The 135987-nt window shown below is 44.6% G+C and overlaps 1 protein-coding gene and 1 long non-coding RNA gene across 3 annotated transcripts; one reads left to right on the top strand and one right to left on the bottom strand.

Annotated features, from left to right (window-relative positions):
- Positions 1-74762: 74762 nt before the first annotated feature.
- On the bottom strand, positions 74763-133393 carry TECRL (trans-2,3-enoyl-CoA reductase like). Of its 2 annotated transcripts, none has more exons than XM_085310327.1 (12): positions 132995-133393; positions 118681-118732; positions 100311-100355; positions 98925-99013; positions 87410-87525; positions 84669-84774; positions 82840-82912; positions 80800-80843; positions 79153-79210; positions 78196-78281; positions 77925-77970; positions 74763-76771 (listed from the first exon to the last, which is right to left on the bottom strand). In XM_085310327.1, the coding sequence occupies exons 1-12, from the start codon at positions 133214-133216 to the stop codon at positions 76644-76646; spliced, it is 1065 nt and encodes a 354-aa protein (XP_085166453.1). In that variant the 5' UTR covers positions 133217-133393; the 3' UTR covers positions 74763-76643. The 2 variants fall into 2 exon arrangements, with proteins under 2 accessions (XP_085166453.1, XP_085166443.1); XM_085310317.1 differs by having other exon boundaries at positions 98910-99013; positions 132995-133390.
- On the top strand, positions 91175-117010 carry LOC146601243 (uncharacterized). The gene is made up of 3 exons (XR_014896520.1): positions 91175-91540; positions 111117-111168; positions 116889-117010. It is a non-coding gene; the product is annotated as an uncharacterized LOC146601243 (long non-coding RNA).
- Positions 133394-135987: the final 2594 nt, after the last annotated feature.

The following is a 135987-nucleotide window of genomic DNA, read 5'->3' as shown; positions in this document are numbered from 1 at the left end:
TTTTTTTTTTTTTTTTTTTTTTTTTTTGGCTAGCCTACGGCTGCTTCGAATGTTAAAATGTGAAGGATGTGCTCACATTTCATCCCAGATAAAAAGTGTACTGGGGTGGAATTCAAACAGTTAAAACTTATTTTCTTTCTGCTTCATCTTAAAGCCAGAGATTTGGCAAGTCTGTGCTGTAAGGCCCAAAACAGGATTGAACTGAGACTGAAGGATCTCATGGCATCAGCAAAATATCACCTGCATATTTAATGTTCCTCTGGTTCAGCTTTACTGCCATTTCAAACTGCTGTTTCAGATAGCTTCTCCCGAAGGCTCAGTGCAGGCACGGATCGTAATGAGAGAGGAGGCTCTGCTGGCTTCTCTTCATCCCAGGATGAGGGGGTCAAGCACACATCAGCCATTTCTCAGAAGACAGGCTATTAGATTTTCGTACATCTGCTGTTTCGTGGTTGGTCCCAAGCCAATCTTTTCAACTGTAAAAGAAGTGACACCCTCGTGTTATGTCTATAAATAGTGGATGTGCTCTGCGTGTGCCCTACGGCCGTGGTCCCCGGGTGACCGGACCTGCCTGCGCTGCAGTTTGACGCTGCGCAGAGTCCCCAGGTCTCATCACTTCTGCTGACTGAAGCTGGCTGCATCCAGTGTCKTCTTGCATCTGCAGGTGTTCACTGCACAGCCCCTAGTTATTTCTTCTGCTCTGTATATAACCGCCTGTGCCTCAGCAGCGTTTGCTACTTGCTTCCGACCTCAGGTGATGGATGAGGAAAACATTTTCTCCTTCATCAAGATCTGTGGCTACAGTCTGGACCCTGCGACCCCGGTGGCAGCACTGCTGCTGCTGAAGGTGGGATGGGAGTTCATCCTAATGCTTTTATGGCATGAGTCTCGCAACCTCTGCCTTATGAAAATGCCCTTCTTGGCGCTAGCTGGCCACGCACGGAAAAGAGTTCCTAATACAACTGGAGCACTGCAGTATTACAGTGCAGGTGTTTAGTTTGGGGTGTTTTTTCTTCTGTTTTTTTAGTTTATTTTTATGTGGTTTTGGTGGTTTTCTTGGATGGGGTTTGGTGCAGGGCCTGAATAAGTGATTAAAGTAGAGTCTGTCGGTTTAGTGCATGCTGGAATGTAGGAATGAGTTTCCACAACTCCATAATCCAGTAAACGTGAAGAAGTGGGCGTTGGAGGCAAGGGGAGTCAGCCACGTGGTGCGCGTGGGCTAGTGTAGATGTGTCCTGATCGCGTGAATCTGGGCACAGGAGAAGAGGCCATAGAGACTGCCTTTTTCAGCTGAGCTCTCTGCTCTGGAGTGCAAAGCTGCCTTGCCTCGCAGTGGGCTCTCTCCCATACTCAACCTAGCCAAACTGTTGCAGATAGGAGGGGCAGGAAGGTGCCCCTGCACAAAGTGGGAAACTGGAGTGTTTCTATATCTGTTCTGCTTTGTTTCAGACCTGGAAATTCAGACCTCAAAGATTTCACTTAATTTTTTTTTTCTTGTAGTCTTCATGGTCCCCTGTGATCAAGACTTCTACTTTGTTATTGCTGAACATATGGTATCTTCTCTTCAGTACTGTGGCATGGTATGTCATTGCATCTTGTGTTACTAGCGGATGAAAAGCAGAAAGATACTTTACACACCTAATCTTATTTGATTTCATGTGTTATTTTCTGGTCAAATACTCTATTTCCATGAACTACACCCAGAAGTTCCAGTTGTCTTGACTCACAGATGAACTAGTCTGAGGGTGGTCAACTTCCCTAAACTTTTAAGCCATGCACCGATACCTTCCTGTGCCGCGACCCTTCTGGCTTATTTTCGGTGCGCAGCAGGGAAAGGGAGTTAGTGGATGGCACGAGCTTCCTGGAGGTTGTGCTGCCCTCCTGTAGACCTGTGCTGGCCTGATAGTGGGCCCGGGAGCAGTCTTGGATGCTGGCTTCACTGGCCTCTCCTGACTCAGGCCTTCGCTTGGTAGCAGTTCCTCGAGAGCCACCGCAGCCCCTGGCCACGTCAAGCTCTCAGGCTGAGCTAAACAGACTCTGCTTGTACAGTGTTAGAAAGCGTAAGGCAGTTTGCAGATGCCAACAAGATGAGCAAAGATCTGTAAGTATGAATTGAGGGCAAGTGGCACGGAGAGAAGTGAGGGGCTTGATCATCACCATTTTGGTGGTAAATAGCTGCTAAATGGCTACGTCTGTGCCATTGCAGAGTTAACCCATGGATTGTTTCATAAGTTGTCTTGTAAGGAACTGTATCCTTTGGTTACAAATGCTCCTAGCAGCCTTCTGGAGTCGGTTGTTGTCTTCTAACTCAACTAAAATCACAGCATGCACTCAAGCAGGTCTCTTTTGGAGTTTCTGGCTGTTTTTTGAACATGATACCGGGAGTAGAAGCCATACATGGAAACCCAGAGTGCTTAGAAAGCCTTACCAGAACCACAACTCCCTGGAAGTCTGTAGGGTAAGAGAAGAACACCTGAGCCGCACTTTACCCTCTAACTGCAGAGAGCAAATGCAAACGAAGAGAAGGACAGCCGGCAGATGTAACGCCGGGACCCGAGCACTTATGACTTGCTTTACCAGAGTTCAGAGGGGAGGGGGAACACAGCAAGTGGATCCTGGCAAACTGCAAAAGCCAAGGCACTAAAACGTGGCAAAACCTAGCGCTGGTGGGGTTGGGAAGGCACAACCCCCACGCAGATGTCCTTGCTCTGGGCGAGTTTGTGAGCCTCAGCGGAATGCGAAGCGCACGGGAGAAGATGACAGCACTGCTCGCTCCGAGGGGTTATTCGGAGGATGGCATGTTGTGCCCGGGAGAAGACGAATGGGCTGGCAGCTTGAAAGTGAAAGGATGCTTATTAGCTTGACGTTGGACACAAGTTCATAAGGCAACACGGAGCCAGAAACAGTCGTGTTAGCACTGCAAAAGAAACCACGGATGGTTGAGAAAAGTGGTTAAAATTCCAGACTGACAGCTGGGATCTGGCCGCTGTTTTGGAAATACGAGAGCTAAATGTATAGCTGGCAAGGTGAACAGATACGCTCTGTAATAGCACCTGGGAATGGATCATCCCTGGGTTAATAACAAATCAAGGCCTTGGTTGCATACAGAAAACACTGCTTTTAGCCGAGCGTRTGTATATACACGTGTCCCCTTGAAGATGTGCTGAACACTTCCTCAAGCGTCCRTACTCTGCCAGAGCTTGAGCGTATCTGCCTGGGGATCAGGGTGCTTTTGAGTTGTGAGCCTTTGGCTCAGAGGTTTACCGAATCCCTTGCCTCAACATGCAGAAGGTGAATCATTACTTTTGTCATTAGTCAGTGCCACCACCATGCAGTATTTCCAGATCCTGCCTCAGAGGCAGTTAATTGCTTGTGCATGTACAGCTGAGTTTTTCACACTTCCCCATTTTATCATGGGAGTTCAAGGAGTAAAGCTGTGCAAAGATAGCAGAGTCGCTGTACGAAGTCCAGTCTATTCACCTAAGGTTTGTATGACTCAATTAGCACATAATTAACCTTGCCTTTTATTGGTGTGCTCTTTGGTTGTTTTAAGTTTTCCAAGTAAATATATGGAGCGGTTAAGTAGCCACTAGGGGGGAGAGAGAAAAAATCGGAGTGGACTGATGTAAAAATGAGTGGTTTTTCAGTTTATTAAGCTTTACTTTGGGTGCTGCAGTCACACTCTTGCAAAATCTACAGGGTTCAAACTGTTTCTTGGCATTTGGTGAAAACAGCATTTAATTGAAGACCCAACCAGTAGTTACAGGTGAATACTATTCCTCATTTTGCTTCTGGACACTTTAATCAAGCTGCCTGCATGTTGGGATCAATCAGTTTCAGCAGTTGTGTTCATTCATCTTCGTCCTGCCATTCATCTCGTGGCAGCAAGGAGAACACTGTGTAATTGAATTTAGTTGAAATCTAATACAAGGACAAACTGTGACAAGCCAGCTATAATCAGCTTGRTTCTGAATTTTCGGCGCAAGTGTTAGCTTTGTATTTCCACGAGGAGGGAACCAGGCTCCTGCATAGCTTCAGTGAGAAAGCTGGCAATGAACGTGCAGAACTGGTGCTGTGGAGGCTGTTTTTTTGCTGTTTGAGTCAGCTAAGAAAGAAATGATGGTATGTTGGTTGCTGTCATTGAGCTTCTACTGTGTGTGCTTGATTTAGGGGGAAATCCACAGCATAGTCCCCTATGTAAAATACATAATATAGCAAATAGTATGGTTTTTGTTTGTTCAAGTAATGCAACAGACTGTATAGACAGGATCTCAAAATATTTTCATTGACGTGGACGTAGGGCTAGATTTTAGGTTTTGAAAGAGTTCAGCATGAGCCACGCTTCCGCAGGGGCTCCCCCGGAAAGGACTGCAGTAGTCTTGTGCTAATGGAGATACTGYTTTTTTTTGAAAACAGGATATTAAGCCCTCAGGGGGAGGGAGGCCAAACATGCTGTAAGTTGTGTGTACTGTCTTCACGGCTTCAGCCAGTCTGGCTCGACYGAGTATTCCCATGGAGAGGTGGCTTTTGCAAGTCTTTAACTTTGCAGACCTTTCTGACAGCACCCGAGGACGTTGCTATAAACACAGACTAGCCTGGGAGTCCTCCTAGGGTGTCCYGCTCTGCACTAAAAGAATTTACAGAAAATGTTAATTATGGATCATAAAATGTACTCATAATCTGAAAGGAGCTAAAATGTGAGGAGAGGTTTGTGTATATAGTGGAGAAACTGCGTAATAGTCCGTCACTTACCAGCGCTCAGAATGTTTTCCTCAAGGAAGATTTTTAATAAGATCTTTCCATCTTCCTTGTTCTGTTACTACACTACGTGGCCATGCCCTTAACAGCAGGCTGATACTCTTGAGAGTGCATGTGGGACCATGTTTTCAAGCCAGAAATGGTGAGAAGACTGTGCATCAGAAAGCAATTCTGCTTCTTCCAGCTGGGCCTTCCAAACCTCCCTCTCCTTTAAATGCACAGATGCAGCGTAATGCTTCGGGCCGGGGTGGTTAATGTATCTGTCATGTTGCCTGCTTTTAAAGAAGCCTTCAAATGTATTGTTGGGGGGAGGGAAGTGAGTGTATTCTTGACATACTGTTGCAAGAAACCTAGGGACAGCTCTGCTTCTGCTGGGTTTGACTGCAGGAGCTGTGTCACTAAATAACAAATGCGCGTTTGCAGAACGCGAGAATGATTCAGGTTTTTTGGTGGCGATATGACAGCAACAAGTGCTTTTCTCTAATGTTCTGCAATGAAGAAAAATGTCTGCATAACTCCCATTTTGTGTAGCATTTAACCCTGTAAATATGCACAATTTTTCACGTGAAACTTGTGTATTTCTGCATGTTGGACTGGCAAGAGGCTGTTCTCCAAATATTTCAGTGAGAATGAGCCTGGGAAAATGTCACAGACAATCACGTCAAAATGTAAAACAGCAACAACAGCAACAAAAGGGGTATTTTAACAGTCGATGCGGTGACCCGGCCTCTTGTGCCCGACCGCAGGGAAGAGGCGGAAGCTCTGTTTACAGCCATTTTTTGCGAGGGAATGAGGGGGGCACGTCGATGTGGACACGCGCCRGCAGACTGCCGGGCACGCTGCCCGTTTTCCAGATTGGCTGGACGCAAACCAGTTGTGAGCGGAGGCTGAGCTCAAGCTAATAAGCCTTGTTCAACCTCTCTCATTTAATTACCCGAATTTCCCAGGTCACCCGACCCCTGCAAGCCCTCGGTCTMTGAGAAATCTTTCACGTTAGTCGCTGCGGGTAATGGCAAAGAGCACAGTAAGTTACAGGCAAATCTCTGTATCCTGGAATTAGATTCTCTTTGTTCTAAGTCATCGGTGTGTTTGGAAACAAATAAACAAAAAAACTCCCCTCCTAAGCCCCCAATACTCCAGGCAAGGTAATTGCATTATTTTTGTCATTATAACCCAAACTAAAATTAATCCCAGATGATTGGTAGTGTACTACTTATTTCTTTCATTTGGGGATAAGCTCTAGAGTAACTAGCACAGGCAAAAAGAGATCCCTGTCTCGAAGCGTGCAACTTTGGTGAAAGATGGGAGAGTACAGCAGAGCGGGTGGTGGTCGAGTTACGAGCGCTAATGGGATCAGTGTGGTTAGTGCAATAAACCCTGGCGAAATCATAGCAGTTGTTGCCAAGAAGGCTGATGCATTTTTTTTTCCTATCACGTGAAAAACTGTAGCAAGTTCCTAAGCAGAAAGATGACTTTCTTGTGATTTTTTATCGGAAATTCCTTGCTCCTCCTCACCCTCTGTAAATTATCTTGCATTACAGTGCAGTTGCGTGTGCTTTGCTTGCCGCTTTCTATTAGTGCGCTTTTGAAATCAGTGGGATGCTAGGAAATAAATAGAGCGGACCACGCAAGATGTTCTCCTAGGCATAACTGATGCGAGGGGACGAGGCTGTTAAACCATCTTTACGCACAGAATTGGAAACGCGTGTAGGTTATACTGGGACGCAATGCCTCCCGTCACGTACCAAATGGCCAGGAGYGTAAAGCGCTTCCCGCCTGCGGAAGATCTCGCGGGAGCGGGCTCTGGCCCGCAGGAGATGCTGTTCGTGGAAGTGATTGCTTCCTCTGGTTCCTGAGAGATTCRGAAGAGGTCCCTGACCTGTGCTGTCTGCGGCGTTATAGGCCCCCCCCCTTGCTTTCCTGATAACTCATTATGACAAATCTGAAATTTCTGTCTCTATTTGGGTGACGAAGCTTGTCTCCTGACAGCTACAGGTGTAACTGTTCCCTGCTGAGAGCGAGCCAGTCCAAAACAGAGTGTTGTGATTAAAGCAGAAGGCTTTTCTTATGTGGTCAGGTTGAGCATGCTGCGAGAGAGAAGGGAGAAAGGAAAAAGGAGAAAGTATATTAATTTTTTTTTTTTTTTTTTTTTTGGAATTACCTGAGTTTAACAGCCTGCTTCTGCCAAGTCAAAAAGGAAAAAATGTAATGTAAAAAAGGAAAAAAAAAAAAAATATTCCCCTACAGCAGGCTTTTCAGTCGTGTAAAATTCTCTGTGGAAAGGTAGGCTGGGGGAGCAGGCTGCTCTCCTTCCTCGAGCCCTCTGCCTTTTGAACCTGGTGCTCGTTTCAGCTGGATTTGACAGCGATGTGGAGGTATCAGAAGAGGTCAGAGTTTAAGTGGATCTGAACCCCTCTTCCCCGCCTGAAGGTGGGCCTTTAACCCCTGTTCTCCCGGCCTTGCCCCAGACGAGGCTCGCTTAAATCCGCGCAGCGGCAGGGACGAGAGCGTGGGATTTCTCCCCGTCTCAGAGGGTGTGTTTCATAGCGGCAGGCCTGCGTAGCTGCTCTTTGAGGAGGAAACCTGGGTGCAAAAACTTGGTGGGAGTTTTACTACCTGCCCCCAAATGGCCAAGGTGGCGTCTTGTCTCTTAGGGCTTAATTTACTGTGCAGAGCGAAAGCTTTCCTCCCCGTTTTTATGTAGAAAGGTCTCTATCATTATAAGTCAATGCAAACAGAGGAAAACTTTATATGCTGCCTGTCAACAGAGAATGTCAATGGAAGAGCATTAGTAATAAATGTCATGGTGTGCTCTAATTACCGCCTGCAGCTCTGCTCCTCCAGGCTGGATGTTCTATCCGTTGGGGTCCTGCTGCGGTACATATTAATTAAATCTCCTCAGCGTTATCTGCTCGCTCTGGAAGGCAGCAGACGTCATGTGCAAAGTGGTGGTTTATCTGTAAAGAAAAGAATACATCCCAGAGCAGGGAAATATCTTTATCTTTTGAAATAGATATCATCTATTATTAAAGCAAAAAAAAAAGGGGGGGGGGAAGTGTCTGTTGGATTTTCTACTCTTGTTAATAGCCTGTTTTAGAATGAAATAATGGCTAGAAAGGGAAGAGAAATAAACTCGGACAGGAAAGCACAAGTATTGTTTAGTAAATACGTGTTTCTGTTAAAATTATAGCTTCAACAAGCTGTGGTAGGAATTGCAGCTAAGAGCAGGTCTCTGCCCTTTGCAAGGAGAAATTGTATACTGTCTGATGGAGAAAGGAGAAGTTTCAGTTTAAGGCCCAGTAAATTTGGGGGAAACCACAAGATTTTCCCTTGATGTGTGTGGTGTTTGGCTCACGTTTCAAATGGCTTTTCTCATGTATACTGATACTTACACAGTAATTTCTGACAGAGGCATCTTTACTTTTACATCTTTATTTCAGCTGCAAAATAAGTACCTGCACAGGCAAAAAACCCTATTTTCAGTCAGGAAATAAGATCAGTACTTGATGACGCAATAGAAAGCAGAAATTTTTCCTCAAGTGCCTGAGAAAAATGAGAAAGCACTTGGTGTTTGAGGTCAACGGGACTTGTACTCTCATAGCTCTTGGACGCTACCAAAAATGCTTTATTAAGTTCCTGAGGACCTTAGAGGTCACTAAAGAGCAGCTTATTTCAAGGGGAGAAGAGTTGATTCCAAGTAGATGAGAAACGTGCTGCCCTTAATGAATTTGGTATATTCTAAAAAAAATAAGTCCGAAGCGCTGCAATCCCGTTTCTAAGCTGTTGTGCCTTGCTGAATTGGAATGAGTGTCTGTGGCAAGAAAAAATTGAAATTGTCATTACGGTTATTCAGTTATAATGCCAATACAAATCGTTAAACACAGAGGTATCTTTTAGTAAAGTATTTTTGCTTGAGTTTTTTTGGTTGTGTTTGTAACACCACTACTGGCGGCTGATATTTAGAAGAGCTCAATCTGTTTAAGAACACAGCTCCCCGGAGAGGCCAGTAGCAAGCAGTTTGTGTTGTTCCTAGCTGTGCCGAGCTGTTTAGAAACCTGTCCGTAACTTTTTTCAGAGCGACTAATCATTTAATGTTTTAATTATCTGACCCACAGCAATATTTTGCAGGCTGCATCCAGTTAGTTTCAGGAGCCCATCTCTGATAGCCTTAATAGAAGCTCAAGAGCCTGAGTCAAGCCTGYGCTCTGTTAAGCCCCCAAAATGCAACTCGACTATTTCTCCAAGTGTAGCTTGCCACTCCACAGTGACATGACATGCAGAGCAGCTGGCATGGTGATCACCTCCTTGTGCTTCGCGCCGCCCTTGCCGGGCACAGATCTTCCCCCAGACGGATGTGTCACGCGAGCACAAGCAGTGCAGGCGTACGTATACCCGACGTGACCCTGGCGAGCCCAGGGCTGGCTAGTGCACGCTTGAGCTGGAAGAGGAATGCTGAGACTGTTGCCCCTGCAGCTTGGCAAACCTAGATATCAGCACCTAGCGACTGCTCGAGGAAGAGAAAGCAATGCTTGAGGTGGTCTCTGCAGGGCTGCTGAGATGATGCTAAGCTGCTTGAACCATCTCACGTGCCTGGAGTGGGTTTACGTATTGAATGGCAAAAGCTAACGTATTAGCATAAATTCTGACTTTAATGGAGCTACTTTAGTCTACTGCCAAGCAATTACRATAAGTAGTATTTAACCAGGTGTTACATGAAGGAGTTTCTTCTCTATTGTGTAATTCAAGAGTTATCAGGTAAAGTTCAAAAGACGAAGTGGAGAAAGAACGCAGTGGARATGGATCCCATTACTGCCTTGTCTTTCAGCACACTTCCTGTTCTGTTTTCAAAGCCCAAGGACATAATCCCTGGACTAATTCCTGATTTCCGATCCAGGTTTGTGCACTGACTGAACTTTTCTTTGCCTTAGGTCAAATCCAAAATTTTGAATTTTGGAGAAATGTGAACCTGGATCTATGGATTAATTTCTGACTGCTGTTGAACTGTGAGTTTAGTCCGGGTGTGGTATTCTGATGCAAAGTTTTAATTCAGGCCTGTTTCTAACTTGAAATGTTTTCCAGTTTGACTTTTTCTTTCTAAGACGAGCAGCAGGAGAGCCCTGGAGAAGGAGGGTGTTTTTACCGTTTTTGATTTCTTTACATTCTTTGTCTTCTTGACTTGTGAATATTTAGTTTTGAATATGCTTGATGGCTTGTCTTCATCCTGCACTTTGACAGAAGGCTCCTGCAGATAAACACAACCATTTGTACGGCTGAGCCTGTCTACCCTGGATGTCCCTTGGTGCAGAGATGTTCTCTCAAGGGCCTGAGAGTGCTATGTGTGGGCTCTCTCTGCCCACGTCCCAGGCTCCCAAGCCTTGGGTCACCAGCAGGTGGTCAGAAGTCGTGGGCACCTTCGCTTCCCATAATTAGTTGCCCAGGCAGATTAGAGAATAAGCTATTCTCGTAGTATTAACAGTGAAGACATGGAGATCTTGTTATGGGAAGAGCAGGGATCTACTGGATGTTTCCACTAGCTCTCAACTGTAGCTTATCGCTCATCTCTTTTAACCAGGGGCTGGAGACTGGCATTGCCCTTTTACAGCAAAAAATGAGGTGAAATATTCAGATCTGAGGAGCTGAACAGAAAAGTTAGTATGTTTTTCAAGTATGAATACACAAATTCTCTCTCCTTGGCATAGATATGTAGCAAAGCATTGGAGCTGTGCATCTGTTACTTGATGTACGATCTCCTCAAATTGTGGGGTGTTTTTTTTCCYGATTTCATGTGCTCCTAAACAAATTCTTTTAATTACCTAAAACAAATAGATCTTTTATATCTGCACTCAAATCTAGCTGTAGCGTTAGATCCCTTGTCTGTTATCCTGAGCTAGGAGCAATATGCAAGAGCATCCCACAAAAGAAATTTGTCACTAATGATGTTGCAGCTGTCCAAAGACATCTGTTCTTTTTATTACTGTACATCTTTTAGTGATGTGACAAATGATACATTGAAGATCATGGCACAGGAAGAAAACGTGCATTTCATCTTCCAGAAAGTTGAGAGTTGCTTTCTGCTGACAGTTGGTCAGAAGGTCAGTGAGCTTAAGCACTTGAGCGCAAATTTTCAAATGATGCTATTTGACATCAAGCCGTGTCTTTGACATCACGAAAGCCACTGCAAAATTGGAGGGTGGTATCTTGACCTTTCGTGATTATTTTTACTATGACATGACACCATTTCGAGTGAGCAGCATCAAACTTCACAGGAACTTTATGGTCGTACCGCTAGGCTGTTTATTCTCCTCTCTTCCCTCCTTTCTCCCTGCACTTTAATCATCCATTTAACAGGAGATCTTACAACTTGCACAGCTACAGACACTTCTTGAGAGCTCCGTCATGTTTTCCCTGCCTCTTCTCATCATTCGTTAAATAACGTGCTCCTGCTCTGTGTTTCTGTGCTTTCTTACGCTGCTCCTCCCTTACTCTGCTGACCGGTTTCCACATCTGTCATTCCTTTCTCAGAAACACAACTGCAATGGCTTGCAGTCCCACTTGTTGCTTGGGGCTTCCTGTTATGGAAGTACGTAGGACTTCCACATAGTCTCGTTGTGGAGCATACGTAGTCCATAGTCCTGTTGTGGAAGTACTGGGAAGTACATAGAGCAAAGCGCTGCCAAAGTGAGCTGAGGTTTTAACTCCAACATTGATCTGACCTTGGAGAGGATCTCGGGGAAGTCATTCTGCCTCTTTGTTGTATGTTGGTCTGGAGCTACACTTTACTTACCAGGACTCAAGGTGACTTTAGTSTTGGGAAGTTCTTTTCAGTCTAGCAAGCACAGAAGTATTTAAGTGATTTCAATCACTTTAAAAAGTGGACAGAAATATAATGTTGATGTGACATAAAAGTAAGTCGAGGCATGGCAARTGCCTAGGAGATGGCTTGGCCATGAGGCAGGGGCTCTGATTGCTGTGGTTCTCTTCCTGGGTGTCGTATGACTTCAGCACTCACCTGCCAGGCAACCAAAACGCTGGCAGCCCTCACCGTGGGACGGATAGCGTTTAGCAACAGGACAGTGAGGGGCTGGACCCTCAGCGAAGAAAGGCTGCAGTGGGTTTGCTGTTACCAGCACAGCGCTCTGCTCGGTCCCCGTTGTCTAGCCTTACACCAGTTACCCTGTGTCGTTTGGGCTTGGTTCTTCTTTTTACACCCTCTGTTTTTCCCCATGCAGAGGTTACCTCTTGCTACGCATTTGTAGGCTGTCCGAGAGCAGTGGGAGATGCCATGCCTCTGGTGCTGGAGTAATACTCATCGCTTARCAGACAAAGATCAAACAAGTTCATGCTTGCAAGGCTTTATCTAGGGTTTTTCAGGTATATGCACTTTTGAATGCTGGTTAGAGATTACCATYGAAAGGGCAATGTTTATAATAAATAACTACTACATCATATTACTTGAGATAACACAGCTATTCTGCATTTGTACAACTTAACTCAGTGTGCGTAGGAAATTATATTTTTCTAGGGTCAACTGCTGTAGATAAGGTAGGGCTTGAGCTTTTCACATTTGCAGCACTGAATCAATCTTTCAGAATGAGTCTCCACACTTAAGTTACTAAATTAATCTCTAGGCAACTAACTGGCCTGAATTTTCAAAAATCCTGAGTTCCCCAAAGCTCCTGCTAATGTCAAGAGTGTGACTTCGAGAGGCATYGTAGGAAATGGAAAGCAAAAGTTCCTTTGAAAATCAGGCTGACGTTAGGTATTATATTTTGAAAACATTTGCCAGAACTTTTCTCTACCAAAACATTCTTTGAGTTTATCAGTTTTATTACAGCCATTGTGTTCGTACCGGGAAACCCTGGACAGTCTGCCTGCCTTTCCATTTTACRAAGTATTGATGATTGATTTGTTTAKGTGGGGGAAGCGAAGAAGGAGGAAGAGTAGCATTTGAAAAAAAAATGGAGCTATATTCAGCACTATTTTTTAAAAAAATCTCATTTGCAAAAATTGCAACCGGTGATGGTGTTTGTGTTTCCTATCATGATTTAGCAGAGCRCTAACAATGGTGTAAGAGAAAGAAAAGAGATTCTTTAAAGACTTTATTTTCCTTCTTAGGCAGAGAGCAAACTAGCTCGTATAAAAAGGGAGATTGTTTGTATTCGGTGCTGTGGTTCTGACAGATTAGTAATAAAACTGCAGAATTTTTGCTTTGAAATCCTGCGGTTCCAAAAGATTGATGGCAGGACAGAGAACTCCATCGGCTTCTGCTCAGACATTTGGGCTGGAAGAGTTTAAGATAAAGTACAAAATTATTTTGAAGAGAGAGCACAAAGTAGTCGAGAGGATAATTTTCAGGGGGCTATGGCTTAAATAAGTATTCTTTGGAGAGCCAGAAGTTCTGCAGCGAACGTTGGGCTTTTCACAGGTGCTGTAACGCAGTTCTCCTCGGATGGCTTAAAGCCAAATACTCGCCACTGCTTTCACGTAAATGATTTACAGTATGGTTGTGCCTTTCAATAAGGCTGCTCAGCTTCTCTCTGGGATGTCTCCCGTCAAAACCAGGCATTGCAAGTCTTAAAAGAACCCACAGGTGTATTTCTTCAAACAGCTACATTTTGGATTAGACTCTAGCTTTTGTTATCTCCCTGTCAACCCTTGAGGTACACTGTTGCTTAAAAAAATAATAATAAAAAAAAAGAACAAAAAGAGAGACCTTTAAATATGGCTTCTTGAGGAACAATGGTACAGATAAACATATATTTAAATCATCCTTTAAAGTCAGCATCTCCTCCCAAACCATTTTCTTTAATGCCATTTATTGAAAATACCTGAGAATACCATTTACATATGCATATTTGGAAATGTTGCAGCATATTCAGAAGATGACAAAATTCAGTTTGCCACCATGGAAGAACCACTGCAGCAAGGATGAAGGCGCAAGAGCAGTCACGTAGTTGTGGAGCTGGTGTCCTTGGGACAGGAAGCATCGCGGTCAGGTCGCCTGGCCTCATGCTCTTTAGGAGTGCTGCTCAGGTTGGGTGAATTCAACTCCCCTCTCAGTTTTGGTAGCCTAAATATTCTTGTACCAGTGGAACCATGTTTTAGAAGCATTCTTCTGCCCAAATTGAGTGCTGACAAGTCTTTATACTCTAGATTTTCCTCCTCTTTAAGCACTTCTGTCCAAGTTTGTTCAGTCTGCCTACTTTACATCTGTTTCTMCAGGAGCTAATTTGTGTGTCCTCCAGGGCTTTGTTCTTGGAGCCAGTTTTACTTTATTTGTCTCTCTTTCCCTTTAGTGCTCTAATTTGGCATCACAGAGTGATTTTCCACTTGTGTCCTGACATTATGCAAATTTATTTTCAGGTGAATGCCAGGAAACYGTATGATTTATCTTCCTTGTTATGCTTGTGGTGGATGTCAACTTCTAGATGTCATGCAGTAGGTTACCTCATCTTGTGAGAAGACTAAATTGCTTTCGAAACTGTTTTGGCATCACCTTTCTTTCCCCTCCACCCCCTCCCTCCACCCCCATGCACTTCTTTTTCCCTGCCTCAGGCCGTAACATTTAGGCACTCTGCTGCATGAAGTCACTTGGTGCTGTAAATGTCTTAGTCGTGCAGTAGTGTTTCTAAGRATGGTTTATTATCACCTCGGTGGTGAGTCTCCGGATGCACAGAGAAAGGACTTGTCTRTAGGTGGGAACCTCCRCRTRCTCACACAATCCCAATTCCTCTTCWGTTCTCCAGAGGTRCCACTTCAAACAACCATAAAATTTGAAAACTAAATATTTCCAGGTCAAGGCAGATGTGTCTGCGGTTCCAGAATCTGTCCTCGAGTACGTATGTGCTGCCACTGGAGTGCAGGGCCTTCCTGCCCGGGAATGCAGAGAAGGCTTTGGCATGACRCGGTGGCTTGAGAATGACGAGTTGGATTTGGTACTTCTATACCTATGAGAAATAGGTGTGGAAAAGTAAGTGCTGTGAGGCTGAACTGTGGCCTCGCTTTTCCTAGGACTGAGTTGTTTTTTTTTTATTTATTTTTATTTTTAATGCCTATACTTAGGTTTTGAAATAAGTGGCCTGAACTCTAAAAGTGCAGTTCTTCTTGTATTTGGTTGTTTTGCAAACTGCAAATTTTCAAATTGAAAGAATGGATAGGAGATGAATTTTGACAGTCGCAATCCAAGATTTAAATAAATWAATGTTCAGTGTGAAGACTGGAAGTCCTCGCTGCTGATCTAATGTGACCCCGCATGGAGGCAGACTGCTTTGGAAAGTCTTGCCCTTCTCCTCGTTCCTGCTGCAACCATCGCTGAATGGGCCCRGGTTAAATTAAAACAGAGCAGCTTCCTGATGGAGATGCACCTCTTGCTTCCTCTTTAAAGTATTAAGTGGTGTTGGTGTGGGCAGCATTTCTCCAGAGCGAGAGTGCTGCTAGCTGAGTGTTACGACTGTTTGAACAGCACGTTCCTATAATGGCAGGCTTTTAAAATAGTTTATAGGGTGTTTGTATGGGATGGAGTAAGACTAAATGGAATTGCATAGCGCATTTTCCAGAAAATTTGCTATAAACCTCTAACAGGGCAAAGCTTGTTGCAGGCTAATTAAAGTGATCCTGCTGAAATGAAGTTTGTCTTTATTGCTCTCGCCTTAATAGTTAGTAATATAGCGGTATAAGCAGACTATAAGATTTTTATTCTTAAAATATAGTACAAGCACTTCGTAATATTTTTCGTTAACTAAAAAGATGGCAGGGTAYGAGTGTGTAATTCATTAGCAGTCAGTTTTTCAAGCAGCCTGATGCACTTCCAGGCCCTCCATTCCCTTTACATCAGGTCGGTGCAGCGGGCACGTTCTCCGCGGGGGCCAGCACCGGGCGGCTCTGCCGAGCGCCCAGCGGCTCCCCGGCAGCTGGGYGCCCCTTGCCTGGTGCTCCTCAGCGGGAGCCTGCGTGTGTGCGATGGGCCTTGCTCCGTCAGGCCAGCGGGTGCTGCCCTTCGGCGCTAAGAGGTAAGCGATGGTGCTTGGCCCTCGATCGGTAGGCCAGGCGCAGAGAGATGAGTGCCCTCTTGCCCTGACTAAGTGGGAAACGAGGCCGAGAAGGAGCCGCCGACTTTCCCACCGGTAACATCAGGAGGTTTTGGAGGAAGCAAGATGGGCTGAGTTCGAAGGTTACGTTCTGCAGGGCACCACGTGCTGAGCAGCAGCAACCTGGATCACCGACTGCCGTTGCTGAGCATCGCCCTGGCGTGCCGGGCTCTGCGCAGGCTTAACGCCACGGCCGTGGGCTCGCGTGCGGTGAGTCAGCCCCTGGACTTGGGCGAAGGAGACCAGCAGCCTCGTTCCAGGAGCCTGAGGGTTTGGAGGGGATGCTGTTTCCTCCTGCGTTTTAGGAGTGGGACGCGATGCACTACTTTTCCTCTCTCTCTCCCTCTTTGCCCAGTGCCCATGCTCTGTCAAGAGAAAAGATGACAGATGCCATAACCTCCACCTGTAGGCTAGAGAACATCATCTTTTGTAATTATTATTTCAGCTTGCCTCCCTAAATTTGGAAGACCCAAATGATCGATTTGTTAGAACAGAAGCAGATCTTTTTTTTTAACGGGTGGCAATTGCAGCATCTGCTTTGGTGCATGTATTTTGTTATAGGCTGATGGTTGGTTTAGTCATTAAGAACTTCACTGAGAATGCAGACTTCAGCTGAAAGAAACGGAAAAGTCTGAAAACTCTTTTTATGCTCAATTCTGATGTAAAAAAAAATTACAAACAATTCCTTATCCTTGATATATAATGTCAATTTTCATGCTGAAGTGCTCTATCTGTGAAATTTCATCCGAGAGTGSATTTTAATAGCTGAGTTCTTAACCTTTCCAAATAAAAGCATATAATGGAAATAATGATAGAGTGAAATTCCACCCTTAATTTGAGCTGTGTTGGAAAGRCTGGGTATAACATTATTCTATTACTTTTTCCTTTTTCGAAAATGGGTTTGTACTGCTGTCACTTGGCTTTACACATATTCATACACCGTTTAGCACCCTTTACTCAGACTGATGAGCTATTACCTAGGCAATCTAGCTCATTTGTCTTCTGCAGTGCAACCTGTGCATGGGGTTATTCACCAGCAGGACCTGTAAGACTGGAGAGATGGTTTTCAGCAGTAATACGTATGGGCTTTTTTCCAGTTGTGCTGAATGCTGAAAGCKATATACTTGGATGCAAGTGTATTTTCAGATGCAAAGCAGAGCTCGGTTCAGTGCTATCTGGAGAACTGTAACATTCTGTCTTTGTGCAGCGCTTTACAGACTGAATTGCCTCGCTTTTATGCTAGTATGGCCGATGTCGGACACCGATACGCGCCGTTCCTCCAAAACTCTTCAGCGCTACGTTTGTGCGGGCAACCTAAGCTTCCGTGACAAAGCCAGCGTGTTACAAGGTCTGTTAATGTTGTTCCAGCTAAGCTGATGCGAAGTCCCGGTGGGCCTTCTCGGGCTCGCGGGCTTTCTCAATGACAGCCATCTGTCCCCAAATGTGCCGGGCCAGAGCGGGTGACAGACAGCTGTGATGGGACAGCTCTGAGGCAKTGAAGAGTCCCTAAACAGTGTGTGCTTTGCAGTGAAAAATGTGCRGTCTCGTCAGTAGGTCAAGTGGTAGATGGGGGAAAAAACAAGCGAAAGCAGTGCAAACACTGGGGACTTGTTCAGCTCACCGGGGACCAATGTAAAAGCATGAAAAGATGGTTTAAATCTAGCTACTCTGAGCTTCTTTTGCAGGTTCTTGCTTTGAACCACCCAACAATATATGGCAATGGGAGGGGGAAGCAGGCTTCAAATCTTCCTCCTCCGTAAATACGTCAAAGTTAGACAAGAAATTCCCACTTCTGTTTCTGTGATGGCTCCCCAAAGTTTTATATCAAGAGACCACTGCAGTCTTTCAGACTACCAAGAAATGGTGTTACTCTCTAGGATAAAGTTAAGACTTTCTAAAATGGTTTAGACCTTGCAATTTGGGAGTGCTTGATCTAGATAGGATATCCCCTGCCTCTCCCTTACAGAAAGAGGATGTTAGAAACAAGCTGCGTCCCTGCATAAGGAAAATATTCTTTTGATGTAAATGTCCCATCACCATTAGGTGTGTCACCCATGTTTAATTAAAAATGGATGCTTTCCTCTCTCGGCCGCCAGGCTGTGGTGAATCATCGCAAGAGCCTTGTGTGTGTTTGCTGCGAGGCTGACCCCGCGGGAGCCCAGCTGCCACACGCGGTGGCTTCGTTGGCAGATAATGCTTTGTTTGGGGCTCTACCATGAAAAATGGTTTCATTCCATAAGTATCAYCTTCAGAAATAATTTAGTGCCTTTTCTCTTTAAATTGGGAATCTTCTGCAGCAGGGAGAATGCTTGATAGATGCTGTGTGTAGGAACAGGAAACCTTCTCATATATCAGTAGCGTTAACTTGGCAAGTGACCTCTGCTGGGGTCTGCGTGCACGGCCCAGTGCTGCAGAGTACCCAYGCTGGCGCAGAAGGAGCTGCAGTAGTGCAAGAGCGGGCCTCGCTTCCCCTTCTCTTCCGAACGCATACGTGCCCTAGCATACGTACCCAGGGAGATACAGCACAGAACTGGTGCAAGAAGCCGGGCGAYGCTTCTGGGGCTGGGCTGCGGGGTCACAGCTTAGCACTGAGTTGAATCACTTGGTAGTGGTGGTGGGGAARCAAAAAATAAAACCCTCAAACTAATTTTCTAGGAGTCTTGGAAAATGTTAGCTTAATAAAAGCAGGAGGAATATAAAGTGAAGGGGGGAGAACTGGTCCTGTTGATCTGTTGTGGTCCCTGTATAGGTTGTAGTATGTGTGTGATTCAGGCCAGCAGCTTTGCAGCYGTGTTACCTGAGTCACCCAAAGCCTCCGCTGGTGGCCTCGGCCTGTGGGCCTCACCGGGAGCTGAACACGAAGATCCCACAGGCGTTTTAACCTGGGGTCGCAGAGCAGCCCTGCGAGGCTCCCAGTTGCGAGCTGGGAGGCAGCGACCGCGTGGGTGCTGCAGCTCCCGAGGCCCCGGTGCCCAGATGTCCTCCTCGCCGAGAGCCCRTGCTCTCGCAGCTAGGGAAGCTAGGGATCTTCTATTTATTTATTTTAAGCAGCACGTGTTTAACCTGCACTTCACAGCACATCTAGTTCCTACAAACTCTACATGGATATTGGATATATGCTAATGATAACAGTGACAAATASAGGTAAGCCTTGAATACTTTCAGGTAGTTATTGCAATATTCCCTGCRGTGTGGCAGCTCAATGCATTTTCTATCAGAGAGTGTTTTCTGTATCTGTCRAGCATGAATTTTCCTTAGAAGAGAAAGAAGCAAGTTTGTTTGCTAGAATTAARAAGTTAGGTAATACTAATTACAGTAAAACTTGGTATTTAACTTCTCCCTTTTCTTTCTTACAGTACAGAGCGCTCTTGTGTCCAAATGATTGTAGCTTGATTCTGTTGGGTGTGARTAGTGCTAAGTGCTGTTAAAATAAAACCGTGTTATTTGGCAGTTATATACAGCTGTGCATATTYGAAGCATTTAAAGATGGAAAAGGTGGGATTTCAGCCCTGCATCAGCCACAAGTCRCCGGTCAGCAAAGAAACACAACCAGCACCCTCCCCGYGTGGGAAAAGTATCATCAAGGGGGRAAATWATCACCAAATGGCTTTTATTGAGCTCTCAAGCTCTGCGCCCTTGGAATATCGCAGGGCTGACTCTTACAGCGTGGATTGAGCCTGTTCACASTGAAATGTGAAGTGCAGTTCTTATTTTAGATAAATTTAAAGTAAAATTGAAGCAGAAATTGCTCAAACTCTTCCCGTTGAAAGTTGATTGGAATGTGTTTGCCTGACTGTAAGCTCTGAACTCCGTGCGGAGTTTCTGGGTAACTTTGCATCTGCTAAGGTTGGGTGACTTCCCATCACAAAAACACCTCTGTCCCAAGCAGCTGCTCTGTGCTGACATATTTAAAGCAGTAGTCTTAAAAAAAAAAAAAAAAAAAAAAAGCGGACAAGCTCCTAATAGTGGCATATATGCAGAGAAAACAGTGAAGACTGCTAATGCCAAATTCATGAATTACATGATCAGTGCCTTCTGTGCGGAGAGAGCCTGGGATCACCACACGAGGTAAAGAATGAATTCTCCCCTCTGGCACTGAAAAAAGTAATATAATGGTCTGAAYTCTAGCTCTGATATTGAACATTTCTCTCTACTGTTTTCCTTTTCAAAGCTTTCCTATAAGCAATAAAACGCATAGGTTTGTTGTATCTTATTCAGTGAGAAAGCAACTTAAAAACTAATATGCTGCACTGGCACCAGGTGAAGGGAATTGATTTAACAGCTGACAGCGGAGGGGCTGTGCTGAAATGTGGATGRCCAGGCAGCACCCCGCTCCCTTGAAAGCACGTCCGTGGATTCCCAGGGGAAGGTGCTGCGGAGGCGCCCTGCCGGGCAGGAAGGGCTCCCCGAGGAAGCGCTGTCAGGTTAAAGAGCGCCGTTGCGGTTTCAGGCAGGTAGGCGCTACCGAGAGAAATGAGGATTACGTCCATACAGAAGGGCCATGAGATTAGGCTCTCTGGGTTTTTTTTTTGAAATGTGCCTGTAGAGAAATATRTCTTCCTCTTCCCAGGGAATGAGACTGCACACACACACTAATACAAAGAAGGAATAATAATGGAAAATGGAAATAGAGCAGATCGGCACGAAGGAAGGTTGCCATTCTTCTCTCTTCCTCCCCCAAATCACAGAGCCTGAATACGGAGGAAAACACGAGAAGTGGTTGCTGTTRYTTTTCGCTGGCAGCCGGAGTTTAGWGAGTTGCTRACRTGSCRCTTGCATGTCTTTGGCCATTGCTTAGGGAAGATGATGATCATTCTTCACATGGAGGAAATTCTGCRTATCAGTTTGCTGCTSCTGAACTCGCTGCTGCTTTGGAGTTCATTATTTGGTGGATTATTTCACTGTTTAATGTAATGCTTTGGCTGTGGATTTATTTAGTTAGTTCACCTACTGCAGAATACTCTTGAAAGTATTTCCTGGATCTTCAAAATAAACTGCTCAACTGAGGCGCTGGCATGCCATTTGGATGCACAGTTCGCTGCCTTCTCCATCCTTGTTTGTAGAGAGACAACCCTTTGCTGTTGAAGCTAATCAAATTACAACTTTTCCTCCTTTCCTGTCTCCTCCTTTTAGTATATAAGCTCCAAGAGACGGGCTGGGATTATTAGAAGACTGGAAGCTACGTTTTGGTAGCCTGCCGGTGGCGCAGGGCTGGAGGCTGAGGAGAAATGGGTGTAAGCTACGGGAGGGACGCACAGGTTCCTCTGCGCCTGCCCCTGGAGCATCCAGTTTCTAAACCGGCCAGACTTGTCCGACGCTGTAAGGGCTGTTGGCGCCGTTTCAGCGCGATCTCCGCACGCTTAGCAAGCAGTCGGCTACAACGGCCGCTTTCTCCTCTGGCCTCGGAGCGTGGCAGCGCACGGGCAGCTCGTGCGAGTCACAACATAAAGCTTCAGCAGGAACCACGTGGACGCCGCTGCTGCGACGGGCTCGGAGGACGAGCGCGCTGAGAGCGTAAGCGAGGCCGCAGCAGCGTGGCCAACGGTGCGTTCGCCTCCGCCCGCCTAATTCTGCAAGTGCATTGGCCTGTTCAGGGCAGAGGCATCTCTGAGTCGTAACTGTGCAGCCACCCTGGTTCCAGCATCCATTTTTCGGAAGATGTTGCCACGTCCTCTGAAGCAGAAGACCATTCTGAAGAGGACCAGACGTGAGCGCGTTTCAAGCTGGTTGGAGACGCTGCGTTAGTTTGTTCAGTTACGGGAAGAAGAACGAAGCTCTGTGTAGGGCCTGCTGAAAAAGGGGGACGAGCTGGTGTGGAAGAAAAACGAGCGCTATGAGAAGAAGTTTTGTATATTCTACCATACTTTCCCCATATTTCTTTGAGGGAGTGGATTGGAAATGGTTGTGTTAAAATTAAATGGAAGTGGAATCTTTTCATTTAGATGCTCCTTGAAGGAGACTGAAATGTTTTGTTTTTTTCCCTCAAGATTGTTGTTCCTTGTGCCTCTCGCTATTTATCTCTTATCTCAGTTCACTTTTTTTAATGATAAAAGGAGAGGATGGGAAAAACAAACAGAAAGGCAAGCAAAAACTGAAACCCCCCTCTGATTGTATCAGATTTATATCAGCATGGAGTTTGTTTTACTTTGAAACATTTGCTAGAATTACACAAATTCTTGTGCTAAAAGACAATTCTGTTGAATGAAAATGCTGCCATCGAAAATCTTGCTTGGGTTTCTGAAAAGGTTTTACCTTTAGATCCCTTCAGCCAACTCTAACTATTGAGTGAAGGGAACAAGGCAGAACTGTGTTTTCTGGATGTAGCTGTAACACAAAGTAACGCTGCTTACAGTGGCGTGGATTTTATAACGAAACACCCTGATCCTTCCTGAGCAAGCACCAGAATGGGCTCTTGAGCGCTTTGGATAGTTGTTAGCGGTTTCCAGGCCGGTAATCGCTGGGACGTGACAGCAAAGAGCCCGTCCGCCCCGCAGGGCGGCCGGGCCTAGGGACTTGGGGGGGGCTTTTGGCAGCGCCTCATTCCCCGAGTTGTCCGGGTTGCGCAGGGTCTGCCCTCCAAGGCAGACTTTGTTGTGTTGATTTCTGCRTTTCYGCTCAGCAGTTCTGCTTGCACCTTGTACTATTACAGCTACTAAAAAAAAAAAAAAAAGTATTATATATTTTGGAAATACAGTTCATGGTTTGCCAAGCTGCCGTGGCTTATCCTTGCTGGATGGCAGCTTTACCCTGACCAGGCTGTGCTGAGACCAGTGGGTTAAGTGCTTGAGCTTAAAGGCTGAGCTGAAAGGTAGCTAAAACTGCACGTGCAGCCTGGCCTGAACGCCCAGGAATCGCTCGCAGTTCCGTTATCCCTCGTCGGCTATTTTTGCGCGATGCAGTAATGTATTATTCATAGATGATTTCTTTGGTGCCGTTATCGCAGGTTCCCAGTGTAACAAGAATGTGCAATAAAGCCATGAAATCCCTARGAAGGGAAAGACGGGTGACCTTCCATAAAAATAAGAAGGTACTTGCCTACGCGCACGCACAGAGCAGTACGGGTCTGCAAGGAATCGGGCAAATACCTTTGCATCTGGCAGCGAGCCTGATTCTGCAAGCGTGTCCGCTCTGGCTCCTTATAATCTGCTGATCGCTCGTATTTTAATAGAGAGAAACTTGCAATACTGGCCTGAGACGGTGCGCCCTGCCTGGAGCTGAACCTTCCCAGTGCCCTCGGTAGCACTGCGCCGGCTCCCGCTGGGTCGCTCTGCAGGCTGCCGCGTAGCAGCGCAGAGCCCCGCGGGGCAGGGACGCTGCAGCGCTGCCGCCCTTTTCTCCTGGTGGCAAGGAGAAAGCTTGGTGGCAAGGAGGAAGCTGGGAGCTCGAGCAAGATTACGAAGGAGAAATCTTGGTAGTGGCGTGGCTGAGTGCTCCACTTGCTGTAAACTCTGAGGGGTCTCAGGCAGCGTGAGCAGTCTTCAGTCACAGTAAAATGCAATTACCAGTGCAGTAAAAGCTTTGAAGGTTCAGGAGCCAGACTGGACTGTAGGATCAGGATGAACAGGGAAAATTTTGATTCAAACTGCTTTTTTATGTTGGTGTCATCATAATCCAAATACTTGAAAATGAATTGATTTCCATACTGTTATTTTGGAAGGAATAGGGAAGGAAAAGCCTGAACAATGTCAAAACATCCCATTTTGATTCTGGAACATCTCTTTTGTTCTTTTAAGGGCATTACCTTTAAATTGAAATTAATGTAAAAAAGCAGTCGGAGTGATTTTGCAGCACACAGTTTAGATCAGTCCAAAGCAAWTCTGTTCCCTGAGAACATGAGGCTCAATTTTGCTTCTTGATGAATTCAGATGTGAAAATCTCCAAGTTCTTGATGAAACCAAACATTCATCTTTTTCTGGCTCCTTCTGCTTTTGGCTCCAGTTGAGTGGGCCCGTTGCTGTGGCGTTTTGCTCTTGCCCCGAGTTTGCTCTGGTTAGACCTGCCTTTTCCTACGTCGGTTGTGTAGCAGAAAGCAGCTCTGACTGTCACCAGCTTTTCTACTCTAGCTCTAGTTCAGGCCACGTATCTCGTAGCAGGCATTAGCAACAACTGTATATGTGATAAGTTTGGCATATTTGAGCTCTAACAACCTTAAACTCCAGGGATTTGGGCCAACTTCATTAAAACAGTGGGAGAAAAACATTAGCAAGTCAGCTGAAATGGAGCTGGCTTTTGACTGAATCACTTCCTGTTAACCCAGTAATTTAGTCTGTCTTTTAGCACATCATATGAATAAGGGGAGGAAGTGGTCTGGTTTTCTTTGCAGTGTACTCTTACCTGCTCACTATATATATATAAGGGGGGAAAAGCATGTGTTTTCACGTATGCAGAGCACAGAGAATCACAAGCCCGATTTTTGGTGCCTGAGCATCGTAGGTATTTTTCATCTTACTTGCAAAGGTAGGTAGTGGGTTTTACATAATTATGCTGTCTGTATGTGTATGTAGATCTGTTTCACGTGATAGTTTTTGAAACTACTGACGGGTTTCAATTTCATTTGGAAGAGAAATAGAAGTGTTAATGGGACTGCGCTTCTACAAGTTGTTGAGTATTAGGGACTCTTAGAAGAGCCATCGTCCAGAAAAGCTAACCCTTGATTAGATGCCAGGAGAGCATGCAGGAGATGTATGGGGCTGTGTTTTACTAGTTCCTATGGATCATTTAAACTATTTGTTTAAATCTCAAACATATCYAGTGTCTATAGAGTACAGTTTTATGCCTACGCGTATTTGTTTGTGTATTATACACGTGCATGTTGTTCAGTGAAATCCTTCCAGAAATTCATTGTGTTCCCCCTTGTATAAARTATAACCCCAGCTCCATCTGGTGGCTCTGTGGATTTTCAAGACAGACTGCTGAAGTGTCTCTTATCTGTGATTTTTCCCTTTGTCTGGTGAAAAAGCAGGTATATTGCCAGCCGTTCAGACGTGTCAGCTCCCTTAAGGTCATTAAGATGCCTTAAAGGAGAGATTCCTTTCGGTTCCTGTTACACGGGTTATGTATTTGCTGGGTGGTGTGTCTTTAGAGACAGCTTTTTATTTTTTTTATCTGCAGTTAAGAGAGCTAAAAAAAGCTACTTTAATTATATATATTTTAGAGAACGCCGAGACCTTTTTTTTTTCCACCCTGTTATTTCTCGAGAGCAGGAGGTGGAGTTTTATGAGAAAGGCCAGGCGCTGCGTTTGAGTCGCACCGTCTTCCTYGATCCTAACTCCGTCTGACCTCTGGAGCAAAGCTATAAGTCAGCTGTAAAAGCAGGAATATGCATTGACTGTCCCATGCAGCCACTTCTTCATTAATACTGTTTTTTTTTTTTTTGCTAAAAGTCCAGTATTAGAAATGRGTATAGTCCAGCTTCAGTGCTTTTTACCTCCTTGTGTTAGGGAGGTTACGCTCTTTTCTGTGACGAGAGTCGTCCTCTTTAGCAGTTTACCGTGTTGGTGTGCRTGCGGCTGGCTTACGCAGCACTTGCCCGTGGTTAGGCATTTGGGAGCGGAGCAGTTGTGTATTCTCTCCTTTTTATACTTTGCACGTTCCTATTTCTATTACAGTGAAGAGTTTTATATAGCCACAAAGAGTTTTATATGTCTTAGTGACATTTAGCCTACGTACTCTCCTCTACTTCTGTTTCCTAATGAACAAGCTGTAGGCTGCATATTTGCATACGTTAATGCTTTGTCGCCTCCAAATCAATTCCAGACAGAAACACCCATCTTGCTCCTGTCAAAAGACTTAACATAGGAATATATATATATATATATATATATATATATGTAAAAAAAAGTACTTTGAGACATGGGAACTTTTAACCAACTTTTTGCACATGGTATTTCCAGCCTAAACTGTTTATAATATTGTTCAAGATCTCAGATGAGAGCAGTTTCTCAGCATATGAGGCAGTGAGTATATTAATAAATTAGTGACAAGTATATTAATAATTAGTCTCCTGCTTATAGTCATGATAGAGGACAAGAAACAACCATCCCCCTCTTACGAACTGATGCAAAAATCACAAGTCTTGCCCAAGGTCCTGTGGTGTGGTTGCRTCAGAAGTGAGACTCAGTTTCTCCTCCCCAAAATAAACCAAAAACACCCACAATTAAATAAATTACTTAAGGTTGATCTGATGTACTCTAAAACACCCTGGGCCCAGTCCCACAGTTTATTTATGCACCTTGCGAAGAGCAAATCATAAATTTAGCTCTGAAGTTGCGACTGAACTGTTTCATCGTGTGTCGCTTACTTGTATCCTACAAGCAGGGATTTTTTTTCTATTTGTTTTCTCYGCGTCATCCTAAATCGGATAGATTTCTCCCGTAACCACAGATGAATTATTTCATTCCCAGCTGGAGACCGTGAGATTGCTTGCTCTCTCCTCCTATGGCAAACGTTGCTCTYGGGGGAAAAATGGGTCAGGGTGCTGGCCTGGATCAGGATGCTCCTTTCCTTTTTAGGCAGGCCTGACAGGGGAGGTTTTGTTCCKCTCCGTTCACATAACCGTCATGGACGTGGTTCAAAGGTTGCTCAGCTAAAAAGCCGAACATGAATCCTGGCTTCTTCAGGAARACGCGACCTCCTGAGATTAACACTGCAAACACGAACTGCGCTGAAGTTTTCTGCGGTTGCCTGTGCTTGTCTTGGTTGGTTGGAGACGCGCGTGGTGATGTGGGACGCTTTGGTCGAATCGGCTCGGTTTTGGCGTCCCCTCCGTGTTCCCCGTCTGTTGTGGAGGCTGCAGAGCTTTGTGGCACCTCCTCGCAGCACCTGGGGGRACGGTTGGCTGCAGGTCACGGGGGTTATGTGACGGCAGCAGCACTTTCTTGTGCAGAAGTTAGCTAAAAAATGACCATTTTATTATATTTTAAAGAAAAAGGGTAAAAAGCAATTATAATTAGGAAATATCTTCCCAAATCAAAGTGTCTTTTAATTGGAAGCTTTTCCTGGGATAATAGCATTTGACACATTTGACGTGACTTTGACATGACAAGGACCTGATTAAAATATTACAGCATCTGTGTATCTGTGCTTCATAGGAGGCTCCACCCAGGGACTTCACAGGGTATAGGAAAGGAATTTATAAGGAGTTCAGAAATATTAATTTTGGCACTGGTAGAAGGTAGTCTGGTTTTCACAAGTGTGCTTTGCCTTGCCTTTATTTAATTAAAATATCAGATGTGCTGTGTTTCTGATTTGACCGCTGCTTCTGAGCATTTTTGAGGGGACCCTAAGGAAAGCTTTAGCCAGAGGGGTAAATCCAGACAGTCGGGTTCATCTCAGCTGAGCTGGTGAATAGCTTGCACCCGTGCAAGCTTTCACCCTCCTCCCCTAGAGCAGGTAGTTAATCTTGGTGTCGTTATTTGCAATACCGTTGAGGATTACTTTTACCCTTTGGCTGCGTGCGGTGGCCCCCCTCTTTCTCTCGGGGACCAGCGCATGGGCAGCTCTATTTGGAGACCCCCGAGGGGGCTTGATGCCAGGCTGCAACTCCAGAGATGCCACCACGAGCGGCTCTCGTCGGACTTCACAAGGAAAGGTGCTGCTTAGTTTTAGGAAGGGTGTCCTGTGCAGGGGTGATATATCCGGTCAGGTTAATTGAAATCAGGTAGCGTGTCAAAAAGAGAGAATCGCAGCAGACAAAAGTTAAGCGTTATGTGAGATGTTTGGCTGAGGATGAACTATTGATTGTGGAGCGTAAGTCAGAAATAAAGGTTTATTGTGTGCCCTACAGTGATTTGTGTTCAAAATGAAATCTGAAAAGCAGGCGCTTGTTTATCTCTGTATGTTACTGCAGCATGTGCGACAATAAAATAAAGAAGTCATGAAATATCATTAGTGTTTTCTTTTTGTTGATTACTAAGTTTCTTTAGCTGCAGGAAATATTGGGGAAAATTTATGATTCCAACCTTTAGTTTAGAATTAATTTAATTGTTAAGCTTTGGGATTAGGAACGGCTGTCTGTTTGACAAACAGTAACAAGCAGACAACCTTTACAAAAACCACTTAATAAGTCTGCCTGCATCAGGGAACTTTTGCACAGAAAGAAGAGTTGAGCAGTAAGAGTAATAATCTACTTGAAAAGGGGGGTGTAGTTGACACTAAACAAGAACAACTGTTGAAGTGTGCAGTACAAGGCCCGTAATGAAGCTGTTCCAGGCGAATTTGCAGTCGATTTTTTTTTTCTTCTCCYGTTTTGTAACGGAATTATAGGATGTGTTTGCAAGTTGTTGTTCTCACTTGTTGGGACTCTTTTATCCCTGCCTTCAGCAGAGTAATTCCGCCAGCTCTGGTGGTTCTTGCTCGATTCAGACGCTAACGCAAAAAGATAGTTAAGCCTGATGAGAGCTGGATTCCTGTTCTGCAAATAACTTATACCTGCTCCATCCTCCAGGCCCTCCCTGGCCTGAGAACGTTTCCTATTGCRTTCCTTCCTCTCCTTTTGGAACTGATAAACAGCGGGAGCTGTGGCTTTACATATAAGTTGGTTTATATCAGCTTTTGGGGTTCATATCTTTAAAGATAGAATTACCATGCTTTCCTCTCTTCATTGGAGTGGTGCCTCACTTTGCCCCATCCACAGTGTCCTGTCTTTCCAGGAGCTCTGTCTGTAGAAAGTCAGAAGAAACGGTGTCACTCAAATCTGTGGAATGCTTTAAATAAAAAAGAGTACATTTTTAAAGGGTTGTTTCTGTTCCCACAGCATCTTTCATCTGATGATTAGCATCAAAGTGTTTTATAAACTTTGATTACTTGGGTCTCTCAGTGGTCTCAGGGTATTTTGAGAAAAAGATTTTGCATAGCTCGTCGTTGAAATGCAGCTTTGAGGTGAGACACAGCAGATAGCAGCGCAGAGCAAGGTGGTGTAACAGCTCGGGGCRGCACTGAAAGGACTGGTGGTGGTTAGCTAAAGCTATGGGAGGAAGCTGATGGCGCAAACAGGCGTGAGAGTAGGAGCTGAGCACCTTGCGGGCACTGGAGACCTAACCCTCCTCTTTCACCTCCATCTTATTTTGACTACCAGGCTTTAGAGGAAATTTAAGAAAGGGCACCGAGCGGAGCTTTTCGACAACCTTATTAGGCTAGAAAATGGACAGGTGGTTGGAGGACATCAGTGTTGGTTTTGGGGTCTTGACTGGCTTATGGGAAGCCAAGGGCCTTGAGACTCTGGTTTTCTGATGTTCTAGGAGATAAACTGCCTAAGCAGTTCATCCTTTAGCTGGTAGCTGAGAACTGGGGAACCTGATAGCTTGTGACAGGGCTGCTGAGGACCTGGGAAGGTAGGCCAGCGCGGCAAGGAGAAAGCAAGTGAGCACCCTTCAGCAGAGATGTGTTCCTCTGAAACCTTTCCATTTTGGCCATTCACTGTTTCCAGTGGAAACAATTCTGCTGGAAAACAGCCAGCCAACTTTAGCCATAARCCCTGAGATGTTTGCATATGCTTTACTTCACACCTTAGTCAAAAGAACGTCACTGAAATTATTCGTGGTAGGAAAATTGAACGTGTGTCCTGTCTTTGCAAGGYTGGGGGAGCAGATATGCCAATGGGATTAGCAAATGCCCATCCAATGAATCACCTGGTAGCCTAACTKTCAAACATCTTCAGCACCCACATCAGCAATGGTTGTTTAAAGAGCTTTTCTCTCAAAATAGAGAGACCAGATTTCTGAATGCTTTTGCACCCTTTGGGATTACCTATTCCCTTAGTGTTGCGAAGAGACGTGYGTGGGGCGAGCTGCCAGTGTGTGCAGTGACCCGGTGCAACATAGGCATGTTCTCAAATAGCTCCACATCCTTAAAGGATGCTGCTGAAATGGAAAACGATATGCAGCCTGGCAAAATAATGACAAAATTTGTTTAACATCCTTTACAACAGTGGTTATGTCACATAATTTTAGGTGAACCTTGTTCATTAGAGGCTGAGCCTCTGCATTCAACACTGGAGAAATCTGAAGGCATCGCAAAGAATTTGTCTAATTGGCGTCATGCAGGAAGGCTGCTGAGGCAAAGGCTGGATCTTCCGCACCAGTAATGATCTTATTGCTGTAGTTGCATCAGTCCGATTCTCCTTCCCCTTGCAAGCTGACAAATTGCCTTAAGAATATTTTCATAAAGCCCCACTGAAAGTCTCACCCGGATTCAAGTAGCAGAACAGCTGCATTGAAAGCTACCTCTGCCTACTGTTATGCCTTATGCTGCTTCATTTGTAGGTGAAGCCTTCGYCATCCCTGGTCCTACCCTGCTGGGGACACTCTGAGGAATTGCTCCGTGGAGGYCTGGGGCATGCCGAGCCCTACTGCGGGCTGCAGGGCAAAACAGCAGTTTCTTAMGTTCTTCCGTTCCTAGGCAAGTGGCAGGTAGGATGCTCGGGCGCTTGTGYGGATCAGGAGCTTCGGTCTCCCCAAAACGACTGGCTGCGCAGAGGCTCCTTTGAGAGCAGGGTGGCTGTAGGTGTGACGCRTCTTGGCAAGGCTGAAATGCCTCTTCTTCCCGCTGCCACACGAGAGCTGTGATTTTAGCTGCCTCTGAAATGCAGGCGAATGGAGCCATCTTTCACTCCGTGTCAGGCGGCCGTGCTCTACCTGAACCACGCGTGTGTATAATAGCACGGGCTGCGAGGAAGAACCAAGCAAGGATATTCATCGCTTAGGACACCTGCCTTTGACTGAAGAGCCTTGGCTCTTGCTCTGTGAAGCAGAGAAACAGTGACTCTGTAAATGAAAAAAAAAAAAAAAAAAAAAAAAAAAGAACTAAAGGGAATGTGGTTGCTAACCCACTACCACACTTATACTGTAAGTCTTATTTTTCTCCTTCTAATTTGAACCCTTTTTCTCTGTATCTTGATATTAGCAGGCAATTACAGCTTCTTTTTCAGCTAGTGCAGAACTGGCCTCTCTTGTCCCAGCTCAGGTTGCACACACGGGGGTTCAACAGGCATTACAAGTCCTTTCACAAGTTTCTGGCCTCAGTGTCGTGGCCTGCCCCGGCCCTGGAGTCCGAGGTGGCAAAGCTGGCCACATGCCTTGAGAGCACCGAGCTACCTCAGCCTGCAACTGCTTTCCTTTCCCACGTCAGGAAAGCTGGGTTAGAGAGGACATCTGAGAGCAAGAGAGGACCGAGCCTGCAAGCGCGTGAGTGGCAGAGGCGTTCAGGTAGAGGAGGATCGAGAATTTACAGTTTTTAAAAAATGTTTGCTTACATCTTTTACAGAAATARCTCTCGTTACCCAGGAGCGTGGCAGGGATGAACTCTGTATCTGCCTGACCTGCTCCCTGCTAACTGCATTAACCTCTGCTGCTTGACSTGGGGCTTAAGGCCTGAACTGCCACCGGTAACAGATTTCCTTCTGACCCTTAATGATGTCCGAGAGCACGTGTGTGCGGAGAAGGGGAAGCGGGGAGCAAGTGCTCCCTTTTAGCAGGCYGCACCGCTGCGTTATTCGGGGCCGCGTGAGTGTTTTGCCCTTAGGCTTAAACCCCAGGTTCCTTGGCTTGCGGAGTGAGTCGATCCACGTTACATCACGCGGAAATTGTGGGATACTTTGTTTCACTTGCTCTGTTAGCCCAGGGAGCTAACAGAAATCGGTCCCCGCAGATGCACGAGGGCCGCGCGTAACCCGTTTGGTGCGCGCCGGTTCCCCTTCCGGGGCCACGCGCCGCGCCGGCAGCGCGCGAGCGTCTCTGCGGCCGCGCTTGCTTCGCAGCCGCGGTGAATCCGTCGTGCACATTCCTGAAGGCTCTGACTCGCATTGATTGCGTTTCATTTATCTTTTTGCTGCTTCTGTTGTTTATTACCAAGAGCTTATCAATTAGCTCAGTCAAGATCCCAATGAAAACTACTGTTTCATTCGCTAAAAATCAATAAGGAAACTCAATAAGTCCTTCCAAAACCCAATAAAGAAGAAGCAAATTAAAGTGTTCACAGCAGATATGTGCACAGCGCTCTGGCTGAATAGTTTATCTGATGCAAAATGCTGGGTTTTGCTATACTGTAACTATCCACTGAATTTGGCCTGAATTTGCAAATAGTTTGTACTTACTTTGCCGTTTTGCTTTTGCTTAAAAATGCGGACAYGTAGGTGGCGTTTTCAAAAGGAAAATATTTTGATTGCTCAGAAGTCGTGTCTCAAGGCGAAGCGTATGGGAGCGTGAATGGGTGCTGCTTCTGGGGGTTAAACCRGTGCTCAAACCAAAAGGAGACGCTGCATGGAGGGAGGGGAAGGAAGAACTGCAGGGCAAAAAGGTGAGGTCACGCTTCTCAGCTCAGCCCGAAAGAACCACGCTCTCCCTCCGYTTCCTGCGTGACTTCGTAGCTGGCATCCAGACCTCTGCGGACGTCCGCTCCCCGCGCATAAAGCGGGCTTCCCTCTCCGTCGGCAGCGCGCGTTTGCTGGGGCATGGACTGCAGCCCATTAGTGCTGTGTTTGTGCTGAGCCTAATGTAGCAGCTCTCGTTGTAGATGGCAGAAGGAAATTACTGTGTTTTTATACTGTATCATAGCTTGGGGTGAAAAATTCAGAGGGAATATTTCTGATGATGAGCTAATTAATTCTAATGCGGAAGCATCAGGATTTTGGTTTCATGCAAAATTACAGCCGGCTGAGTTTTCAAATGCCATTYAGGTATGGCCAGTAGCTCTTACTATTTTCATACGACTGTTGCAGCTGGAGGCCAACGGCTAAGCCAGGATCTGGTACGTTGTGTGATGCTGTATGGTTTGCGCCCAAGGTGCAAGCACTGCCTTCCCAGAAGATCTGATTAGCAAGTAAGACAAACATCATGAGGGGGGRAAAAAAAGTATTTTTGATTATTGCTAGGTTGGGCGACGGAGGCAGGGAGAGGTTCAGAGATACTCTGCAATCACCCATGGAGTTGCTAGCACAGCCCCGAGCCACACACTGGTATCTTGGGGTCTAGTAGGATGCTATAATCTTGCCAATACCCTCCGTGTGCAAGGGATTCAGAACACAGTGTTTTTTCCCATTYTGAAATGGTCTAAAGCAAGAAGGCTTTTCTCTCCTTCCGTAACTATTCAGGGCTTGTTAACAATTAATAATATGTGTAGAAGGGAAAACATRTATTTTTAAAAGCTGCTCCACTCTGATCAAATTAGGAAATACTGTCAAGGCAATTAGAGGAAAATAAAGAAAGAYGACACTGCTCTCAGAGTAATGGAAAAATAATTATTAGTGTGCTAGCTGATTGCATGTTGTCCCTGCTGGATGCCAGAGGAAAAGTATCTATTTTCAAAATGCTGTCTGGGCCTCATCCTGTTGAGCTCCCATGCAGCACAGAGGGAAACTGGAGGTACCGAGCACCTCGGGGGCTGCCCTGAGCATCCTCCAGCCTCTGACACCCTCTCGATGACAAGAGCAGCTCACACGCTGGCAAGGAGAACCACAGAAAGGAGCTGAAAAGGCAACAAAGGAATATAAAATATGCTGAAAAAATGTAGTAACTTAGTGAGGTGGTCGTTAATCACACTTTAGGAACATGGTTGCTGCCACGTTTCCACTGCTTGTTTGGTGTTGTTTGGAAGAGTGTCTCCTTGGATGTGCTTTGCGCGTTTGCATCTGTGAGTTGTCAGAGCTCTGCACCAAGCAGCCCAGCAGCCGGGAGAYCGCCGGTACCCTGGGAAGTACCCCCGTCTCCTGGGCAAAGTCCTCCCGGCTGTTGCGCTGCCGTACGCAGCACGAGTACTCACTTAACGGCCCTGACCTCAATTTTAGTGACATCTTTAGATTTGGCCCCMAAAGGCGATGGCTGCCGGAGCGCTTGTGCCTCATGGACTGGCTGGAACCGTTCTGAGCCCCTTACGCTTCACACACTGACAACCGTGGGGAGGACTTTATCAACCTCATCGGTGATCTGACCGGAAAGGTTTTTAGCAAGCTCTGTTATTTTCTTCATTTTGGGCCTGAGCTGGTGAGCTGGGTAATTAATTATAGTTTATCCATTTGTCAGAGTGATTAAGGCAGCTCTCCGGTATAGCTTGACCTTCAGGTACCCGGAGTACTCCTTTCACTTAATGCTAGCTGCTATCGCATGAGATTTATACACACTTTTTGCACATAATAGTAATTCTCACTCTCTTTCTTGACCAAAGCTAAAGGGTTTTCTCGTTTGGGGGATTTTTTTTKTGTGTGTGTGTGTAGGGGGTATCYTGCWCCCAGAGGTTTCACTGAGATCTCGCTCACAGGGGATTGTGAGAGAACCACTTTAAAAGCCTAGCAGCACGGTGGAGGGTGGGGAGGTTTATGTGACCATAGATCCAGAGTGATGCTGTCAAGGGCAGTCGTGCAGGTCATCCCCTGCCTTGTGCCGAAACGTGATGGGAAGAGGGTGCAAAGGCCRGTTGCACTGGGCTCCTCGCTAACTTCCCAGCGCCTTCCCGTGGGTCGCAGCYGGGTGGATCTCGACTTCTTAAGTCCTTCCAGAACAGGAGGAAAGCATCCACTGATTAATGGGGAATAACCCAGTGACAAATAACACAAGAAGAAATAATACGTGTTGTGGTGGGCCAGGGTAGGTGCCACTCGTCGGACGTTCTCTGTGGCTCCTTGCCAAGCCTGATTCGAAGCAGCCTCGTTCCTCGTCCTCAGAGTTAGAAGAAACGGCTACAGGAAAGGTCATCAGCGTTACTGGCAAGCCGCCGCGGGGCTGCGGACAGTGCTGCTCCGCTGCGGGCCCCAGCTCTGCCGTCAGCGGGACCTGCCGGTGTCCACCTCCCGGGCCCGCTGGGCATTGGGCAGCCCAAAGGCTTTCCGGCGGAGCAGAAAATAACGGAGAGAGCGCAAAAGCCTGTTAGAGGAAATAGCTCCCCAAAACGATGAAACAAACTAAYTATGTGTAAAGACTTGCTTTAGGGCATTGCCATTCCTTGATTAGAAAAGGCATGGTCTCCATAGGGTCTTTCTCCTTCCAAAGGATCTCTTTCCACCTAACTAGACAGCTCTAACAGATGCTCCTGTCTCAGTCTTGGAAGGACTTTTGATGTATGATCCTAAACTGTAGCAAAACAGAAGTGGCAACGTGAGGGAGACGGTCTGCTTGAAGCTTGGCCACCTTCCTTCTGGCATGCTCTTGAGAAGCCCCTGCTTTTTATTCCTTAGTGGCTTTTCCTGCAATACTGTTSCCTGTTAGCTAACTGCATTTCAAAGGAAAGCGTTGTAGTTTAAAATACGGTCGCCCCGGGTGTTGATACTGTAATTGCATATTTATAGTCATAGATTATTACAGATCAGTTCCCCCACTTGCCAAAGTAGGGGAGTTGTGAGCAAAGACGGCACGAGTCCTGAGATTGCCTGAAAAGCCTGAGACTGCAGTGCGTCTGCACGTGTTTTTCTCCTGGGTATTTCTTCAGGGTTTACAGTTTCAAGCTTTCCTCAGCCACCTGAATGGCAAGTCAGTGAGGAGTAAACAAAAAAAGCTGAAAATGTCCTTCGTGTTACGAAGGGCTTGAGGAGCCAGAGCCGGAGCGTGAGATAGCACTAGATTTGTGATAAAACCTTAGGAACTGGCGAAAGACTGCTAACCACTGTCCTTCAGTTGCTCCTTAAAAAGGAAACCTGTTAAAATGGGGCTCGTGTTCATGAGAAAATTAATAGGATCCTTTTATACGCGCTTCCTGTTCTGCAGGCTCGCGTGTAATTATTCTATATTAACTGTATGGTTGGCGTCAGAGCAGAGATGTTTAATAATGATAAATAGTGGAATATTTAAGGTATCTGTATGTTTGTTATAAGTCCTGTTGACTTGTTTGTGCTTTCCCCGCCCTTTTTTTTTAAACTGCTGATGCAAACTTGCAATAAAACTGTAGTAAATATTGTGGGGCAGCTTTTACATTATTCTTTAGAAAAGATCTTTCTCCRTGTTCCTAATTTTTGTAATTCAAAGCCAAATATATGCATTGTCCATACATTTCAGAAGGCAGATGGATTAAAACATTTCAAAGAAGGTTTTAATGAATGATTGTGTTTTCTCACTGAATCCGTGCAGGGAGTAAATTTTTAATGACTCATTAAGAAAGCTAATAGTTTTGGAAATCATTACGGTGTGATTCCATTATTTTGTTTCTTTTTGCAGTGCAACCGATGCCCTATGCATCACAGTAATGTTTTTCTTTTGGCACTTCCAGCAGAAGTTTTCTTGACTTGGAGCTTCCTGCAGGAAATCCATTAGGAAAATGGCAATTTCAAAATGCTCTTGAGATTTTTCAGGAGTGCTTAATGGATTTAGGAGCACTGCAGCTCTGCTAGAGGGCCAGGCGTCACAGCATGTTTAGGTGCCCTGAGAAGAAGATATGTACCTAATGTCACCTTGTAAAAGTATTTTAATAGCCTCATACCTCATCTTGATTTCAACATGAATTAGAGCCCTAATCCCTGTAGGTGCTTTATGCAGCCCTTTAAGATACTTGGTTTAGTTTTAYTTCCCCTTGCTAAAATGTTTAATTGTTAAAATATTAAGTTAAATGTTTTGCATGCTCCTAGGTCCATGTTCACACTACTGCTGACCCACAGCCTTTTACGTGGCATACCCCGCAGAGCGGTATCGTCCCACCTAATGTTCATACCATGCCAGGTATTCCCTTCTGTCAACAGACGGCACTTTGTAGTAACTATTTTTTTATGCACAGACATATCTTTTATAGGGGCCTTTTTGCTACAGCTGTTGCTGTGAAAATCACTATGTTAAATTCAATTCAGATTGACTGCTTCTAGTGGATAAAAATATCTAGAATTATTTGCTGCAATTTATCTCTTAGTCAAATGTCTCTATAGTCCATTGCCCACTGAGTAAAGAGCATTTGTAATAAATGGTAGATAACAAGCTTCTTCCTTGCTAACTAGAGCATTAAATTCATTGACAAATGTTGTCATGAGTTGGTTTGTGAGCAAATAAATGGAGTTCAGGGGTAAGGGAAGAAATGCTGGGTCGCAGAAAGGGGCCTTGAGAAATTTGGAAGCTTTGAGCCTTAGCGAAGACTTTTCCCCCAGCCAAAACATGCAGGACGAGGCTGTATAAAGCAATAAACAGTAGAAGAGGTAGATCATTTTCCCCTGATGCTTACCAAAAGATATCGTAAGTGTTCGGAGACACTGAAAGAGGGTAAGTTTAAGAAAAAGATGGTTCCCCTCCGTTTGAGGGCAACATATGCTGCTGAATTAGATCGATACAGCTGAGCGGATTCTTCATGAGGATCGCCTCCCGTGAAGGGTCGTGCCCAGACTGCGCGTGGAGTCTGTTGTTATCAAGAGCAAGCATTCACTGTTTTGCAGACAGCATTAGTATTTAAGCACGCATTCAGCACACCCTGCAGCTTGGGACTGAGCGTAAAATCGCCCAGAACGACTGGCTTCCCCTCTGTTGCCTGCATACCCTCCTGCCAAGCCTTGCTCAACTTCATCCATTTAAATTATAAGAGCTTTGGGGCTGAGGAGCCTCCCCCCGAATGCCCGTACCATGCTGATCTCTGCCGAGGCCTTGAGGTGCTGCTGCGGTGCTGTTACGTTTCTGAAGGACCCTAAATTACCTTTCCGTTGCAAAGCATCTTATCTCTGTGCTGTACCTGTTTCCTGCTGTTCTGAACAGTCCTAGGGCAGCGTTTTTCCGTGACCTGCGTCAGCTTCTTCGTATGCGCCTGGACCACGATGGGCACTGGCATCCTGGAGATCTTTATGGATGAGCTTTCCTKTACCTGCTGGAGAAAGACCCTGCAATTTTCTCGGGCTTGTTGTTTTGCGGGYACTAAAGCCTGGTGTCAATAGCAGTGAATTGGGTTACTAACAGAAATGCATTTGGAGTGCTTTTCTGGACAGGACTACAGGGAATCAAGGTTTTATGAAATGTGTAAATAGGAATTTGTAAGAAACGTTATATCCGCTTGCTTTTACCCTCAGATAACAGAAATGTGTTTCTCTGGYTGCCGGCAAATTATCTTGCCTGTCAGTTATACGCTGTACTCTCCTAACCGCTRTATTTAGGGCCGCCGTCCCGAAGGAGCCTCGCAGCTGAAGGCCGAGCGGGGCTCGGGAGGCCTGGGTCTGCGCTGCGGCCTCGGCCGGACGCGGGGCGTGATTCGGGCTGCCCCATCCTGCTGCCCTGCTGCCTCTCGGCCCCACTGCCGTGGGCAGCTGCGCAGGCAGCGCTGCGCCGTGGCGTTGCCTTTGGTGGCGCCACGTTAAACCCTTCTTTTGGGTGCAAAGCTCGGAGGATTGCTTCTTTTTGTACGAGAACGCGGAGTCGCCCTTTAGAAGGCAGCTTTCAGCGTGTCAGGGTAGGAGTGAAGAGGTTTGGTCTGGATCGCGTGGAGAGCCCGTGGTCCCCCGAGGACCTTCCTGAGCGGGGCCAGGCGGGGCGCGCCGCGGTCCCTGCCTGGCCAGGGAGCGCTTGGGGTCTCTCGGTTTCCATCATAACCGGGGAGGTGCCTTTGTGCTGTGGCTCTGCCCTCCCTCCTGCTCCCGCTGCTCCACAGCTTTGGCAGCTGTTGACCGCGGCGKCGCCGCGTTCAGCAGCGCGTTGGTGGCCATACGCACAGCTCGGAGCCGGCCCCGCGCGTGCCGGGAGCCGTGCAGGCTTTGCGCTTCTCAAAGCGCCTTCGGGCGGTCCCGTTTGAAAGGAGCCAAGCTATTCCTGCGCTGGCCCTGTGCCCTGTGGTTAGGGGCTCTGATGAGATCCGTGGGAACGGTTTTACCCTCTCCAGGGGTAGGCGTTGCTGGAAGAYGTGGCCGCAGAAGAAGGGGCAGCCTTATTTTGGGGGCTCCAGCCTGCAAGCCCCAGGCCTGGCTACTTCTGCGCGTGCTTCTGCTTCYGAGGCAGCTTACGCTCCCCCCATGCAACAGCCCCCATGCAGTGTGCCCATCACGCGTACGCGTGTGCGTAGGTCCGTCGCGGGCGAGAGCGAGCAGGGCAGGCTGCTTCGCGTGTGCTGCCTCTGAGCGCGCCTCTCGCTCGCGGGGAGCCAGAGCTTGGAAAGTAAAATACACAGCTATTATTGGCACATTTAACGCTGCAGGGTTTTTTAGGAGTCGTTACTGGTAACTACAGATTCTAACTGGTAATTCCCACTTTTAATTGTCTTGCATTTAGTTACAGCAAACGGTCCCCTTGTTCTTTAAATGTGAATAAATCAGTGTGAGCATGTGTTTAATGGCCTCTTTTGTACTTTCCTTTTCACCAGTGCTGGAGATTATTCTGCTCTAGCTAAGCACCTCCGTATTTTGTGGCTGTTTACTTATCTATCGGTCTGAAGGTAACACAGGCAAGATAGATGGTTGGCACCATTTTGGTTTTTGGGTGATTACTGTGAAAGCTATTTCTAGACCATTAGTTCCCTGTACAAGACATTTTATCTTTGTTTAGGAAAAAAAGATGCATGACGTGCAGATGCTAACAACAGATTAAACAAACTTGATTTATTTTGAAATGCAATAAACCTTGGAGAGGGAAGTGCCTCCAAAGGAAATGCCCTCGCTCACGCAGTGCGCAACATGTCAAATGTTTCTATCTTAAATATACTTTTACTTAYTAGTTAGTGAGGTGTTTGCCTGTCTTAGTAACTTCAGAAATACTGATTTGTGTTTTGGGGGTTTGGGKTTTTTTTTGTTGTTGTTGTTTTTAAAACGCCACTCTCACCGCTCAGAACGCATCCTTCTGAGGTGCGCAAKGTTACTCCTGCGCATTCGCAGCAGCTGAGGGCACCGAATTACTTGATATTCAAATTCCTGCTTACGATCTGTATGCTTTACTTCTGAGAGCAGGCATTTCATCCCCAGCACTCTTTGTTGCTACCTTTTCTCTAATAAAAGCTGAAAGCTGTGGTTTAACATATCCTCACTCATCTAAGTTACGTACGTGATTTTATGTGTGCATATAGCCCGGGTAGAGTGGGCCCTTCAGTTTRCTAGCTGCAATTCCCCTTGAAACCAGCCAAATTTCCAGCTGGTTAGTGGGGAGCAAACTTTGCTCCTGAGCATATAATGATCAGCAGATACCCTGATTTCCAGCTAAGAGCATCATATGTTGGGAAGCTTTGCAGGGAGGAAGGTTTCTCAGCAGTAGACACTATAAATACAGTCACTGTTTGCAATATGTTTTCTGAACATGCAGAGTAATAAAGCAGGGAGAGGGTGCTATGAATTACCGTGAGCAGGGAAGGATGGTCAATAGTGTGATATTAATGAGATTCGTGGTATAGATTTTTGTTTGAGGCAATAGTGCTACTGGTAGACAAGAAGTACCAACCGTGGTATCATTAGTGAAGGGTTCTCTCTCATGTGCTGTCTATCTAAATCTTGTATGTATGCCCAAAATTTGTGCTTGGTAGCTACAAAGTTCTACAAGAGTCCAAAGAGATAGAGCTAATGCTAAACTTTGATGGGAAATTGAACTTACAGWGCTAATGGGCTCGAGTGATGTTTGTGGCAAGCCCATGCCGTGGTTTGGAAGAGATCAATGTGTTTTGGCTTCCACCTGAAACGTGACTTTTTCCTTCYATTTTGTACCTGTAAAATACGTTAAAACTACACTCTTTGGGAATCTAAGCAAGTGGCCTCATCTTCCAAAGTGTTTATCTGCTAGCAGCAGCCAGAGGAGCGTGCCACGTAGCTGCAGACACATCGTGAGCGCTGTCAAGAGCAGTTCCCCCAGGACAGGCCTCTTTCCATGGCTGACTTTCCTGGAAACCTGGTCGAGTTTGTCCTGTGTGTCCCCAACATCTTTACAAAGCCGGCCACAGGTTGTCAGCAAGGTTTACGGGTGCAAATCTGAAATGCTGGTAGTCCTGTATATGCACAAGTTCCTGCAGATTTTACGTGTGCAGATCTGCAAACCTTGGTGGCCATTTGTTGACTGCAGTAGTACTTCGCTGTGTCCTACAGTCCATCTGCCACGTAGCATCCCGTGTATTAGTAACCAGTGAGATGACTCCCCAATCAACTAGAAAATAATTTTGCAAAATGAGAGCTAGTGAGAAAGAAGAAAACCTAATAGCTGAGGGAGATAGGAAGGGCTGTGAGAGAATGACTGGATTAATCTATTGATCAGTTACTCTTTGAAGTATATGTCAGGTTTTTTCTTTTGATTTGTATCCTGTGGATCAGCATTATTTCCAGGAATGAAGTCGTCTTTTTGTTCCCTTTGCTTGCTTTCCTTTCCTGCCTAGGGCATATAATCGATATCTATAAATTTCTTCATTTTTATTGTTCCGAGGTGAAACGTGTTTTAAAGATACCTTTAGCTAAGACTTAAAAGGCAATTTTTTTTTTCTTTTTGCAATGACTACCGAAGGCATTTTGTTCTTCATTTGTACTCAGCCCTTGCAATGAAAACTTTATCTGATGAGAGAAGAAATGGGGACAGCAACTAAGGCATCGCTGTGTCTTAACATCTTGGCTCAGGAGGGACCTGGACCTCTTGATTCCTCAACGGGAAGAGACTACTTATGTTCCAGGCATGTGGCCAGGCGGATACAATTTCCTGAATGTGCCACGGTGGTTCAGATTTTGGCTCCTCAGTGATAGTCAGTGACTCCTCCTGGGTGAGCACAGGGCAGCCTTTCCCTCTCCTTGTGCCTCGAATGCCTTTCTGGAGAGAAATGCTCCCCATCTCCCAGACTTTCTTTCTTTTCCTGAAAAATGATAAGCTCTACTTGGCTGGGACCACTTTTCGATCTCTTTTGATGTGACGTTAGCTAATACTCAACGATTTGCAAGCGCTTTCCATTAAATGGAAAAATTGTCAGTATATTTGGCTCTGTACTGCAGGAACAGCAAGACCGACCCTCCTATAATCCCCTGGTCCTTCCAGGGTGCCAATGAAGGAAGACCGGGCACGAGTCTAGCACATGCAAAGAAAACAGCAGAGATTAACCCAGAATGGACATGGTGACCTGGGACTATTAGCTATTCCCAAAATCAAGGGTTCAAAACCAAACAAGATCACTCCAGACTGACATTCAGCATTACTCATAGATCAGAGCGGTAAATCCTGCAGGGACCCTGTAGTTTCTGGCAGAGACGCTGCCTCCCTTAAAAGGAGACACCGGATCCCGATTTGAAGTGACAAGTGACCCACCCGGTCCCTTGTTAAGCTGTGAGGGTTAGCTATCCTCCCTGCTGATAACAGGGTGCAGTGCTGTTCCGTATGCAGCCAGCTCACCTTCCTGCCCAGGGGTCCCGCGGTGCTGTTGCTGGCTGCGCGGAGAAAACCCCAGCAATCGGCAATTTTCTCCATTGGCCTGTGATCAGGGACGGGGGAGGAGGTGGGACCTTTCAGTGCTGCAAAGCGTGGACTTAGCAGCTGGACAGAAGACCCTGTGCGGTGGTGAGAAGGGCAGACACTGAAAAAGAGGGAACCAGTGGACTGGAGATCATTTGATGTTATCAAACCTTGTGGTAAAATAGATCTTGCAATGCTRTAGCAGATTTTGTGTTCTAGTAGAGTGTTTTAAGAAGTGTCCATTTAAATAAGTCTTTTCAATCTGACCTTACTAGAGAAACTTTTTATGGGTGCAAGGTTAAAAAGTTAAAAAATTTTTTATAGCTGCGGCAATCTAGAAGATTAGCGCTGTTTGTTTTATTCAATGGCATGGATATTACTGGATCTTACAGGTTATAGATTAGTTATTTAGGTGGAGAGTTATTCATGAATAACTTCCTAGGGAAAACAGACAAAAAAACTAAAATAGAGTGGGGGAGCTGCAGCAAAGGTTGGTAGTTGTGAGGTTTTCTTGGCTGTAGGCAGCCCTGTATTCGTTGTTATAAGGTATATTCCATGGAAAGGATGCACAAAGGGTGCTGCATAAAGTCTAGTAAATCGTTGGAGAGTGCTTTCCTTCTGGACCTTTCTTCCACCAACTTTAGTACAGACTTCAAGGGTTATATACTCAGGCACCTGCTTCTGATCTCATTCTAGTACCTACTGGCAGTCATCACCTGTTTACTGCTGTCTTACGTCCRTATTCACAGATCCAAGGGTGACTGAGCAAAAACCTTATTTCTGAAGGATGTTTTCTCATTTAGTGAACTAATTTATTTTTTCTTTCTAGAAGCAGATTGAAAAGCTCTGTTGTCTTGAGTGGAAAGAGGAAAAGAGATGGCAAACTCACGGAATCACTGCYGTCTCATGATGAGGAAGAGCATGCTTCACCAACTGGCAATAGTGCAGAGGACTGAAAGGCCTGGTAAGTCCATAGCTACATAACAGGCAGATGGGCAGTGGATTTAAGCCATAGCCTGTGTCTGCCTTCAGACAAACAGAACCAACTAGATGTGTAAGTTATGTAAGGAGTTTTTTTTTTGTTTGTTTGTTTGTTTTTTTTTTGAATAAATAACACGGGTTGGGTGAGAGCATGTTACTAAATAGTCACAAATATTGAAGTCTCTATCTTAAGACCTTGGAAATGTTTGCAGATCTTGAAAGCACAGACAATTTTAGCATCAATTACCTGCATCTTCTGATGGGAAGAGCTGAGGATCAATGCTTGTAGTGAAAACYTTTCTCAACATTGTTTAGAGACAAGCAAATCAACAGAGGGGTATCAGGCTTGCTAACCAGGAGAGAAAATAYTTGTATTGATTAATATTTGTAATAAAGTTCCAGTAGTTGTAATGATAGGTAACACTGGATAAGAACAGGCACTTTCAGCATCCCTGCCTCCTTTTTCTATCTTTTTRTATGGCTCTTTATTGAAGTATGTGYGTGTCTAGAATTTCCAAGTTGCTTACCCTCCTACCACTTCTGAAGGACAGAAAATTTGTTACCTGCTGTCTGGGAAATGGGGGAGAGGATACAGTAATGAAGCCACATGTGRCAAGGGAGAATCTTCCTGGCTGCATACCATTTACGTGTTTTGGGCACAGTGGCCCTAAATAGTGTTCTGTTTTTAGGAGTGCAAAGGTGAGTATTGGCATTGACGGTTAATTATCACGTGCCACATGGCCCCCTTTACATCTGACTTTGATTCTAATAGCGTCTTTTTATTATAGCCTGCAATGGCTGAAACAGGCTGGGCTAGTCTGAGTCTGTTTGCTTTCATAATGCATGATTTGAATGCCTTCAGCTGAGCCATGTTCTCCATGGTAGCTCAAGTGTTATTTTTTAACAGCACAATTTCTCTAATAGCATATCGCACATCTACTGCAGCTATATTTTACGTTGTCTTTGAGAGAGAGTGATTTTTTCCTCCCTGAGAGGATGGCATACTAATTACAGACAAAAGATGATTACAGTAGATGTCTTCTCTTAGACATGCTTCTTTTCTGAGATTATTTTGAAAGCTGTGATCATACTGGTAAAGAATTACTCCCACAAGCAAACCCATTGACTTCAAGGCTTGAATTCTTCTTGCTAAGAGTGATGCTCATTACCTTTGGACCGGTATCGTTTCAACATATTTTTACGAGACGTGGTTAAGAAATTTAGTTCTCAAAATAATTTCCATTTTCACTGATTTGTTTTTCTATTAAATGCTAGGGTTTTCRTTGACAAACTGATAAACAAAACACATTAGTCTCCTTGTATAGGTTTGCCTTGCCTCATCACATTTAATGAAAATCAGAACAAAACCATATTGGCACTTCCGGTTAGTTGAGTGTCATTTCTTTCAAACCCTTTCTGATGAATTTTTTTCTGAGCAGCTATAATTGCCATGCAACACTATTGTAAAGTGGTTGCCTGGACTGTTAGCCTGAGTCGGTTGCTGCTGCAGGACCATGGTGGATGTGAGCTGGAGCACGGAAGATGATCTGACCCAGGAAACAAAACTGGAACCCAGGGCTTGTCTCGCCTTGGCTGGCAGGTACCCGTACACTTGTCTCACTTGTTGTGTGCCTTGGTTTCAAGAGCTCRATATTAACTCATCTCAGACGTTTACATGAGTAAAGTGGTGTGAGGTAGTCTACATCCCTGGCGAGCGACTGCTTGGCTGGCAACCTACCACTTTACAGACACCTACTCCAGGAAAAGGCAGTGAGACTGACTCCTGAAGAAGACATTGGTGACACACATGCTGTATCTGAGCCACACTGGGGCGGTGGATTTACACCTGGACTCGAGCACTTTCCCAAATACGGATGTTGTCGTGAAACAGAGCTTTAAAGCAGAGACTTGGCTGTTAACTGAGAGGAGCTGCGTGGGTAGTTACATGTAGCAAAACAGCGCAGATGGCACGGGGCACTGTTGGTGTAGGATCCTGTTGTGGAAAGTGAGTGGAAGAGCATGCATTTATTCCACAGTGGAATTAAAAAGGGAAAAACAACAAATAAGARAGAGAGAATGTGTTTGTGAATTTTAGACCGAGTTGCTTATTCCCTCATCCCTCTGGTTGCAGCTGTTGCACTTTGAATGCGTCATTAAATATTCCCTGGGCCAGCGAAGGCCTGCCACTGTCTCTGGCACATCAGGTAGTTCGTAATTTATGCCAAGAAGAACAGTTGGAGCAAGTTTGCCCGAGAAGGGACTGTGAGCACGTGTGAATTCTCTAGCCGCTTTGCTGTACCACTCTTTTGTTTACTGCCTCATGTCGTCTCAATATTTGAAGCTCCGATTGGGCTCAGTTTCTGCCTGGGATTTTTCTCCGTGCAAATAGTATAAATGAAGCAGAAGTTGCTGCAAGATTTTACTATTCCTGGTTGCGACGTGCTTCTTGCAGGGTTGGCTGCACAGATATGAACTACCTGGGACAAACTAGATCATGATGTGTGCCTGAGGGTCAGTTCCCAGACTGGATCGAAGGAGTGAGTGCACATACGCTTTCTGGTGTGCAAAATAGAGCAGGCCTGCAGCATACGCTTGTGATTCTGTGCGCTGCATGCAGCAGGCTTGCCTGGATGAGGAAAGGGCTGAGATTTTGTATAGGGAACTGTAGTATGCACTGATAACCAGGTCTGGAGACGTACCATGACCTCAATAAATTCCCTACGCCGTTTTATTCTGCGTTGGAGCCAGGGTACCACTGGGGCTGTAAGTGCAAAGATAAAGGAGAAGGGGAGGTGGAGCAGCTTGTATTCTAGCAAACTTCAAAATAAGTATTTATATCCGGTTCTGGGCCAAGAAAAATGAGGAACTGAAGCRGTCTTCATTTCAGATTTGAGCTGCCTTTTTGTTGGGTGTTGGATAGAGAAGCCGTAGTTTGTATTATTTATTGGGAGGGGGAAAGGGGGGCTGGTCCTGGGCCAYAGGTGGCAATCAAGAGATGCGAGACATCCCTTCCCATCCCTCGTGGAGCCCCGTTTTGGGATGCAACAAACGGCGTGACCGCCAGCCCCTGGGAGCGCAGGTGGGTCGCTGCAGCAGCCCTCGGGGAACCGAGCTGTCGCTCTGAGCCTCCGTCCTGAGGCCTCAGCCCAGAGAGAGAAGGCRGCCGCGCCGGGGAAAGGCTGCCAGCCCGGGCCGCTGACTTCGGGAGGGCTCCGGACACCGCGTGGCCTCTTTGCTGAGGACAGCGYGGCTCGGCGCTACACCTGCCGCTGTGCCCGTTTCAAGGGGTAGCGTAATTCGTTGTGACAACCTCGGAGGCCAGCCGCTGTAAAATCTCGTCCGCAGGGATTACTGAAATTGGGATGTGATGTATTTGCCTTGGATTCTGAGGACAACGTTTTAGGGCCGTATTTTAAGAAATCTGGTTTGGAACTGGTGTAAGTTGGCTGTGGTTCCAGTGTTTTGCCAGAACACGGATGCTCATACTCACACTTGTGCGAAACGGAAACATAAAAACGTATAACGTTTTTAGAAATGCATGGTTTTGATCAAGAAAAATACGAAATATCTATTTAACAGTATTTTGTGTCTCAGAAGTAATTAGAAGGAGTGATACCAAGATAAAGTATGTAAAGCAATTGCCAGCTGGGTGCAAGAACTGGGTTATGGAGTTTGCAGTGTCTAGTTTGGGTCACTTTTGCGTCTGTCAGAATGAACCTGTTTAACAGATCAGAAGCTCCTAACCAGAACCCAAACCTCAGGTATTGTTAATGACTTTTTAAAAAAACACAGCTTTTCTGGGTCGAACTTCARTGCAAAAAGATCTGAAAACAACGACTGGTGTTGGAAATGCTGCCGCTGTGTTGGCTGCCACGCGCTCTGCTGGAGTGGGTGCCCGGGAGCGCCGGGAGCTGCCCTCTGTGCGTGCTYCTGCCCGCGGCGGGTGCCCTCTGGGGCAGACGTGGGGCAGCGAGGCCCTCCGTGCCTCGGYTTTCCTCTTGGTAAAGCGGGAGTCATGCTAAGCAACGTCGCCCTTGCGTAGGGTACATACACAAGTGATGCACCAAACTGGTGCCAAATGCTTGCAGTGGCAGAGCACGCTTAGCTATAAATATTTTTAGTAGACAAAAAACATTATCTAGTCTTCTAGTCTTATTTTTTCTTTTTTCTTTTTATTTATTTATTTATTTACTTTTGAAATCTAGCCAGAATACTTGACTCGGTGACTTAGCATGGGCGTTAACTCAACAGGTTCCCAGACGATAGCGTTAAAACGTACACCGTTACAACAGCTTGACCGTTAATCACACGCCACTCTGCAGATTAAATGATAATCTTTTGCTAGGCAGAAGAGACCTGGGAAGATGGAGATTTTAAATTCCAAGTGGCGTCTTTGGCAGCAGCTTGGCTTTCCCTGCAGCTTACCAAATCTTCGCCTGTAGCAAGTAGTCCCAGCTGGCACAGACAATGTCCTTTTGCCTGGTGAGAGGACACTGCGCATGTCAAAGTGGCCAGAAGCTCTGCAGGAWAAAGCAGCTCGAGAACAGCAGTGAGGTGCTTGGATTTGTTTGTTTGGATTTATCAGTTTCTAGCTGTAAAAAGCCTCACCTGTCAAGCTGGATATGGAAGYAGAAAGTTTTAAAGAAGCCTTATGGTAAGCAGTGTTGTGCTTCACGATGCTATAATTTGAATCAGGGAATGTCACAGTCTGGTGTGGACAGTTAGTGATCTCTGCTAGCATTGCTACCGTTAAATCCCTGTTGATACGTCCAGGATGTAGCTGTTCCCGCCAGCCGTGCTCTCACTCTCAAAACTCACTTGAACAAAGACATTTCCTAGGCGTGATCTTGGCATATGTTTATTTATCCTCTGAACTAAAGGGGCTCATTTTCAAAGACCTTGGCCTCTGCTYGCCTCCACTGTTCAGCTGAGAGTTGTGCAAAGCAGTGCTCTTAATAAYGTATCTGATTTGCTTACCCGTGAACAGAGGAGTGCGGCCTTTTTCACGGCAGGTTCCCTATCCTAAGTGTAGAAATAAGAGCTAAGAAAAATGTGACAGACCCAGAATTTCTGCTGGAATAGTGCAATTTAAGCAAAACTTAACTTTCATGGGTACGTTTGCATTTTGGTGCCATTTTCAATGGAAAGGTGTGGAAGCAAACAGCTTGCTTGTGTTATTTAAATAATGCTGAATTGCTTTGTTTCAATGAGTTAAAATATTCAATGTTCATTTAATTCYATTGAGACTTTTGTATTGTAACATTCATTTTATGCAAAAGTGGTGTTTTGTATTTCCATTTATACCACTTCAATGTTGATCTAAAATATCCTCTGCTCTCTTTAAACAAAATGATTCAACATTATCAAAACATAGCTGTTTGGCATTTCCCAATTTTTCAGTTTCATGAAAAATTTCAACTTTTAAGCAATACAAAATCATTGCAAAATGTCAGAAGATGCCCCTGAGTGGAAGAGTTTTCTAGCTAGTTCTAGCGGAAAATTTGCATTTTGGACTGTTACAAGCCCCGCCAGGATATATGGTTACTAGTGCCGGGTGGTGTTTCTTTGTATGTCCTCGGTCTRAATTTTGTCTTGGAGTGCATTTAAGTAGTTGTAATGTTGGGTTTGTATCACAGRCTTATTTTTCAAGTGTAAAGAGAGGTATTCATTACTCAATGCTTCAGTGATCGCGAGCTCACGACCAAGGGAGATTGTCCGTGCCTTTCCAAAAAAGACTCTTTTTGCAACTCCTGTCTGGTTTTTCTTACTGTGGCCCTCCTTGCTGCTTTTCCTGGATGTCAGATTATTATTTCTCATCAAAGAACAAACTGGTGTTCCCATTAATCAGCCCGTCGGGCTTTTTGTTTGTTTTTTACTGCTGAGTGTGGTTTCTTTACAGTGAACCTGATTGCATATACCCCAAATGTCATAGTCATTATAAGGTCAGGATGGACTACTGTGTGATTGTATTATTTCTGGTCTGTAATTTATCCTGGACTGTATTGTTTGGCATGACATATGGCCTTCATTTGCAGGTGGTATATGTCCTGTCCCTGAGGATATGACTCTTAATCCTAGTTTGCAGCTATTGCAAATCTTTCGCGTTTTGAAATGATGCCTTTGACATAATCTTCTCCTGGATAAACCAAACCAAACGTCTTTATTTTCTCGCTGGAAGGCAGGTCATCTACATCTTGGCCCATACCAGTAGCTTGTTTCTACACCCTCTCAAATCAAAGATAATCAGGAAGACAGTGAGGTAGACTGGAGATATGCTGCTTGCCGYGATGCCTCCATGTGGAGGCAGCTGCAGGAGGCAGACGCGCACCGAGTGTCGGAGCTGGCATGCTGCAAGGACTGACGTAATTGAGGCTAGAGCTGTACAAAATTCACCAGGGCTACTTATAGAGGCTGCTTGGAGGGCGGGTACTGTCTTAACAGCTTCAGAACAGCTTGATGCTTTATACAGTATTGCATTTTGCAGTTTAGTCTTCATACAGTATTCCTCACTAAAGATTTCTGTAGTGATTTGAGTCTGTGCTAAATAAGAATATGGCCGTTTTTGCCCCCCTTACGGTTGGCAGGGGGCAAACCTACCTGTGAGGTCTACTTTTGCGTCTTTGTAATCCATAAGCATTTTGGCTTTGGGTGGGACACATCTTGACGGTGCTAGAATTATRCAGAAAGGATGGATCTACCCTCCTGTATTATTCCCAGAGGAGCGAGAAGAGGTCCTAGAAAAGGCACAGGTTTGTTTTCTYCAAAACTTACTCAATAAGTAACACGACTATCCCAGCTTTTAGTGAAATGTCTAGCTAGATGTCTAAGCTCCTTAAGATGGCCTTTTCCCTGAATTCCCGTGGCAGGGCATGCAAGAGGGAAGAAGAGTGGCTGGGCACGTAGCTGCTATCAAATCAGGGAAATTGCTGCCCCTCTCTGCTGTCAAAGCCCAGGTCCCTGGCAGGGAAGCCTCATGGTTGCGGGGAAACTTTTCCAATTTATTTCAAGTCCTAGATGAGGAGCAGTTAGGGCTGTACCACTCCTCTAGGTTAAGGAGGAAGACCAAACACGGGTAGGGCTTTCTACGGCGCGTCCCCCCTGCTAACAAAACGAGGAAACAAAAGGTTATAGCGGGTATGGACTCTGGGGAACACAGCGCCTTCGACTTCGGAGGTTCTGTGTAGGAGCAAAACCAAGTTTAGAAGAACTGGAATGATAAATTAAGCATTTCTAATGGCAGCATGAAGGGATCATTTACTGTCACGGTGACACTCTCTCCATCCGAAGGTCTGAAAAAGGCAAAGAGTTCCCTGGCAATGGGCACTTCAGAGCTTTCCTGGCACGTTTTCTATTGCAGAGCTGGGGGCATTTGGGAGAAAGGAAAAGTGCTGCCCACGGAATTATAATTTCCAAGGCTACAAAATGGAGAAATACAGTCACAGGCACGACTGTCAATTGGTGACACTGAAAATGTTTTGCTAAGTGTTCCAGTAAAAATGATACAGTAATGGTGTCACATTGTGCATTTATATGTTGCAATGCTTTTTACAGTAGCTAGAGACTTGCAGATACACTCCTTGATAATCCTGCAATTTTATCATCAGGGAGTGATAAGCTCTCCAGTGTGAAAGCTGATGTCAGCATCTTTTGCAACTTTGATCTGCATCAGTTGATGCTGTGAAAATTAATGAGAATGCTACATGTGAAATCAAAATCAATCTACTGTGGCTTTTCCCCCTCTTCTGCCTTTCCAGGAGAGCTGGCAGGGGGAAGGGGTGGGTGGGAGACATGGGTTATCAAATCTGAAGCATGGCAATAGTATAAAGGCTGTAATCTCATCTTAGGATTCTTATGGCTTTAATAAACTCTTCATGCTTCGTTCTTGCTGTTTACTGCATCGTAGGGACCCTTCTGTAAAATTGCAGCCATAAATTTTCCCTTCTGCCGGACAGATTTTACTCCCTCACTTTGGTATATATGTCATCCTGCTTTCAACAGAGTCAAGACATGACAAAACTGATTAAATATTTGTATTACCTTTTCAAAATACAGAGAGAACTGTAATTTCTTGGGAGAAGGGAAAGAATACAAAAACATTGTTAAGTGGAGTGCAGTTCATGGGCTCTTCTCGGTGCTTACAAACACACAGAAAAGCAAAACCCAACTCCTGCCACCTCGTGAGATCAAAATTCCCTGTTGCTTGGTCTAAGATGGGCAAAATAACTTTATTACCAGTGGCATTTGGCAAAAGGTATTAGTCAATCATCCAAAAAAGCATTATTGTCCTGCCATCTGCTCCCGCATCTGCTSAAGTCCTGATGGCCCCCTAGAAGCTATCTGCAGTTAGCAGTGCTCCCTAAAAATAAAACCCTTTTTGCTATGGGTAAGTGAGCTAAGTAGCCCACATTCTCCCTTAAGATGGTCTTCTGGCTGCGATTGCACATTAATTATGTTTGGGGTTGGCAGCTGTAAGTTGCAGTAATGTTATTCTGATATGCTGGCTCTTGCTGGAGGAATTTGTGGGGTGGAGCTTCTTATAGTCCCGTCACATTTTCATCTTTATTTCTTGTCTCCAAGGCCCAGGCACGGCCTCAGCTCATGCTGCTGCTAGCAAAGGTTGATTTGTCAGAAAATCCTGTATATCCTCCCCCCTCCCTTTAAAGAAAAACTAAACTGAAAACGTAAGGAGTCTGTTGAAGGGAGTCATCCCTGGAGCTGCGAGCAAGGAAACCGCCGAGGGCCACGGATCCGGCACAGCTGGCCAGCGCAGCCAAGCCTCGCAAGAGCACGGGCTCACGCCTGCAGCGGGGCTGCCGTCGAGCCGATAGCCAGAAGCGGGAGCAAACGTCGCTGGGCACGCCGTGGTCTAAGCGATACGGAAGCTGGGCTTGCAGCCAGAAGGAGTAAAGTTTTCCATGTTTTGTCTCCTATTGCTAACTGCTCTGAGCAACATCCCAGCGCTGAAATGGTAAGAGTATGCCATGAGTGCGCGCTAGGAAGCAAGCTAATCAGAAMCGAGCCTTTAGTGATTTACTAGACACGAGCGGAGGACCTTTTACRTAGACGAAGATGTTAAAAGCTTCATCTGCATCTTCCTTAAATTCTCAAGCAAGCTGTAGAAATGGTAGAATGGGTTTCCATGAGMAAAACCTGCTTATGCTGAAACTTCRTGGCRTGTGTGTTCTCACCGATCTTTTGTTCCAGGGATTTGTGTTCAAATTAATCAGGACATAATATACTGAAGGGGGTTTTGCTGATAGTGAAAAATAAGTTCAGATAACCCTAGTACCTTGGTATAAATGTTGTGAAGTTTGAAAATGTGAGTTTACAGTCTCAAAACTCAGAGGTCTTCAAATTAAGAACCAATTTTAAATTTGCAGCTACCATGCTGGTTTCAGCAGGGTGCACAGCTGAACGAATGCGGTACGTGAATTGAAAAAGCAGTTTCAGTCTGTGTGTCTGTAGTGCCATTATCAGAATAATCTTGCGTGATATCTTTTTTCAATGACTCATATCAAATCTTTAAATTCCTAAGAAAGGGAAGGAAAGTTGCTAAGTCCTAAGTATACAGACAAKGTTGAGACGTAAACATTTCATGAGGAAGGAGGCTCGTGGATGGATAGGAAGGCAGGTGACTAGGCAGTCACTTGGAGTCTTTTCCGTCCTTATTTYCTACAGTTCTGCAATTCTGAGGGATCACTCTGACCATCCATACCTAGTGGAGGTGYTCCGGCAGATTAGCAGAGTTGAAGACAAGTTTGTATACACCGCTTCCCTGACCGCAAATAGGCTGAAACAACTGGAYGCTGTTTCTTGCTTCCTGCTTGTTCGAGGTAGCTCTTTGTGTAGACTGAGGTAGGCTTCCCRTCTTCCCTTCCCCGCGTGGCCTCATGTTTGCCCTGCTCAGCATGGCCCTGCAGCTGTGGGATGCTCCTGAGCAGGATCCAGTTGTCTTTGTGCAYGGACATGACTTGAGGATTGCTGCCTTCCTTAATGTAAATGAAGACTATTGACTGGTTGCCCAGAGAGGTTATGGAGTCTCCTTCTCTGGAGATGCTCGAAACCTGCTTGGACGCAATGCTGTCTAACGTGSTTGAGGTGACCCTGCTTGAGCAGGGGGGTTGGACTAGATGATTTCCAGAGGTCCCTTCCAACCTCAACCATTCTGTGATTCTAGCTAGGTTTAACCCACGCTGTAACAGAGCGGCTTAGCAGTTAGCTTTGTGCGTCCACCTGTATTCGGAGTGTCCCTGGAGGCCTCTGTCCTTCTATAAAGAAAACTGAGTATTTCAGCTGAGACTGTATTTTTTAATGACTTTCCCAGTTCATTATTTTCTTGTCGTTAGCTTGTGAGATTCCTAGACAAACGGATAACGATGACGTTGCCCAGCTCTTCGCGTATCTACACGAGGAGCGCTTCTGCAGCGTTGCATCTCTGGGCTGTGTAGTTGTCTGTAGGACTCGCTTCTTGTAACCCAGAGTGCTGAACTTGCGACAAAAGGCCACCAAGAGCCTGTGTGCTTGCTGTAGAGAGGGCCAGAAGATGTGTGTGCTGGAAAGCCTTTGAGGATCTGTATTGCGTCTCACTTGTGTTCTGCTTAACAAGCTGTATCAAAAAAGGTGATTGAAGGATGAAGCACTGGATTTTCATAGTCAATGACTATGGGTAGACAAATCCAAAAGGAGGTGATTCAAGGTATGTGGGTGCATGATTTCGGAAGACTGATTTGGCTGGTATTCGTTAGGAATTCGTAGTGCTGGCCAGGCAATTAGCATCCAAAAGCTATTTCAGCAGAAGATATGATTCCTGCTACATTGTTAAAGATGTTTCATTTCTAATGGAAAAGCTAAATAGTCCATTTAGGTCTCTTTTAATGCTTGAAATTTTAGGGATTTATACAGCATCATACAGTTCAAGCGTGCATCTTTCTGGCAGCCGGTATTTCCAGCCCTTACCCTCACCTCTGGATGGGACTCCCTGAAGAACTGGTATTTCCAAAGAGAGAATATGGAAAAAATGTATGTGAGGCATATGTTACAGACACACACGTATATATGTGTATATATATGTATGTATACTAGAGCTGTACAGTGCAGGCTGCCACCAGCATAGCCACAGGTGCATCACGAATGATGTAGTTGAAACTAGGAGCTTGGGCCGCAACCAGGGCAAGGAACCATGGATTCCAGGAGCTGCTCTGGGGCTCTCAGAGGAGGAAGTGGCCGCTGGAGCCTTCTTCTGCCAGTYGCAGCCAGGCGGTGGCTGCGCTCATTAACCTTCACATCACAGGGAGAGCTCCGTTTGCTCCAGACTCTGCTCGAAGGAGAGAGGTTATCTTCTGAGCAGATTGCACAATAAGAGCGTTCAATGCCAGTGCTGCGTTTCGTTATGAACTCGTAATGCTTTAAATTGAAGTACATTTGTTCAGAGACTGCCATGGGTATGCATCCATCCGAGAGGAAAATAARGTATCACGCTATTTCTGCTTCACCAGCGGTTGTACAGCGCATCAGAGGCTGCTGGGCTGTGTCAAATATGCTACTTAATCAGGTGGAACAGGGGAAACAAAAGTTTTCACAGCCACAGCCACCTTCTGTTGTCCTGCTGTTTGCTTCATTTCCGAGGATCACTGGATTCGTAACTGAAACTTGTSTGACTGATGGAAAGGTTCAAAGACCCAGCTTCCACTCCAAATCCTACCCCCTTTCTGGGTCTCGACAGGAGCCCATCCAGGCAGAAGAGAGGTGGTGTTTCCCCTAGTTGTAGGCAGCCCCTGAAGTCACGCTTCTCAGAGCCAGACCAGAGCAGGACGCCGGTGTTGCGTGTCCCAAACCGGGGTGCCGGGAATGGGGGGGAGCAAAYGGATGGACATTCGCTGAGCAGGAGGCAGCTGGTCGCCCGGGTGCTGCACAGTGCTGCAGCCCCACCAGCTTCAGTTGGCCCCGTGTCCTGGGACCTCAAAGGATTCGCTCYGCGTAAAGCGGCCGCTCGTCGGCAGGAGCCGTGGCGCTGGCCTTGCCCCGTCTCTCCTCTTGAGCCGAACACCCCGGGAGGTGCAGGCAGGCTGCCCGTTCGGCAGCAGCGTCCGGGCTGCCGTCCTCGTTCGCTGTCGTGCGTTGGATCCGTGTCGTTTGGTGTTTGCTGGGCTTYTGCCTGGTACGCCCATTGAGCTACTTAGTAGCAAAGCTGGGAGAAAGAGGCTGACCTGCATATTAATGTTTCAGGGCAGTGCTGCAATTTGATAACAATAAACAGAAGCTTTTATGAGGCTGTAAATGTCTCTTCCATTTATAAATATTRTGCTTTAACTAGAGGCTCCAGGGTTATCAGGCAGTCAAACCTTTTATCAAAGCCAAATAGTTCCTAAAGTACCACTCCTAAAATCTTTTGCAGACATTAATGTTTCATTAGTTCTCTCCAGTGAGTCACCCTGGGAATCTGTATGGCAAGTAAAATCTAGCTCTACAACATGGAAAGATCAAGCACATTTTTAATTCATAGTTTTAGAATTTGCTCCATATGGTGGCACATAACTGGGATTTCAAATGTACTGTGCAACTTCTCGGCTTTAAACATGGCAGAAGAATTAATAACATTACACATGCAAACATGCATCGTACAAATGTRTGCTCACTCTCCAGCCAGGTTTCTGGTCTGTGCACCCATCTAGCCCTAGCTTTTCCATGGAGAGGGGCTGCATTGACCCGGAGCCCATGCGTACGGAGCAGAGCGTAGTGCAAAGCCTGCCGAAGCTCCAAGCGTGCTCGTACAACCCTGCAGCCCCCAACGGGGATAGCTCTGTCCTCCTAAAAAGCACATTTGGCTAGTGCAATACCAACTGAAAATTTCAGAGTCCTGCTGTGCAGTGGTGCAGCTCTGCTGTTTCTCTCTCCAGATCTGTCTCGTTTCTTCTGAACTGGGGAAACTTTGCATCGTGTGGTATAAGCCCATGCACGGGCAGCTCTGACAAACGTCTGTCAGAACTTGAAGCTGGCACCTCCTGTCTCTGATTTACCAACCTGAATTTCCAGAGAGAGGTAACTAGCTTGAACTTGCACCCGTGGTGTGACAACCAAAGAAAGCATTATCCAGATCTTGATCGATTCGCATGTTTTGGGGCCAGCGGGGACCGCCGTGGCTGCCGTAAATACACCTTTCCGGTTGCTRCTCGTGGTTTAAGCAGGGATCGTTAGCAGCCTGTTGATTAACACAGTATGCACGCTTRCTACAATCAGTGGGACAGCGATTCTGGGTTTTGACTTTTTTTTAATCCCAATCCCTGCACGCCCCGGCCTCTTCTTCCCTTCGTGCTGTGGCTTGCTGTTCCTCTGAGGCCACGCGGAGCATTTGGCTGCCCTGGACTGCCCTGACCTGGCTGCTCTCCCCAGTGTTGCTCTGAAGACTTCCAGCCTTTGCTGTTTTTTTCCCAAATTTACCCTAGGCACTTCCACTCTCCCTCACTTTCCTCCTGGCATCCATTGGTCACTACAAACAGCGCTGCGGCTCCCTCACCTCTTTCCCCAGGCCTGTCGTCTGYCTGTAGCTGAAGTGAACACACTTCCATCCCATTTTAACCACTTCTGCTTTGCTTTTTCTAGAATCATGTTTACATGAAGTGGTAGAAAAAGCATTAAAGCTTAACAGCATTGATAACATCTGGAAATCTTGCCTCAGTTTACAGATTTTCTATTTCATGACCCACTCAGAGTAAATTGTACTAGCAAGACACACAGCCTGTGTATTCTCTGCTCCCTTTTTACCTCTAACCCTTTAAAACATGTATCCTCAATTCCTGCTCAGTGTTTAGATATGAATTATTGGCAACCTGTTGTTACTGCACAGTGGCGTGGAGTTTTATAATCCACATGAAAGGAACTCTGCCTTCGGTTTTGCAGTGACTTTGCTTTTTCCTTGTTGTACGCGGTCTTTCAAGCAGTGCTTGCTTAGGTCTGTGTAGTTTCTTCAGTCRACGTTTCATACAAGTTACAACAGCAGTTCGAGCGGGTGAGACTGAACCTGGATTTTCRTTTGCAGGCTGCTGTCAGAACAGCAGCCTGAAAGGGCACAGGCCGCGTCACCAGTGCATCCTCTCTCTGGGCAGGCTTTTCTGTGACAGTTCAGAAAATCAGCAGGTGAGCTTTGTGAGTGTTTGTGGTACATATGGACTCTCAAACGTAGAAAAAGAGCCAAGTGCCTGCGTCCTGACTGTACTGGAGGGGGGCGAGAGCTCGGGGAGGTAGGTGCACACTTGGGAGAGGTGTGTTGCTGGGCGCCTGGGGGACTGCCYGTGTCCAAGAGCACATGAGGTCCCACAGATTGCACTGCTGTTCCCTCTGCTGTTTTGAGCATGGTTTTAGTTCAAGGAATAGCAGCTGAGCTGTTCTTTTCTTGGCCATGTCCCACTTAGTGCTGGGGTCTCTCACCTGAGAGAGCTTTAGAGCTTGGGCTGAAATGAACTCCAAGCATTTGGAAGAAGAGTGAGTCTGTCCTTGACAGTGAGCTTTAACACRGTGATGCTGATGGTGTCAGCATGTCTGTAGATTTCTGCAAAATGCTGACGTTCATCTCCTGTGTCTTGCGTCTCCCTTATTGAGCCCGTTGCAAGTGTGTTTATCAATAGTTGCTCATTATTAAAGAGGGAGTCAGCAACAAACTGGTGGCATACCTAATGGGTCCCCCAGGARTCCGTTTGGACCAATTACTCTATGTTATTTGTTTCTGTGGTCTGGAAGAAACTGTCCAGCCTTTGCTGGGAAAATTAGCAAATGACAGAATTGGTAGCAATGGGGACAATCAAGTTGCCCAGCACAAGTGGGTTTGTGTGGTGACATGGCTTCATTTGAACTATGTGCAATTTTTAGCATAGTCAAAGCAAGCTCAGACACCTAGGACCRCTTGGTGTAGCTCACGCTTGCTGGRTGGTGTCCATCCAGGATCTCAGAAACGGCATCTCAGCAGAGGAGCCGAGTGTCACAGGAGAAGCCCTTGGAACAGAAGATCCCAGGGAGCTGCCAAAGTCAAATGCGAGAAGCTCTTGTCTGAAAGTGGGGCATCATCAGATGATGAAAGCATTGTGTTATTTCTGCCTGCAGAATTAATGAAGCTGCTACGTGAATGCCATGTCCACGGACATTGGGGAATCATGCAAGGTAGAGCACCAAAAATGATCTGTTGTCTGGAAAMCTGCTCTTTAAGGTATGCCTATGTTTGCATAGTTTGAATATCRCCTCTGCCCAAACCAACTTGTGCCAAATGGTTATAGTAGGCTCACGGGGTGCTTTAGTAGTCTCTGTGCAGAGAGTATTTCTCCTGGGATATTGTGTGGTTGTTTGCAGAGTAGTGCAGAGGCCTAATCTGTGAATTTACTCCCAAAGTTTTRTCTCTATCTTTCTCTCACCTTTCATAAAATTGCTGTCTGTGGCAGCATCAAGAAAACAGCATATAAAAACCTTGCGGTAGAGTTGCTTATCATTAATGCAGRCAGTTTGAAGGCATAAACAAACAGCGTTTGGCAGGAAGAACCTTTTAATGAGAATGCCATTAAGGAATTCAATTTGAAAAGTGCAAAAGGTTTCCTTGCACATGCCTCTGGCTTCTCAGCCTTCCCGTTCATTTCCTGGCCACTAAAGATAAAAAAGCAATTTGGGGTTCGTTTTCCAAAATTCTGGGCTTCAGTGATTTCTGTTCACAGCTTTGCCACTCAGCTTCTCACCAACAGGAGCCGCAGAAAGACTTCACAGCTAGGGAAATGCAGCAGAGATTTTTGATACTAGAAATTTCTAAGAAAAAAAAAGGCATCATGAAAATAATTGGCTGGAAAATGAAGCTGGCCAAACTCAGTCCATAAATAATGCGGAGAAGCTTAACAGTGAAGGAACAACTAACCTCAAGTTGGGGTGAATGATCCATCTCTTCCTGTGACATCTCTCTAAAGCAGCTGCTAGGGCTCATTTAGGAATTATGGGGTCGATGCAGAGATGATTCGATATTGATCTTCGGCCTGGCTTTATGCAGATCGTAAGTCTGTAAAATTACAACAGGCCTCACAAATTTATTAAAATGGCTTAGGAAAAAAAAAATCTATTAATCGTTTTGGAAATGCAGGTCAGAGACTCTGAACGAGAATAATCAAGCCCTAAGCCACCGCCAGCTGGGTTTGCCAGGAAAGCCGCAGCGAGGCCGCACTCGCCGCCGCTCACTGCCTGGCCAGCGCCGGTGCCCCCCGCCGCAACGCCTTAGCCTGCCATCGTCGCTCGAGGCGCGTTAGCAGGATGCRCTTGTAAACCATTCCGGGGATATTCGAATCGATTATTAACATTGGCCCCAGACCTGCCAAACCTGCGAACTGGGCGGCTTCAGCACGAGCTGCGGGCGCGCGTCGCCGCTCGGGGAGAGGCGGGCGGCTTTCTCCCCGCCGCCGCGCTGTCACCTCCCGTTGCTCCCGATAAAGCACGAGGTCACCGGCGTACGTATTTTCTGATGGAATGAGGTCATTGAYGTTATCCCTGATTAGAATGAATAATAGTTGTGACAGCTTCTTCGTCATTTTACCTTAAAAATGAGTCTAGTTTCCTATCCTGCCTGGCCTTTTCTTCTTAAAGGTACCAACACTTGCAAAGCAGCTCTAGAAGCTAAGGTCTGTGTGCAGGGGGTTCCTCTCTCCTTGGGAAACTTAAGAAGGAAAAGAAGCAGGTTTAGGGGTCCGACAGCAAAAAACACCCCTACGTATCTTCGGCTGYGTTTGAAGAATTGCCTTTCTCGGGCAGCAGAGCTGGTGGAAGCAACCCCCCACATCAGCTGTGGCAGACCAACCAGCTGCGCAGGGTTGTGTTATAGAAAGGAGCACAGGAAGGGTCCAAGTTGGAAGCAAYGTGCTCGTGCCGGAGGAGCGGACAACGGCAGGAAGGGGAGGGCAGAGGCACCGTCAGCTCTACCAGCAGCAGCAGTGGATCCGGCGCCTTGCRGGCATGGGGTGGCTGGAGATGCTGCTCCTCCCACCTTTGCTGGAGATTGTCACCAGATACGTGTCCTCATCCCATAGGACGCAGGATGGTGCTGGAAATGTCCTCAGAGGAGACAGTGGGCCGTGACACCTTGCAGGGCTGCAGTGAGCAGCACCTCAGCTCATCTGCCAGATCACTGAACGGGTTAAACTGGGTCTTGTCTGGTTAAATCAGGTCTTGTACACCTGAGAAGGACCTCTGGTGGGGGGCAGCTGACTGCAAGAGCTACTATTTAAAGGAAAGGGTCAGCTGGTTTGCCTAGGTGAGGAAACCCCTGAGGCTGTTTTCCTAAGGTGTGATTAAATGGCTGTAGAGCTGAATTTGAGCCTTCTAATTTCAGAAGAGCTTAGCAATATTTCCACCCAACTTGATTCAAATGGAAAAAGGCACTTTTATACMAAAATGAGAGTTTAAGTTCAAGCTKTATTCATTTTCATAAATTTGAAGGCCTGGAAGACGCATTAGATCATCCGCTCTGCCCTCCGTAGCATCTCACCCCGGTGCCCCTTACGGAGCGTGACAGCATGACTGAAGCTCCGCTTAGCGTTTAACAGCCCCATTAATTTTCAGTTGATGCGCTGCTCAGGCTAAGGGGTTTGCACCCTTGACCTTGGGCACCTAACCCACAAAGCAGCAGATTTTGTGTTTGCAACTCTCCTGTAAGCACTCAGTCTTTGGGCACTGGGAGCGCAGACAGTTATAACCAGCTCCGTCAGCCAACATAAAAATCGCTTAAACTTTTCTGGTACGGAGAAGGCTAGAGMTACAGGAGAAATTCAGATGCCCTTGTCTTGTTTAATAATTCTGCAAGTCTGAAAGTGTCATTAAACATTCAGCAAACAGAACGTAATATGCTTACAGAAACTCTGAGAGCTTTAGCTTTTCCTTGCTTTTTGAATTCCTATTCAAGTCGACTTGAAAAATGAAGAGAATTCTTTTTTTTTTTTTGTCACCTTATAGTAATTGGGATTGAATTTGAACTGTTTTCTTCTCCATTAATTTAAGTAGCAAATGGAAAACGTTTTGCTCAAAAATCTTTAGGGAGTGCTTGGGGACTATAATTGATCTAACCAGTGCATGAGAGAAGTAATACAGTGCAGATTCTGCAGTTCCAGCAGAACCTCCCTTGCACTTGAACGGAAGAGCGCYGAACTCTGCGTCGTGCGGAGACGCACAGCTGCTGGAAGAGATAAGGTAGCGGGAGCGGGCCCGAATGCCAAACCGAAGGTCGTGGTTGAGCTGACCAGTGCTTGTTCCCTSCATCAACCTCCCCCCTTGCCCACTGGCCTTGGATACATCTGCGGTTGGGTTTGGAGTCTGCGCGTGGGGGATGTTGTTAATCGTTCCCTGAGGCAGCTCCTGAGAACGGATCCAGCAGCACTCAGGATCCCTAAGGGCAAACTGGGATGCACTTAAGTGCCATCTTTCCTAGAGACCTTCTACAGCAACTTCTCCTGGCTTGCAGCAGGGAGAGAGGGGCACCGTAGTGGCCATGAGCCTGTTGGCATGGTGAAGCTTAGCCATGAGTTTCTGAGGCCTCCGCGCACGTGAAAACAAGGAGGCTCCGAGAGCCTCCGTAGTCGCCGTGCCGGGCAACATCTCTCCCAATGACCGATGGGGCCTGGAGTGGCCTCTCTGTCGCTGGCCTGGCCTCTGGCCAGGACACGTCCCTCTCCTTGCAGTGGCCGAGGGATGGAGCCCTGGAGAGTGGCAGATGCTCCAGCTGTGCCAGGGAGCAGGGGGAAACGTCTGAGAGAGCAGGTCTCAGGCGCTGCGGCGCTTTGGGGCCCTGTTCTAAGCAATGACGTTTCTGGTTTTCGGATGAAGTGACTTTTAGTTCTGACACCTCTCAGGTGCCTAAAGGAGCAATAATGGTTGGTTTATGATCCACTATCAGTCATTGCTTATAGTGAAAATAAAGACCAAGCCCTCCCTAGCCAAAGGGAGCAGGGGCAGTCTGGCGTGGAGTGCAAGTGAGCTGCCAATCTACAGTTACAAGCATGCACAGAAAAGCAAAATAATATTTTTCCAGGGTTGTTATCAGTGCAAGTTAATAGAGCTCTAATGAATAATAATTTATATCCAGATAGATTGCTAACTTCTCTGCTTTTGCTGACATGGTGAGCAAAATGTCTAGTAGTTCTTTTGATTTGCCACAATTAACGTTTCATGGCATGTACAAGAGTTAATAAATTAAAAAATTTAATTAAAAGTTGTCACTTTTCTCTTTTGTAAAGACTGAGTGGCAAACAGAGCCATAAAGCCACGTCGTACTCAGAATCAGCATGTTGATGTAAATATGGGTAGATGATGCTAACAACTGAGTTATTTCTTTTTAATCTCCCCATGTTTTGAATGGCAACATGGCCTTAAATGAAAATGCTCATTATACAGTTTAGATGGATGCTATTACTAAGCACATTAATCATTTTTTTCCCTCCAAATGTTCACTTTACAGATGTAATTATTTTTAATCATACTGGTTCCACTGAATTAGAGMTTTGGTTTCCTTTTTAGACTCAAATTCAGGGCCTTTGTGTTTAAAAGCACATTATTTTTAAAGATTATTTCCTGCCATTTTACTTCAAAGGCACCTAATAAAATTTCAGTAAATGTGATTAACTAGCCCAGAAAAGTTGCCATGGTATTTTTCTTCTTTTCAGCATCGTAAAATAGCTGGCTTCTCTACTGCAGRTCTGCAGCTTCACAAGGGTGGTGTGGGTGTGCAATTAAACCGACCCCTTAATTGTGTGTGTCGCAAATACCTTTCCTTGCAGCTTCAGAGATTGAGACGCAGCTAACGAGTGGTTAACCCCAGCAGGAGATCAGGACAAGGCCTGGGTGGCATTTAAATAACACCTACAGCTTGTTTTGGGGTCTCACAAGGTTCTTAGGAGACTGTCGCCTCAAAAACGAATTCTGTCCTACGCTTAAAAAATATCCCAAATCTGCAAATCCATGGGAAGTTTTGAGGAATGTTTTTTTCCTTGGCAGTTTGCAGCAGGAAAAGCAGCACAACATTTTGTGCTACCAGCTGCCGTCTGGCAAAATCTCTGTGTCCGAGCTGTTCACCTGCTTTCTGAAGAACAACAATTAAACTCCGCATTGAAGACTCTTCAGCCACAGCCAGCCCTTTCTGGTGCTGCCCCTCTGCTAGTACGTATAATTAATACGGACTATGAGACATTAAGCAACAAATTCTCTAATTGAGAGAGATTTCATGTGCAGATGAGGAAGCAACCATCTGCCATCTTCTTTGTGCATTTGTGTGGTTTATTTTAAAAAGAGAAGTAAAATCCCTAGGAGATTCACTAAGACCAAACAYGCCCCTGAGGGAACCTGGCTTTGCCTTTGCTGGAAAGGTATTTGTTGTAAGCTAAATTCACATTCTCCATTCACATTTTCCACAGCARTTTTGCTGAGGTGGTAAGGAATGTGACTTCTGTGAGATCCTACTTAACAAAACGTTTAGCAGAAGTAAAAAGAAAAAAAAACCCAAGCAAACAAAAACCTCCCCTGCCTTTTATGCTAATCCACCCAGGAATGCATGAATAGCATATTCTTTGTCCATGATACGATGGTGCATATGTTGCCAATCCYATGCTTTAATTTTAATGTAATATTCAGTGCTGCAGTGCTTCATGTCTGATCCTGCACGTTAGAGCAGTCCGGTGGCTCCRGTGAAAAAAAAATCTAGCTCCTGTTGTCTCTGGCTTTGGTGTTGCCTGTATGGCCATGCCTCTGCCCCGCCACCACAGAGAGCACGCGRAAAAGGCAAGTGAAGGCAAGAAGTGTCCCGATGGGATTTGGTAAGTTGGGATGAGTCAGAGATGCACTGGGAAGGTATGTGACAGTGAAAGGAGATCGGGGCGCTCGAACTGAGCCACAAGGTCCACGTCTGTGGTTCCTGGGCTACAGTTTGTGCTGCTCCCTGAGATGATTAAGTCTAGTTTGCCAAGKGAAGCTCAAGGAGGTAGGGCACTGTGCTTTACTGAGATGGGGGTGTCTCAGTCCCATCAGCTTTTGTAAGGTCCCAGCTAAAGTGGAAATGGCGTAAATTAAGGGGAAAAAAAAGCTAAGAAAGGTGAAAATACTTTGTGCACTTCACAAGTGTGAAAACACTTGTGCACCTCTCTTTATAGCACAAAGCTCAGTTCCCTCTTACTGCTCCGTGGCCAGCACAGGGGACACGTCTGCCTCCTTGCAGCTCTAAAGACAAAAGCCCTCCGTGGTGAATGGCCACAAAAGTCAAGTACCACAGGCAGTCCACGCAGCAATTATTTTGCCAGTGTTGTTTGCGCCTCATCAGCATGTTAAGGGGCTGGCAGCTCCGCCGGCAACRGAATGAATTTAGCCTGATTTCTTAYGACTTYGTGTGCTTCTCCAGGGGCCRATACGGGACAACTTGTCCTCATCTGCTCCTCGAGTGGGAGGCAGCTAACATCTGTCTCTGCCATGTTTCTCAGTTCTGTGAAAACTTTTAGGAATTTACTGCCATTGAGATCTCTGCCTTTTTGTCAGGTTTAATTGAAATTAGTTAATCTTTTAATTTATTGAGGATGGCAAAGGAGGAGATGTATACAGTCGTACATACAGCACAATTCCTTAAGCTTCTTTTCCTTAGGAAACCTGGTAAGAAGAGTCTCCTGCCTCCATGCATAATGGTGAAGYAGGCTTTCTTAAAAGGCATTTAGCTGTGGCACAAATTTAAAAGAGAGCAAGTAAAATAAGAGTCCTACCTCATTTGTAGGCAGCGGGCTGGGATTTTTTTCCCCCCTTAGAATCCTTGACACAGAACTCCTATATAAAACACTTCAGCTGCTCATTCATAGGTTTAACTGTGCTGAAGCCTATCCAGTGGAAAGAAATCTTATTATCTTCAGCTTAATGTTTCATTATCTGGCACAATATAAGGATATTAGACTTTGATTGCTGGTTCTCTTTGGAGAGCACAACATTTAAATTCTTACTCCTATCTTCATTTTAAATTTTATCTCCCCCCACCTTTTATTTTTTCAAAAAATGGTCACATTTAAGTTCCATTTAAATTTCATCTTTTGAGTTTTGGGGTAAAAAGTTTAGGTGRTAAGTTACCTGTTCTAATTAGCTTTCCCTTAAAGTGCTCAGATTATTCTGATGTTCATCCATGCGTTTTATATCCTAACACTATGTAGACAAAATAATGGACATGGAGCAATTGCAGTGGCCATTCACTACGTACCAGCATCCCGCATCTAAGGGAAAAATCCCTTTTAAGCGTACTGTGGTGACCTGAAGCACCTATGGGCTTTACTAAGCCATTCCTCTGTGACAGTGTCGTCTGCCATTGTAGTAAATAAGTTATTTAAGCTGATTTATGGGTGACAGTAAAGTATCCAGAATCTGTTGTACTATGAAAGGCATATACRTTTGCTGTAAATGGATCTTCAATCTCTCTGAATAGTTTGCTTCTTTTTCACACACTATAAAATTGCCACTTTTACGGCCGGGCTTGATGTACGATGCGGCTGAAGAAACATAGGAGTTAATTAAAGAATAAAGGGCTGTCCTTTCYGCTGCCTGTTTCTGTTCCTGATCTTGAGGTGGTTATTTTTTGCTATGCAGAGATTTACCTCTGTTTATGTGGATAGTAGAGTTTGTAGTAGGTTACTAACCATGCAGTAGGTATATTCTCAGGCTRTGCAGGAGCATGATTGGGCCCAAATCTGGAGGCTTTGTATCACCAGGAAATACCTGCAGTCATAGGATGCATTTGTATTTMTTTAAAATTGTCAGGAAGGTACCAGGCTGCAAAACATAGTCATTTCTGTAAACTGTAATTCCACTGTGAAAGCTAACGTGGCAAAAAATAGGGCAGGAGAGGACCACTGAAGTTGTGTGTGCCGCTGTCGCAGATGGCCACGCGTTGTCATCCCAGTCAGGCATGCATCAGCGTCTACCCTGAATCTCCTTGGCGTTTGCTTGTTGTTGCTTTTTGTTTATTTTTGCTCTTGCAACTCCCCCTGGAAGGCTATTCCAGGAAATCGCTCCTCTAACGGCTAGAAATCACCCTCAGCTTTCCAGCCAGAATGGACTCGTGCCAATTAATGCTCCTTTGTTCTCGTGCCAGCCTCGTTCTTCAGCTTTAATCGCTCTTCTGGCTCCGCGACGCTTACCCCCGAGGTATTTATAGAGCCCAGCCGGATCTCTCTCGGCCTCCGTTTTGCGAAGCTAAACGAGACGAGACGAGCGCTCCTGGTTCACCCGCCAGAGACAAACCTCGTTTCTCTGACCRCCCTGCGCCCAGGCCCTGTCGGGTTTATCTTCTCGCTCAGAGTTGGCAAGGGCCATCCCTTGACCGTCASTCAAGGTCTCCCCAGGTCGTCTCACACCAAAATTAATACTCCTCTGTCCTGGGAAGAGGAGTCGGAGTCACGGAAGTGACCCGCTCTGCATCAGCCTTCAGAAGCGAATGCGTGTGTCTGCACAGCTGGTGCGGAGCTTTCCGCTAGCCTTGCGTTTCCCTGGCCCGCAGGTCTTGCCTCGCTCGAGAGGGAGCAGCAAACGTTGTACAGCCAGGGAGAACCTTCTATTTTGATGTTTTCCCATTTAATCCTGGCCACTGTGCATTGCATAAAACAAAACACACAACTTCTTCTTCCTCTCTCACTATGTGATGGGAATTCCCCTGAGCTCTTTTTCCTTAACATCAAGAGAATATCATTTAGATAGCCAAAAGGAAGGTAAATCTAGCGTAGGATCGTCATGAGAGAAAAAAGTTTTTTCAAGAGAAAAAAAAAGTGCCTCCTTATATTTAAATTTTAGGAGACATGAAATTGTTTAGCTTGCTCATCGTTTCCCAGTATGAGATGAGACATTTGCAGAACGTGTCCTCTCAAAACAACTTTAAAAGATAAAGTACTGTAATTGCCCTGAAGTATAGAACATTTTTTTCTCCATATTAGTTTTTCTTAGACAAAAATAGCAGGAAAGTGTCAGGGAMTGTAATTCACTGTTGTTTTTCCACATGGCTTAATCGTATGCCTTAATTTTGAAGCCCACGTCCAATAACTCCAGTTCACTTTGCCAGCATCTTTRATAAATCATCCTTCCCCTGTACAACCTTTATTATTGCCGGGCCCTTTCTGTCATGTTTTTTGCTTCATGCAAATATTGTAATATACACAGMTATTTAATATCCTGTGGATACCTGCAGTTTCTCCTTTGGATTACTTTGCTCTGGGAGGAGAGGTAGAGTCTCTGSTTTCAGGATCAGAGAGATGCAACGGTGTCTCATTCCCCTGGGGTCTCATGGATCTCATGGCTTTRTCGCGAACGGGCTGGAAAGGCTAGAAACACAGTTAGAGAACTAAACAGTGGAGATGGTGAAACAAAGAGAGATTCCTAATGTTGTGAGGCTTATAGGGTTTTAGAAGGTACAGAGCCCTTCATAAACCTGCCCAGAACCCAGTTTTACCTTGAGGAATGCAGCTACCATTCCTCTCACATACAGGGCTTATCACCTCTCTGCCCTTTGCAGCCTACCTCATGTCTTCTGTGTTAGCTCTAATAAATGTTAATCCAGAAGAAAAGGCTCAAAAGACCAAGCTGACCAAGCTCAATTAGTTCTTTGATTAATGTTATAATTGAGCTATAAGCCAGGCAGATAGCCCTTACTCATCTGCAAGTGGTGGCAGCGTAGAGCCTGCTCAACACATGTTTCAGCACAATTATGTTTATATCTCAGTTTGTTCTAACTTAAAGCATCTGTTCTTTTTACCTCTGACTTTTCTCTCTGCTCTCCCCCAGTACGCAAGCTTGCCGGAAGGGCATTCTCAGGGCCTCTCTGTATCTCATCGTGGGCGGCCCTCACTGAGCGAGGATGTCGGTCCTGTCTTGTTGGCACAAGCCACTTAGGACCTGTAAATACAGCTTTGCGTGAGGGGAAAGCRTTTCGGGAGGAAAACTGTTGCTGCTGTTTGCACACTTCAGTGTAGTATGAGGAGGGAGTTGGAGTCTAATGAATACATAAAGTGCTGAAAGTGGTACAGCAGTTAGCACCAGGGTAGGTGAGCATAAGACCCCCCAAAAAAACCATGTAGTTTGCCTCCACTCCTCTCTTGCTGTGCTCTGAATTGGTCGGAAGTAAGCCTGCAAGATGCATATGTTTCAAGCAGGGTGTTTTCACTCGGACACATACCATACAACTATTCTTGTTGTATGTTTTCTGACCTGGAATAGTTTCCTTTGACCCTTTGGATTGTTTATTGAGCCTGTCTGCTTCTGTCCATGTAGGTAACACCCGCCAAGTCACCGTCTCAGGGCATACGTGATTGCTTTGTCCTCGTGCTCTTCACCCTTTCCGGCTGCTTTGGGAGACCAGATGCTGGGGTAGATGGAGCCTTGGTGTGCTGCAGTATGCCCGTCCCCGAGCTCTGCACCTGACTGGGCTGCCCACYGCTGCGGCTCTCCTGGACATCACCGCATTCCCACTTGTAAAGTTTAGCAGGGGGGCAGTCTGAGCAGATGCTGGTATTGTGGGCTGTTTGAAGGAGCACCGTCACTCCTAAAGGTGAACGGCCAGAGCTAGGCATTCGTTTTTATTTGCCTGTCYGTGGTAAGAAAATCTCCTTGCTGTGTACTGCAAAAAAAGTCATCTTTCGAGGACACCTCCACTCCAATTTAAATCAATCTATCTGTCCTTCTTGGTGCAGTAGGTGTACTTTTTCATACAGGTTTCTTTATTGAGATTTTTTTTGCACAGGACACTATAGGTGCTAGAAAGATAAGAGACAGGGGAATGCTTTTTAAAGGCTCTGCAGACAGCTTCAGATGGTTTTCAGAGGTTTCCTCCTGCAATTGAGTGTTTAAAAAATCCTCTCACAATGAATGTATACCCGTGTTTGATACTCACTAACAGCTTGTTTTAACCTCATGATGCTAGAGACAGATCTCAACCCTCAGTGAGGGTATTCCTACTGAAGAAATAGCCCCATAAAAGCCAGTGGTCATTAATGCTGTCAAAAACTCATTAATAGTGGATGGGGATAGCAGAATTTGGCTCATATTTCCTTTTGGGATTATGGAAATTGCKTTGTATTTTCTGGCAAAATAGCTGATCCTTCTACTCTGACCATTTTATTATAAAGTAAATACGCAAGAACAAATGCGTATACTGCCACCGTTTTGTGTCATTCTTACTGGGATTTGCTTTCTCTGTTTACTAGTGAAGGAAGAAAGATCTGAAACATCCTCAAAGTCTAATGAGATGCTAATGTGCTAAAAAGAGCCTTTGAATGAGCTTGTTTTAGTCAAAATATTGCAAGTATGTTAATTCTGAGGCTTTCAGTAGTACTGAAAATGCTTATTGACAAATGCCTCATTTTCTCTTAATAACACTTGCTTTAATGTTGCTGTAAATAACATCAACTTTGCCTTAATGTTATAGTCCTAGCAGTTAAAAATCTACCTTCAGTAGTTCCTTGCATTTTCAGTGTAGTGTTTTCATTTGATCCCACATGCTTTTGACAGTCGATTTAAATGCAAATGATTAGAGAACACTGAATTAAAGCAGAACCCCGGGTACGTTATGAAGCTAATAGAGCAGCCAGATTGTGGACAACACCTGAGCTCACCTGAGCTCGACTTTTCGTGTTAGACCAATGGTACTAATAGGCTGAGTTGACCGTCTGTGAATGGGCATGAAAACCACAGGTCGTTCTTATCTTTTGCTTTCTGTAGCACGGACTTAACTGTGCGGAGTTTTCTTCCGCTCCGAGGAATTACAGGTTTTCTGGTTCATCTCAGGTGAGTTTGGCAATGTAACTCTAGAAGGGTTTTCTTTCTATGTCACACTACAAAACGGAGCACTTCTCATACCTTGCTCTGTTGGCCTGTTGCCTCTCCCCGTGCGCAGGGGAGTTGCATGGGGCCTACGAGTCGTCTTCCTCGGTACACCTGTGTACAGCACAAGGTCGACTTCTTTGCTTTAGGCATTGAAGTAACAACTACTAAGGAGCAGCAAGTCCAGGCATGGAAACCATGGGGAGCCTGGGGGCTGCCTGGGGGAGCGGAGCCCAGGCCGGGACATACGGGTGCTCGCGTCCTTCAGCAGCCAGCAGAGAGAGYGAGCAATGGGCAACCCCGTGAGGTCATCTGCCGAGTTTCGGAAAACTTTGGCTGATGTGAAAAGAACGGTTTTATTGCAAAGCTGAATACAGTGGAACAGTTTGAACTCAACGTTTTCAGCGTTAGACGTCAGGTGCGGAGGTCTGCTGAAGCCTTGCCCTGTCGATTTGCATGAGGCTGGCGGTCTCCTCGGGGTTGAGTATAGGCCTGTTTCTTGGCTCCAGATAGCGGCTGGAGCCATCCGCGTGGTGCAGATTAGTAACAGTGGATACGGAAGAACTAGAATCAGCGGAGAAACTGGCAGCAACGTAAATACACCGGCAGGTTTACGGCCAAAAGTTTGTAGCAGGTGCTGAGAGAGCACGAAAGGAGGGGGGAAGGAATGCCTTTCTGTTGGCGTCTGGATAGTTTGCGGGAAGCTGAATTCAGACGGAGTGTTTCATTTGGAATAGTTTCACTTCACCCCTCAGTGGTTTTGTCTGTATTAGTTCGGATGATAAATGTCCTTTTTAAGTGTCACTATTATACTCAGCACTGTAATTTGCAGCTATTTCACCATGTTGCAAGGAAAAAATTTATCATTATAAAAATTAATTTTTTTTACTCAAATATTTTGACACTGTCAAAATTACAGTTTTGGTATGATCATTTTATGGTTTCACAATAGACCAACTTTGAATTTCTATTCTGCTAAACTTTTTGTGTGCGCAACTGATTTTTCTAAGCTAACGTGCCGGGGAGAGAATAACAACTCTCTCCCAAAAGCTCTGTGTGGAAAAGGACGTTTCTGTCCGTTTTCCCTTCCCACCTGCCCGATTTAACCTTTTGACCATCCTCCGGCCTGTCTCCTAGTGTGACCTTTTTATCAACCGTTGCAGTGAAAATGGAAGTGGGTTTAGGCAGCGCTGTCTGCTGCTGCTGGAAATTGTTGTGTGCCGTGACCTTGCTCGTGTCCTTAATCTCTGCTAGAGACGCTCGTCTCCTTGCACTGTAACCAATGAATCAATTTTATTTTCCCTGCCAAAAGGAGGGGGGGGGAAGCATTTTTCTAGCACTTTTCTTTCCCTTTCGTTCCCCCCTCTCCTTATCTCCAGTAGAAAAACTCCTGCAGTTTCTGTCTTTGCAACAGCTTATTGATTGCGTGTGTTGACCGTACGTTTGTGGGCGCTGAAGGATTTGATTTTATTTCTATTCGCTCAATGATATCTGAAAAAATGACTGCTCTAGGGGCTGCTGGGAAGCGGGGATCTTGTCAGCATGTTTTATACCGCTTTAGTCAYGTACGGTTGCAGCCCGGCGAGGTGATGACACAAGGTATTTCCTTTGGCCTCCTTAGATGTTCCCTTTGGAAGAGAGGTGCATCTGCGGTCCCAGGACTCCGGCGCGGCAGCAGTGCCCCCCGTTGCGCTCGTCCGCATTTAGCACGCTTGTATAAACTGTTTGCCAAGCAATAAAAGTAGTCCTCTTTCTAAGCATTTGCTGCGAAGGCAGAAGCAGTGGCTGAGAGGGGTTTCGCTCCGTCCYGGGCCCGCTGGAGCAGGGCAGGCCGTTGTTACCGCCCATCGGTGCCTGGCTCCTGACCGCCCTCTTCCAAACCTGCGCTCACTGAGACACCGATCGGGAGTCTCGTGTCTCCTGATGGCTTGGTATTGCAGCGCGCAAGGGCAGGAAATTTGAGCCTTCTTTCTCTGGTAGGAAGAGCACTTAATTTCCCTGAAAAAATCRCAGCTCTCGCGTTGTTACAGCCACACAAACACGATGTCCCGGCTCCCTTTCACSTGCTAGCGCCCTCCACAACGGCGGGACCGTCTACGAGAGCACGTTGCAGCGCTCGCAGTTAGGAGGTAAGGTCGCCGAGCCGCCGAAGAAGCAGGGCTCCACGTGTTTTTGCAGCGGGGTCTGCGAAGCCCCTCCGCCCCGAGAGGCCAGGAGCGACGGGAACCGAAGGGAGCGCGACGGCGACGTGCCGCCGGGGCTGCGGGAGCGCGGAGCGCTGTCGTCCGCTGCTTCGAGATTCAGCTCCGCGCCGCGCAGCTCGCGCCGGGCGTTTGGCAAGTCGCTGCCCCTCCTTTTGCCCCCTGTAAATACGGCCTAACGCCTCACATGGCGAGAGCTAAAAACTGACCATCAGATGGTGTTTTGGACAAAAGACGTGAAGTTTGCTTTTTTAAATAAGGGCTTGATTAGTATGATTGAATACTCTCATCGTGTCTCTTTTAACTATAAATGATTTTCTCTTACTTCGTTCCGCCGTCTTCAAAAGCTTTAGAAGATGAGATAAAAGCAGGTAGGGCCAGGCATTGCAGAGAAGTGTTAATAACTGSGTGGGAGTTTTTGACCCAGATGCACATATTTTAGGACAAGTTAAAGGGTTTTAGGTTGACCATTACATGGCAAAGGAAATGCAGAGTGGATTCTTTCATGAGAGGTTACAAAAGGAGAGTGCGTGTGTGATGCTAGGGGAGCGCTGTTACCTGCAACACCAGAAAAAAAGATTAATTGTAGGTTGGAGTCCTATTTGRCTGAATGTTACATAGGCAGAGACCATAAAAATCAATCTTGCTGTGTGATGTTAAAATTGCCCTTAATTGGAGCTACGCAGCAGCATTTTTACACTCACCTGTGATAACCCGGCTTTGCGTAACAACGTATTACTCATGGAGATAGTCATTGGCGCGCAGTGACAGCAAAACGCTTCCTTTACGTTTATCGGTAGAAACCCGGGAACTGGCATACAGCGTGCTCCTCTAAAAGCTTTCATGAATGTTAATGGCAAGGAGTATAGCCTGAAGACAAAACCTGTGCCCGAGAAAATATAGGAAAGGRAAGCCAATAAAGCATCGTGTGGAAACTATCGCTGGAAAACTGTGGTTTGAATTAATTTTTAGTTCAGCAGGACTTGTTAAAACYATAAATAGATGAAGAGTCTCTTGCTCTCCTAGCTTTCTTCCTCTTATAGTGCACTTTAGAAGTCTTCACATTCAGTGATTTTTATTTTATTATATCTCGCTATCACTGCAGGCTCTCTTTCGCAGAACTACTTTGATATCAGGCTGCTTTATCTCAGTTCCTAGTGTGATAAAAGCCAATTTGGAGTCACTTTYTTTACACAAAACAATGGAAAATAGAAGGCATTTTGGTGATAACAGCATGTTTAAAGAGGGATGACCATCTGCCTTCATTCGCTTCGCCTGCTTTCCGCGTCCTTTCGAGCTCTGCTTTCACTGTGGGAAGGTGCGATCACAGAGACCGCTTTCAGTCCTGCCACCTGAGGAGATGCGGTGTCTCGGCACGGCTGCATCTTAAGGACTTTCTTAAACTCGGGGGCCAAAGACAGGCCGCAAAGTTTGTGTGCAGCAGCAGCTGCCAGCGTTCGGTTCCCCGCCGCAACGCTCGGAGGCCGGGCAAGTCCCAGCAAGAGCAGGCCATGAAAACGCAGGGATGGGAATCTGAAGGGTTACATTTGGCCTCCCTCAATTTGCAAGTCTCGGGCTTGGCTGTCGGGAAAGATGAGACGTACCCTAGTGCTGAGGGCTGTAGCTTAGGCCTGAAAAAGCTTAGGCCTTGAAAAGCTTAGGCCTGTCCTTAAGGGAAAATAAAATATCAGCATATTTAGAACTCGATCAGGAATCTCTTTTCTCAGGTAACGAAGAAAGTCGTGACAAACTTTCCCGTGAAGAGGTTTGCGTGAAGAAAATGGGTTTTGGTTCCAAAGCTGTTTGTTGCTTGTGGTTAAAATCACTGGGGAACGCAACTTTTATATAGCAGTTAGATACCAATTTAGGAGTGGGTTCCAAAACCAAGGTCCCTAAAACTTTTATCCAAGCAAAGACTGACAGTTTTTATATACTTTTTGTTTTAAAACCACATGTGTCCCCCCCTGCCAGGAGGAGAGCCTCATCGCAGAGCCCATGCCCTGGAAATCAGAGAAGGCAGGGCAATACGGAGGCGTCTGTGCATGTGCCGCAAGTTGGATTTACYGCTCTCTGCGAAGCTGTCTAACGCTCTTCAGAGCAATTCCAGCTATTCAAGACCATATCTGTGAAACCCAAAACATCTGCCACGTTTATCGCAGGCAGACTGCCGCGAACTACCTTCATTTGCTCTTGCCCACTGTTTGCTCGTATGCTGATTTTAAAGCTTCAGGCGTTTGCTACACAACGCTTCCCTCCCACCCCATGTGCTGAACAACCACCCAGCAAGCAGGGAAGAAAACATTTCCCAAAGCACTTATTCTGCTTAAGGTAACTGCTGAGCAGGACCCACATTCCCAGCAGCTGGAATTGGCCTGGAAATGTGTCTCATACAGACATGCCTTGAACAGACTTCAAGCTGAACAATTGTAATCAAGAGATTACCAGAGAAATATGTAATTTTAGCCTTTTAAATGCTCCCTCTCCCAGTATTTTAAACTTGAAAGCTGCTAGGAAGGAGACATGTAATCCACCTGTAATTAAAAGCGGGGAGGGGGGAAAGATTCTGATGACTCATATGAGTAGCACAGATGAATATTGTTATTTTAGATATCAGTGACTAAAGAGCGCAGAAAAGACTGTTTTTCTAAAATAGATCTTTATTAACAGTCAGGGTTGGGAGGCTGGGTGCTTATTGTGGCTTTCCATTGAGAGAAAGAAAGAAAATCCAGGTGTTCGCAGGTGAGAAGTTAAAAAAAAAAATCAGGAAGGCGATTCATTTACATTACCTACATGAAACGGAGTTACTGCAAGCGCACCGGAGTCGCTAAACCCTGTCACACTGCACAGCTCTACCTGGTTACTGTCGACAGCTCTGAAAGTAAGGCCAAGGCGGAGGGGTGTCCTTGGGTGCTGCTCACGGTGTCTTTCCAGATTTATTAGTTACAAGCCTATTTTATCTGCCTCTTTGGGCAGGAAAAATCATGGCGTGGCTGCTGGTTCACTTGCACATTGCTAGTAGCTGCCACCATGAGCCAACGTAGSTCATTGCTCCTCTGGCTAATTGGGWGAGTGTTGCAAGCCTCTAGATTAGATATTAGAAGAGGGATGTGAACCCAATTTACTGAGCAAATTAACTTTGGTAGAGCACTTGAGCTGGCGCTACGATAAAAGTGCCTTTAGGAGGCAGGACCTGCCCCGCTCTGCTTTTGTACTTCGCTATTTCTCTAGTGATTGAAGTTCTTCAGGCAAGCTTTTTCGCTGGCCTACGGGGGAAGAAAGATATGCAACAGAAGTAGGATGAAAACTGAACTGAAGATATGGGGAGTCAAGGCATTAATACTTGCGAAATCAGTTCTAGTCCTTTTGCTCTCTGTAACTGAAATTGCTCCAAACTGTGCTGCTGCACAACGGTGCTGCTGGTTTGCAAACRGAGCTAAACAGAATTTCCAGGGGCTCGAATAAGAAGCCCAGCAAATGCCTTAAAAAATAACGCCCTGGAACCGCGGAGAGAGCTAAGTGATCAAATCGAAGGGGAGCTGACGCTGTTCAGCAGTGTCCATCTGAGGCGCTGCAGGCCGGGGTGGAAACACGTTTTTGCCAGGACCCCTTTCCCCACTGAGAGCGACATCTGCGCGGGGGCACCTTGTGCCCGCCGATGGGGCTGCTAAGGCGAGCGATGCCGGGCAAGAGGACCATAACGCGCCGCTCGCCTCGGAAAGCCGCCTGCTGCTTCYGGAGCTGTTCAGAGCGGGAACGGGGGGATGGAGGGCTCGTTTTGCGCAGAGGTGACGTCCCCAAGGCAAATTAGTGGCAAGATGGGAAGCACCTCGCTCCCAGGCCTCTCCTGCGACCATGAGGCTTATTTTCAAGACCTACTTGAAAATAAAAGAAAAGCAGACCTCTCTGCGGTGATCACTTTAAGCCAATTTGTATCGAACAGCTTGCTATCAGATTCAATTAAATAAAAAAAGAAAGGAAAACCTTGTAAAGCTGTATTAGACTGCGTTAACAGCACACCAGTCATTCTTTGATGTGATGCTTTAGAGGAGCTGAAGCAGAACGTGCTGTTTCTCTGCAGCTTAATGAAAATAAGGCTATGAAACATCTTCTGCTGCAAAAAGCAGAGAATCTGGTCACCACCTAACATTGAATCTTAAACTCAGCAGACCTGAATGCCTGCAGATGAGCCATACTCTGTTAATTTTAAGAAAATCTGTGCTTATTTATACCAGCTAAATATCTATCCTAAAACATTCAACATGAGCAATTTTCCTGTCCCTTCCCAATTAGCTCCATTACACAAAATCTAATTAAATCATATCTTTTAGCAGGAACCAAGAATTCAAGAGCCACATTCTCTTCACTTAATTAAAAGCTCTTCGTTTTGATCTGTTAATTTTCTGAAAAAGATACGCAGGAGCTCTTCCTCAGACCGACTTTGATTATTGAACAAAATGGCTCATTTATTTTCAGAGTCAGTTGTTGAACTATGCATTTAGGTTTCAACTCTTGTGAAGAGCTCAGAAGATGATGGGAATCATAGCTGCTTTTCTGCGCACCTCTGGATAAAATCTCTTCAGATACAGCTTGTGCTTCTTTTTGGCCCAGAGAGACATCTGGATGACCATCACGAAAGCAAAAATGCCAACTAGTAAGAAAAGAGAGAGAGAGAGAGAGAAAAAGGAACATGTGTTTTCTTTGCCTGTCTGTTTCTGCGGATGCAAGAGGATTTACGGAAACGTTCTGTAGGTGCAGACGGGCTAAYGCTGTCCTCGCTCACAGCCTTGCCGCGGCCCCGTTAGCATATCCTGCTGCTCACAGGTGCCACCGCGGAGTTCACACAGAAGCTGTTTACCTCTTCTGCACCCACCGAATCTCCTCTGTGGGTTCCCCATAAATCGTAAGGCCTCCTTTGGCATCATGCGGTCTCAACACAGGGAGCCGTGCTATAATGTCCGTGTACAGAGGGACAGCGGGGCCCTGGAGCAAGTACAGGGTAGGTGCCTGGCAGTTGGGTCTCACCAAGAGGGTACTTTCTGCAAATTCATCTCTCTTTCCTCCTTAATATGTGCTGGGGGATCAGAAACATTAACGTGGCTTCCGGGCAAACTGTTAGGTTTGGGACGATCCCAGCAGGAATGGGATAGTGGTGTTGCCCCATGAATGCTGCCCTGCTACAACAACAAACTTTCAGGCCATTCCCGTACCAGGGCCTAAAGCATAAAACTGCTCCCTTTTTATGGTATTTAGGTCCCTAAAGAYGCAGGTTAGGTAGCAAGCAAGCAAATCTTGAGCGAGATTTGCGAACTCTACTAAGCAGGCGGTTGTTATGGATTGCTGATGTTCGCAACAGGGGAAATGCCCTCAGAAACCTGGCCGTGYCTTTACTCATCGGGAGTGCTCAGGACATCTGTTTTCCTATCCCTTTCAGAAGTATTCTTGCAGGTTTATAATGAAAAGAAAGTTCCCTGTATCAGAAATGGCCAACTGTAAGTGAAAAACGCAAATTTTTAAATTAAATTTCAAAGCCTGTTTGCACTGTGAAAACTGAAGACACAGCAAGAGTTCGCAGATAGCAGAGAGCAGGTTTTGATCAAGAGAAGTTGGCAGGGATGGGGCAGCGGGGCTCGTGCTCCCCACGGCTTTCTGAGGCGGCACCTCGCAGCTGCATGCAGTCGGGTCACACGGGGGCTTTGGTGGCACTGTTGTGTATGGTAACTTGGGGGCAAATCTGAGATTTACAGAATTCACTTCCACAAACAACAACTTAAGAGTCCGTCTTCGCGCAGTTTCGACCTTACCGGGCAGCGTTTGCGTCATCACTGTGAAACTAATCCAGGAGCCGATCTGTTGCAAAGAAAAAAAAGCTTCGTTAACTGGGGTCCRAGCTGCCACCGGAGGAGGAAGTCACCCGGGGACAGGGAGAGAGGAGTGAGCAAGAGACGGCGTGGTGTGCTGGATGGGGAGAAGAGACGGGTGGGAAGCGGTGGGATGAGTGAGGAGCCTCAGGCATAGCACGGACGGGCTGCTGCGCAGAGGCAACACGGCGGCCCGGTCCACCCGGTGACGTACCTCGTACGTGTAGTTGGGACAGGATACCAGCAAGAAGAGCCACGTGAAGGGGTTGTAGGTAGGACTCGGAAAACAGGCTTTACTTCCTTTATGAAAGGGAACAGAAAGCACACGAAACCAAAGCGGTTTTACTACGGCGGGAGGGGAGYGCAGCGCTGGTAGTGCTCCTACAGACGGTAACGTAGGCAGCATTTTCTTTTTCGGTTCATTTTCTTTTTCAGTTCTGGCAACAGCACCGCATTTAATACTCGCAGGCRCGGAGTGCGCTAGTAAATTTATTTAGCTTTTGGTGCTTCTAAACCGCGTTAGAGCCGTTGTGATAAAGAACCCAAGCACACGAAATGCTTTCTGCAACAGCAACTGGCTTCTCTGCGTGAAGCTACTATGGTGAAGTATTTTCTTGAATGGGGTGTTTTAGTAGGAGATAATACTGATTATTGTAATAAATCTGAAAATGTACTTTACTTTCTGGTATGTACAGTGTAACTTTTATTCTCAAGGCACAAAATAATCTGAAAAACTCGTGTTTGACACAGCCTTTCCGAGCGTACACATGCTCACCTAGCTGCTCCAAGTTTGTGCTCGTGTATTTGTACATTTGTGCATGTACTGGCCCTGGGAGATACGTATGTATCTCCGAACTATGCAGATTARTTAAAAGGTTTTGAAACTTACTTAAAATTGAATCCGTCATTGTCAATCAATGATGGGCTTTAGAGACCTTCAATGCTTAAATACATGTTTAAATTACTGTTGTTTATAATTAAGATAAATTTGCTACAAGTTTTAGAACAACAACAGTGTAGCTAATGTTTCTCACTGATGACATAGTACCTATTTCATCTTTCTTTATTCTGTGGCTGTAGACATATAAATTACTGCACATCAGCAGAAGATGGATAGGTTAAGCACGCTTCAGTCTTGACTAGACAAAGAGGAAACCAAGAAAAGACAAACCTGAATGATTTTGCTGAGCTAAAGCTACATTGATAAAGTGATTTCCAGCTTCACACATCTGCAAAATATTAAAAAAAAAAAAAATCAGTTATTTGCCTAAGACTCTGCAGTAAGCGCATTACATGCATATCCCCCCGCTACCGCTCAGGCTGGCCGCCCGTCGTTGTCAGGGTTCGCGAGGAMGTAGGTGAAAAGCCGGGCACCGTGTTTCTGTAGCTTTCAGCATCGATTACAACGGAAATCAAAATTCTGATCARAAGCAAAGCGTTCCCCGTATTTAAAGAGGGAACTGGTGAGAAAACCAGGTTCACTTCCTGAGGAAGAGAACCCATCAGTGTAACAATCTAATTAATTGTTTGGTTTTCATTTTTCACTTTTTTTTTTTATGATGAAAATCAAAGTGCAGTATACATTTGTGTCTCGGACTGAATTGAGTTTTAATCATTTCTGGATTTGACGACTTGATTTCTCTCCTCAGATGGAAAAAATGCAAGGTTAAAAAGTTATGTTGTCTTAAAATTAATTTATCATTTTAAAATTCTGCAAAGCTGGAAAGATTAAGAAACCAGAATAAAAAAGGAAGAGTGCTAAAAAGCCAGAGAAATTGAAAGTGTAAAATTAATAGCAAAAAAAAAAAGGAAAATACAATTGTCATTTTTGAGAGCCAGTTTTCAAAAGTTCAACCATAAGTTCAATTAAAACTAATTGAAAGAAACATGAAACTTCATTTTGTATTGAAGTGTCCCGTTACTGGAAAGAAAATTGGCTCTGGAAAGCCACCGCCGCTGCGGTCTCCGGCTGCGCGCTGTTATAAGATGGTTTCTTTTAACTTGTACCAAACAGCCTGAATGTCGGTGCCATAGAGTAACATTCTCTGAAATGATCCATGTGAATCATTTCTTACAAATTCCCCCTCGGGGGGCATCAGCCTCCTACAGCCACCGCGACTGTCCATGGCATCGCTTTGCCTACAGGTGAGACCAAAACGCTGTAATCCAGGGCGTTTGCCCCTGGTGGGACCCCCGTTACAGAAAGTTGTGCGACTGCCAGCGGCACCCTCATCTCTGCGCGGTCCCGTGGAGAGCCCCTTCCTTCTGCTTGGTGAAAAGTGGTATCCGTAAGCGTAGCTACATAAAGGCAGGGTTAAATACAAGGCTGACAAACCAATCCTCCCTCCACTGTGTTCTCCCTTGGCTTCACCCATTTTGRCAGGGATTTTTTATTGTATTTTTTCAGAGCTGCTGAGGGTAGAAATTGAGTTATTTAGGGAACTCAATGCTATTGAAAAGTTTTAGGTTATAAAGAATTAGGTTATAATGCTTTAGTGTTTTATAAATTGCAAGTTTGTATCTGACTAAATATTAATGTTCTGCACAAGTATGAGTAACAATAATGCGGATGACGTTCTCATCGTAGCRCTCAGGCACAGCACATGCACCAGCATTACATTAAGCCTTGTATAGGCAAATAATACTAGGAGACTTCCCAGCCCAGAAACCTTAGTCGATTAGCTGTATGGCTACATCCAGTCAAATGACATAGGGTGACAGGAATATACACACTTGCATAGCAGCACTACTGCATTTTGCTAAATTGTGGGTTGTTCCTATTCTGTAATCATTCGTAACACCTTATTTTTGTACATACCAGAAAAGCAAGGGCAGCAAAAGAAACTTGTCTGTGGCCAAATGCTAGAAAATAGAAAGAAATTATAAATTGCATTTTACAGTATGCAGGCTCTGCAGAAAGAGTGAATATTACCACACAATATGAAGACAGTGCAAATAGTGGCAGCACTCTAGGAAATGCCAGTGTCCTCACCACTGATCTGAAGGCAGTTTTCACCCAACTTCTCCTATCTAACATTTGTCAGCCTCACATCTCCAAGCGCTTTGTCAAAGCAGTCGGTGTTGCTATGTTGCTTGGAAAAGCAAGGAGAGGGATAAGTGAAGGTCAGTGGCAGAACGAGACCAGGAATTACATCATTTCCATATGATTTCCACTTTAGCCACATGTTTTGGATAGGCCCTTCTATCTCCAGGAACAGAGCATCCAAGACATAACCTGTCCAGCAATTACTATGCTTTTCTATGCTTTTAGTAGTGAGGCTTTTCTATATATCCGGTATCTGCTTCACAGTCTCGCCATGCAAGAGATCCATTTAATCTTTGCAGTTTTGAACTCCCTTTGCTTGCATCTCCTTTTTGCTGTTGTCCCCAGGCCACTGTAGTGCTGTATCACGTGCATCTCCATAGGGCTGCAGTTCTCCTGTACACCTTGGTCATGGCTGAGCGACACAAATCACATGTGCCTCGCTTCACTGACCTGATCTCATCGAGCCTCTGCTTTCAGGAGCCTTTCCTCTCTGACTGGCACACGACTCCTCGGTGGTGCCAAGGGCATACACTAAAACTTCTACCCAGAAGGGCCAGCACATGTCAACAGCCAAGGACGCAGCTGGTAAGCAGATCCTTGTCACGGGCCCCTTGTCAGCCTGGTTTAATTTGCCACTCTGCAATTATCTGCTTGCCTCTCCTTACCTGGATCATCTCTGGATATGACTCTGGAGGTCACCTGCATCCAAGATAACTCCTCTGTTCTTTACTGATCTATCTAACTACACCAGAGGGCTTTGCTCAATTTATCTACAAATGTCATTTAAAAGCAGTGGCAAGGAATTAGAAGTACGTCTTTTGAAGGCTTTCTCTATTGAAAAGGTTGGAGGAGTAAAGAAGGTTCCTGGCTTCAGACTGCACCTCGAGCAAATGCTTTTCTCTGTAAGTGAGTAAAGAACTCCCTGCACCTCCTGAGCTGGTGGCCTGGAGTGCTAAGAGCTCTGCCTCAGCATTCCACCTTGTTTGCAGCATGACTGTCAAAGCCACATCAAATTCAAGCACCTTTCAATGAATCACATCATTTTTAAAGTGATTTTTTGTATTGTTTTGAAATAGAAGCAAATGCCACTTGAGAGAACTTTTGGATTGAACAAATTGAGATATTTCACTGTGATTACGAAGATTCATAATTAAAACTGACAAAAGCAAATCATACATTCCCCAAAGCTCATAGATATATATCAGTTGCAGAGGAAAAGGAAGATAAAGGCAAGGATAACATGCCACCTCCAAAAAAGAAGTAGGAAAAAAAAGTTAGGACAATTATGATCAAATAAAATAAAAGTTCAAAGAGCAGACAAGAAGAAAAAATCAAAAAAATAATAATATAGCAATAAAATATAACAAAAAGGTACAGAATGATGAGTGAAATCTGGAAGTAAAAAAGAAGTTTTTTTTCATTTTTTTTCAACAACATCTGATTGATTTTTACTGGTTTCACAAAAAAGACCATTTGTTTAGCAAATGAATATCTTTTCTTCTCCAAGAAAACACAGCCAGCCCTAGTGAAGATGAACAAAATACACTGATCTCTGTTTCCTCCGCATGGCTGATCTCTCCTGTTTGTTAAACTGTGCAGCACGTAACCACTGCTGAACAGGAACATATGTTTAGTGGCAAWGCAGGAGTGCCGCCCTTGCCATGATCTGCCTTCTAACAGCCTCATCTCCGGGCAGATAAGTCATACGATTTGATGTCTAGGCCAAAACCTCTACTGAGTTTGGAGAACTTAAGGCTGCACACCGAAACCTTTTTAAAACCCAAATCAGTTTTGTGCTCTACTGATACGTACATGGTGGTGTGTACCGTGGGTGGTTGATGTAGTACGCAATCCAGGAAGTGAATCCCCAGTAAAAGGCACAGCCCTGGAATGGACAAAACATTACACACATTTATAAACTGTAAATTTGTACATATATATATGTATGTATGTATGTATAGTCTCGTAACATGTTAAACCCAGATGATCACTGATCAGCTTTGCAGTGGCTTCTTGAGTTAAGGAACAGTAACACAGATTTTTGTAAAATGCTCTATGGCCACACGCACGCCCAGAAAATAAGTATAGGTTTTTCAGAGTGTGCTGGAGTGAGCGGATGTCTGCTGCAGGAACTGGCATTTTTCTTCTTCTCTGGAGTGAGGGAACTCTACCTCTGAAGGGGACATTTCTTGGAGTTAAGCTGTTAAAAATCGGCRCTGGTTCAAGCAGTTGAGCTGTGATTGTATCTTAAGCTTGTCATTTCCAAGACAGAGCTAGCCAAACAGTCCGATAAACCAGCTGAGATGACAAAGAACAAAAAGGAATAGGCAGAGAAGGCACACAGTTCCACAAAATCACATGAGCTTCGTGCAGCTGAGTCACACGCTGCCCCTGCACCTACGGATCCAGCCCCACCTCATCCATCCATGAAAAAGCAGCACCCAGGCTGCCTTTTCCTGGTGTCTGAAAGTACGGAGATAAGCACAGCCCAAACAGAGATAACCTGGTCATGGTCTTGCCCTGTTTAAGGGTCACCACTCCCATCCTTTCTACAAGAAAAAAATAAAACCCACCCGCTGGCCAACCCAATGGACTGAAACGACCGTGGGGAACTGGRTAAAGCCTCACTCCATGTCTAGTTTGGGGCGTCCTCGCCCGCYGCACAGTCTGCGGAAGAGCAGCACGCTGGGGCTGGCTGCAGCTCTGTCCCCTGCGCAAGGGCAGCAAGCGAGACCTTCTCTTCTTCGTCTTTTCACATAGTGCGCCTGCGGCCGGTGCCCACGGACACGAGGGAAGAACCGTCGCGGTGGGTCTCTGACTCCCGCCTGCGGGAATCATTCCGGATGTGGCACTCTGGCTCCAAAGCCAGCGAGGTGCTCTAGCTTATATTCCTCTTTATTTTCACACGTGGCGCATCGTAAGGCAGCATCCCTAGCTGTGCCACCAGCTCCCTTCCGAGTGGGACGGAGCCGAGCCACCTGTCATGGGTGTATGTCTATCCTCTTCACTAAAACTGTAAAGGTATTGCAGATCTTCAAAAGGGAGRATCCTTCCCCACACCGAGTGGGATGGAGGGGATACAAAACGACTGAGGATGTAAAATCAGAAGRAGGAGAGCCTATGAGATAACAACAAATGCTTGAAATACAGGAGGCCTATTAAAGACCTTAGGCAGCTCAGTATCTTCCTTCCTGAGGCTTCCATCTATAGAATGAGAACATTTTTTTTTTCTATTTGTAATCTGGCTTTAATTTCCTGATGCAAGTGTTGTCTCTTACTCCATAGTTTTATTGCACCCAGGAAGTAGCGTGTGATTTCTGTCATCATTGCTAGTTTTTGCAGCAGCATATCTCATTAAAAAAATAAATAATAAAGCATTCAGTCTGAAAAATATCCTGGACGTGACAATCAGCTCGTTAAGTGGATGAGTCAAAGTGGACATTGATATGCAGCAGCAAAAATGATTCTTATTCATGTCCTTGGGGACATGGCCCCAAGACTCTTCCTATATTTATATTTTGAATAATCATAATTGCTGGAGCTGGAAAGTAKATTATTTTTAATTTTCCCATCTTCTTCAAAGGACTGCTTTAATATGGGGATCTTCTCTGCCTTAAATAAAATGATAACTATATTGTTACCTTTATCATATTTTTCAGAGGAGTGTGCTCTCCGGAAAACTTGTGAACAAATAACGTCTCCAGAAGATGTCTGGTATAGTGTAAACAATGGCAGAAGCAGGCCAAGCTGGAAAAAGCAAGAAGGGAAATGAAGGTAAGCGAAAGACTGYTTTTTATTTCCTCACAGTTTATTGTCACAAAAAGGACTAATATTCCAAAACTGCAAAGTCATACTGAAATCTTAGGATTTAAGGTTTTGTCTTAATTGAAGCATCTGGAGCCAAAGATTAATGGAATCATTTTCAGCGTTACACAAAGCCGCTTCCATTTTACAGAGAAGCAACTTATTTTTATCAGCCTTGAATTAGAACGAGCTCCTCGAGCTCTGAATGTGATGCATCGCCCTGACAGGACATTAAAGCGGGACAGCTGTGTACACAAGCAGATGTCTGCCGTGCTTTTCCGAAAGACGTCTGCCACGTTGTAAGGCCACCTTAATGCTCCTGCAGGATGCGCCTGACATTTGCAAACATTCTGAACAGCTTCGGAACGGTTTCCTTGTCCTTTGCCAACTCAAGTAGCTRCACGGAGGTAGTTTGTATTTCATTTCCTCCTGGACGCAAAATGAGATTTTGTTGCAARGTTAATCCGTTGTGAGAGCTTTTTTGTACCCAGTTACAAAGGAACGTGGTAATCGTTCTAGAAATTATTATACTGATTCTCTTTTGAGGAAGATTATGAAACAATAGCAGGCGCTGCTGATTTGCTTCGGAGAATGTGTTGCAGCTCATAAAGATTGAATTTCAAAAACAAATGTCAAGAGTGGTTCCTGGTGGCATTTTATCTTAGTTACATTTACCATGCTACCAGAGCCTGTCTCACTGCAAGCCAATTATAAGGCATAAATGAAAAGTGGTTTTCAGCATGTGAAATCTCAAATACTTTTATTACACATCTTGTATGGTAGGCAGAGTCAAAGATTAAACAATTGCAAAGTAATTAAACCAGAGAGATTTGAGTTAAGAAAATTTCAAGCAATTAACGACTCAACTAAAGGCCAGAGCAAACTTTCCGCTTTGTTGAGAATTTCAAATTTAATTCAGTTTAGGATGGGGACCTCAAATGAACCCTTCGAGAGTGATCGCTGGAAGGTTTCTGCATGCTCCTTGCCCACTTGAAAGACAGTAAAGGTGTTTCTGGCTCCTCGGTGCTACTAAAAACTCTCTCCCTTTAAGTGTATGAGCAAGAGGAGGAACGCAAGAAGCTTGTAGCTCTGGGTTTGAATTCAGCAATGCTGTGTTCTCTTTCCCAGCTCCACTAACTCCCTTTCTCTCTCTCTCCGAGTCTCCGTTCCTCCATCTCTGAACAGCAATATTGCTTCCTGCGTTTCTCCGCTATGTAGCGGGTCCGAGTGCTGCGGGGAAGCCGTCCTGTCCTGGAGTCTCTGTTCCCTGTGTGCCGTCCCAGCTCCGACGCATACAGCTGGCAGATGGGCTTTCTTTGATCGTGTCCCACACCTCCACCAGGCACAAATGCCCCCACCACAGGGGAAACTGGGCTGAAGAAAAGCAGGTTCCTTAGATGTGAAAGTTCCCGGCCTGGCACGCTAGCCGCTGTCCTGCAGAGGGGCACAGCTGGTGGTGGCAGTGCCTGGAACCCCCGCCGGCAGTCAGCAGCCGTAGCTGCTAGCTCCTCCTCATCTATAGCCATTCTTTACCCCTCCCRTGAATCATCAGGTCTGCTTTATTTCTCCTAGAGTCCTTCAGATGTGCTTGGGAAGGGCAGGGTTTTTTTTCCTAGAAAATCACATCAGTTGATTGTCTTCTCTTCACTACTTTTTTGCACACGCTTGAGCTCAAGCAGATGAACCCGTACCAGCATGCRTTTCCTTGCAGTCAGCTCCTATTGCGTCCCACCTGAAGTGTTTCATCATTCTTGCTAGCGTTGCTGTTCGAGTGAGGGACAGAAGAAAGGCTAACTGGTGTGTGCTTATGCATGAGCTTCTCTGTATTTGCGTGTGTGTGTGTGTGCGTGCGTGTATACACGTAGATACAACACATGGTCTCTGCTCCTCTGTAACAGTGGATAAGCTCTTATTCTGAAGCTTTTTGTTTCTTAAAACTCCCTCAGAACTCAAATACGTCGCATGTGGCCATGGCAATGACCCTTTGAAGAGTTTAGTTTCCAAAGGCAAATGACCAGTTCTGAATTCGTACGCTGCTTAAGTTTCTCCCTGCTCTTGACCTGACTCATGCTCAACTGCTCTTGACCTGACTCATGACACACAGACCTCTTGAAATAGTTTCTGTTGTTATCTAGGTGAGAGCTGCTGTGGAGGTAGTTACCTTCTGTTCAGGATGCTGGTGCTAGCCATCTTTTCGCGGGCTCTTCGGAACTGGAAGGCACTGTGAAGAGACTGGGACTGGAGCACCTGAAGTTTTGTCCCCTCCTCTCTGTCAAGCATGGCTTTGGCTTACTACCTGCTGTTCGGTGCTTCACCTTGTGTGTCTAGAGGACACACTATCTGCGGCAAGTACACTGCAGCTGCAGTGACCGTTGCGACCGCTGTTCTGTTTTTGGTCAGACTGATGAGTGTCACTGAAATACCAATACGTGGTAAGAACTCTGAAACTCCCTTCAACCCCGTTTTGGGTGGGGTGGGGAAGCTGACTCAGAGCATCTGTAACCTCCGCCCAGCGGCACCTCTCTCCGGAGCCCCCAGCTCCCTGTCCTCCCCAAGACCGTCCACGCGTGTCACTTACTGAACCACTGGGTGGCGGAAGTTCTTCGTGCTTTCCGCTTGATCGTAAATAGTCGAGAGGCGAATGTAGAAGAGCAGGTATATTAGAAGAGGCCCGGTGTATTCTGTTAGAAAAAACTAGAAATGAGAAAGAAAATAGCTGTATCAGGGTATGAAATTGTACCAATAAAGGCATGAGAAAAAGAATAACTCTATCCATAACACCTATTCATCCTTCAGATGTCATTTTAGCTTCATTTGAGGACTTAAACGATATGTAGACCTTTTTTTTTTTTTCCTGCTGCCTCTTTAGCAAAGGAGTAAAACCCATCTAGCAAAAAAGAGAGGTTTCCGTGCAGAGCATTAACCCAGTCAGGAAGGTTTTGTGGAAGAAGCTCAAAATCACAGTTCTCTCCTTTCATACTTTCAGCTGTGCCATCAGATGCCTATTTTGAATCTTAATAGCACTGGAAATGAAAGCGCCCAAAGCGGAGGGCAACTTGCTTTGTGCCAGCGCATTTTGCAATCAAGCAAGCGATGTATCAATCAAAAGCCAACGGTGTGGGAGAGGAACGAGCATAAGGAAACGTTGGATGCTGGCTGGTAGCATCCGAGGTCAGCTGGATGGTGGCTTGAAATCACTGCTCCCCTGGGGTGGCACTTTGAACATGTGCCCAGTGCTGGAGGAGGCTTCAGCCCCGGGCAGGAGCCAGCAGAAGCAGCCACGGGCGCAGGCGCCCCGGCGGCCTCGGAGCGGGGATGGGCGCAGGGGACAGAAGGGACAGCTGCAGGGTCGCAAGGAGTCACCCTCAGTTTGACGTTCTGGCTTTGCTTTTGCGTTGCCTTTTGTCAGGGCTGACCGCTGAGCTACAGAGAGCCCACGGGACGCTRTCTTTTATCGGCGCGCGCTTTAAAGAACGTAACGGCTGGAGGAAGTATWATGTGGTTAGAATGATACGAGGTCTGGATTTGATTATCTGTCCCCACTGGAATGAAMTCTGGGATTAAAGTGGTGTAGTCCAACATGTTTACAGGGGACAGTAACTGGCAAATCGTAACTCAAGCACATAATGTTGCTTAAGGGATAAAGATTCATAGTTACCGGACTGTTCAGCTTGAAGRTGGCTATTTGCACTGCTATAGGATCGTAGTGACTAAATATCTGTGATTTAAGGAGTAACATTTAATTTAGACTACCTTTCTCGAAACTGGTATTTGGCAGGCACTAGACCCACAGGGCAGTGTTCCTCCAAACTCGCTTCAGAAGAGTTTGAAGCGACCTAGAGGTCTTCCAGCAGAACCCATCTGCAATTAGGTTTCCTTGGTTGAGGCCCTCCAGCACCACTTTTTCCCCTATGTTGGGGTGAAGGGCTTCAGAAATCTCAGTCTGTGATAGCGGATCTCAGTCTCCAGAAGTAGGAGACTTGAGTCTTCTTTAGAAGGAAAACGTCAGATTTTATTYTGTGCAGCATGACACCACGGCTTTTGTGCGCCATTTAGACTCTGCATGATCCCAGGAGCAGCTGTGTGTGCATGTGCATGCACGGASACATCTGCTCAGGGAATGTTTGAGAAGACCCATTTGTTGTGGAACACATCAGGGCCGAAAGATTATTAGATTTTTGGTTTACTTGTGTTTTGGTGTGTTCCTGGGAGCCCACCGTCTTAGGCAAAGATGCTGTAAGAGACAGTCGCTGTGATCTCTACCTAATACACTGAACACAGAAAATGCTGGGGGTAGGATACACAAGCACGGGCAGTCTCGTCTGAGCAGGTCAGTGTAGGACCTTGCAATGAGCTGCTTCCCCCAATGTAGCTTTTTCTCTCAGTGAAGACCTGCACCACAAAATACACYCGTAATTGCCAGCTTTCATCATCTGCTTGGCATGAATGTGTTGCAAAGCTGCCAGGGAAAGACTGGCAGCACTTGGCGCCAAGTTGTGGCTACTTGTCACGGCACCAAGTGTTCCCTCCTCACCCTTTGGCTAATTGCAGAGGCTGAAAGGAGACGGAAAGACACCCGAGGAGTAGAAAATCCAGCCTCCCGCTGACAGCCGAACGTGCAGGCTGGAAGCAGAAGAATGGAGGGATGCGGGAACTCCCCTCGGCTATGCAGAGCAGCTCAGAGACCRCCTTAAATTAACACAAAATTAATTTAACCAAAGGCAAGATTCTTTTTTCTTTTTTCCTTTTTTTTTTTTTTTTTTTTTGCTATTGATTCCCAATGGATATACACAATTAAAGCCTAACTAGTGTCTTCATACTCATGCTATAGTTGACTAATATAATCAGATCAAATTGCTGGGCTTGGAGAGGTATTAGCTATGTGTTAAGGATCGGTCAACTACTATTTTTACAGATGCTCAAAAAATGAGGAAATTGCTAAAATACTAGTTTTTCTTGACATTTCTTTCAAAAACAATAATAATCAAATTTTAAACAAGAAAACTGAAAATACTGACATGGTAACTTGTTTGTAGTTTCTGCAAAAAAATAATAATTTTGATAAAAGCCCAGAAAGTGATGAATTTCTGAGCATTTCTGTTCTGCAGAAACATCAAAAACATCCAATATTTGGATGCAGATTACTTCTTTACAAGCTTGTGGGCTTGCCTAGATTACTTTGATATATTTGGTGTAGCAAAATATGGTGGCCATAATAAAAAGAAAGATCTTTTCCTGGAGGAGAGTATTGAATTACATCTCCGTTAAAATCTGCATAGCTCGACAGACGTATSATTAACTTCCTGGAGAAACAAATCAGGAGGCTGCCCCTTTCGTCTCCCGCATCCGTACATTTGATTGCGTGTTTTGGATCTTGCAGCGTCCAGTTCTCTTACCGCCCCCCTCTCCTGTGCCTGGCACGATGCTCTCTAGCTCCCTGGGGAGAGCTTGGCTGGCGGGGCAAACCTCTGAATTATCAGGTCCCTGGGGACCTGGGGATTCAGTAACACCTGAGCTGGAAGCACCTGCTAAATAGCCAASTAAACAGGGACCTGAAATATCTTGAAAGAAAGCTATAGGAGCCTCCAACGTGTTTATTTCCATCATTCAGCTAGAGACAAATGAAAAACGGGTACAGGATGTACGCTTCCTAAAGCAGCAAGGCACTTCATCCTGCACGGACTAGATTGGACCAGCTTCCCCGGAGTCTCCAGAGGCCTCTTTTCTTTTTTTTATCCCTTTTGCAGATTATTGTGCCAATAGCACCTCACTGAACTGAATAACAACCAGGTGAGGGATTATAACCCCAGCCCTCATCAGGCAGAGGGTGTATTTGGGGAGGTTTGAATGCAAAAGAGGTGAAAGAGGCTCTTTAAAGTTATTTGCTGTTGGTACCGCAGAAGGAACGTGAGGTGAATTTTCTGGCTGGTAGGAGCAGCTGCGTTAGTGCCTGACATCATCCCAACGGCACCACGAAAGGGATCGGAAAGATTTCTAACGTGAATTAATAGTACTGCGCGTACTGGTTGGGAGAAGGCAGAAAAGGATAAAAGGAAGTTATAAATAGGAGAGGGAGCCTGCAAAAAGTCCCCCAGAACCTTTATAAACTAACAGCCCGCAGATTAGCAATCTTTGCCCGAGGGCATCAGCTAAGTCCTCTCGCTAATGCTTAGGACGTGCCCTTTCCGTAGCGCCGCCCAGCGCGCACCCTAGCTTGTATCATGTTGCCTTTTGGCACCGTCTCACGTTATCGCAMGGACGACGAGCTGCAGAATGGAGCCGAGGAAAGGCCATACAGCCTTCTCCGTGCTGATCCCTTCCCGCAGCTCTTTCCACGCCATGTAGGGGCACTTTCCCAGTTCATCAGTGCTGGGCACGACGCTTCCCATCCCAGCGCCAACCAGCGCTTGGGTTCAAGCCGGGAAGGGGTGGGTGCGCTGGGAGGATACCTGCAACCAGCACGGCAGCTTTGGGCCACTGCCTGCAGCTCTCGGCACAGCCAGAGACATAAAATAGCTGAAGTGTGTGCCGTTTGATGGAAAAACAGCTGCAGGATATAAATTATCTAGCAGACGGAGATTAGTTTCTTCGATAAGTGTGAGACAGAGACACCAGTTGCAGGTCGGAGCCGAGGTCAGAAGAGAGAGCCTGAACCGCATACGGAGGAGGAGCTGCTCAGGTCAGACAGACAGACAGACCGTTATTATAGGCGAGCGTATGGAAAGCAGCCATAATTTCAGAGAAACCCAGGAGACTGAGACAGCTGATTGCCCCAAATCCTCAGATCACATTAAGTTTAGCATCTAACTCCGTTAGACTCCTTTTTCAATCCCAAGCCTAAGTATTCTTGAGATAATGATCGTTGAGAAACATTATTAATGTGTGGACCAATTTCTGCTTCATACACTTTGGTACCTTATTAAAGGCCCTATAGTTAGCTGAGGATGATAACTGCACTATTTTAGCATCACCTTTAAATCTTCACCTTTTCCTAATTTTGGTATTTTCATCTGCTGCAAAGATCCTTAATAGTAGTTTTGTATCAGGTAGGAAAATTGTTCAGGCTACTGGAATATTCAATGAATTTTGTTCCAATTCTCATGTAATATCTCCCAGATCTGTTCTAGGAAACTTAAATAGTGCAAGCAGGAACATCTAAAACTTCCATTGCCTGGACAGACTTTGTGATAACTGAGATTTTAGGCACGTTTAAGGCTGCATCTCAGTATTTCTTACAAATACCAGAGGTAGAGATGGATTTGCTCTAGGATTTCAAAGGCAAATTGGAGCTTCCTTAGGGAGGGCAGCTCCAGGAGCCGAGGAATGAACAGCAACACAGGCTGCTTTTCCCTGAGCCAGTCCTATGCTNAAGGAGGAGAAATCATAGCTTCATCCTGTCTCCTAAGCCTGAGCTGTCTGAAAACACTGCTGTGGCATCAGACCACTTCATCCTCTGGGCAAGACTCTTGGCTGAGAGCACRTGCCTTTGCCTTTTCCAGGCTCAGAATGGAAAATCACTGATAATTACAAATGCTTTTCTTACAACTTGCATGTACATTGTGTGTGTGTGTATACACACACACACACACACATATATCTCCAGCGAAGCACTGAAGTTCTGTTTGTAACCAAACACCGATGCAAATTCAGATTTGCTGCCAAATCTTTACAGGGCTTTGACAGCATTTTGAAATCTGGCCTATAGTAAGTATCATTTTAAAACGTGCAGCCATCATCTGCTATGTAGACACCTAAATGTAACAGCACTTTTAAACACAGTGTAAACACCATCACCTCAGCTAGCTCTTCCACAGTGCTTTTCATCTAGAAGCTTCAAAGCACTTTGCAAAAGAGGAAAATACTGTTATTTTCTTGCCACAGATCTGGCAACTGAGGTATAAATTCCGTGACTTGTCAAGGTCACCAGACAACGTGGGCAAAGCAGCTCACTCTCCCAAACACTGGTTCACTCACCTCTTTGCGCTCTCTTTACGCCCAGAATGGCTGGGCAAAACTTCTGCATGCACCATAACTTTGCCTAACACAGATGCTTTAGAGGGGTTGAAACTTCTCAAAAATTTGGGTAGAGTTTGACCAACTGTCTACCTCCGTAGTTACTCTGAATACAGATAGGGCAGAGGCTGCTGCCATCCACACCAGACTTGGAGTTGCTGCTTGTCCTTTTAGTAGCAGGACAGATTTCAGCGTAGGGCTTTATCTAACTGAAAAAAAACCCAGCTTGCTCTGTTTAGGCCTGTTGGATTCCCTCTATCTTGAAGCAGCAAAACCTCGAGAGTATCAATATAAAGACTTACACATAGGTTCTGCAGCCTACACTGTGCTCAACAGCAACTACACATTCACCTCGCTTAGAAGTAATTTCTGTAAATAGTTCCCTAACTCCCTTTGGTGCCTGAAAAATTGATACCTGGCATGGTTCATCGTGAGCTTGTGGCATTTGTTGCCGAGGCCAGAAGAAAGAATTGCAATGCCCTGCTTGGCCTTATTAGAAGCAGCATCTGAGGAATCCCAATCAGCCAGGCTCCTCTTCCCTTATCAGTTGATTTCATGCTGCCACTGGGCCGTAACAAAGAGCCAAAACTGTGTGTGGTGCAAGGAAAGGCCCAAACAATGTAAAACCATGGCAAGAAATCAGGCAAAAGCAAGCTGTTCTCTCCTGATAACCTTGGAGGTTGAAGACTGTTAGACTTACTTAATTAAATGAAAAATAAAACTGATCATGTGTGTGTAGTTTGCCTTTGTGAAAGGTTACAATGTTTTTTTAAAGTTCATAGCATTTGACTCCCATCAGCTGAGGTCTTGGCCAAGTGCACCAACGTAGAGCAACATTTATTGTGAGTAATATTATGTGTTCAAGCAGAAATCTCAGGCAAGTACCAACTGTTGGCTGTAGAAAGGAGGCGCTTTGCATTACAAACAATTTAGTCGGAAAAGTGGCTGTAAAGGAAATAGTGACTTTTTTACCTGTAGCTCTTCTTCTAGGATCAAATTCTCTATCAATCCAAATGGTTTAGAGGTGAAGAACCATTTGGGGAATTCCTTCTCTTTAGGACTTTGTGTTGTAGTCACTCTGAAGCTGCCCAGAGATTTACACAGAGTGACAAGTTCTTTTTCTCTGGCAGTGCTGGAAAGTTTTCTGTGTACCTACATTTCCATAATTATATGTTATTCAGTTTGGATGGTCCTGTCCCACACCTGTAATTGAATTGGCCACAAAATATGCAAGGTCTGATAGGTATTCATTGAAAAATGTATTTCCTGACATTCCTCACCAATGTATCCTACAGACCCTCTCTCTTGCCTTGACCTCAAATTCCTTCCTTAAGCAATGACTAGACAAATTTTCTTACATCTCTTGTCTTCATATTGACCACAGACTTTGAGGGGACTCCCAGCCCTCCCCTTCCTCCAAATTCCTCAGATCTGGTCTTTTTTTGTGAATCACACAGAATCACAGAGTGGTTGAGGTTGGAAGGGACCTCTGGAGATCATCTAGTCCAACCCTACCCCGCTCAAGCTTTTCTTATTATTTTATTTATTTAGGTTCTTTGTTTGTTTATTGCATTGTCTGTGCTTCTTATTACATCCCATTAGGAAGTCATAAACCTTTATCAAAATCTCTTCTCCCATTGCCAAAATAAGGAAAGTGTCCTAAGCTGTGCCTGAGAGGCACTTTGACCCAAGCACTCTCCTCCCACCGAAAGAACAGGCACACCTAATCATTCAATATAACACATGCTTCCCCAGTCTGTGTATCTGCTTTACATAACCACAAGCAGTAGAAAAAGCAAAGTTTCAAATACAGGTCTCTTACCTTCTTGTGCATTTTCCACAGTCTCTAACTTAGTGATAATATTGCTTGTCAACCAGAAGCGAACAGACCAATTAGTAAAAACATGAATTTTTAGTTTTCTAAGATTTAAAGAGCAGACGCTTAATTCATTGAAAAAAAAAAACCAAATTATTCCAGGAAAATGATGTAAAAAGAGTTCAAATTTTCAGCTAGCTCTCCAATATACACTAACAGAAGTCTGTTAAGTGATAACTCAGATCGACAGTTTTCTCTGTGATTATTTATTGTTTGTATCAGAGCTGTGTGGAATCAGCGATATAGAGAGGGTTTAGAGTGAGCATGTACGCAAGTGTAAGGGGGGGAGTGTAAGAACGCAAAAAGAATTTACAGTCTAAGTAACTATAATCTGAGCAAATGAAGCAGTTCTGCTGCCAGCCTCAGTATTTTAAGGCTCCCAGAAGTCAAAGTATTTAAGTAATCCATAATTTTAAGTTGCAGTTACAAAAAATATTTACTAAAAAGTACTGTGTTTCAGAGTTAATCCTTCTCATGGAATTCAGAGACTTGGAGGTAAAATACATTTTTTCACACTTTTATGCTATTTTCTCAGCTCTGTTTTGATCTTTCTGGTAGCTTGCCCTGGTAGCAACTAGAGAGCAGAAGCTGATAAATCAGGAAGTGCAACCACTGCTCAGATGAGGAAAGCTTTAACAGAAATCTGAATCTGAACAGGAAGAATGGCTTTTTTTTTCCCTTTTGACAACAGCAATAGTATGTTTTCTTAGGAGTAAAATGCCAACYGCATTTCAAAAAGTTGTATGTGTGTTACACTGCAGTGTATAAGGAGTCTCTGTCAAACAAGCTTACACCCCAAATTGGACAGAGATTAAATAAAAACTCATCATCCAGCAGTGGGAATTTCAAACTTCCCTCGGGGGACAACTTTTGCAGGAGACTTACAGAAAGATCTGTAAACTCAGCTCCCATTAGTATCTCTGCAGCACCAGTCGGCAAACCTGAAGGACTCCCTGCCCAGTAGGGGCACAGAATTAAATTATGTGTTTCAGCTAATATTTGTTTTATAAAAAAGGAGGCAGGACAGAGAGGGATCTAACAAAAACCATGATGTGAAGAAGAGGTTTTTCACCCTAAAATACCTTCTGGAGATGAGCCATGGGGGCCCAAATTCTTCTGTAAGAACCAGCTGCATTTGGGCTTGCACTCGTGTTATCATGGGAAATGGTGTTGTTATCAAAAGCAGTTGACTTTTAATAGCTCCAGTGGAGGACAACTGCAAATTCTCCACCCCCTTCTGTCCTCCTCTGGAGCAACCCAACCTCTACAACTAGTGAACACCTGGTGAGCTGATACGGGAGCTGTGGTGCAGTCTGAGCCCCAGCAGATGTCTGGCCTGTCACACCACCGTCACCGTGCCACCACGTTTTAAAAAGACAGAGGCTGCAAGGAAACATCCTTCCTCTGGAGTAGTAACCTCCAATGGAAAGGCAGAGTAAACACTAAGAGATGACAAACTCTTGAGTCACCATGGTAAAATCTGGCAAGGACTGCAAATCAGAGACCGGGCACGCTCCAGAAGGGAAGCTGAGATGCMTTGACTTAAAAGGTGCTGCTAGAGTTAGGAACCCAAACTGTTCCTTTGGGGACAGACAACAATTTTGATCTTTTCTTTTACAATATGCCTGGAGGGGGTACTGTTCCCCCTGGGGTGGGCACCACCTTCCCCTCCTATCTTAAAAACAAAACAAAACAAAACAAAAAAAAAACCCACAAGCTGCTCTTAGTGCAAATCCCCAAGAGAAGACTTGGTGTTCTTGCTCCTGAAGTGAGCATCTCACATGAGATCCCAACCAAGATGAAAAGCCCCAGGATGCTAGGAGTTCACATCCATGCTCACTGCATCGTCCTTTGGAGCACCAACAAATCTCCATGTGCTCCTGTGTCTATTTTTGGACTACAGACCTGAATGTGGCATTCTGGATCTGGCCCTTTGCACTTCAGCTATCATTCTGCTGACAAGAGATAAGAATATTTTTATCCTGTACCTTGTTTACTTAAATGTCAACCCTTTAAATCAGAAGTGTCCCTCACTCTGTGCATAAATCTTACAGAGCAGCAAGGGAGTTTAAACAGGAGCTTTAAGCACAATAAAAATAGCAGTAAAACTGTACGTCCTATGTAAAAATATATTTTTAATTGCTATTGTTAAAATACAATTTTGCTTGCACTTTTTCTCTATTACTATAGACTATAAAATCTCTGAGTGTTTAAACTAAATGACATGGCTAAGAAAAAGATTCTCACTGAGAACTGAGATAATTTAGGATATGGAACAGAACGGGATAAGATGAATATTCAGAAACTCATGGAGCCAACTTTCTACACAGATTAAATCATAAAAAAATGCCACCATCTGCAGTATCAATGTCTAGTCATAACCATACTATTTATAAGGGAATGTTAAGCTTTAGTTATGTTACTGTCTTAGGCTACATAAACCACCAGGAAAGGAGAGAATAAATAAGGTTCTTGCAGATTACTTAGTTGCAGCAAACATGAGGCAGCATTACTCACGCTTTCTGCTGCGCAAGGAAATTCCCCATTTGCTGTTCTACAAGGGCTAACGTTAAAATGCTGGAGAGGTGGTGGGATGGGTTGGGGGGACACAGGACGCCAGCTAGCATTAATCAGTATGGCCCTGTGGAAATCAGTGCAGCGAAACCTCAGCCTTTGGAACCAGAAGGCTAGATAGAGCGTTTTCATATTTCATATTCATATATGAAAATATTTCATATTTTCATATTTGTGTTTTGCTTCACAGGGCTAAAACTCCCCAGAGCCTGTGCTGTTAGGGGCTACCTGGCAAGTGAGAGAAGCATGTGTGGGTAGGTCACCTTATAGCGCTGGTCCAGAAGCTGCCATTTCCTGAGCTCAGGACAGCTTCCAGCTATAATATCTGCCTCAAACACACCGCTTAATCGATAAGGAGCTGCAGAATAGCGCGTCCACGTGTAGAATAGCAGTAGTGACTGCTGCCTCGCTGGGGCAGCGTGAAGATCAGATCGTGCCCGGCTCTGTTTCCCCTTCAGCATGGGGGAAGTAAGGATCTACAAAGCACCCTGTCCCGACTAGCCCAGAGAAAAGTTAATCAATCAGTGCGTTGCCCTCTCTGCTAGGAAATCCCAGGTTTGCAGAGGAGATGGCAGAAGCAGTTGCATACCCACCGGTGGAAGGAACCGGTGTATCACCTGCAAGCTGCTTAAATTTGCACTCAGCAGCCTGGCCGTGGGCTGTGCGGTCACCCCAGCTGAGCAAGGTGGGACCTGTGAGTTGCCTGCAATCCGAGTCTGTTAATTTGGCCCGCAGCCATGAGGACAGTTAAAAATTATTCGGCTGCGTCGTTAAAAGAACTGTAAGGAACAGACCACTGTTGTCAATTGCTGTGGATAATCACATCAGGTGTTTATGGCTTTCCAAACTGTGTAGTTACTGGTCAAGTTTCACTCTGCAGAAATCAGGAGCTACTGTCCTTTCAAGCCTTGCTGGTGTCTTTTGTCTTTGGACTGCGAAAGAATTGAATTTATAGCATCTAGCACAACGGAGCCCTTAAGGTTCAGCTCCCCCCCTAGCCTGATTCATGTGGGACGTGTTGCCTCTCTCCTGCCACCCCAACCCTCCCACTGGTGCCTCTAGGAAATAACTGAAGTCCAAAGGCAAAGCAGACGGGCGTTCCTGCTCCCAGCAGGGGCTGTTGTTTGGCAGTAGAGATTTGATGGATTAAAAAGTTTTGTGACTCCTGAGCCTGGCCCTGCCTTTGGGTGAAGAAAGGAGACAGATGTTCCCATCCGGTAATTTTCCTGTTTTAGTAAAAGGATTACCAAAAAGCCATTTTTGTTTTTCAAAATCCTTCCACTTTAAAAGCTGAGGAGCAATGCAATAAATGAATGTATTTGGCTACAGATCCTGCATAGGCATATAAACCCGAGATAAGCTAAAATTGTTTTTAAAAATTGATTTTTTTCCTCAGGCAACATTGTTATGTCCACCTTCTAATCTTTAATTGAATGTCTGAGTTAGCACATTGATAACTTGGCTCACTATCAATTTAATTCTGTTTTGACTGCTGATAAAGTAATTACACCATGTGACATGGGGAAGGACAGGCCGAGGAAGTTGAAGTAATTTGATCCTATAACGTCTTGTACGTTAAGATGTATTGTGTTGATTGCTACAAGGCCGTACTTACTGTGGTCCAACTGACCTGCTGCCCCAGGTCTGTAAAATACAGCGTGATGATGGAAGAAACAGCAAGGCTTTGAATGCTAATGGAATCCTTCAGATAGGGCCCATCTGAAATGATAAAGAGGCAAGAGGAAGCGGCATGAGCCACACGCATCCTTTCAGCGGCTCAGCTAAAGTGTAGCCTGCACAATTAATGGTCAAGAAGTTAAAACTTTATTTTTTTTTCAATTTGCACTGCACTCTAGTGGCTGTGCCTTAAATGTCGGAGAGACAATTTGCACCCTGATTCGTTTAGGTAACTTGCCTCTCGCGCTCCAGGTTTGCGGCTGACAGAGTTRTCCTCTCCTTGCTTTAAAACAAAAGCGTTAGGATGCCAATGCCCTAGCAGCAGGGCGCAGCAATGGTTAGGCTGCTCCCTCCGTCAGTGCAGACCGCTGGAGACATCCAGCCACACGGAGCACTTCCTTGTGCGAGACTAACGGCAAAGCGGATGCTAGGCAGTGTCTCCATCATTGGTATCTTCTGATAGTTTTTGCCTGAGCATTTTCTTGGGTGGCACCACCACGATGAAGGCAGCCTTCCCTTGGGCGTAGGCCCACGGTCCAAGATCTTGATGTCAGCTGTGTGACCGAGGCACGAGCGTGCCTGAGCGTTGCAGAGCCCTTTTTACAGTGTTCTGAGCCACCTGCCTCCCTTTCTGTTGAACCCAAAGCGTACAAAGATCAGCATAAAATACCAGTGTCTACTTCTCTTTTGGCAGACAGGCAGTGAGCTGGGTATTAGGAAACCTTGACAGCTACTGGCACGGGGTATTGCCATGGCTGTAACACTTCTCTTCTTTTCCCTTTTCCACATCACATAGTGTGTCTCCCTTTTGATGTATGCCTGTTCACTGCTTAAGTCAGTGAGGGTGCTAAATCACACCAGGTGCTGAGTCCTCATTTTCTAGGGCTCTACAAAGCTGCTTGTCTGTAGACCAAATACCACAGGGTCCCTGGTAGCTYCATCTCCCATTTCCATGTCTGCCAAGACCTGATGAACTCGCACTGTGGTCTCCTGCAGCCACTTGTGTCTTCTGACGAGGCTTTCTGAACAAGGATTATAACTGACATTGCAGTATGTGGGTTTTTCCACAAGTGGTTTTACATTAAAAAACTGCCTTGTATTCACTATTTGATCAGATTGTGCATTCTGAAACATTTTTATATGTGGTGGATACGGAAATCATTGGATTTCTTTATTGATGGGGATGCTAGGAAGTTGATCTCAGATATCAATTAATGAAAAAGTGCTAATAGTTCACCCAATAATACATATATAGAGAGTAATATCAGTACAGTAGGAGACCTTAACACAAGACTAGTAATATGTTAGATGGCTGTTTGACATGCACGTGAATACTTACTGCGTTCCAGTTGTAGGCCAACACGGGAAGGGTACCACTGGGGACCTGTTCAATAAAGAATTGCATTTAATTTCATGGCAGAGGATCTAAAATKATCTTTTTCCTTAGCTGATAGCTACAAATGTGAGGTGAAAAATCCTTTCTGCGGGCCTCAGCTATACAGGGCTAATACAAGAGAAGTAAGTAGGAGGAACACACAGTACACACAATTGGAGCAGAAATCCCTTCTCCCCATTCCTGAGTGTTGAATGGGCCAATCTCAATGCCGACTGCTCCATCAGCACAGACAAAACGCAGCGGCCTGTGCAAATACCCAGCTTTCATGGGATAATTGCTACTAGGGAATACCTAGAGAGAGGACTCTGTTTATTTCTGTATTTGCGAGAATTCTGTGTAAAATGTCGTCAGTCTCCCTTCCCAAATGCTTTTTCTACAGTCCAGGATGAAGGGTTTGTTTTTTTCCATCAGAGAACAAAAACAAATTCATCCCTTTTCAGGGAAATGTACAGAGAATAGAAAACAGATGCCTTTCTCCTCCTATAACACAAAAGTCTTCTCATTTTCAGCTCTTGGTTGATTAGCCAGATCTTTTCATGTTTATAATTAAGATACTGGTTTTGTGTTCATTTTCCTTGTCTGGAAAACCCAGTTTCACAATGGAAGGAGGAATAAAGGCAATGCTACTAAGTACTGCTTTTCTTCCCTGCTGTGAATTACAGTACAGAAACATTTTGGYTTGAATTCTGAGATTGCACCCATATTCTTGCACTCAAAGAAATTTCCCCAATTTGGATTTTCCCTGAGGTCATGGTAATGAGCCTGTGTAAGGTTAGTGGAAAAGTATTCATCCAGAAAATGTGTCTGTATCTGTGTATGTYCTGATAGCTCTAGGTCCCAAACACTGGAAGAGGTTGGAACCACCTCTCCAAATTGCTGCTCTGGCCAATACTCCCCAACACAAGTCCTTAATCAGGGATGCTCTGCCTATAATCCCGTCAGACAGACCAACAGCAACACAGAAAGCAGAGGCTTTGGGTATATACGATTTCCCAGATACCCATTCCCAGATACCCATCAACTTGAGGATGTTTCCCAGAAGTAGCMTTTTATGTGGTCTAGTGTGAAGGTTGTTTCTAAATACTCGACAGCAGCTGGCAGTTGCTGCTTGGTGTCGCTCCTGGAGGCGAGGTGGAGACCCATCAGTGTGTTCAAAGAGCTGTTCCTGGGGCTCTCCACGTCACCGCAGGTGCCAGCGCAGAAATGGCCACGGCCGCCCAAGCCATTAGCTTGCCCAGCTRTTTGTTGTGCCCCTACAGCCGTGCTGGCAAAATGGACAAGGTAAGCACCCGTCCTGTGCRTCGCAAAGACGTGTAGCTTAGCTTAACCACCACCCTTCCACCTCCCCAAATTGCTGCAAGAGGTTGTTTGGGCTGACCTGGTGGACTTGGCACTGGAGCAGACTGGGAAGACCTTACACAGCCCCCAGGGGTGGCTGAGCTTTGGGGTCAGCAAAGTCTGACAGAGGGAAGTGAAGAAGTAGCTACAGCCTCACGCCGCCTGCAACCCCACAGCCCTTTCTACAGCATCTGTCTTTATTTCCTTTGATAGGCCTTAAGAGAGCAGACTGCCTGAAAGACACCTGCTTTGGCTTTTCAGTTCCAAGCCTGGGTGAAACTGGTTGAATACAGCCATGGTTTTCTTTAGACCTGTGTTACAATTGTTAGTATTTCTGTATTTAAGATACCCGTATTTCCATATCTTAAATAAAGGGAAAATATTCTTCACAGTGAGTGTGTTCAAATGTGGGAACAAGTTGCCTCAAGAAGCTGTAGGATCATCGTTCTTGGAGACAGTCAAARCTCAGCTGGAGAAGCCAGTGAATAATCTTGTATAACTTTTTAAAGATGGCCCTGCTCAGAGTAGGAGCCTGGACCACACGACCTCCAGAGGTTATTTCCAACCTAAACGATTGCATGAGCATCACGAAAGCTTGCTCCCCACCCTAGCTGCCATGTRGAGGGGCAGGGAGTTGTACAGCGCGCTGCGTCCCGACGGATCCGAGCGGGACCCAGCATGCTGTCRTTGCAAAAGTACCCGGGGCCAGGGCGAGTTCTGTAGGCAACACCAGGCACTGGGTGCACCTGTGAACCAGACCTTCTAGCGGGAATGGAGGGGACCCATCTGCCCGATGTCGCGGGAAGTCACAAATATTTTTTCAAGCCACCACAGCAATGCTTGGCTATTAAAGATAACAAAGGGAAGACAGAGAGACAGCAGCTGTCTGACTTGTCAAGGAAGATACGATTTGCTCCAGGACAGCAGATATCAATAGTTATTTAGGAGCCTGAAACACATCGTGCTTGCGTTAAATTGGAATCTTCCCCTGTCCCCTAGATGAGAATATGTTTCAATAAAAGCCAATTTACCTGATCCTGTGGCAGCGTGCTTTGAGGTATGGCACATAATCTTCACAAGGGCAATTGGAGGCCGTGCGTTTGGGCACGTCATCCCACGTTTTCAGTGCTTTAGCCTCAGTACACTATTTTCAGATGTACTCAACGATTTAGAGAGATGGAAGTCTGTGCCTTTGCTGCTGCTCATCGGTGGTGAGCTTGGGCAAGGTGCTGCCCCACCATTTGTCCCTGGTCCCCAGGCCAGCCTTGGGCTGCTGTGTGTACTTGCTGGAGGGACCTGGAATTAGCTGTTGGGATGTGTTTCTTCTCAGCATTTAATTATGTGTGTTGGAGGGGAGTTACTAAGAAATGTTCAGTAGAAATGCTGTGCCAAAGGGGTGGGAGAGCTCATTTCTCTTTGTAACTGCACTGGTTTAAGCATGAACAGGAAGGTCTCCTACTTTCAGTCTTCACTGGTGCACTTTGGCTAGGTTGTTCCCAAGTCTTAGCACATGTAGCTGCAACTGGATGCAGCGTTTGAGGGCCTCTCTGCACTCCTGCATCTGGCACAACTCCCTTAGCCTCCGGTTTAAAGTGGGGGGTTTCGTCTTTTCCTTTAAAAAATAATTAAAAAATAATCAATTAAATTAAATAATTAAAAGGATTTACTTCCAAGTTCATTCTTGGTGCCTCCTGCAGAGGTTAACTGCCATGTATATTGTGACTCCTGAGGAGTATAAAGTCAGGCATATATCTGTACTTACTCTTTATTTACTAGTATTATGACTGTGCATCAGAGCTCAGCCATGAGCTCCACATGGTGGTCAGTAGACCATATTCCTCTAGATAGTCCCTGTGGGTTTCTTCCTCGGAAGCCTGTTTAAATAGCCACCCAAATGGCTTCCTGGTTTTCCATCTCCTCTTTGATTATTTCTTTCCTCTTGACTGATCCTTCACCTGAGGGTGCAGAACCTTGGTTCCATGTCCTTAACTCCACCACCCCCAGCTGCAAGTACATATGCATAAGGCCATTAATTATAGAAAATACTTTAATGCTATAACCTTAAAGCATATTAATTTTCAACACAATATTTTCTTGGAAAGTGATTCAGTGTTTACTTTTAATATTCTATTAAAAAAAAAAAGAATGAGGAGAAATAAGTAATTTTGGATTAGGCAAGTTATTTGTTGTACCTGCCAGTATTTAGAATAAAAATTGTAACATAAGCAAGCTGACGTGTTAGAGAGAGAAGGATGTACAGAAAATGACAGCTGCCTTTAATCTGACCATATCCAACTAATGAAATACTGGGTGAGAACAGGGGAGGTAGTGCTGTTAAACACTTCTAAAATGACAGCTTCAGCTCTATGCCCAGCTGCCAATACTCATATGCGACGATGGGTCATCTGCATCTACCATATCCTGTTACACAGTCTTTAGTCTTTGTCTTCAGCTGACTGATACGTTACACGGTTCTGTGCTTCTAAGTTTATAATAACTTGGTCAAATTTGACAGAGGGAGACAGGTCTCTAATACATGCAGTTCTTCCTGTTTTGTAAACATGGGCGGGTGAGTGGAAAAAAACCTGCTTACTGTATCCACTGAGGAGACACCAGCGAATCCCCCCCTGCCTGCACCCATGAAATGCATAGAAAACCAAGCTCTGTTGGTCCTGTTGCCCACACGGTTTGTTATTTCACTGCATTTACACTAAAATGTCAGTAAGTGAATCAGCTGACAATCACAGGACCTAAGGACAGCTTTAAAAGCCCATATGCAATTTTAAAAGCTCCCAAAGGTACTTCTTATCCACATGATTCAAATTGACCTTAATGCATGTGCCACAGCTTAACTACCACAGGTTTTGAAAATCTAACACCTAAGAAAACTAAGTAGTAGGTATTTTCCAATAATTATGAAGCTGGAGGGGTCCCTCTCAATTTGATTGTATTTCATAAAGATCCTTTTAGGAAAGTTCTTTAGCGCACTGCCTGTTTTGTAGCAAATTATAATGGGATCAAATGCCCATTTGTTACAAAGTATTTATGAAGCTGAGTTAACCTGTATGAGAGCAAAGGTATAACATAACGAAGGCCTCCTCTGCAGGCAAATTAACTGTGTTGCTTAGGATGCAGCTGTGCAAAAGCTATTCCTCCAGGGAGTGAGGAGCCTAAGAAATGCAAAATGGAGCTGATGGACAGTGTTCGGAGATAATTAGCAGATTGACTTTCCATGAACGGCTAATTTTATTATCAGTTAAATTGTTTGCTTCTCATTGTATTTCACCACTCATGCATCTCTAATAACAAATAGGCTTAATAATTACAAGCGATACCTGCTGTGATATGAATAGGATGATATGAACAACAAAATTACTATAATTAATCATCAGCAGCATGTTGTTAAAATCTGCAGAAAAATAGGAAATTCTGAGTAACGCTGTGGCACTGACATCCCTTATATCACAAAAAAAAAGGTACGTGTTAGCTGAGAAATGTAACAGCACTTGCTCGTGTGAACTGAGCCTGGCTAAACTACATTCTGCCACCTTAAATCAGGTTATATATTTGATATGCAGCAATAAAAAGAGGTAGCTAGGAAAGATTCACCTAATAGTGTGTGTAGGGAAGATGTTTTCTGGTATAATATACAGAGAGAGAAAGACATCACTCTGACACACAGATTTGCAGAAAACTAACTTGCCAAGGTCTTTCCTTGATGAGTAGAGGCCGAGCAAATACAGTTATTCCGTGTCCACGACCTTAAACAGCAACGCTCGTAAATGCTGTTTTCCTTGGTGTTAGCAGATGTGTTCTCAGGAACGCTTCTGAGAAACCAGGGGCAGATAGAGATATCACCGTGCTGACAGTTGCATCCTTTGCTGGTCTAAGTTTGCGTCTCCCTGCTTTGCTGAGCCAACAGCAGGAGAGCAGGATGCTGAAATGACTTGAAAGTGGTGGGAAAAAGAAAATGCTGTGGGACGTAGTGGGCTAACACCATGCTTCAGTGATTCCTGGGCATGACACCAGTGCCCTGCTTCCAGCCACGGTTTTGGGGCACAGGGCAGCTCTCAGGGAGGCACTGGCTGGATCCTCGCCTCTTGGTCAGTGATCTTTGAGCCGGGCTGCGGTTTTCACTGTGGGAAAACACAAGGGAAGGACCCTAGATAACGCTGTGCCAGGACACTTAAAGAGGAAGATCACCACCTGGAACTGGAGCCACGTTTTTATGGGAAGTCAGTGGAAAGAGCAGATCCAGTGTGTCCTCAGTACCTCTCAGCAGGGTACTAAAGTAGTTGTTTTTAATAGCTCTGTACCCATAGATAAATCCCTTCTTTTTCTCAGCTTCCATTTCCTTGTACCTGTTTCATCTGTGAGCTTTCCAGGGCAGATCTCTAGCTGTGTGTGTTTACAGAGGCACCTTGACCTCTAGTTGCTATGGGGACACAAATAACCACTTTCTTAATGACATGTGGAATTTGGAAAGGGAGCATTTTGATCATAAGCATTCCTTCCTTCCTAGTATTTATTATATATAAACACAACTAGCTACAAACACGCTGCTTGCACAGGGAGAGCAAAAAACTAGAAGCAAGCAAGCCTGCAAGCAATATTTGCATGAGTGTTTTTATATTTTTGCAACATTGTTTCTCCTTTCCACTTCAAAAGAAAGGAAAGGAAAAAAAATAGCCAGCCCTATGCACTTCAATTTTCCATGTGGCCTGCTGCAGAAAGTATAGCTAATTTTGCTCTTACTCTGTGGATTTGCATTTCAATTAATGCGTGTGGGCAAGGGAAGGGAATGAGACTCACCTTTTATTTCATTAATAGCAATCYGAGAGCAGAATACAGGGAAACGAGAAAATGGGTATGCTGACAGAGCTGTGGCTGGAAGCAAYGCTCCGCGACGGCAGTAACACCCTCGGGCAGCGCGGGCTGCTCTCGCGCRGGGGGCAGTCGCTCCGAGGCAGCGCTCAGCTTGCTCGGCACTCACGCACCGCCTCCGAGGAGCGATGCAGGTGACTTCTTCCTCTCCCTTGTCTGCGTCGCCTCTCTCCAGGAGCTGGAAGAGGGCAACRAAGGTAGCATGCGGGGCGGATACGCCACTTGCGTGCTCGCTGGGCCCAGAGCAGTCCTGTCCTGGGCTCTAGCCGTGTCTCCTCAAAAGCATTCCTTAGTCAGCTAGCTAATGAAATATGCTAATGAAATATAATTTTCTTCCAATATTTGCCTGTCAAGGGGATACCTCTCTCTGCAGCCTCTAATCTAATCAGGATGCRTTCCTCACTAACAGCCGCACTGCTCTTTTTTCCCTTTTTTCTCCATCAAATGGCCACGCTGGTGCTGCTGACAATTACCTGAGCACATTTGGACGGGTGTTCTCCCTTCCTAAATGCAAACTAAATTCTGATCAAGTCACTTGTTAGTTCACCACGCTGAAAGTCATTCCCTGCTAGCAAGAGCGCTGACGTGCCGCCTCCGCGGCGCTGCGAGCAGGARCACGGAGCGCTGCCGACTGCGGCTTCGCCTGCCCTGCGCGCTGCAAGCTGCCGCTAGCACCCGCCGCCCCCGGCCCTCCCGGCTGGCGACGGGCCCCCGGCAGGCTGGTGCACGTCCGCCACAAGGCAGCCGCGTGGAAAGACGCGTAACRGACTTAAATTTGCTCAGCAAACCGCTTTGCCCCAGTTGTACCAACCTGGCCCAGGCAGCGTTTGACTACGCAGGTAGTTGGGCAATATAACTGCTCCTACCCATAGTCTGGGTCTTAGGGTTTCGAGGGATGGTGCTTCCTCCCGGCCTATATGGCGAATGCTGCGTGGTCTCTGAAAACCTCTACTGCCTATAGCTGTCCGTATGTCGTACATTCTGTTCTGATGATACAGAAAACGTTGCTATACTCTGCCACATCCAAAACTTACCTCAGGAAGGGAGCTAGCCAGTATGTTGCGTTTGGATTCACACAGGGACTCAGTTTATAATGGAAAGTTTATGGCAGATCTATAAGACCTCAAGAGCAATGTGTTTATTTCTATATATATATATATTTTTTAGGGATCAGAAATGTTCCTTCAATAAAGGCACCTGCAATCATCTCAGTGTACATTAAGACGGTCCTTGTCAATGGTCAAACTAAAAGGCATGGTAGCAGCTTTCTACAGGGGAATAGAGCAACCACTGCTCTGATCTAATGGATACTGGGGTTATCTCCAGAAGCACCTGGACCGCACTCCTAAGGATGAACATATTCCAGAAGACTGCCTGCCTGGTAGTTCTCAGCCAGATACAGCCAGCCTTTGAGCACTTTCAGAAGCCCCATCAGTTCATCTGTGTGTGTTTGCTTGCTTTAAACATGTAAAGAAGAAATGAAAATATTTTGGAAGGAAAAGCAGTGGATGAAACAGTAGACTTGGGCTCAGAGACTGGCTTTTCTTCCCAGTCTTCTGAGTGATCCAGAGATGTCTGTGCTTCTGTTTCCCCACATAAGAGGAAAGGATGAAGGTGCCTGGGTCCTTCATCAAACACTTGAGACTAATTGGTAGGGATAGGAATTAGTCACAGTCTAATGTTGATTGGCACAGTATTGCTAGGGGAATGCAAGTAAGCGAATGCAAGATGGAGATACAGAGGTAGATGTGTGAAGAGCAATTAGAAGTAGGTACTTTGCATCCATTAGTAACAATGAGAGACCTTGACCGAGGCCAGCCCACATTTCACATCAGCACAGCTTGTGAATGAGCTGCAGATCCAGAATAGCTCATACATCAACTATTTGAATGATGAATCACCTCCAACAGCAAAAAGTTCCAATTTCTAATTTAGACAATTTAGAAAGAGGTAGAATTCCCCTCACTACGTTATTTTTATTGTAAATAATTTGTTCAGCTTCTGTCCTTGATGCATTAGTTTCATTAACTTGAAATAGCAGCAAATATCAAAGGCTTTTGGTTGTTCTTACTGTTTCTTTCCCCTCAGACTAAACCAACCTACGGGCTGTGAACAAGAGAGAGAGCAAACAAATGCATGAAAAAACACCATCAGAAGGTGACTTTACATCCTTTACAGAGAGATCAGGACAGTCTTGTCTTGTCTCAGCCTGCTCACCTGACCCTACCTCCTGAAGCGCAGCACCTTCTCTTGGCCCTGCTGAAGCCTGGAAAGTCTGAACTTAACAGCTGAAGCTGCTGCCTCTGCCCTGACCTGTGTAGCAGAGGTGACTCCAGGGGCCTTGCAGTTTTTTCTCACACTCCCCTGGAGATTTCCAGGAAGGAGCTGAGTTCCTCTCGTTCTAGCAGGGGAGATCTGCTTCCTCTTCCGTTTTGCCAGCCCCTGTTGGACTCTCTGTCACAAGAAGTTGCTGGGGCCTTTCAGCTATGAGAAACAGCTGGATCTTTTTGTAAAGCCTTCTGCCCAGCTCTGGTGTCCAGAGTGAGGGGAACTCCTATCAAAAACTTGCTGTAGCTTCAGAGCGCTTTTAAAGACCTAAAGTGATCTTAACCTTGCTATAAGCAACAGGCGTCCATCTTGTTAACAGACATTTTTTTCACAAGCCATGACCACCCACTGGGGCTTTTATTATCTTGAATTCCTTCAGTAAACATTTAACAACAGGGTAAGGCTGGAATTTTGTTATTTAGACAAAAATGGAATACCTGAGTTTAAACTGACCTAGGAATGCCTGAGTTTAAATTGATCTGGGCGCTGTTTAAAAATCAAAAGTATTTTGGCATTTTCTATTAACAGTTTGGCAGGCTTTAACACTTCTTTGTGCCTGAGACTGTACATTCACTTGGGCCTGGATTACTTGTACAGTGCCTTGCACTGTCCTTTTCTCAGATGAGCCCCAGGCACTGCARTAAGACCCACTGTGAGTAATAATAAGCAATTCTGATAAACAAATTTTGCTATTTCTCATCGAGATCTGTCAATTAAATCTACTGCAAAAGCAAGAAAAGCAAAGAATCTAGCTATGAAATTTCCTTTTCTTAATGAGGCATTTAAATAGCTCCTCACATTTGTTCTTCAGCTGTTTACATAGGCTGTCATTTGTGATGCATTGTTAGAGCCCTGTAAATCTCAGCTGGGAACAATATCCCAGAGAGCAGACAGGACCAGTTCTGCTTCAAGCTATGTCTCAATAGATTCACTGCCTTTTCTTTTATTATATTACTCATCTGAAATGATATCTGTAATCCTGCTAATGAAATGCAATAACATGAGACACAGCAGCTGCCAAAAAAAGAGGAATAATGTGAATTTCCATTAAAGTTTTTGAATTGATCTTCACTTTTTCTATTGCTAGTTGAAATAGCTCTGTTTCTTCTGAAGGCTGGATTATTTTCACAAGCATTTAATAGATCGCCTAACTTTTGGTGTTTCAGATACCTGCCTCTCTCCTGTTCAATAGGTCATTAGGCATGCATTGAAGTCCATCTTAGTTCTGAACATTTCTTACAGGATTCCAGCCAAAGCAGACAAAAGAACCCAAGATGGATGAAAAGTAGATAAATTATTCTTATTATATAGATTGGAAAATGAAACTCCCCTTTGAAAAAGTGCTTGACACAAATATTCACCCAAGTCAATAGCATGGCTCCTACACATTTTGAATTAAGCCTTAAAAACCCAAATCTTAAACCCCACACTCCCTTCAGTGGGCATCAGCAGACTTTAAAACTCCCAGTCAGCCCTCAGACCTTTAGTGAAATCTTTAGAAGACCAAAAAAGCCTTAAAGATCTGACCCTCAAAGTCCTGCTTAAGGTAAGTGGTGACTAAGTACACTGCACCTAAACAAGCTGGGTATGCTGAACCTCAACCATAGTTTCATAACTCAGGACACATTGAAAATTTTCCTTGTACACATGTACATTTCTGAAAGCAAAACTCCAGGGATATCTGATCAGATGATTCTCAGACTGATTTAATATCTTCACAGTCCTTCAAATGAAATTCAAGTGCTCAGTCAAAGTGAACCGAAGGTGCCTGGTCTGGTGCTTGCCCTCCTTGCTAGCCTGTCAGCTGGGAGCAAGAAGCTGGAATTCAGCACCCCAGCTAGAAATGCCAAAATGCAAGTTTGAGGTTTTAGCAACATGAACAAGACACACATGGGTCAGGGCTTGGATGTAAGGGTTTGACCAGAGYCTAAGGTGCAAAATAAAGTGTCTATGAAGCACATAGCACATTCTGGAGGGGCATCCAGCCCATACAGCACCGAGACTAAAGCTAGGGCATTTCCYGCAGCAGCCTTTCCCTTTTCAAAATTGGCCAAATTAGTTTTCTGTAATTCCATCATGGAATGCATGATAAAGTGAGAGGGACTGTACTGGGGAGTAAGCATAAGCTAAATCTGTAGTTGCTTTGAAGGTGAATATTGTAATGCTAACTCAGTTTGACTTCTGCTTTCTTTTAACTAGGTTCGGTCAGCAATGCCATTCTCACTTCCTGGCTAGCTAGCACAGAAGAAGTGTAAGTATTCCAAGCTCTCATAGGTGTGCTTTAATTATTTTGGCAGATAAGCCACAAATTCAAATTACACAAATCTGTACCAGCAGATAAACTCTTGTATTTTGTATGGAGAGGTTTGCGCAAATATGCCAGAAATAAGGGGACAGGTCTTCCTCCTGCTACTACTTCTCGTGCAGATCAAAAATGAAGTGTAAGGGACAGGCTGGCTTCCTGGCTAAAGCAGCAAGTCCAAGCAGAGATTCAGGTCTSTGTCCCAGCATGCATGTTCTGCAGGGGCAGGAAGCAATTTACTCAGGGATTARATCTCGAATTGGGAGCTGGGTGGGGGGAAGATGGCAGCGACTGATTTTTGTGGTAGGAGCTGTTGCTTGCTTTGTGCTGAGCCTTGCAAAACCAAAAATAAAGAGTTTAAGTATACACAAGCCTCACTGTGGCAGTAACAAGAAATTCAAGCAGYTTCTAGTAAACTGAATTGTGTCAACAGGCATAATGTGGTAAAAGAAACTTAAAATTGTCTCATTTGAGATTGTAAACYAGTCTTCTACTGCTAGCTCTTGCATGGCTAAGTCAAAAGAAAAATAATTTAAAAATATATATAAAATAAATCTTATCATGTTTCCTCCTGATCTAGTCTTTTACATTTACAAAGCCAACACAGATGAATGAGCAATTTATCCAGATGAAAWCACTGTACTTCTCAGCGCCCGTTTGCGATAACTGCCTGTCCCTCGTGATTCGCCTTCACTGTTAATTTCCAATTGAGTTGTTACGAATGCAGAGAGTGGAAAATTTATTGAAAACCAAGGCCCGATGCGAGTGCCAACCCAGCATGCTCTGTGAACCCGTCCTGGGGACGCAGGGCTGGGGCTGTGYGCTCTGCGGTCAGACAGCTTGCATGGGGCAATGTTGCCTGTCCCTTTGAAAACTCATTCATATTTGGATTACAGCTGTGACTCTGGACTAGCATGAACTACCTAGGATAAAAACAGGGAGGAAGGAGTTTGAGATTTGTTAAGAACTGTATGTTTTGCAGCTGCCTRTCTGTCCATGGAGAGCATCTAGCTCAAGGCCACTTATGGCAGGATCAGATCCTAGACCTCTTTTTTCAAAGCTTGATCTCCTAATACGGAGCAGAAGAAAGATCCCTCTGCAAGCCACTGTGCCCTAGATACAGCTTATTTGGRTCTCTTCATCTTGTGAGATACATGAGGACCTCCTGGCTGACTGACAGGCCAGTACTATAAAGCCAGCTTGGGAGAGCCATAAATAGCATAATTCAGCTTCTCTGAGTCCCCAGCAGGTGTATTCATCAGGCACACGAGTCTCTCCAGGCATCAAAATTGACAGATTTCATTAACTTTCTTCAACCTGAGAATCCAGCAGTAATAGCCAGTGTGGAGAAATCAGAGGAGCTGCAGGTTCTCAGCAGGACTGTGTTACCAGACAGTGCTGATTATACAGAGCCGGTAGGCAAGGCGCTGGCTAAGCAGTCACTGTTCTCATTGGTGCTACTCTTAGTGACTAATCCCTACAGCATCCTTTCTCACCTCTCTGAGCATTGCTGTTTAATATCATGGCRAGCCCCTAGAAGGGAATTACACAACACTGTAAGAGCAGTCGTCCTTTCCAGCTGCAGCGCAGTGTTGAGCTCTTGCGTTTTAGCACAGGGCTGGCAAAATGTGGAGTTYTTCCGTACGCCCCTGCTCTTGGAGTCTTGCTAGTATGTGAACTCTCAGAGGTCATTCATTAAAAACAGGAAAGTTGCAGATCCAGAGCTTGAAAATCCCTAGCAGACTTTTTAGACAGGAAAAAACTAAAGATCCCCTGTCCCTAAAAGATYAGTTTTAGTACTTCATGTGCTTTCAGCTACTCTCATAAGCCTTGCCTTGTGATTTCTAATCAATGAGAGATTTTTCTCCTTGCTCTTCACCAAGCCAGCATGGCCTCCACAGCAACATGTTCAGGAAGCGATCCTCTAGTGCCTAGGGTAAGCGAGAACCTGCTGGTTTTAAAATTTTGCTCTCCTWCCAGCTTGTCAGGCCTTGCTGAGCTGAGCACTACTGAGAAACAGCCTGGAGGGTGAAAAGAGCTGGCAGCAGTCGCAGGAAGGAAAAGAGGGAGACTGTGCATAAGCCTTGTGTGAGGCTGGAACTGTTTGTCCTCCCAGTGATACGGCTTCTCCTCGTATTAGGTAATAGAGACCTTATTCAAGGTACTTACTTAGAAGTCAGTGGGAGGCTTTGGTASTCATTGAAATGTCACACTGAAAGGGATTGTAAAGGAGCATCTGATCTGACTTTTGTGCAGGCAGACTGGGTGTCTGGGGGGTGAGGACACCCAAGGGGCCTCCTGTTGCACTATGACTTCCAGGGAGATGTGTGCAGGATGAGTGCAGCAGGTGAAATGTGGCAGATGACAGGCTCCTAGCACACTGCCCTGCAGCCTGTTAGGAGGAAGCTGAAAGAAAGACTGGTCTCCAGCATGAAGAAGGAATTGCATTGTTTTTCTCCTTGTCCTCTCTCTAGTAGAAAGCAACAGAATATATTACTTGTCTTCTAGGGAACGTTGATCTTAGGGGCTCTGTAAAAATACTTGCAAGAAAAGATCTTAACACTGTGCAGCAAAYCTCATAAGTTTCATAGTGTCCAGAAATGATGCTGTTTATTCTTGAGTGCCATCTACTGACAATCTCCTTCTTAATGATTTACCTTCTTTGACATCGCTTATTTTAAATACTCTGTGTAACATTTGTTAGCTCAGATGGAGAGGCCTGCAATTTTTGAGCTGAAGGAGTAGGAATTCATGTTTTACTTGGATAGCTGGCAGCTTTGTATGTTCCTTATCCTCGAGCCCCATTCCCATCCCTAGGTCAGTTCACGCTGGGCTTGATGTTTTCAGTTTTTCCTTCAACTTTCCCTTTTCCTTCCACCCATCACCAGGCTTCCTCCCAGCTGGCCTGCCTTCTCTGCCTACTCCTTCTGTGTACAGGGCACTTTCTGATCTCCCTAAACCAGCTGTTGTGACTTGAAGGAGTAGCTCTAGTTCCCTCCTGCAGGAGGAGGTTTTACCCATCAGTTTGTTAGAGTATTGCTGAGAGCATGTACCCCCCCTTCTTCTCCTTCTTTCTATTCTTCCTCCACTTTCAAGAGCTTTTTCTGAAACTTTTGTGCAGTAGCTTTGAAAATATTTAATGAACTAATGAACTARTTGCTAGCTCCACTATATTACCTGTTCTAGAGGTACTCTTAGTTATGTGATACTTGAATTAGCATCATTATTACAATTTCTCTTTTTCTACCTGCAAGATTCCCCCATGCCAGCCCAATGAATTTTGTAAATAAAATAAAAAGTTAAAGGTGAAGAGTTATTGCCAGGGACAAGAGCTTGCAAACTTTAGTCTACATGGTAATTCTTTCCCAATTAAAATCATCATCCTTACAGATAAAGAAAACCTTAGGTGCCTAACTCCTTACAAGCATTTGARGAAATGGAGCAAGAGGCTTCCTTCTCATACGTAAATTTATTGGCTTGCTTTCATCTCTGCCAACTAGCAAAGGGAATGAGGAAAATAGCAGTAAAGTCACCTAGAGCTCAGCACCAGTTTAAGTGAAGCTTCTCTGAACATGCCTTAGATGGTACAGGGTGAACACCCCAGCACTTGGYTGCCACCCATTTTCAGCAGAAAGCATCAAGCAACAGAAGTGTCAAAGTTTGTAGCATGTGAGCAGAAAAATATACTTTTGTCCACAACACATAGTTACATTGTGGACCTCCTTCCCAGAGGATTTTGCTGAGGTCAAAACTATAAATAGGTTTAAAAAGGATTAGACAGATTCATGGTGGGCAGGTGTGATGTTTGGTATTAAGGATGGCAGCYGGGTCTAACATCTGCTGCAGGAAGCTCCTGTGCAGCTGATGGCTGGAAGGCTGCAAGGGCAAGCTGCTGCTCTCTGCTGACCCTCGCGCTTCTGGTCCCTGCCCAGGGCAGTGGTTAGAGTGACCATGGGCTGACCCAAGACAGCGCTCTTCAGTCTGGAGAAAAGCTTTGAATTCCTGTGGGAAAGGCAGTTTATCTTCAATGATTCTTCTCCACTGAAAAACACAGAGATCCCAGAATCTCCAGTGATACAACTGGGACTGCTCCACTGACCTCTGTACAACAGAAACCACACTTCAGGCATTGCCAGCATTGTTTCGGTCAGTGACAATTTTGCTCTAGTGAGGCCTGAGGTGCATTTCAGTATTAATTTCTGGCCTTCCGAGTCCATATCCTGCCTGTCATATAAACGCAGATCCAACCTAATGTTTACCTCACTTAGAAACTCCTGAGCAGTAACATGCTGTGTGTCATTTGCATCCCCCCCCCCTTTTTTTTCATTTTAATGATTAACAGACTTGGCCACAGTTCATAATTCTGTCTTTTTCCTCCTTTCTTAAAACTGGCAGCAAAAACTTATCAGTGATAAGAGATGCTGCTTGTGAAAGTGCTGCGCAGGGGCTCCTCTCACCCACTGACAAGATACCAGCTGAGGAGAAAGCTTAATTGCATGGGTGATCAAAAGAAAATGTAAGAAGGAGGGGTAGACTGTAAGGATGTGTATGGATGTAGGAATTTATTTTAGCAAGAGATTATAAAGAACACATGAGTCTGACACATATGAAATGACAGTAATGAATGCATGAGCTAGCTGGAAATAGCAAGCAAACCAAAGACATGTACAGATCAGTTCAGTCCCTTCTGAGCTCTTGCCTAAAAGACCTGTTTTCTGTAAGCTGTTATTCTTAGAACTATGCAAAAATAAAAAGGAAAAGTTGGTTCTTTGCAAATGGAAAAGGAAGAGGGAGGGGAACCTTGTTGAGACAACAGCATCTAGGCCGAGTTGGAAAAGACAGGTCAAAGCAATGAGCTGGAACGGGAAGAATGGAAACAGGCCACTGCCACAGTGTGCTCCGCAGAACTGGGGGAATTCAACTGAGAAACTGAGAACGGAAAAAACGTTGAAGGAATATGCTGGCCCTTAAATGTGTTGTAAAGGGCCACATTGTCAAAGTTTCCATTTACGATCATGCTTTTTCTATGCCTACTGTCTTTCTTCACACTTAATTCTGCTTACATCACTGGGAATATCTGAGGAGTAAGGTACTTCTAAATATGAATGCAGGTACCATTAAATGGGCTTATACACAAACCTGCACTATTTTAACCAAAATCCATTGAAAACCTGATTATAGTTAAATTGGCATAAATTTCTGTGCCAGGGATCTTCAACTGATTTAAGCTGGATCAATATAAATCCAGTTTCAATAGATTTTAGAGAGTCTATGCAGAAATGCGCTGTGTTTTCACAAACTGAGGGGAGGAAATACTCTTACTGAACTATTAAATCTTACGCACTCTTTTCATATTCAACTGTTGAGCTTTCAAACTTTTCCTATTCTGCATTTTACAAATCCTTACAGGGAATGCAAACAAGTAGTTTTGGAGCAGTTTTGTCAACAGCCTTTTACTTAATCAACCGAACCTTTGTGCAATCACAGCAGCCTTGAACTTCAGTGTTTTATAAAACTCTAAAGACAGAAGAGAAGCCTAATATTTCATCCACTTACCCTGTTCTGAACTGCATATTTGTATCCAGCTAAAGCATTTCTTTCAAAAAGACATCTAGTCTTTACTTGAAGACACGTTATTTTCTAAAAATAATGAAAACCCATCATTTCAGGTGCTTACTCCAACAGTGAACCATCCTGCCAGTTGGAAGACAACTGCTTCATTCCTAATTTGATTTTGTCTGGCATTCACCTCCAACCTTCAGTTYTTGTTGCATCTTTTTCTGCCCAGCTAAGTACCCTTGCAGTTCTAAGAAGTCCAATTCAAGTTAACAAGTGTTGCATAGACCTGCATATCTCTAGTATGAGTGATACTCAAGATTACCAGAAGTTATCTTTCTCCTCACTATTTTCTCCGTTCCCCACCAATGTGAAAGAAAGAAGAGGATCATAGAATTATAGAATCAGTAAGGTTGGAAGGGACCTCTGGAGATCATCTAGTCCAACCTCGCTGCTCAGCAGGGTCACCTAGAGCATGTCAGACAGGGTTGCATCCAGGCAGGCCTTGAAGATCTCCAGAGAAGGAGACTCCACAACCTCTCTGGGCAAACTGTTCCTGTGCTCCATCACTCTCACAGGGAAGAAATTCCCCCTCACGTTCAGGCAGAACTTCCTGTGCTTCAATTTCTGCCCATTGCCTCTTGTCCTGTCACATGGGACAACTGAAAAGAATTGGTCCCCGTCCCCGTGACACCTTCCCTTCAGATACTCATACACATTGATAAGATCCCCCCTCAGTCTTCTCTCCTCCAGGCTAAACAGGCCCCGCTCTCGCAGCTATTCCTTATAGGGCAGATGCTCCAGCCCTCTGATCATCTTTGTAGCCCATCGTTGGACTCTCCAGTAGCTCCATGTCTCTCTTGTACTGGGGAGCCCAGAACTAGACACAGTACTTGAGATGAGGCCTCACCAGGGCTGAGTACAAGGGCAGGATCATCTCCCTCGACCTGCTGGCAACAGTCTTCCCAGTGCACTCCAGGAGACCATTGGCCTTCTTGGCCACAAGGGCACATTGCTGGCTCATGCTCAATTTGTCATCCACCAGCACTCCCAGGTCCTTCTCTGCAGAGCTGCTCTGCAGCAGGTCAGCCTCCAGCTTGTACTGGTGCCTAGGTGCAGGACTCTGCACTTGCCCTTGCTGAACTTCATGAGGTTTCCTCTCTGCCCAGCTCTCCAGCCTGTCCAGGTCTCTCTGAATGGCAGCACAGCCCTCAGGTGTGTCAGCCACACCTCCCAGCTTAGTATCGTTGGCAAACTTGCTGAGGAGGCACTCTGTCCGCTCATCCAAGTCATTGATGAAGAAGTTGAACAGGATGGGACCCAGTACTGAGCCCTGGGGGACGCCATTAGCCACAGGCCTCCAACTAGACTCCACGCCACTGATGACAACAAGGATTGCTATAAGAAAGTGAGGTTGCCCCGTCTGTTAGGGAACTGGGCAGCACTGAGTCACTTGAGAAGTCTGCCAGATTGCCTGCATGATCCCTGATAAGTCCTTTAATCACTCTGTGCTTGAGTTCCCATCTACAGCACCTATTTGGTCCACACGATCTATTTATAGGCAGCTTGAAGTGCTATAATATTTTTGAAGCTTATCTAATATAACACTTTGGGAGGGCAAACACAGTTTTGGTCTTGAGTTGACAGTGTAATGTTAAAAGTAGAGGATAGAAAAGTATGAGCAGCAGCTCATACGTTGGCAGTGATAAATTACACAGTCCTCTCCTTCCAGCCTCTCAAGTCTGTGATAGCTACAGTAGCACCTTGGTCCAAGAACTGCTCTCATTTAGCACTGGAAGTGTCAAGCCAGTCTCAGCTTTCATGCAAGATCTCATGACAAATAAATTTGACAGTTTTTCCAAGCTGAAAGGCCTCTAAAAATGCCTCCAGCCTAATAGTACTTACATGCTTTGTGAAATTTGTGTTTCACATCAAGAAGGGTAGATGATGGAGGTACCTGAAAAAGAAAACAAAGTGCAAGCAGATTAATTTTTCTTCTTTCTTCATTCTGGGATCCCTTTTCCCCTCCTTCTATTTAATGAAGAGATGATTCAGTTTGTTTCCAAGTGCTTTAGGCAATGATAATGCAAATAGCAATTGTGTTTGCATGTTGATATGTTATTTTTAAAAAATGGTTGCATTTGATTCACATACTACCTGAGCCAGCCCTGTTATGCCAATAGAAGGGTAAAATCCCAACAGGCAAGAGGGAAACTTGCTGGCCCTGCAGAGTCAGTGACTGCCCCCACGATCCAGTCAACGGAACACCTTGAAGAGAGAGCTTAAAAGTCAGGTTCAAGCATACTAGGACCTGGGTCTTAGAGATATGAAGGCCCTCTCCTAAAGGGCCAGCAGCAAAGGGGTCAGATTCTGTTCTTTCTGCTTGAAATCAGTTTGCCTTTGCATGCTGTCATTCATATGCACTGAAGCAATTCAGGTGTCACAGTGTTGGATGGCAATCCTGAGGCCTTTTAGACTCTGTTTTATTATGTATATTGATTTCTTAATACAGTTTGTACAAATTGTCTGAGAAACACAGTATGAATTTGCTGGAGTGAAAGACTGAGAAGTACCCTGAATTCATACAGAAAATGAATGGGACACTTACAGAAACAGCACGCCGAGTCTGAAATCTAGGTGGCAGAGGCAAGGTTCTAGTCTTAATGAGACCATCCTCTTGCAGATGATGCTGATWTAATAGTCTATTACCTGTTCATTTAAGCACAGAGACTAAGCAGTAACTGAATCTTAACTGGGGGGAACTGCTTTGGCTGTAGCAAGAGACCTCACTAGAAGAACTGATGGCAGAACACAGCAAACYTCCTTCCCTGGAGACATTAGGCACCTGTATGGCACAGGCTAGTATCAGTATGAAGTGATGGTGAGCTATAACAAAATTAGCAACTTTGTTGAGTTGCTCRTGAAGAGCAGCAGGATTTCTTTGGAGAAACAGGCTTGGCACACCATTTTCCCTAGCTGGGCATTCGTCATGGATCAGTCTGGGTTCACTCCCATCTCCAGCTTAACCAGAGATGGGTCTCTTCCTAAAGTCTACATAAAACCTGGCAGAGTCACTTTGTCAGTARTTACACAGGAACTTAACCCTGCTGCTCTGTAGAAGCTGCTCTGTTTCTTCCCACCTTCAAACTAAAAAACTGAACGAGTTTTTCTGGGCAACCACATTCCCTGTTTCATTGCATCACCTAGAATTTATGCAGTCACACATAAATTGACCTACTGATCCTTCCTTCTTGGCATCATCTTCAGCCCTTAGTCCTACTTCTTCAAAATGTGCTTAGTGATATAAGAGGGAATTGTAATAGTAACTGTACATAGAGCAGAGAGTGGAACATAAGGCCACTCTGCTAGTGGAGATCAGTCAGCACCTTAAAATAGACTGTTTTCCTGAAAAAAACTGYGAGTCTGGAGAAATACTGATGCAAGGAAATAAATTTGCTGACTCAAGAGCTACAAATCAGTGTAGAAAAAAATGAGTTTTGCTTTTATGTAAGTTGACACCAACACAAATATGCAATATATGTGTCACTAATGCTAGGAGTAAGTCAACTTTTTTCCAGTAATAATATAAACAGGCAGATAACTCAATAGAGATTTCAATAACGTAAAGCTTTATGGTGATACCTGTGCTAAATGGTGCCTGGTGAATGGCTGGTGTGTAAAGTTCAGGTTTTTCTGGCTCACTTTCATTTCATTAGTTTTAGAGGGATTTACTGGTCACTCCAAAGTCCTTAGTTGCAGAAACTACTCTTAAGTAAGTGAATCTCTACTTAAAGCCCGACTTGCCTCTCTGATGTGCCTGATAAGCAATAATAACAGCACCCAAATCAGAGGCTGGAATCCTTGAAACCAAGGACAGATCTTGCCCTGGCATCAGCAAGGCCAGAGCTGTACCCAAACCATGTGGAATCATCCTGAGCCAATAGAGGGACATTCCCCCTGGAGCTCCTGGTGGCCATAGCAGCCACAGGGGACAGTACAGGAAGCAGCTTTATCTTTTCTGTGCAAAAACAAAAGCAAAGCATTTCATCTGCATGTGCTAAGCTTATATCATTCCACAGCTTCCAGTAGATCATCACATAGTCTGCACATGCTTTTTTTTTTTTTTTAAGTTGTACAGTTGCTGTGGACTTGAACTGGGCAGACAGGAATTTATTTATCTATTTTTACATTTTTGAAATCTTTAAAAAATACCTCAGATTGCTTTGTCATATGTAATAATTTCACACCTGCAAGGTCCAGAGCCCAGAATCTGCCAGAGATGGATGCAAGCGCTGTAACAAACACACGGCACATGAGACTGCAGACCAAAACCTGCTGTGTCCTATCGCAGAGGGGTGGGGACAGATTTTTCAGAGGTGACATTGCCATCTTGAGGCAAGGAACTGCCTTTCTCTGATGAGAGGGAGGATGCTCTGGCTTTCTGAATAGAGTAAGCCATGTTACCACAGTGTCTACATCCCTGTGGGAGGTCAGTATCTTACTGTGCTGGGTTCTGGTAAGTAGTAGTCAGCGCTAACTGGTGCTCTGGAGAGCTGCTCATCTGAGTAAGTTGGGAGAAACCACAAGACTTGTAACCTGCCTACGCTCATGGGGCAGGACGAGCACAAAACAGAGCTCAGGTTTTCCACTTGCCRCACCAGTTAAGCGTGCACTGACTTCAGGACAGTGCTGCTTTTCAGCAGTGAAGATGTGTTTTTTATGGGCCAGCTGGCTTAGAGGATTGCCATTCACTTCACTTGAGAAAAGCCATACAGACTTGAAGCGGAAAAACAAGGCAAATGCATTTCTCTCCAGAGCGGGCTATGCCACCGAGGAATCACAGTGCCCTTTCCCAGGCAGAGCAAAGAGGCKATAGCCACAGAAGAATGAAATATATTTTTTTATGATCTTGATAATTCTGTGTCCTTTTTTTTAAAGACCTCATAAAACAACCAGTAGAGTTATAGATTCTAATATTGATCAACTTGAAGATGATGCTGAGACATCAGCTTCCTACTAAGAGTGTCCTCTTCATACTCCATTAATTATCTTTTGTTCTCTTCTTTGTACATCAATAGAAGCTAAAGAAATGTAAAGACTGGAACAGCATCTGCGCTTATCACCTGTTGTTTTAAGTGAACAAAACACCCTGAAACACTCCACTGTAATTATTAATCCCTCCTCCTTTTTATTCTTTTAAATTATTTCTGAAAGTGTTCTAACCTTCCTTTTCCTCTAGTTCATCATTTTTCAGATATGCAAAGGGAAAARAGAGTAAAAGATCATTCTTGGTTTATCTAGAACAAGATGAATTGTGTAGTAGAAGCACCTCTTTTTTGGCATGGATCTCCTATGTCTGAYGGTCAAGCCAGTTTTCCCTCCAGCTCCTTAACTAGTAGTCTAACACCAAATTGTATATATAATTAAGTTTCTAGTAAGTTATCATCATAGATAAAGCTCAACAATACTTTTTCTTCACAAAAAAAGGCAAAAAATCCTGATTTTACAGGTATGCATTGCATTCATTACACTTTTCATTCAGAAAAGGATGATTTTAAGACCTCTAATTCTATTTTTCCTGCATTTTCCTAGCAAAAATAATTTTACTTTTCCATTCAAGGCAACTTTTCATTTTTTAGGAATTCAAGAATGAAAGCCCATTCTGGGTCATCAGTTCCAGTTCTATCCTTCCCTTATGCCGCAATGCACAAAGCACCACATTTCTGTTTAAGGTTTAAAATACCATATTAGTAACTTAGGCTATGGTTAAGGAAGAACCCTAAGTAGAAGGCAGATATTACAGGAATTGGATACTGCCTTTTGTGAGTACAAGCTAATCAGATAGTCACCCATTTTCATAGCTCTTTCACATTTATAAGTGAAGGAATTACAATAAATTGGGTGATCTGTCTGTAATTGCATCACACAGTTCTTGCCTTGAAGAATTATTTTAGGGGTTAGAGGTTAGAAGAATATCAATAAGAATTTGAATAACAGAATTTTCACAAATAAGTGGTCTTTCATTCAACATGTCTCTTTGAATGTTTTTTTTTTATTCTATCTCTGTGAAATGTCACTATTACTGCACTTTCCAGCAGGCAGTCATTTTCCATGATTGCAGAAATTCAGAAATTCTGGCACTCCAACTGTCCATTAACCACAGCTAGCCACGTCTTTGGCCAAGGTATATTTATTCAAAGGGATGACATCAGGTTATTGTAGCTGAGGAGCTGATCCCAAAATAGATAACTAGATAATGGGAAAGCTAGGTAATTTTCAAATTCAGCATTCAGCAAATCCTTCGCCACAGCTGCTTTCACATCCTGTCCTTGCTTAGGGAAAAATGTTGCAGTATTAGGAATCGGCAGCGATTCACAGCAAGTTAATCAGGGAAACCCCCRTTCCAACTGATTGCCATTTATTGTGAATTTGGCTTCCAGATCTGGTTATTTTTTCTTACTRTTAATTTTGAAAGATAGTCTTAAAAATAGGTGCTGTGAAAGCCTCTCTCAGCATGTCCCATAATGGTCTCTTGTTAGCCTGGGGAACCAGTGTGCTGGCCATGTCCCAACAGATAAAAATAGATGACCCTACCTTGGAAACGACATGTAAGTAACTGCATATAGACAAGTATTGTCAGAACTACAAGACGGTTTTATATGAAGTTGAATATTTTAATTTGGAGTGTGGCGAAAGCAGTATAGTGAAGAGCTCGTTCCGATCGCAAGCTGGTCTTTCCAGAAGTGCGAGAGATTCCAAATTCGGTTTTAGCTCAAGTCTGCTCCAAAAAAAATGCGAGCACAGAGCAGTATCACTTAACAATCTCCAGAGATTATTACGTGCTCACATGAACTCTGGCATATGAGATAATCGGACTAACATTCCCAGTGACTGCAGGGTGGAATTATCTATGAATATACATAACCTTACTTTTACCGGGTTCCACGTAGGCATGTTGATTTACACACTCCACATTTGTCTCTGAATTTGTGTTATAATTTTCTGTACTGCCAGCTGGGTGTTTTATTCCAATAAGAATCCTCTTTACAAGAAAAATAGACTCTACTAAAGATGAGAGTGGAAGTAAAGCCAAAGTGCTTTATTAACAGATAGCAGGCTTGGTGGCCATCCCAATTTACAACTGAACACTTTACAGTGTTCAACATATTCACTTATTTCTGAGCAAATCTGACTAGAATCGACATGTCTCTTTGCCTTCTAACCTTTGGCTGAAGAAACCTGGCTTTCTGTATTCGTCTGGAGAGCTCCACGGCAAAACCACTCAGAACACTTTTTGCTACCTGGAAAATAGGATGGTTCTTGCAAAAACTTTGGATGTGTAAATTACTATTGWCTTCAAATTTTAAAAAATGAAATAGTAAAGGCTTCATTTTGAAATCCTGTTTGAGGAATATACTGAAAATTCATACCACAGTGATATTTTCATTTCTCTTATTTCTCATCTCCATGGAACTTTCATTACTTTTGCATTATTTTATGACACATCAATCATGATAGTGTATAAGAATATAACACCCTTTCAAGTGATGGGAAATAACCTGATATGAAATAATATTCAAATAAATGTACTATTAAATTGTAATACAAACTGCAGTTGAAATGAAATATTTATTGTGTCACAGCAGATTGATATATTCCAAAATTAATTTGTAATGTAATCTCCTCTCCCAAATTCTATTCCATGGAAAATTCAAACCTCATTTGTTTCCACTGTGATTTGCAAGGGAAACAAAGTTTGGGAAACAGACTTTTTAAAAAAAGTSTTATTCTAACCAATTCTTCCCAGGAGAAAAAAGTGATTTGTAGGGTTTTGTTTTGATGTGAATTGCCAGTCCCAGCACAAATTAAGTATATAACTTAGCTATGAGATCTCTCTGTATCTAACTTCCCTCTTCTCTCAGATGGCTCTAGAGGTTTATGCCTGCTGGCTTGCTTATGTCTACACAGACTGCCAACATTGAAAGTCGAACACTGCACCCAAGCAAGTCGCCCAACACTTAGCACAACAGGGCCATGAACTATTTGGGGAATTGTATGAAAACAGAAACAGGAAAGAGCTCAAAAAACTCGAAGTAAAATTTACAGCAGGACACAGCAGTGGTAAAACAAGTGTTTCTATGAGTAGCAGCTGCTGTCACCCCAKATCCCTGCCATGGCTCCCTCCTTGGCTCCTGCGATGGCTCCACCACTGGACACGAAACCGGCTGCTTTGCTGCCCCGTGCTTGCCGACCGCCCAGGCAAAATGGGCACGCTGAGCTGCCACCTGGCTCCTGGCAAAGGCAGGCTGCGTCCTGCCTGTCCTTGCTGCCCCCAAAACACTCAGCTACCCACTTTCCCACCCGAGACAGGTGGAACCAAGTCATCTCTGAGGCTTCTCTTCCTCTTTTAGGTTCATTTAAATTTGACCAAATGGTCTGAAGCAACGTTGGGGAGAGCAGCTGGAGAAAGATGGAGAGACAAGCAGCCTGAGGGGATGTAAGAGGCTGGAAGCAGAAAAGAACGGGAAATGAAGGTGATATATGGGAATAATTAGACAGCATTAGGAAGTCTAGAAAGCTAAATACTTTTCAGAGTACCAAGTGCTATGAAGGGACGTTTGCTGCCTCTCTGCTACAGAGTCTCTGACTGTCACCATTTGTTCTCTTGTTGCAGCCCAAGAGCGGTATATATTAAAATGCAAAGCTTGTGTTTCAAGGAGTTTAAAAAAATAAACATTGTGTAAATGTAGAGAGATATAATTATAGTATTCATATATACTGTTATGTATTCATAGATCCATTACTATACGGCTCAGGTATTTTGTGAAGAATCACTGGACTAAGATTTCAGAAAGAACCTGGAGCATATTCTAATGGACCGATAAATCACAGCCAGGAGTATTTTAATGCTACAATAATGCATGTATGAGATATCATTATACAACTAAATTTCCATCATGGGTTGTGCTGATTAACTATTAGACTAATAAAACACCTACAGCTCCCTACGGTCTTATACTGCTCCAGTACATTCATAATTTGCAATTATCCRTGAATTATCTTTGATGCAATAAGGCAAATGTGTAGCCAGGGTAAAATGTCAGGTTTGTTGGGAAATAGGACATTTCCACACTAGCTGGGAATCTGTCTCAACAGATATACTTTTGGCAATACTCATTCCTGTTGTAGCATGGCTGCTTTTAACAGACCTACACAAAGCATACTGTTGGCCAGAACATGTTCACTAAGAGCTGGAGCATCCGCGATGGCTCAGGAATTCATTTGGTTGTATTCACTGAACTTTGAATTGAGCCATCATTTGGAGCATTGTCTATTATATTTCAGTCTCCCCGACCCCGGCTAATAATTTGCTGTCTAAAATAAGGGCTGTATAAAACCTGTCATGCAAAGACATTTCCAAGCTTTGAAAATCAACATCAGCTGAAGCATTAGTCTTCTGTAGTGGCATCTGTAATTCTTTAAATTATCCTTCTACAAATGCTAAATGCCCTAAAGGTAGCAAGCTTCTTCCCTGACCAGTCTCTCTCTCCTAGGTAAATCAAACGCTGTTTCTCCAGGTATTCCATCTGCAAATCCGTACTGGAAAAAAAAAATGGTAACAGCAAAGAGCAAGCAGAAATTAGTATATCCAGTTGCCTCTCTTCATTGGAAACTGTCTGTGGCTATACTGACATAAAAAGGAAGTGAGTGTCTACTGGAGCAGGAAGAAATCAGTGTAATGCATTGCTTAAGTAGAATTTGAATATGTTTAGCTACAAGATATTTTGCCAAGTGTAACTAATAACTGAGGAAGAAAATACTATTGTCATCACCTCCAGCACTGGCGGTAGGCATAAGATTCAATTCTTATGGGCAAGAAAATGCATAGACTTTATAATATGTTTGTAAATGTACTTTATTTTCTTGCAATGCCTCTCAGCAGAGACCAGATCCCTGTTGTGCTGGATGCTGTGAAAACATGAAATCCTCCTTCTAAAGKAAAGAAAGGGAAGAAGGAATCTGTTCCAAAGGGAACAGGTTGCCCAGCGACGTTGTGGAGTCTCCATCCTTGGAGATGATAGTCAAAATCTGTCTAGACACGGCACTGGGTGGACCTGCTCAAGGTGACCCTGCTTGAGCAGAGGGTCTGGACCGGATGATCTCTAAAGATCCCTCCCAATCTCAGCTGTTCTGTGATTCTATGAAATAAAGAGGACATGCAAGCAATGAGGCTGCATTTGGCCAGTTTAGTGGCTGCATCCCCTCATTCATACTGCTCTGGGAATCCCTATACTGTGGGTTGTAGTACCAACACGTGGTCTCCCCAAGGAAGTCTCCTCCTTTGACACAGCGGGTTATTCAATTCCTGCGGGCAGCTCTGGCACTGAAAAGGAGGCAGGATGTCTCTGATGACAGACTGCTTTAATGAGAAAGATGATGCTCCTGAAAACCCTATGCATGAATGAGGCAGCTGTGGAAGCACAGGGGTTCAGCTCAGTCTCCACAAGGAAGAACAGTCTTGTGAAATTAAATATTTAAACTGCAAGACGAAAAAACAAAACAAAACAAAAGAAACACACCTATACAAGGTAGACTTGCCAGGAGAGGGCATAGTCCTAGAGGAAAACACACAGGACTGTGTGAGAGCWTCAAATTTGGTCCCCAGTTTCTGTGTTTAAATAAAGACACACCAGTTAAATAGCTAAAAATGGGGCCTCATTCTCTAAAAATTGTATCTTCTCCTGTCATCTTGAGCTGTGAAAGGCATATATAAAATACCAGGACATCAGCAGGGACAGTGCTTCAGAGGCATTTTGCTCGACTATAAGCAAGCGCTGGAGTTACAAAGCAATCAAAAAAACACCTCTGAGCGTCTTCAAAATGTCTAGGAGACCTTTCAAACGTATTATTCCATAGTGATTTTTGGTGTCCCGGGAAAGGTGRGTGGTTTGCCTGGTTGCTATTTTCCCCAGCAATGATGTCTGGCAGGTTACGAAAAAAACTAAGCTGCTGAATGGACTTCTGTAGCATGCTCTTGCCTTAAAGGAAAATCTGTACCTCCTTCCTGAAAAAGGGCTTCCTTACCATACTTCTCTAGCATGTCTCCAATGTTACAAATGAAGCAAATTAGGAGAGTCTGATATAAATTGCAAAGTCCTGGTACTGTGGGGCRTATCCTTAAAGAGTTCCATTGCCTCAATTAACGATTGCATTTGCTCACCTAAAATAAATGTGATATTTAAAACATAACCTCCAAGTCATGATGAGAGAAGTTATTTTTATTTGCTAGAGATGTCTATGCAAAAGAGAGCTGGTGAGCTCTTCTTGGCTGCTCACTTTCTGTGACAGTGCTGCACTTCATGGGAGAGACAGACATTTCTGATGCTGCCGGCGTGATTTCTGCATGCATCTGGATTGTGTTGTCATGCAARAGTAAATCTGGAGCAACTCCATTGCAATTTTTAACCCACAGTGTGCAGCTACTAGGACTGTATTGCTTTCAGTGCTTTACAAAGAAAAGCTCCCTCAGACAGGGACACACAACACTTTCAGAGCAATCAGAATGATTCCTAACTCATCTTGGTGGCTGAAGTTGTAGAAGAACATGCACAGTGWAATATTAAACAGCAAGAAGAATTGSTTAYGTAAGTAGCTGGATAGATGCACAGACTCTGCTTTTGGCAGAGACAAAAATGTGAAACGAAAGGGYGGCCCCTACCCAACCTCTAGGAGAAACAACCATGGTCACATCAGGGTTGCAGTTGCCGTAGGCAGAGCATGGCTCGCCCACTCCCGCAAGCACGCAGCATGGGTCTGCTAACAACTACGGACGTTGTTGTTGACCTCAAGCAGGTAATGATCTGTAATTGGGTTTTCCAGAGCCTGGAATCTGGCTTGGGAACTCATGAATCGTAAGATACAAAACTAGAAATAAATCAGTTCTTTCGATTTGYCCTCATTTAAGCAAGGGAGGGCTCATTTAAGCAGCAGGAGGAAAGAGGCTTCCCTAACCGTTGCAGCGCACCAGGGAAAGAGGCTCAGTCCGGCACAGCTCACGGAGCAGGTTCTCCCCCGCAGGCCTGAAGCAGTTCTTCTGAAAGCACTTCCACCGTACAGCCGTGGGTATGCACCTGCGCTTACAGCTTACCTAGCACGGGCTGAAATGCAAGCTACTGGGCTCTGACACTTCCGATGGGGGAAATAGAGCTTTCTCTGCTGGTTTCCCCAAAGGTGATTTATTCAGTTAAAATATATTGTGCAACACTTTCTGCCTTAAAAGCAACTCATGCAAAATTAATCACACTGCACTGCATTTGTGGGAAAATACATTTTACTGCAGGTTAATCTGAAGGGAAAAAATATTACACAATGAATGTTTTAACAGAAACAGAAACAGTTATGAGTTGCCTTAACAGCATTTATAAATCACATCACCACACATCAACAACTTGAAAACTAACCTACATTGGGCTTTTGGAATAATGTACAAGTAAAACAGTTTTTGAATAGTTATGTATCTTTCATAAGTTCTTATTGACAATGAAAAATGTGGATTATTTGTTAAAAAACACATAAAGGAATTATTTCTTTTCATTTTTAGGACTTAATGAATTTTGCGTGTTCTCTTTCAAACAAGAATTTTCATCAACACTAATTACATGCATTCTCCTCTGTACAGACAGGAATTTCATCCATAGAAATCAATAAACTGTGAGGAAAAAAAGGGGATTTGTGATCATCTAGGCTCATCTGCTGTTTTACACTGGCCAAAGAAGAAATTTATTCTTTTTGAGTATTTCTTTTACTCCTGTAGCAAGAAACCCCCACAAGTCCTGTTTCAACTACTGAGTAGCTTAAAAAAAAGCAGCACCAATTTATATATGCCATGCCATATGAGTGTGGATGCCTTTGCTCACGGGTGCCTCCTCTGAGCATTCATAYGCTGTTTCGAAGGACCATCAGGGAGGGCGGCAGCCTAGGTTTAAACTACCTTTCCATCCTGTTTTTGAGGCCTTTCCCCCACCTCTCAAAGGTAGTCCCTTCTGCCTAAAGAGAGCCACTGCCGGCTCTCCCRCTGCGAGGTGCTTGGGGGTGTTTTGAAGAATAACTGGCAAAAAGCTTTGAGAGAGATTTGTGTTTCCTCCCTTCTTTCCCCATCCCCCAAATCTGATGGCACTTTTTTGTGAGATTTCACCTCAGAGTTAATTTCTCTATCATGAACAAGTCTAGGGGGAAAGGCCTCATGTTTTTTTTACTTCTAAGTTTTATAAAATAAGACATTGGAAAAGCTCATGTGCAACACAACACTTGTATAACATCATATCCATAGCAGAGAAAGAAAGTCCCCAGAGCASGTTGACAGTACTAAATAAAAATAATGTTACTTTTATAAAGAAATTTATGTCCAAAGTAGACATGTGCAAAAAGAACTGCCAGTGTTGCTGACTCCTGTGAATTTAATTCAGATTTTGCAAGACTAGGCATTTTTCTTCAAGACCCAGGTCCTGGAGGAAATGGCAGTGTGATAATATGTCTGGGGTTTTCTTCTTTTACTGCTTTCCTGACTGTGGAATAGTCTGGAGTGTGATGTGAATGTACCTTACAATCTTAAAAACCAGAAGGCAAATACGGATTTATTTTGTGCCTTTAAGCCAGTCTCATGGCTGTGGGTCTTGTGGCGCCCTAAGTGGGCAACACTAAACTAYGCCTAGCCCTTCCTTTCCCAAGTCGGAGCGATGATATGCTGGTCAGTATATCCTGCCCTCTCCTCAAGGACACCTTCAAGAAAGGACTACCTCTGTATAGAAATATCCCGTATTTATCAAGCCCTGAGAATTTAAAGATGATCAAGACCTTATACTAACCCCTCAACTCGCTTACATTAAGTGACTGATCTTTCCTCAATGTTTAAGAAGGGCAAGAAAACCAAAGAAGATAACGCCATTCTCACGTTACAGGTGGGGAATTAATTCACACAGTTAGTTATTATGCCTGATCTGAAGCCCACTGATGTCCACTGATTGCCCAGGAGCACAGAGTGAGTGAGCTGACCCCACTCCTAAATCCCTGACGGTGCATGGAGCGCACGACTATTTCTTCCTCTTACCAAAAGCTGCTGGATGCACCCTCACGTAGCAGACTTCACAGAGTTTCTGTTAATCTGAATGGGATTCATATGCCTATGCAAGAGTCGCAGAAACTAACCCTCTAGAAGCAGTGGCTGGTATTTAACCATGTTGCGTTAATCATCTGCCTGTGTTTCCATTAGGTGGAGAAAGGAAGGGGTCTTCTCTCTGCCATTATAATATAGTTCTTCCCTTCAGATTTATTAATCTGAAGCTATTACAAATGCATTTGCTAAATCACACAGTCTGAACGGCTAATAAAATGTGATGAGAGAATAAATACGTACATTTTAAAATGTATGCTCCCTTTTCTCTCCTGTTATAAATTCTGACAAGAAAYAATTACATGCAACCCTAAGAAATGGAGCTAATCATACGACATATCATACAAACAGAAAACAGGCATTAGAAGTGTCATGTTGGGTCTGTATCAATGTTTTATATAATTAAGCAGGAGATGATGCAAGAGCCAGCAAAAAAGTCTCCAGCTTACTCCAATAGCCAATGGAAATAAGATTCACCGATATTAGCCAGTGTTCACAGGTGTAAGGAACTCAGCTTCTAGGCTTTCGGGCTTGCCTTAGGGAGGGCTTTTTAGCCCAAATTAAGGGATTTACACCCCTAGAGGAGTGAATACTCAAAATACAAATTCTTTAAGAAAGGTCCCTGCTCAGAGGGGCTGGCTGTGGCCACGTACAACTGAACACAGGTTTCTGAGAGGATGCGGGCCACGGTTTGGGAAAGGTGCAGGAGGTGCTCAGATTAAGGTCAGGATTAAAACATAGGTCTGCCGTTGTCCCAGCAGACTATAGTTTTCCCGTGTGTAACAGAAGGAGGATTTCTGAAATGTGACTCTTGGTCTAAATCTGTTTCTGTTAGTATAATTATTTTAATGAGGCTATAGGAAAGTTTAAGATAAGAAACATGCTCAATTGTTTTACTGGATTGGAGCCTTATTCAGTATAATGTTTAGATAACCCTTTTTAATCACTGTATAAATATTTCTCAGTGAATTCAATAATACAAATACTATAATTAGAACCAGTAGTAAAAGTCCTCATGCTTGTTTGATCATTATGTAGGTATTTCCCCTTTGGCTAATTCAAAAAATCTCATATAACATTTTGCTCTATTAAGAGTGAACAAATGAATACATTTACCATTAAGTAGGCACACAGACTATGAAAGGACCCTTTACAAGATAAGGAGCACTAGAAATCTGGTAGTAGACCACCTTACATATTTCAAAGAAATTGGACCAAATATTTGAAGTAAATTTATTCGCCAGTTCCAGATATTGCCAGTGAGAATAAGGGAGTGGTTTTTTTTTTTAAGCAAAACAGTAAGTTTCAAAACTCTACTATTTTCCCATAATCTAAAAAAAAAAATGGGATCCTCATTTTCATGGCACAGCATGCAAGAAGCCAGCCCTTCTGCTGAGCGACAATGAATCACAAAAACTGTGATGAAAATATTTATGAAGCATTTTTTCAGCTGTTGCTTTCTATGTTGTAAATCCTTCCTATCCAGTTCTCTCATCCTACTTACATAAAATTTGATAGTAGTTTACGGTTTTTGATTTACTTTAAAAAAACTCCACACTCTTAGCCAAATCCCTTTGTTTTWTTTTAAAAAAAAGAGAGAAAAAGGTTGCTAGGCTCCTGCCCATTTCTTTTAAGTAGTGTTCAGCTGAATACTAACAGTTTAGTTACTAACAAGAGTCCATAGCATTGCAGAAACACTAAGCTTTGCAAATGTATTAAAAAATTGAATRTCCATTCTCAAATAGATGTTTAAGTATCATGCTCTGAAATAAACACTGTAATCTCATAAGCCTCAAGAGACAAGGAAAGGATGTATTTTGAGTCCACAGAGCAGCCAGGAGGTCTAAATGAAATCATTGTCAGTTTTATTCTGTAAAAATCCTGGAAAAGCAGCCAAGGACCATGAGAAGTCTTAAGTATCTCCCAGAGGGAAGACTGAAAGGATTTCCAGTATGGAACAAGATCACAGCAGAGAGAAAACAGAATCTGTAATATGGCACCCTGTGAACTGGGCACATCMCCAAGGGGCTGGAAATAGCACGCACTCACCTTGTCCACAATGCAGATCTGCTTCTTGCTTTGCACGTCAAGGATTTCCACTTCAAAGTAAGTAACTTTTGAATGTTTGAGAACCGGTGGCGATCTGAGATGGCCAGCAGAGAGTACGAGCTGGGAGAAGTTGAAAAAAGAGCGTGTCTCACTGTGGGGCACAGACAGAGCTGCAAAATCCCTCTTGTGTTCTGGAGCGCTGGGTTTATGCCTTCTATGCATTGTGTGACCCAGCAAGAGCGATCGTCATATCAACCAGGGACAGGTCCAAGGGGGAACTGTTGCCTCCCTGCATCAGTTAAATACAATCGCGGACTGATGAGACATGAAAGGTCAAGTGGCRTTCCATTTTAAGAGTACTGTCTTATTTAGCAGGAGTGAAAACAATAGCTCTGTAATCCTTGTCTATATTTAACTTGCTATTGTGATGTGCTGAGTTGCTGCTGCTTCTTTTTTGTCTTTTTATTTATACCAGCATTTGAAACGACACATCATACTTGCTCCCTTTATCTGGATTCCCTAATGTAACAAGTCAGACCCTGAAATTCCAGAGCCCAGAAGGACTCAGGAATGAATGCAGTGAATTCCAGTGTTATCTACTGGGAGAGATGTTTAAAAGTGTCCATACGCACGCACATATAGATGTTTAATAACTTTATATTTAAAATATATATCTATAAAAAGATGTCAAATATCATCTACTCTCTAAGTATTTGCTGATGTACATAGAGGACAGAGGCAGTTAAAATAGCAAAATGCCAGGAGTTCATCAGCAAGATATAGAGGTTGCTTAGAAATGTAGAGAGCATTTTGTACTTGACTATATTGAGTGCAAGGAACCCAATAACTGTTATTTAATGAGAGCAGAGGTTTCCTATCGGCTCTGCCAGGGAAACTTAACTAAAGTAAAAGTAAAAATGTGGTACTTCAAAAAGTTTAGTACTGTGCAAGCCGACAGAACTACTAGTAATCTTGAAGTTATGCATAAGATACAGARCCTGCCTACAATAGGGCTTGGATCATTTTATCATTTTATTTTCTCCATAGAAYTAGCTTCTCACAGTGAAAGTCTGCAACAGAAGTAGCCCTATTTGTAAAAATAAGGATTTCTTTAAAATAACATGTTTTCTCTGAAAGCGCTTCTCCAAGTCTTCTTTACACTTCATTTTTCCCTGTATGACTTTTCATATAATATAAACCAGCAGCACTTTTCTATCATAAGATTCTTCCCAAATCTTCTTGGGCTACCTGGGATTTCAGTGTTAGAACGGCACCACAGATTTCTTTATGCAGATAGGCAGGCAGCTGTTTTCAGTGGTGGCATAGAGCAAGTTCTGGATATATTCCTGTTTCTTAAAACCTCAGCTGAATTATGGTCACTATCATAAAGATCACATAGGCTTACTAAGGAATTGTRAGTCAACAAGATAAAAGTGACACAGCTATATTGTATCTCCTTTGGAAGGTGTGGGGCAAGAGGAGGGAAGAGAATAAGTCTCTCATCTTTGAGTCTGCTCTTACTTGCATAAAATGTAGTGGTCATCATATCATGCCTAGCTKCACATGACAAGAAGGCCTATGAAATAACTGAGAAAACAAATGAAAAGGTTCGGCAAAAGTTGAATATAATTTCCAGAGCAAAGCTCCTCTCCTGACAAAGGTACACACATGCTTATCTTCATGTGTACGAGTCAACTAGTCATCATTGATGGAATAATCCATGCCACTCCAAGTTGTATATGTGCTGAAGTCCTGGCAGGATTAAACCAGCWTAAATGAAATCTGTGTGCTGCTTACAGACACACGGAAAAGACATGTGAGAAGGAAACAGTGAGTTAGTAGGCTTGAACCTGCGAGCCGGTTCGAGTTCAGTGGAACAGCAATGGGCATTTTCAGTGACAAAGTACTATCACTACCAAGAGATACTGTCTCATTTATTTACGATTCTTTAGCCAGTTGTTTAGACTACAGAAGCTAACCCCAACTGATACCTAAGATGCTTTATGGGTATATGACATGACAAACTTCTGCGTAGCTAAAGGTCTGAGAAAAAAATCCCTATTGCTAGTTGACGCAGTCAGGCAGCCTTTGAAATGCCTTCATTCACCTTTTTAATGGAAAGCCCTGATTGTGGGAATGCACAGATATAACAACGCCAGTCATCTAATATAAACGAAGGATGGAATTGTGGCTCTGCTGAAATCCATTAGGGCCTTACTAGCGATGCAAAACAAGCCAGCATCTAAAGAAAAAAGAAACTCTTAGACAAGATTGTTTTGTGATCAAAGAAGTACACCTGTCTCTCTAAGTTTAGATGAAAGGTGCGACAGGAATCACTAGTATGCAGAAAGCAATATACCGGCAGAATAAATGTGCAGAAATTTTGGTACAAACAGGTCAAAACATGGATAGTGACAAATTATAGTGTGACTGTAAAAGGCTTAATWAAAACAGCTACATGAAGATCACAGAACATACAGTCAGGTCCCAATTCTATGTGTAAGATACGCTTACTCGGTACAGACTGTTACAGGGAAACTGCATAAACTGCTATATACCAGCTGTATACAGGAGATCAGACAAACTGATGTAACATCCCCTTTTAGCCCTAATATTTATGAATTGGTGAGATGTAGTAGTATATACATATATATACTTAGATTGATTTCAAATCAAATGCAATGAAGAATGATTGTAACTGATTTCTGTGCATAGAAGATATTGGTGTTGCAATCGTTACARATGGGTATATTTAAAATGTTATTTAAAATGATAACATCTGAGCTGCTGCTTCTGGAAAAAAAGCTTTTGATTTACTGCAGACATTTAAATGGCAAGAATGTAATTAGTGACCKGTGACCAGTTGAAGATCACAATCTATTCCAGAAAAATGCTTACAGACATGTGTTATTTTTTCAGTCAAAGCCAATGATAAGCAATTTCAGTATTTTGATAAAAAATAATCTTTACAGAGCCAAATCCCTAGCTGACAT

The sequence above is a fragment of the Rhea americana genome, unplaced genomic scaffold, assembly GCF_003343005.1.
Source record: "Rhea americana isolate MKP2758 unplaced genomic scaffold, rheAme1 scaffold_107, whole genome shotgun sequence".
In the NCBI taxonomy this organism is placed as follows: Eukaryota; Metazoa; Chordata; class Aves; order Rheiformes; family Rheidae; genus Rhea; species Rhea americana.
The sequence above is the reverse complement of the archived record's forward strand: the minus strand, read 5'-3'. Positions and strand labels throughout refer to the sequence as shown.

Coding starts and splice junctions, on each gene's coding strand:
- TECRL (XM_085310317.1), bottom strand. CDS start 133,216: ATGCATAGAAGGCATAAACCCAGCGCTCCAGAACACAAGAGGGATTTT. Junction 78,282..79,152: donor AGCTCAGCAAAATCATTCAG/GTTTGTCTTTTC, acceptor CCTTTCATAAAG/GAAGTAAAGCCTGTTTTCCG. Junction 76,772..77,924: donor GATGACGCAAACGCTGCCCG/GTAAGGTCGAAA, acceptor TTTTCTTACTAG/TTGGCATTTTTGCTTTCGTG.